The sequence below is a fragment of the Furipterus horrens genome, unplaced genomic scaffold (assembly GCF_987537825.1).
Source record: "Furipterus horrens unplaced genomic scaffold, mFurHor1.1.pri manual_scaffold_7, whole genome shotgun sequence".
Taxonomy (NCBI): domain Eukaryota; kingdom Metazoa; phylum Chordata; class Mammalia; order Chiroptera; family Furipteridae; genus Furipterus; species Furipterus horrens.
The window spans coordinates 49564076-49708254 of record NW_028327177.1 but is presented as its reverse complement, the minus strand read 5'-3'; the positions used below and the strand labels follow the sequence as shown (position 1 = coordinate 49708254).

General features: G+C 40.0%; 2 protein-coding genes and 2 pseudogenes across 10 annotated transcripts; 2 read left to right on the top strand and 2 right to left on the bottom strand.

The window, feature by feature from the left end:
* The first annotated feature begins 27184 nt into the window (after nucleotides 1-27184).
* Nucleotides 27185-126375, top strand: LOC150004424 (uncharacterized). 8 transcript variants are annotated; one of them, XR_016512385.1, is made up of 6 exons: nucleotides 27185-27427; nucleotides 28176-28480; nucleotides 56071-56118; nucleotides 60179-60290; nucleotides 124137-124329; nucleotides 125985-126375. XR_016512385.1 is itself a non-coding variant. In XM_090283690.1 (5 exons), the coding sequence occupies exons 2-4, from the start codon at nucleotides 28264-28266 to the stop codon at nucleotides 60259-60261; spliced, it is 348 nt and encodes a 115-aa protein (XP_090139816.1). In that variant the 5' UTR covers nucleotides 27185-27427; nucleotides 28176-28263; the 3' UTR covers nucleotides 60262-60283; nucleotides 100148-100299. The 8 variants fall into 8 exon arrangements, 5 of the variants coding, with proteins under 5 accessions (XP_090139816.1, XP_090139815.1, XP_090139818.1 ...); XM_090283690.1 differs by lacking the exons at nucleotides 124137-124329; nucleotides 125985-126375 and adding an exon at nucleotides 100148-100299 and having other exon boundaries at nucleotides 60179-60283; XM_090283689.1 differs by lacking the exons at nucleotides 124137-124329; nucleotides 125985-126375 and adding an exon at nucleotides 100148-100299.
* On the bottom strand, nucleotides 72809-74392 carry LOC150004426 (polycomb protein EED pseudogene; annotated as a pseudogene).
* LOC150004425 (transmembrane protein 183 pseudogene) lies at nucleotides 117716-119314 on the bottom strand (annotated as a pseudogene). Its single transcript, XR_016512462.1, has 2 exons — nucleotides 118725-119314; nucleotides 117716-117908 (listed from the first exon to the last, which is right to left on the bottom strand). The product of XR_016512462.1 is annotated as a transmembrane protein 183 pseudogene (transcript).
* LOC150004423 (ral guanine nucleotide dissociation stimulator-like) lies at nucleotides 124099-138414 on the top strand. Its single transcript, XM_090284904.1, has 3 exons — nucleotides 124099-124129; nucleotides 136738-136927; nucleotides 138273-138414. The coding sequence occupies exons 1-3, from the start codon at nucleotides 124099-124101 to the stop codon at nucleotides 138412-138414; spliced, it is 363 nt and encodes a 120-aa protein (XP_090141030.1).
* Nucleotides 138415-144179: the final 5765 nt, after the last annotated feature.

Here is a 144179-nt window from a genome sequence, read left to right as displayed (position 1 = left end):
CAGAGCATTGTCTTTGAACTGCTCTTTTATGTACACAGACTTGCTCTTTTGTGATTTTGAAATATCCTAAGTAAATACAAAAGCCAACATAAAATTGTGGTATATGAAAAATCTTGGCATGTCTTTTCTCTCCATAACCACTACCATACTGTTGAGAGCTAAAGTATCTTCGCAGATCAATTAATGGGTTTTTTTTCATGGCTTGCATGCTGTCAACAAAAGTTACAGTACAGAAATAGGAAACACACACACACACACACTCACTCAGGAAAAAGGAAAACATGCTTATTCTCTACGGTTAAGTCATTTTTTCCTAATATGCCTACAAATACCACTTGTCACTGCAGAGAGAAAGTGGAGGTTCATATTACATTGTATATGGAGCTATTAGACACTCTAAAGAATGCCTTGGGAGGGCCTTTGGGGGTCCCTAGAAGTGAGTCTTGGTTCTGGACACTAGATGGTCATCTCGGGATCGTGGGCACGGAGACGCAACTGGGCCAGCTCTCACCTCAGAAGGGAACAGGCTGATGCCAACGTCCTTATGCCACTTCCCCTTGTGTAGGGAGGGTGAGTAGTTGAACACCTTCACCGGCTCTTCAATAATGTCCTGGTTGGAAATCTACAAAGACAGAGCCGTGTTGCTGGCCAGGAGGCATCAGGAAGCCTCCACCCAATTGGTGCTTCTATCTTAACCGCAGCCCTGGCAAACTGATACAGTGTCTCAGGACACGTTGAGGATGTCCCAGTCAGCCTCACTGAACTTGCAGCAGAACTGAAAGATGTCAAGGACCAAAAGCAATGAATGGCTGAACCACTGAGGAAACTAACTCTTCTACAGGAAACTAACTCTTCTACAGGCTCTCATGGAGCCGAAAGGGGTCACAACTCATAACAGGGCCTGGCTAGAATGGTTTGCTGAGTGCCTTAGGATGAAAAGCCACAGATAATGTAGCCAATATATCATTGCTCCTCATTGTTTGTACAAAGCACCAGAATCAATTGTGATGATGGGTAAGATTTGGAGAAGGTCTGCAAAGACAGTGCAGCTGATTGCCCCACAGGACCCTGGGACCTGTCGTTAAAACAACAAGAAACAGCCAAAGGAAAATATGCTCATGGCTTACTCTGAAATGAAATGAAAGACTATTTTTCCTACTATCCCTGTAAATACATGAGAACTGTCTTTGTCCCATCCCATGGTGCCGGTGTGAGAAGAGGGGATCCATAATAACTTCCTCATATGATGCGGGACACTCTAAGGAAAGCCCTGGCTGGGCCCTGAGGGAGTCATCCTTAGAGTGGATTGTAGATTCTCAGCCCCCTCAGTCATCTTGGGCTTCTTGGTGTGGAGAACTTCACGGGCCAGCTCTCACCTTAGAGGTGCACTGGACGGTGTTGTAGGCCTGGTGCATCTGAGCTCTGACCCGGTAGACGGTGTAGTCGGACTCTTGGGCCAGTACCTCGACGATGTCCTCCCTGGTGCTCTGCAGAGACAAAGTTGGCTACTTAGCCAGTGAGCTGTTGGAATCTTCCATCCAATCTGTGGTCACGTGTAAAGGCAAACCTAACAAACTTGTACACAGTCTATCAGGCCATGGTGAAAATAATCCTGCTTGCTCTTGTGCAATGCCAGCACAATTCAATCTTGTCAAGGACAAATAAGAGCAAAGGGCTGAATCACTGAGCAAAATTATCTCTTTCTGGGATATTATGAAAATGAATAAAACCACAGCTTCTGACCTGGCCAACCTACAAAGTGTTTTCATGCTCATTGTGATGACAAGATGCAAAGAAATGCTGCAATATCTTAAGTCGTCCCCATTTTGTGCATACAAACCACCCTATAGAGTGTGATGATGTGTGGACCTGAAGAAATCCAAGGATAGTAGAGCTCCTGCTCTACAGGATAAGTGGGGTGGGTAGATAAAGAATTGAAAAGAGCCTACGCAAAGGGAGAAAAAAAAATTTTTTTTTTCAGTAATTCCAACAAAAATTTGTTAAATCTGTATTTTGACCCTAGAGGGAACCATAGACAAAACTGGAGATACTGATTTCTTTGGGAGTCGGTCTGTAAATACTCCATGCCCCAGACTAGAGTCTCCTTTCTAGTCTCTCCCCAGGCACCTCGGGTTCCTTGGTGTGGGCCAGCTCTCACCTCAGACTGAAGCGGGACTGTGTTCCTGGCCCGGAGCTCTTGGCCTTTGTGGCCATTGATGGCATATACAAAGCCATCGGCCTTCTTCCTCTCACTTGTCACTGCAGGGAGAAAGTGGAGGTTCATATTACATTGTATATGGAGCTATTAGACACTCTAAGGAATGCCTTGGGAGGGCCTTTGGGGGTCCCTAGAAGTGAGTCTTGGTTCTGGACACTAGATGGTCATCTCGGGATCGTGGGCACGGAAACGCGACTGGGCCAGCTCTCACCTCAGAGAGGAACTGGCTGATAAAAGCGTCCTGATGCACCTTCCCCTAGTGTAGGAAAGTGGGTCAAACATATAAGTTTTTTTTCTTCACCGTTTTCTATATTGTTCTCAACATCCTCCTGTCTATTTTGTACCAACCTCTTCTTAGTTTCTACACCATTTCCCCATTTCTCCCCGTCCCCCCTCCCTGCTGTTAACCCTTCAAATGATTCCCCATATCTATGATTCTGTTTTTATTTGATTTGCTTTGTTACGTTTTGTTTTTATTTTTTAGATTCTTTGTTTATAGTCGTGAATTTATTTTCATTTTAGTGTTCATAGTTTCGATCTCTTCTTCTTAAATAAGTCCCTTTGATATTGTATATAATAATGGCTTGGTGATGATGAACTCCTTCAGCTTCACCTTGTCTGAGAAGCACTTCATTTTCCCTATCATTCCAAATGATAGCTTTGTCTGATAGGGTAATCTTGGTTGTGGGTTGCTTTTCATCACATTGAATACTTCTTGCCAGTCCCATGCTGCCTGCAAAGTGTCCTCTGAGAAATCAACTGATAATCGTATATACAACCCTCTGTAGGCAGCTTTCTGCCTCTCTCTTGCTACCCCCAGGACACTGTCTTTATCTTTTACCTTTGGCATCTCAGTCATGATATGTCCTGGTGTGGTCCCCTCTGGGTCCAGCTCACGCAGGACCCTCCATTATTCCTGGACCCATATATCCATCTTTTTCACAAAATTTGGGAAGTTTTTCTCATTTTTTTCAATTCTTCGTTCCTCATTCTGCACTAATTCACTGTTTTTTTTTTCTTCCTTATGTTCCAAATAATTGATTTGAACCCCGGTTTCCTTCCCTTCACCATTGGTTTTATGTAGATTTTCCTTCATTTTACCTAGCATAGCCTTCACTTCTTCACTTATGCGTTTGCCATACTCAAGCATATCTGTTCAGTTGTGAGCATCTTTATCAGCAGTGTTTTGAATTCTTCATCTGTTAGGTTATCTGTCTACTCATCTTTTAGGTTAGCTATATCCTCTTCGCTTAGTTCTCCCACTGGAACCTTGATCCGTTCCCCCTTTTGGGCCATACTTCTCTGTCTCCTCATTCTGACAGGCTCCTGTTTGTTTGCATCTGCATCCCAGGTAGAGCTGTCACTCCTGTTATGTTGTAAGGGGCAGAGCCTTAAGAATTCATCAGTAAAGGGCGCCCTGTTTCACCACGTTGTGGTGCTATATGTGGGGGAGGGGTCTGAGAGGGAACAATGCCACCTGCCCAGCACTTGCCCCTTTTCCAGGCACCTCTCCCACTTCCACACCAGACTGGCTGCCCTCTAGTTGATGCCCTGTCTGTCGTTCCCGGAGTGGGTGGGTCTGCGGAAATTCTAGGTCCATGGGGGCCCTTTAATCAAGCGGACTCTGCTGAGACCTGCAGTTTCTTCCTTCACCCCAACCCCCACTGGTCTGAACAGTCAGAAGCAATGAGGCTTGATTTTCTCCGGTGATGTGACCATGGGCTTTGAAGTCTGGTGAAGAGCTGGGAACGCTCCCCAAGTGTCCCTCCTGACTTTTTAAAATGTGTGACTTTTCTTTCTGCTGGCCTGCTGCTGCTGCCACCACCACTGCTGCCATCATCACACTGCATCCTCTCTGCCCTGGCCCTGCCCCTCCTACCTGTCTGGATGAGTATTTCTTCTTTATATCTTTGTTTGCTGGACTTCCGTGCAGTTTGATTTTCTGGAACTTCTGGTTTTTTCTAGTTTTGAGGTAGTTGTATTCCTTCTTAGTTGTGGAGGGAGAAGCAGCGTGTCTGTCTACACCTCCATATTGCCCAGAAGTTCTATATGTTCTTATTTTTATTGCTGGCCTTAGACTTGTAGAGCAATACTGCCAGAGACATATTACTATTTCTATATCTTGCACCAAAAGCCATGGCATAAAGCTCTCAGGTCATTTTAGAAAGTTATTCAGTGTTGATGGTGGGCATTATGAGCACAATTCTCAAAACTCTAAAGATAAGTTTTGATCTCAGTTAAAGTACAGTCCAAATAGCAGCTTAGTGAATACCATTAAATTAACAACATGAGACACTATAAGACTGATTTATACATTTTAAATTTTGGTATAAAATGTTTTTAAAGAATGGTTTTATAGTCTAATTGTGTATATCTTGATGCTCTGGCCAGATAAAACAGGCAGTCATGGGAGATTTTATTTTTTCTGAGAAAAACAAAGATTTCTGAGTAGAGCAGACTTAAAGAAGGTAACTTATTCCATTACTTTTAGGCTTTGGACTGTATATACTCATTGACTATATTTGAAATTTTGGTAAGCATATAACAATACCAGACTTCAGTTTTGAATCCTTCAAAGTAGCCATTTTAGGGCTACTTTGTTGACTTAAGCCATGCAGTGTGAAAGTCATTGAACTTGGTTAAGAGCTGTGTGACTAGCTTTCTGATCATCACCTCTTTATGCTTCAGTTACCTTATTGATAAAATTATAAGACTGTTGTAAGTCATTTATATAGCTCCACTTAACTACAACTTTCTATGGATATAAATACACATACTACTTCCAAAAATAGTGTACATTCTTCTCACATGTACAAAATCAGATAATTCTTTCTTAACATTCCAGCATAGTTCTGACATTTAATAAACATGAGGGTTTTTTTTTTTGTCTAAATGATAATAACAGTCTAGTTCATTTGTGTTCATAAAATATAAGAAATATGCTTTTCTACCACCATTCCAAGGAGAAATGCTGACATGTAATTCATTGATTTGACTTATAACAAAGCACATCAAGAAAACAGTAGACTCAAGCATATTTAAGTACATTTATACACGCTCACTAAGACTACTGTATTATAGGCAATCTGCCTCTGGTAATTTCAGCCATAGGTAGAAAGGGATGCCTATATATCCTATATATTTTTCCTGTGATGTTTAAACCACCAAAGAAAGATAAGAATTTCAAATTCTTACCATGATCATAACCAGGAAGAGGAGAGGGAATTTATAAAAAACTGACCATAATGATTCATCTGTCAACTCTCCAGTGCTGACAGGATCCTGATCAATTATAACACTAAAAAGTATGGATTTCATAGATTTTTTGATATTTGTATAAGGGATACACAAAATTGTTTATGTGAATGAGAATTTTCCATAGCTTAATTAATGTGTGTGTGTGTATTTATATACACGCACTTAAATACTATAATTACTCTCATTGAACAGAAATTTTACCTGAAGGACAGAGAATGTGAATAACTTCCAGAAGATACAAGCTCACAAGGGGCAAAGCCCAGTGTTGAACTTGAGTCACAAAGCTCCACAGTGCCTCTCACCATGAGTAGGAGAGGGATGAGATTGATTTAGAGGATCTTCTATGCTCATATCAGTTAGACCTTGAACAGTTTATAAATTGTATATGACTATTTTAGAACAGTTTCTGTTGAATGATGCTTAGAGCAAAACACTAGAGAATCTTTGTTTTATTCTAGGATGTCCCTGATAAATGAGAAGAATGTTGAAGCTGAATATGGCGGTCACAGCAGAAACATTTGAGCTTCCTAGTTAAGGGGTAATGGACTCCAATAAACGAAGTACTCTAGTGAAACAGCAGGACCTAGTGCGCAGGAGACTATGATCTTTAATGACAGTGAATGTAGGCCAGAGGTGTCTAGATAATTATGCAAAAACTTGCATTCTGTCCATCATTTATACAATAAGGGAGAGTAAACCAGGTGGGAAACAGATATTACGTATCCATCTGCCTAAAGCCATAGATTTCCTTCACCAATTAAGATTCCAAAGCAGTCATCAAAGTGTGTTCCTGGGGCTCAAGGTGTGCAATAAGCAGATGATGGGCACCAGTCAAGATGCCGGCTGTGGAGCTGCAGGGGCTGCAGCAGCAATGGCATTTGCTGCTGCAGGAGGTCTAAGTGTCCATAGCAAGTCAGGGTTTAAAGCCCTGCGGCTGGAGGCTGTGATTCACCTCAGACGGCACATGCATCATTCTGTGAGTTTTAACCAGTGTCACCCAGGAGCCAACACCCATTAATAAACTGCTAGATTGGCGCAAAAATAAAAAACCAACCAACCAAAGAAACAGACGAGGAAGGCTTGAAATTCAGACCATCCCAAAACATTGTTTATTTGCAACTCTCTGCTGCTCTTGATGTGATGCTAATGTACAGCTGTGGATTCCATAAGCAGCAATTGCAACAGATTGAGGTGAAAACAGGGAACCAAAAACATAGGAGCATATACTTATTTACAGTCCCAAGCCCAGGGAAGTTGGACAGAGAGCAGCTAGACATGGGGGCTACCAGAGATGATGTGACTTTTCCTTCTTTTCTTCTTTATTCTTTTTGAAGACAACGGAATCAAAAATAGCAACAAGCTCAGCAAACAACCTCTATAGCTGCTAATGAAAGAAAAGCCTTCATTCAAATGCACTGCTGAAAAGGCAGCTGGCCACATTGGTCTTTTCAGCCTTCCTCATATACATATTTAGCAACATCATCAGTGGTAGTATCTTGAATATAAAAGACCCCAATAGCTATCTGGGATAACTCCAATTCAGTTAAATTTTTCTCAAGTAGGACTTACCAAGTCCTTTCCTATTACTCCCAAATTCAATTCTCTCTTGCTTTCCCATATTCTTTGTTTTAATATAGAATGTCTCAGCCTTTAAAATAGAAAGGTGTGGGGCTATTAAAATGTAGAGAAGTCACAGCATTAGAAGCTGAGATCTTGGCTGGTTCAGGTTTGTGACTGTACCAAAGAGATAGATAACAGAATATTTTCTGTATTTGTTCAGAATTAATATTCTCTTCTTCAAACACAAGAAATGTAGTTTCCAAGTTATCAACTGACAATTCCTTAACTTTGAGGTGTGGTATTTAGAGGGCTGAGATCCCCACCCAGTTACAATTTCATAAATGGACTCAACAAATACACATTTAGTGTCACCAAAGCAGAGCAGCCTACAGAGTTAGAGGCTGCTGAGGACACTAGGTAATGAAGACACCTGATTTTCCTCTAGGAAGGTGTTTACACTAAGACACAGGTGGAGCTGGTGCACAAATAAGTTATAATAAAAGGCAGAATCATGAAGTGCACACACACACACACACATACACAAACCTGCACATGTTCGAAGGGGATAGAAAGAGGGAGAGTTTACACTGAAGAGAAGAATTCAAGAAATGGCTAGGAGAAGGACCTGAAAGAATTAGAAGATATTGAAGGATGACTTTGAAATAGAGGGGTGGGAGGAATAAACGAGAAACGATAAATTCATCTATCTCAGATATGAAAGAAAAAAACAGAAGGGAAAGCTGAGCTGTCTATAAAGGAATTTGATGTTTGGTTTGAAGGGTTTTGAGCAGAAAAATAACATGTTTAGGACTGTAGTTTCAGAAAATATCCTACATACTCAGATATTTTGCTTTTTATTATTGCTGTCATCTGAACACAGGAAGAGCAGTGACAGAAATGCATAAAATAACTTTGGATGAGAGATTTGGACTTTGGTATGTTGCCCAAGGTCATGCCTCTCGTTAGTTTGGAAAATGTAAGATTATTTCTCATAACCTATTAGTAAAGCAATAGCAATAAATTTCAAATTAAAATCTTTATTCTAGACAGGCAAAAAACATACAGACAGGAAAAAGAAGTGTGGTTCCAAAGGCTAATAATTGGTCCCAATGATAACAGTTCATATAATGTGTCCTGACAAAACAGGGCAGGTTCTGATTCTCTTTATTTCCTAAAGTGGGAAGCTCAGGGTCTGCCTTCGGCATCAGGTCCTGGCCCTGCACCACCACAGCTGGGGTCTTTCATGGCCACCATCTAAATCCCTTCATGGTCCTTTCTGGCCTTCTTCTCTAGTAACTTTCTCACTGGAGTTTTAACATTTAAAAATATCTTTAGCATGGTAAGAAGCCCTTCACTACCCTTTATCTCTCTGCGTTCCTTCTTCATCATATATCTCTCTTGGGAGAAATAGCTTGCAAATGTGGTTGTCAAGATACACATTTCTTGTTAGGAAAGAAAAACTGTGAAGAACTGTGGAACTGATTAGCAATATAACGTGGAAGGGAGACCAAGAGGACAGCCTCAGAAGAGTCTCCCAGGCCTCTGTGACTGTCAGGGCAACAGCTCAGGGATCATGGCCAGACCTAGACCGGTACAACAAGAGCAGATATTAAAAGATATGGGAGTGTAATTCTGACAAACCCAGAAGAACACTTACTAATCAACTCAACATCCTAACTTGACAGTCAAACTCTCACACTTTGAACCCAGCATACTCCTTTACCTGCACTCAGGTAGGTAATTCACTGGCCATGATTTTGAGTCTTAAAATAGGAAACATTGAAGCTGACATAAATATCAAATACTAAAAGGTTTCTTTTATATTAGAAAATGAAGAAAATGATGGTATCTGTGTGAGCTATACTCAATTTACTTAATATAACAGACTTATCAAAACCTGTTTTTCCTCTTTCGAAGGGTCTGAATGGTCCTGAGACCGAGGACTTGCAGATATTCAGATGAGGTCTTTTTCCAGACCATCACATCGTCATCAGCACTGTCTCCCACTCCTTTAACATCATCTGTATGCACCTTAATCTGATACTCAGTCATACTGTGGGCAGGGCTTTACCTCCTGGGGATTAAGAATGATTTCAGTTCTAGTCAACTCTGGTATTATTTTTTTTTATTTTATCAATAATGGAAGAGGCTGAGATTTTTTTCTTGAATTTCAAGTTTAACGGTGTTCATAATAAACTTCCCCCCAAGAAAATCAATATAAAAATAAGATTTTTTAGCACTTTATCTGGGACACATCAGGAAAACAGGTTAAACTCAGGTAATAAGCTTGGAAATTTGCCTTTGGAAAGTCCCTCGTTTTTCTGGAACTACTTGTAAGAACGGAGTCGCTCAGAAAGCGATCAAGATGCAGCAAGCAGAAAATGAAGTTTATTGAGGGAATTAGCAAGCGGGGAGGAAGCAGTGCGGTGAATGGCTCCAACTCTGAACTCCTAAGGGGGAAGGGCCTTGCTTTATAGGGAAAAGAAAACAGGTAGTATTGTATTCAGTATGTTTATCTTGCAGCTGTGAGTCTGACGGGCTGATCAAGGCCAAACGGGGCTCGGCTTGATGCACCCTGCTATCACGGGAAAATCCCTGATAGCTGCAGGTGAGTGGAGGAAGGGGGGAGGGCATGGGAACTGAGGCTGTCATTCTAGCCTTTTTCTTTTAACAAAAGGAGGCGAGGGGTAGGGTGTGTTTTGGGGGGTGGCAGAGTGGTTTTGTGTGGCAGAGACTAGTTGGGAGTGGGGTCATGGAATCTCTCTTCTATAACGACTTCCTGCTGAGTTAGGGCGATGATAGGGGGTTGACTGCCAGTTTGGGGGTCCTCTCTTGCCACGGGTTGATATCTGAAAGATCTTAATAAGAGTATATTATGGACGGTAGAAGCTGTAATGGATTGAACTGTTTTTTGAATAAAGCTAATTAGCAGTTTGAGGAAGTAAGGGCCAGGGGTGAGGAATAATAGGAGAAGCAGTGGGGTTATGAGAGGTACTAGGATCACTTTGAAGGAAGAGGAGAAGTACGAGAGGAAGGTTTCAAACTAGGATTTTCCGTATGCCCGTTTCCTAGCTTAGGTAATAATCTTAATGTGTTTTTTAAGTATTTGTAAAATTTTTATTATACCTGTATTGTTACTGTAAAAACAGTTAAGTTTTGTTTAGCATGGTGCAGGTTCCCCTGCTTTGGCTGTGAGGGTGTTTAGGGCCCTCCTGTTTTGGAGAACTACGTCTGCTTGGCTGTTTAGGGATTTTTTTTGCTGTTTTTTTTAGAGCTTGGAGGGTGGCATTTCAAGTTTCTTGAAAGGATTAAGAGAAATTTAGTACTGATTTCTCTAATTGGGGTATTTCTATGAACCAGAGGAAGCTTTTATATATGGAGTGTTCTATTTTTGGTTATTTAAGGATAGGGTTGCTGTACGTATGTTAGCTAAACTCAGGCTACTGCTGGTCTCATTTGTGTTAGGGGTGGGACAAGAGGGAGGTCTTGAGAAAGGAGCCAATGTTGGGGGTTGTTTTGGAAGTGGCTATTTGCTGGGGGCTTAGTATAGAGGCATTTTGTATTAGAGTGACTGTTATGTAGGTGCCAGTCTAGTAAGGAGAAATTATTAAGTATGCTTGCATGCTATATAAGAAATGATATTCTGTCCCTTGAAGGGAAATAGCAGTGCTATATTTTGCTTTGGTGATGGCAATGTAACTGGGGTGAGTTTTGTTTTTTATTGACTGGCATTAAACATTATGGAGGATTTTGTGAAGAAATGTTTGGTTGTATTGGTTAAATTGAAAATCTATGATTTATGTTGGGGTAGTAGGAAAATTTGAAGTGTTGGTATAATTGTGAATTTGGGCTAATATGTAAGGACGAGTAGGAGTTTTTCGTCAGCCTTTATAGTGTATGAAGGTTAGATTTAAGGTGTGGTTGTAGAGAAGGGAAGGGTTGAATGTGCCCAAGGAGCAAGGCTGAATGTGGGTGCCGTTGACATGTCTGAAGCAGATGTAGAGAGCGGCAGGACCTGTAATATGAGTGTCGGTGCCTACTGGGTGGGCTGCTCCAGTGAGATCTGCCAAACCTGTGTAGTAGGGGGATGGGAGAAAGTGGGCAGTGAGGTTATATAAGGTGGTGAGATTGGGTGGGAAGACGGTTACCTTAATGTCTGGGGGCTGAGAGGAGTGAGGACAGATTTAGTAGTTGGTTTTGTTGGTTAAGCATGCTATTCGCTGTATTTTGGGGGCTAGAGGATGTTGATATGAGGTGGTAAAGGTCAGAAGGGTGATAAATGTAATCGTGAGGGGAGTTAATACGGTTATAGTGATTTGAGTAAGTTAGCGAGGGATAGAACTAGTATGAAAGTGTAAAAGCAAATTCCATCAGAGGTGTAGTCACTGAGAGAGAGTGTCCTGCAGCCAGGCATACAGGAAGCATTCTAAAAACTGAGAGATAGTCTGGGAGGGCTTTTTGTATAATAAAAGTTTTTACGAGATGAGACGAGTAAAGAGTAGGGCCCATGGAAGGCTTATTTAGAGGAGGGTTGTGCTTGGGTGATTTTTATGTGTGAATGTATGATGTGATAGGTATGTTTAGAGTTAGTGTATATATTGACTTGATGATTTTTGTAAGGGCCAAGGCCTACGTTAGGGCAATAAGTTCTGCCTGTTGGGAAGAGGTATGGGAGGGCAAGTGTTCCAACTTAATGATGGAGACGAGGGTAGTGATGGCATATTTTGTTTTCCTTGGGCCAGTCTTGTAGAAGCTTTTATTTATAAACCAGGATTCCACCTGGGGTAAAGGGCTGTCTTGTATGTTGAGGAAGGGGTGTAAAAAGGAGGAGAGATGTTGAGTGAAGTCATTGGTATGGATGTGGGTATGGGGGAGGGGAAGTAATGAGGCAGGTTTGAGGGGGAGAGCTGATTTATGTAGGGAGACTTAAGGATTTTGAAGTAGTTGGGCATGTAAGAACTGACTTTGGGATGGGGAGGCTGCAGCAATGTCCTGGTGGGTTAGTAGGCCAGAAATAGCATGAGAGGAGTGGACTGTTACCTGGGCAAAGGGAACTAACTTAAGGGTTTTTTAATTTAGAATTGCTGCTGCTGCTAAGGTGTAGAGGCAGGCTGGCCATCCTAGGATAGGGGAATCAAGTGGTTTGGAATAATAGACCATAACCCATTGGTCTGATTTATATTGCTGGGTTAACAGTTCGAGAGCAAAGCTATCTTTTACGTCGATGTATAGGAGAAAATGTTTATTTGGGCTTGGAAGTGCTAAGGCTGAGGCTTGGCCAAGTGCTATTTTGAGTGTGGTGAAAGGTTTAAGGAGGGCTCGAGAGTTATTTTATGGGTTCAGACAAGTCTTTAGCTATTGTCTGAAATAAAGGTTTGGCTAGGGATTTAAAATTAGGTATTTAAGTTTTGAAAAAATTGGCAAGGCCTAAAAATTATAGGAGTTTCTGTTTAGTATGGGGCAGGAGGAAAGTAGTTATTAGGTTCTGTCTTTCTGGAGTTAGTTGTTTATGAGTGGGGGTGATGGAGAGTCTGAGAAATGTGACCTGAGTTTGAGAGAATTAGCCTTTGTTTCGCGACATGCAGTATTTCCGACTGGAAAGAAAGTTTAGGAGTTGGGCAGTATGGAGATGAGAAAGGTTTTTAGATGGACTGTAGAGGAAAAGATCATCTACATACTGTAGGAGGACGCTTGGGGAAAGGTTAAGCTGCTATAAATCAGCTGCTAGGGCTTGACTAAAGAAGTGGGGATTATTTTAAAACCCTTGAGGCAGGACTGTCTACCACAGTTGTTGGGTTATTTTTGTAGTTGGGTCGGTCCAGGTGAAGGTAAAGAGGTCTTGGGAGGTTGGGGAGAGTGGGGTAGTGAAGAAGGTATTTTTGAGGTCCAGGGCGGTAAAGTGGGAGGTTTTGAGGTGGGATGTGCGACAAGAGGGAATGAGGGTTAGGGACGATAAGGTTGATAGAGACGGTGGCCTTATTGATTGTAGGTAGATTTTGGGCAAGACAGTGACACTCGTTTTTTTTTTTTTTTTTTTACTGCTAGGATGAGGAAATTGTGGGAGAGGCAGCAGGTCGACGCAGACCTGCTCCCAGCAGGTCGTCTATAATAGGCTTCAGACTGTTTAAGGCCAAGGGGGTTAATGGGTATTGAGGTTTTTTGGGGATATGGGAGTTATTTTTTAAGGTTATAGAGACCGGAGCGTGGTGAGAGGCAACGGAAGGATTGTTTGTGTCCTAGATATGGGATTGATTGCTGTTAGCCAGGATGGTAAGGGAGTGTCTTGGATGGTGTGAAGGGACTGCCCTAAAATTATAAGTATGAGAGGGGTGGAATTATCTGGTGAGGGCATGGAGTTAAAACAACCAAGAGATATAGATACGTGCAGTTTGGTTAGAATATCGCATCCGACAAGTGGGGTTGGGCAGTGGGGCAGTACTAGAAAGGACTGGGCGAATGCCTGATATTTAATGAGACAGGTTAGGGGAGGGGTACTTAGGGGTTGGGTCACCTTACCATCTATTTCTATAACTGATATGGCAGAGGGAGTTAGGAGCCCAGAAAATTCGGGCAGGATAGAATACGTAGCTCCCATATTAGGGATAAAAGAGACAAGCTTACCTGCCACCAATATGTTTATCTTGGATTCTGCAACCGTGATGGTGAGAGGCGGGGCTTTTGAACCCAGGCCCCATCAGGCGGTGGAAAGTCCAAGGAGGTCTGGGACAGAGAGGCCTACATCCAGATCCACTGCTAGGGTAGGCAGTCTAGTCCCTCGGTTTAGAGGCCGTTGGACAGCCAACCTTCCAGTGACCTGTCTCTTCACAGAGAGGGCAGGGACCTGGAAGAGGTAAGCGGGGGTTTGGACAAAGTTTTGCCCAACGTCCCTCCTGACTGCACCGGAAACAGGGACCCAGAGGCTCCCTGATGATGGAGGCTTTGCCCTTAGGCTTATATTTTTTTCTTGGAGGAGTTCCCCAGGGTATTGACCAGTAAAAGAGAGTGCTTGTATTTTCATTTCCATTGCTCCTTTTCCCTTTCATTGGAAGGCTACCTGAATAAGTTTGCACTGGGGGTTGGGGAGGGTTAGATTAGTGTATTTTTGGATGGATTCTGTGAGCCTTGTTAAGAAGGTGGCTGGATTTTTATTAGGACTTTGGGTAAATTTGAGAGTTCTATTATAGCTGTTAGCTTTAAAGCCTAATTTGTGCATCCCAGCAAAGAGGCTCGTAATTCGCATGACACCAACTCTGCCAGGGACCTCTCAGAGGGGATGGAGACTAGAGGGGTGAGGCTGATCGGAGGTGGGGAGGGACATGGGGAAGGGGAGGTAGGGATGGGCCAGTGGGAATGGCTATGGGGAGGAGAAGGTCCAGAGAGCTGGGAACTGTGAGGAGTCAGGTGACTGGGGTTCTGAAGGCAGCGAGGGGGCATCTGGCGCAGGGTTATAGTGAGGTGAGTGGTTAGTGGGATCGAAAGTGTACAAGTGTAAGAAGCAAAAAAACTGGTGGCTCCCAGACCAGTAGAAAATAATTAGCAATAAAGGGCAAGTGTAATTAGAGGGTTTTTCTTGAACCAGAGTTAACAATATTAGCATTAGAAAAGGGGCATTTCACAGCTCAGCCGCAAATGCCTCTGAGAACAAAGGACATCTGAAATCTGAGGGGAGGACGTTCATTGCTAAACCTTGGGAAATGGGAAAATGCAGCTAGGCAGTCCAGCAAACAAGACAGGGAAACTCCAAAGAAGAGCTGGAGATAGACCTAAAACTAGATTACCCTTAATTAATTTAGTTAATTGCATTATATTATAACTCCGTAGTATTCAGCATAGAAAAACGGGGACAGAGAAGGAGGGAGAGAGAGGGAGGGAGAGAGAGGAAGGGAGGGTCAGTTTTATTTGCATTAGGGTAAGAACAGCTGGCTTCTTCTTCCAGTAAGCGTCTTTGGTTTTCGGCTGCACCCAAAGCTGTAGGTCTGTGAATAAACAACTGCTTCGGTTACTACTAAAATCCTGTGTCCCATTGTTTCATTTTAATTCTTTATGCAAGAAAGAAGAAGGGGTTAGAGGCGGTGCAGAAGGTCGAGAGGAAGGTGGCTATTTCTGGACAAGGAGAATTTGGCGGATAGTGAGCTGTTTGCAGACAGTGCTTGATCTGAAGAGTCTAGAAAGCCTGATCCTAGGGAAGTTCTGATCACTTGCCTGACTACCGGAGAAAGTTATAGAGGTCTGTGAGAACTCCGAAGTTAAGTGTGCCATTTTCTGGCTACCGGCTTTGGTTATTTAGAGGATATTGGGGCCGCATGACAGTGGACAGAAAGACAAGTCAACAGGCCTTGACTTCTCCATTTAGTTGGAGAGATTTGAGATTACAGACTAAACATCCAAGAGGAGTATTTTTGGGTGGGAAGGACTGGCCGATCCCCGTAGCGATGGTCAGGGTGAAGTGTGAGTCTGAGAAGAAGGGGGAGGGGAGGGAGAGGGCGAATTCAAGCCAATGTTCCAACTCCACAATCTGTCGAGATGAGTGCCCCCATTTTGACTGGAGAGTGGAGGGCCAAATGCTGAGAGGAGAAGTGCTGATTTATCCCAGGCATCCCTGGGAGTTGTCAGGCCCTGGAGAGAGGGTCCAGATTGACCCCAAGGAGTCAAATGACTCCGAGAGTGATTCTGACTGAGCACTCAGATTTAGGGCCAGACTGCCTGGAATGGTCTCGGATTGACCAGGAAACAGAACCACCAGAGGAAACAAAGTCGGGGAATCACCTGTGAATCTGAGGGCCGGTGTTGACTGGGAGTAAATGGCAGTCGGGGAAGGGGTCATGTTACAGAACCCCTGGGCTGCTCCAACTGAAAACAAACCCACGGGCTCTTTATTTAGGGGCCCGACTGTCCGCCGCCAGAATTATAAATCTCAATACCAGACTTTAGTGAAAAGAAAAAGAATTGTTTATTTAACAGTTATATAGATTTAGATTATTTGGGGATTTCTGCTGTTAAGTCTTATGTTCTTTAAAACACCCATAAACACATATCCTTGCCTCCCCCCCTACCAAACCTGGCCAGTCTTAAGAAGGTCAGAAACACCGTTTCCCTACTTTCCAAACACAGTTCAGCTTTACCAGCAGCTGCCAATCACTCAATTCTGATTGGGAGGTCCTTTCTGTGCTGTGCTGCCCTCCAGCTCTCAATGCAGAACCACCTGGATTCTCAGCCTCCCTGTAAACTGCCTTCTTCCTGCAAACCGATTTGATCTCTTCTCCTTCTCAAAATTGCATGGCGAGAGCCTCTTAAAGCAGCCTGGAGACCCCTTCTTCATGCCACATGGAGGGAGTGCACAAGAGCGAGAGAGAGCTAAAATGTCCGCAGCTGCTTATATATCCCTGACTGCGTCCTCTGATGCAGTGGGTGTTGCAAACAGTTCTGACCATTCACAGAACCTCACGCAGGCTCTGTGTGCTTTTTTCATACCATCCCTTGGTTCACGACCCCTCCCATCTACCTGAGGCTTTGAATACATTAAAGCCATTTTGCATAAGAAAGACACTAGCCACCAGCCTCAGGCATGTGGAGGCATTCTAAAAGCTGCTTCCTTCTCCCCATCCCCCAGCCGCAAACTCTGGGGATTTTTGGACTCCCCTGTTTCTGTAATAGTCAGAGGAAAAAGGATGTGGATGGGGTCAGCAAGCTAGAGGGGAAGCTCAAGCCGCTGACTCATGGAGGTCTGAGTGAGTCCAGGTCCAAGTATTGGGACCTGCTCGAGGCTCGACTCCGACTCAGGAGTCCTGGTTGAGTCGGTGTCCCCCAATACCAGGTTTTGGCACCATAATGTAAGAACAGAGTCGCTCAGAGAGCAATCAAGACACAGTGAGTAGAAAAAGAAGTTTATTGAGGGAATTAGCAAGCAGGGAGGAAGCCATGCCATGAATGGCTCTGACTCCAAACTCCTAATGGGGAAGGGCCTCACTTTATAGGAGGAAGAAAAAAGGTGTTCTTGAATTCAGTTTGTTTATCTTGCAGCTATGAGTCTGACAGGCTGATCAAGGCCAAATGGGGCTTGGCTTGATGCATCCTGCTATCACAGGAAACTCAAAGACAGCTACAGGTGGGTGAGGGGAGGACATGGGAACCGAGGCTGTCACTACTCAAACCTAGGCTTCTACACTTACAGAGCCATGGATTATCTTTGCCTTATACTGATACAGTTTCATCTAAGAAAGGAATAGGCACTCATGCCATGGGTGTGATGGGGCAGCTGTGCCCAGTGGTAATGTCCATTCTCCTTCCAGCTTTTCAGGAGGCACTCTCCTTCCTTTCCAAACATGTGGTTTGTGCCCACTTAAAACTGGGGTCACTTGTTCCAGAGGAAATTATCTGCCTGGCAGGACAAGGTTAAGGTAGGAGTGATAGAGGAAGCTTGTTCTTGTCAGAGATATTTTGATTTAAAAAATGATCAGTGAAAGTAATAATTGCTCCATAACAATGAAACTTTTACTGTAGAATTCCGAACACCTGGGTATTGGGGTTTAGGAGGGTTGTAAGGACAGTGGGTTGTGAGGAGCAGGGTTTCCCATCAGCCCATACATCATATCACCTTGGTCTACTATGAAGCCCAGCCCTTCCAGGATCCACAGAAACTGCTAACTCCTAGCCATCTTGTTTGGGGGTGGGGTGGGGGGTGGGGAGCTATGTAGTAGTGGGGTGAAGCAAGGGACTGGTCATGGTCACCAACTCCATTCTGACTTTCACTGTCTCTGTGACCTCAATATTGAAATTGTGCCTCTCTTGGTCTCAGTTTCTCTGTCTAGTATATAAAAATAATAAAAACTTTTACTAAAAGGATGACTCTAAATACATACTGTTAGTTATACATTCTAACATAAATCAAAGTTCTATCCTTTTTGTCAATTTTATTTCAAGGAAGAAGAGTTCTGATATGGATCAGGTCTAGTTAGATACCATGCAGGCTCACAAGAGTAAGAATCCAGGTAGAAATTTGAAACTCAAGCTGTAGCTTAATACAGACTACACTTTTACCTTTTTTGTTCTATTTCATTGATTTTTCTCAGGAATTGAATTGGCTGTGAGTATGGTAAACCATTAAGGGTTTGGAATACTACCCAAGTCCCTTTCTTTAGAATAATAAATCTGGCATTTATCAGCAAACTGAAATTGTGTGTTTACTGGCGCTGGGCCCTTCAGGAGCTCCACGTGGCAGAGGCAGCTGTATAACTAATTGGCACACTTTTATTCAAGAGAGAAAAGCTTTTGGAGAGGTTGGTTCACCAGGAAGTCCCAGCAACCTCAAGCTGCAACCAGAACTGCGGCCTAGTGGATCATGGGAGCCTACATCCCTTGTGGTTAAAGGAGTGTGAGAAATGCTCACAATATAAACTCCAGGACTCAGGATTTCAGCAGTAGACAAGGCTTTATTCATAGATTTGCAGAGCTGTGTGCACAGCAAAGGTATGCCCACCCAAACAGAAAAACAGGCTGGTTTAATACTAATGTGAGTAGCCTCCTCCCCCTTCTCCTTCCTCCTCTGTTTCTCCATGCTTGGATACTCCGGAGTTATAATCCAACAGGATTAACTGAGTTAACTGAGGGTCATAATTTCCTAAATTGTTTGCTGAGCTGTGTAGCTACATATTCTCATTTCCCAGTGTTTGGTGCTGAGTGTTTTTCCCCTTTGATCTCAGAGGCATTTGCACTGAGCTGTGGAAATATCACTTCCTTATGTGTAGGTATGCTAACAGTGTTGACTCTGACTCAGAGACCCCCCTACTTCAAGATTTAATTAACTTTTGTTCTTTGTTGCTAATTACTTCCTACTCTGGTTTGAGAGTCACCAGTTTCTTTGTACCTTACAGGAGGGAGAGGAATACCTCTGGAATCAAGCAGGCTTGCCTTGGAATAGGCAGAGTTCCTGAGGAGAGACTTTGGTTGTACCTTTCGGAAACACTGGTGAATAGGCCATTTGTTTTTCCTTTTTTTCTCCTTTCCCAGAAAATGGAAAGCCATGGGCATAGCTTGGAGAGCTTTCTCCTATAAATGCTCACAGTGAATAAGATTGTCCTAGAGCAAAGGTCTTTTTCAATTCAGGGGTAAGATATCAGGAATACTTTATAGGAATGCAGACACCAAGAAGGGAAGTTTTTTAAAAGTATTGTTTAAATATTTACTAAGGATGTTAAAGAGAATAACCCTTTGAGTGCCATGCATAATTCAAAATTTGGATCAACATGAGAAAAAGCTATATCAATATGTAACCTGAAGTACAAAAAAAAAAAAAAAAAAAAAAAGAGAGAGAGACCAAAACATAAAACAGAGTTATTCCACTGTCATTTACATTTATAGCCTTTGAAAAAAAGAGTTGCTAGGAGCGATGCTGGCACTTTTGGGAAAATTTGTCAGCATCACTCAGTGATGTTGGCACTCAAAGGGATAAGAAGGCCTGGGGAAGATCCAAGGGCTGGAGTTGCCTACAGTTAGTTTCTCAAGTGAGTCAAAGAATAGTGTTTCCGAAGACATTCTGCTTAGAAGAGGCAGTCTGCATAATTGTAGGAATATTTTTGCAATTAACCTATATATGGAAAATTTCCCCCAAATGCATTTTAAGTCATTGGTGACAGAGTCTCAATAATTGGTATAAACCAAAATTAAAATGCCTGTCCCTTTTTATTTTCTCCCTTTTCTCTATGTCTTTCCTCCTACTGCCACTGTCTCTGGTCTCCTGTGCAGATTACAAGAGCTAAAGGTCTAGACAGCAACATGGTTTTGCTTCTGTGACCAGCGTGTTTGCTGGGGAGACATTTACTGTATACAGTGCTTTTATACATTAGGGTGTCAGATTCTGGGATGTAACAGTTTTCACATCTTGTAGATGTGGGATGGTAGCTGCAATTCACTGCATTGTTCACTTAGCTCCTGAAACTGAAACAGTGGAAATGTAAGAATGTAATAATGTTAGTATTGCCTCATGTATTTCATCTTTGAAGTAGTGAAAGGAACTGAATTTGTTCCAGTGGAAACTGACTCAAACTTCAGCCATTGAGCCAGAGACCCCAGATTACATTAGACCTTAAAGTGAGACCTGAGCAAAAATAAACTATGATAGAGGAAAAGCTTTGTATGTATCTTGTAACTTTCATTTCTCTAAATTAATCAAAAGGTGTTAGAGAGTGAGTTTATCAGCCCTGACTGATGTGGTTTACTTGGTTGGACATCTCGCAAAGTGAAAGGTTGCCAGTTTGATTCTCTGTCAGGGCACATGCCTGGGTTGTGGGTCCGGTCCCCAATTGGGGTGTATTTGAGAGGCAACTGATCAATGTTTCTCTTTCACATCTCACATTGATGTTTCTTTCTTTCTCCTTTTCCCTCTTTCTAAAAATAAATTTAAAAAATTTTTAAAAAAATAATTAGTTCATCAATACCACAGAAACTTTTCAGATAATGGAAAATTTAAGCAACTTGCACTGATGTTATTCTAGTTTATGGAGAGTGTTAAAACCCAGTATACATATTGCTTAATTCCTTCTGTTGGACTTTGTTGGTTGATGCAGTTGAGTATAACTCAAGATAATAGAGATAAGGGTGGTTTTCTGTCCTAGTAGTTCATTAAAGGGTACTTTTTCTTAATTTTGGCATAATTTACTGCACAGTGAAATATATAGACCTTAATTTTACAGTTCCATGTGTTTTGACAAATGTATGTGCCATGTTATCTACACCCTGATTGAAATATACACCTTTATAAGATAATAGAAATAGAAAATACAAATATATACATCTCTGCTCTTGTTTTCTGGCACAGAGATCCTAAAACCCTTGCAAATTCTTAAGTAATAAGACCAAAAGGAGCATCTTTTATTCTAATGTGGCAGCTGTGGGTGGACTCCTGGAGGAAGGCTTGTTACCAAAATGACTAATCTGTGATTAGAAGCTTGGAATTTTTAGCTCCACCCCACCCACATTCTCCAAAGAAGGGAGAGGGGCTGGAAATATAGTTAATAATTGATCAAGCTTATGTAAGGAAGCCTCCATAAAATGTCAAAGGTAAGGGGCTGGGGGAACTTCTAGTTGTGTGAACAAACATCCACATGTGGAGGGTGATGCACCCTGTCAGAACATGGAGGCAGCTAGAATGCACACCTGGACTTTTGGTATATGCTAATCAACCTGGCCCTGGACTTAGCCGTTCCCAAAGATATGCTGATGGATTTAGCAGTTCCCAAAAGATATGTTGATGGACTGAAACCATTACCAGGGGAAATGGTAATTGACCTAGCCTGATATGTTAACTAACCTGATGTGTGTGTGGGGGGGGGGGTTGGGGGGAGCAATCAGATGTAAATGATCTACTGAATATGTTGATAAGCAAACTCACCCTCACCAAAATGTGTGGTCAACAAGTATAAAAAAGATGCCTGCAGAAGTGCAAGTGGGACTCCCATGGGTCCACGAGAAAAACTGTGGGTTCCCATTCCCCGTTCCCCATTCCCCTTGCTTCTATGGGCCCTCGAGTTGGTCCGGGAGCTGCCTCTCCCCTTCCCCCATTCCCCCCACCCCACTTTCCCTCAATAAACCCGTTGCCTAATCTCCCAGCGGTCTCTGGGTGGTTTCTCAGAGTAAATCTGCCCTGACACACCCCAACTCCACAGGGACAGAAGCTCCCACACTAAATAAGTGTCCTCCTGAATTCTGTGAGCTGCATTAGCAAATTAATCAAACCTGGGGAAGGCATGTTGGAAACATCCAATCTATAGCAGGTTGGTCAGAAGTACAGGTTGATAACCTGGGCTTGTGACTGGTGTCTGGAGTGTGTATGTGTGGCAGCAGATGGGGCAGTCTTGTGGGACTAAGCTCTTGGGATCTGACAGTATCTCCAAATAGATAAATCTCTAGGTAGAAAATGTCAGAATTGAATTAAATTGTAGGACATCCAGCTGGTACCTCAGAGAATTGCTTAGTGTGGGAAAAATCTCCACACATTTAGTGTTGCAGCCTACTGCATAAGCTGAGAGTCTAGATGGAAATGGATGAGCTCTTTGCGGAATGGGGAAGTTATTCTTTTCTCCAGTATTAGTCACAGACTTGGGTAGACAGGCAAGAGTCAGGCCTCTTTCTCTTAACTCAGATGCAGGGACTAAGTATGTAAGTAAGGTGAAGAGAGGGCCTTTACTCAAAATGAAGGTGACTAAGCTGGAGATTAAGAGTCACATGAAGAAAGACTTGAAATGAAGATTGAAGAAAATGAAACAAGCCCTGTGGTTATATGTAGAAGAGCATCCCAGAAAGAAAGAAGAGGACATGCAAAAACCCTGAGCAGCAGCTTTTCTTGTGCATTTAATAAATCATAAGGAGCCTAGTGTTGCTGGAGCTGAAGGAAGGAGAGGGCTAAAGAGGGTCATAGAGAAACTGGTTGCTCAGGAGTCAGATTATATAAGGCCTTGCATGCCAATACAAAAACTTTCCTCCTTATACAGTGCAAGATGAGAAGATGTTGCATAATTGAGTCAGGGCTGGCTTCATGGGTGTGTGGCCTGTGGGTGTGCACAGGGCTCCATGCTTACTTTAGAAGTACCTCGAACTTTAATACATTGCAGTTGCTATCTTTTAATCTTTTAATTTGTGTTTTGTAAGTGAAGTGGTACAATGGAGAATGTGCCAAGGACTTGGATCTTCAGTTCACAAGTGGGCCTGCTTTCTACCTCCCTGCTTGCCTGGCATGGGTTCTCTGCTGCCCATTCACCTCACCCTGGTGCTCCAGCCCTGCCTGGCCTCCCCTTATACACTATCACCTGTTTCATTTTCACTGTTTCCCTTCACCCACACTGGAGGACTGAACACAGACATGGGGAATGTTGGGGTCAGGTATGAGTCCCATGGAATATTAGTGTGAGGCAAGGTGGTAGCCCTCTCCTCTTTGGAATGGTAGCATCAGGGCTATTCAGTAGGTGCTCCTTACCCAACCAAGATACAGCTACTAAGCATGTCTCAGTGCAAAGGCTGCAATCTATTAGGGATTGCTCATCTGCTATGGGTTGGGGCAGAAGTTCATGGGAAGAGGGATTGACTTCCTTGTCCTTGGTCAAGATCCTGCATTATCATCTTGTGCTAGGCCCCACAAATTATGTAGCCAGACTTGATGTGAGTAGATGGGTAGCATGATCCATCTCATTTTTCTGAAAGATCACTCTGACGACTATGTTGACTATAGGAGAGCAAGAGTGAAAGAAGGAAGACCAATAAAGAAACAAGAATCCGGTGGGAGATATTGTGACTCCAATCAGAGTAGTATCAGGGAAAATGATTAGAAATGGTAACAAAACAAACAAATAAACAAACAGGTTTTAAGGTAGAGCCAAAAGTATTTTCTGGCAGGTTAGATACAGGGTCTAAGAGAAAGAATAGGTGAAGGATAACTCCACCTTTTTGTATGAGTTGAGAAACTAAAAGAACAGAGTTGCCTTTAAATGAAATGAGGAAGGAAGAGCAGATTTGGAGGGGATGGGGAGAAGACCTGAAGTTTAATTTCAGACTATTAAAATTTGAGATGTCTATTAGGTTTTCAAGTACAGACATTGAGAAAGTAGTTTATTCTGGGATTAAGAGCACATATCCAGCCTAGAAAAATAAATATGAGAGTCATCAACATATAAGTGACATTTAAAAACAAAAGATTTCATGAAATTGTTGAGAGAGTGAGAATACAAAGATTTGAGAACTGAGCCTATTTAAAAATAGGAAACATGAAAAAGAATTAGTAAAGTATCCAGAATAGCAAAGCAGCAGGCTTTGAGACAGGGAAAGAACCAAGAGTGAGTGGTACAGTGAAAATTATGTGAAGAACATGTTTCAGTGAGCAGAGAGAGATCAGGTAGGTAAAATGCTGCTAAACCCTTTAGAGTTTAAATAAGATGAAAATGGAGATGTTTAGTAAAGGGGAGATGGATGGCTGCAGACTTGGTAAGAGCGATTTCAGTGGAGTGTAGCTGGTTCATTTGAGTGCATTCAAGAGGAAGTGAAGAAATCTAGATTAGGCAACTAGAGAAAATTTGTTGTAAAAGGTCCCTGAGGAATGCAATAGTGGCTAGAAATGGAATTGAAATGAGAAAAGTTTTGTTCTGTTTTGTTTTGCTTTGATTTTTAACTAGTGGATAAATAGGAGCATGTTTGTATGCTGATTGGGATAATCCAGCAAAGAGGGAAAACTGATTATTGTGATTGTGTAAATGAATGTGAAATTGTGCTCTTGAGTGGTAAGAAGGAATGAGAACTGGTGGACAAGCAGAGAGAGTCCCCTTGAGGCAGGAGGTTGAGGATGCGGGTGCAAATGTTGGTGGGCAGGGGGAAGTGCTGAGAACTGTTTTTCTCAATGAAATAGAAAGCAGAGTCATTCATTAGCTAAGAGTGAGGATGAGGAAGGAAGTGTTTAAAGTTTGAGAATGGAAAATAAGAAAATAAAAAATAATGGACTAGAAAGACATGGAGTGATTGAAAGTAACTCTAGGCTCCTTTTCAGATTTGTGGTTATGGACCTAAAAGGAGCATAGTCAGCAGCCCTTGCCCTTTCTCCAACCACAGACCCAAAGTTGGTGAAAAGCAAAGATTACGTAGGGTTGGTGTTTTGTCAAGTAATAGGAAAGATGGCAGTGAAGGTGTGTCTGAGGGAGTGCTAACAGTGATTGACCATGGAACTTAAACTGTGTAAGGAGAAAGGTTAGGGCAAGGAGGAGTAAAGGGACATGAAGATGAGGTGGGATTGAGTCCAATGGTAACGGAGGGAGTGAGCTAACCATTGAGAAGGGATTAATCAGAGAGTGGGATGCTTGATATTGAGATTATGAAGCTATTGAATAATGATATGATTCAGCTCATGACAAGGGGAATGAACCTCTGGGATAGAAGGAAAGGTAAGATCATTGAAGGAGAGATTACAGTACTGATATGCCAGGAATCATGGGGGGGGGTGGTGTTCAAGGACTGTATTTTGAGGAACTCTCACTTTAGAGAGAGTGGACTAGCTAAACATAGTTTTAGAGTTAAACCAGAAATCATGAGGGGATGGAAGAAACATGAAGAGTATTAACAGATGTTATTTTTTGAGTATTTAAATGTGCGGGGCACGACATCAACCAGTACATGCCTCATTTTATTTATTCCTGGCAACAACATCAGATGCTAGATTGCTATTATTCTTATTTTACAATGATAAACCTGAGGGCTGGGAGTTAAATAATATGTCCAAGGACACCTCTGGCTAAGTCTGAACTCTGAGTCCTTAACCATTTTGCCAGGTGCAGTGATTGTGACAGAACAGGCGGTATTAAAATCTGTATCCTGAGATGTGAATAATAGACTTATGGGATTAGGTGTGAGAAGAACGTTGTATACAAAGCTCAATAATATACATTCTATCACTTAATCATCATATTAATCCTGTGTACTAGGCAATTTGCCCAGATCGTAGTGGGGCCAGTAAGAACAGAGTCTGGATGGGCACGTTCCTCCTCTATCCTCTCTTGTCTACTCCTTCCACTAACTTCCAGGGATGGTTCAGACAAATTCTTTCAAGAGTCCAATCTCTATGGAATAAATGTTAATAAGGAAACCATTACTAGTTATTTCTTTGTTAGAGTTTCATAATTCCTGTTTCCATGGGAACATTAGTACAGAATATAGCATTTTTCCTTTTGTGCAATGTTCTTTCAGAAATTCATGAGTTCATTCAACTACAATTTATTGAGCAAATTGTCTGTGTGTGCACTGTGCTAGGTGCAGAAAATATGATTGAATAGGAAACGTCCCTGCTCTAAAAGAACTTTTAGTCAGCTCAGGCCTTCAAAACCTCAGATACTCTGCAAGACCTTTTTACACCTAGTTGCAATTTAAGACATTGCATTTGACCTATAATAGACTCTATCCCTTAGGAACCACTTGCCTAAGAGATCATTTTTCTCCCCACTGGTGTGGCACAAAATAAGATCAGCTGTAGTGCCTTGGAGATGTAATCTTAAATTTGGACCTTGGGGAAATAGAACCAGGGTGTTTTCTGCAAAAGGATTTTCCTACTCCAAAAGGGTCCAATTTTAAAGCTAGATTGAAAAATAGACTTTTTGCCTTGTTGAGTGCTACTGCATTGACACGCGTTCACCACTTGGCCATGCCGTTTACTAGAAATACTGGATTTGTACATACCATGAAATGTTTCTGTCAGGGCAGCCCTGTTCTGAGAAATCACCCAGAGACTGCTGTGGGAGCAGATAACTGGTTTACTTAGGGACCAAAGGAAGGAGGAAGGGGGGTAAGGGGAAAGGCAATTCCCAGACTGACTCAACGCCCACAGGAGCAACGGAAACAGCGGCGGAGGAGGTCGGGTATCTCCCGGACCTCTTTGTGGGCCCGTAGGAGCAAGGGAATAGGGGAGGGATGATTCCCAGTCCTCCTCTTGGGCCCATAGGAATTGCCACCCGCACTCCTGCAGGTACCTTTTTTTATACACCTTTAGGTAAGGGGGAGTTTGCTTATTGACATATTCAGTAGGTCATTTACATCTCATTGCTTTCTGCCTCCTACACCAGCTTAGTTAACATACTGGGCTAGGTCTATTACCATTTCCTCTGGAAACTGGTTCAGTCCATCAACATATCCTTTGGGAACTGCTAAATCCAGAGCCAGGTTGATTTGCATATACCAAAGTCCAGGTGTACATTCTAGCTGCCCCCATGATCTGACAGCTTCTGCCAGCAGTCCCGGCCCAGGTATAAGAGTTAAACCCAGTGTCCCAACCCTCACCGGCTCTAGCTGCACACCCAGCCCTTCTCAGGTACTTGCAGGAGAAAATCGAATACAAAGTGTCCTTAGCATTCCTAGCCCACGCCGCTGCCACACCTGCCAGTGCCCACTCTTCTTCGACCTTTGTGAGGGCTGGACACCGGGACTCTTCCTCTCCGTGCCCTCCCGCCCCTCCTCACATGGGCAGTCAAATACCCAGTGTTCTCCGAAATCCCGCGAACTGGTGCGCTCGACCATCTGTCTCCCCTGAAATCCCTCGGCCGCACCTCACGGTCCCCCAGACCTCGAAACACCCCACCCTAACCCAGCCACGCATTTCGGTCCCAGCCTCTCCTCCGGAGCCCTCCTCTTCCCTCACCCCTCCCCAGCAGGGGTGGGAGCGGCGGCAGCTGGAAGAGAAGGGATGAGGTCATCCTCTCCCTTGGAGTTAGCTGGTGGCGGACAGGAAGCGTGAGGGGGGAGCGAGCACAAGGGGAGGAGATGAATATGCAGGTTGGAGGAGCGCCCGGGCAGCCAGGGCTGCTCCTGCTGATGGCGGGACTGCGACTCTAGCGGCAGCCGCGGGACTGGAACCGCTAGGAGCGCGGGCGGCGGGTAAGTAGAGGCGCGCGCCGGGCACCACGAGAAGCTTGGCTCTGCGCAGGCAGCCAGGCGGCGCTCCTGCCGGCCCCAGGCGCGCTGCTAGCCCGGCCCAGCGCTCAGCCCAGTGCCCAGCCTGGCGGGCGGCAGCAGGGGCGGGCGAGCTGGCGCAGGAGCAGGATGTGTGGGAGCCATGCAGACAGGGAGGGAAGCCGAGGCTAATTGAGGGGTGGCGGGAGGAGACAGAGGAAAGGTGTCAGATAAAGGAGGGCTCTCCTATGGTTTGGAGGCATTATGGCCGCTAAGTCAGAAAGGACACTGAAAATAAAGAACAGTGATATGGCGATCACCCCTGCTGCAGAACTCGGACCACTCGGTGTCAGTGCAGAGGCTGGCTCCCGGCTTGCCGTCGGGGTCAGGTGCCGAGGACGAGGAGGTGGCTGGGGGTGGCTGCTGCCCGAAAGGCAGCGGTTGTTCGAGCTGCTGCTGCGCAGGAAGCAGTGGCTCGGGCGGCAGCTCGGGGGTCTCCGGCGGGCCGGGAGGCGGCAGCGGGGCGGGCTCGGCAGCGCTGTGCTTGCGCCTGGGCAGGGAGCAACGGCGCTACTCGCTGTGGGACTGCCTCTGGATCCTGGCCGCCGTAGCCGTGTACTTCGCAGACGTGGGCACGGACATCTGGCTCGCCGTGGACTACTACTTGCGCGGCCAAGGCTGGTGGTTCGGACTCACGCTCTTCTTCGTGGTGCTTGGCTCGCTCTCTGTTCAGGTGTTCAGCTTCCGCTGGTTTGTGCACGATTTCAGCGACAGCCGCCTCTGCCTCCAGCTGCCAGCAGCCGGGAGCGGATTCCAAGACCATGATTATTAGTAGTGGGTCTGCAGCTGCAGAAGGCGAGGTTCGTCCTTCCACTCAGCAAAGTCAAGCATCCAACGCCAACAAGAGGAACCTCACCGCTCCGAACAGTGGCAGCAACAGCAGCGGGGCCAACAGCAAACAGGTCTGCCTCCTGCTCCTTCTGCATCTGGCTCCTGCAGTCACTCATCCAACATCTTGCAGCTCGGATAAACATGAAGGTATCTTATCAAGGGTGGAGGAAGAGGGAGATTTGCTGCAGCTACTACATCCCCACTGCTTGCTTTTGCACGAAAGTCGTTTAGGGTTTCTGTGGTAGTAACCCTAGTCACACTCTTTTAGTTTAGTTTTGATTTTTTAACTGGGTTTTGCATTTGGATAATTTGTTATCACAACCTAGGATGTGAGGGAGGTGAGAAACAAGGGAAAGGCATCAAAGGGATTATGATCATCTCATCCCTCTGTCTTTCCACTCTGCTTTATTAGCATCTCTTTATGCTGTAAAGCTCCCCCCTCCCATTTTTAGTGATATTGTTTCAGTGAGTAGGAGAGGATTCCTGTCACATCTAAAAATCCTGTGTTGTTGTTATGTTAAATTTGAAGAGTGTATTGCAATGTGGGTGGCTTCTTTTGTTCCCTAAGAAAAATAGCTAATACTAGTTAGGTATGCATTGTTGCTGCTGAAAAGTACCCATATTTTAATATCACTCACTGCTGGAGAACTATTGTGCTCCAAGAGCTTAGTAGGGCCATGGCTTGTCTTTTTTGGAGAACATCCATATCTCTATCTCAAAAAATGAGTAAGTACATTTTATGAGACCCAGACATATTTTTCTGATGAGTTTTCTGATTATCTTGGAATATCCCCCATATGTAATTGCTAATATAACTAAGAGCCCTTGGAAAGGGGGTGGTGCATCTTATAAACTTGAATTATACTTGGCATCTTTATTAACTGCTTTGCTATTTGTCATCTCTAACAAGTCTCTACACAGATATTACTTTCACTTTCAAACTGGAATACAAAGATAAACTTCTTGGGCGGCGGGAACCATCGTTTGGGAATATAATGGAACAGTATGCTCAGAAATGAGTTCCTAAAACCTATGTGTTTTTAAAAGCTGTTAAAGTAGTATTTTACATCTATAAAAATTATCTGTATCACGTAAAGGATTTAAATGCTACTGTCCCAGAGCTATTTGGTTTAAAATGACTTAGGTATGCAGTATAAGTGAAATGCAGAAACTTCCTAGCAAGTACACTATTGCCAGTGTCCTTTTCAATTTCATTTGTAGTTATTTTGTGATAAGTGATAACTTTGTGATAAGTTAATAGTTATTAACTATGCTGAGGTAGAAACAATTCAGAATTTGTAGAACAGAACTAAAACCTTCTTTTTGTTTGTGGAAAGCAATAGTGTTTTCATTGAAAAGAGAAAGTTCAGTGATTATTTTGCAACCTTTCCTGGGATCATTGCTTTGTAAGTGGGGTAAGCATTGTCGTAGACAGTGATATTTCAGATTGTGAAACTTTCATTTCTAAGCAGATACTTTCTGGAAAAGTGGTATATAATATGCAATTAGACACATTGGTGTTGGAAACTTCCATATCTTGGACTCAAAGGACTTTAATAAAATGTCAGTTAAATGTGATAACTGTATTTCCCATGGTTGACTATTGCGAATACTTAAAGCCTAATGCTGTTCAAATTTGATGAAAAAGGAAAACACTTGATTTAATTACTAAAATTGTTTAGTGGCTAGGATGCATATGATTAGCCGTTTTAACCTGAAAATGTAAATGAACATTAACATTGCATTTGGTAACTTGCAAACTATGAGGTTTTGAAAATCACTTTCAACCACTTCTAAAATTCTAGATTTATGTATATAATGCAAACTGTTCACAGTTCTATTAATTGAAGAACTATCCGTGTTTCCTATAGATTGATAGTTTTTAAGAAATCTGCTGTCAAATTCCGTGAACTGAGGAAGTGGTTTTAATTATGGTTATATTTACCAGGCCTTCTAAATCAAACATTTTTCCAATTAAAAATGATGTTTATTATCTCAAGACGTAAAATGCAGAAAGTGGAACATAAGTAAAGAAAGGGCCTAAATACATCTCAGTGAGACCACAGACACTGGGTCAACTAGCCATAGGGAAAAGCTATCAAGGGAGAGAAGGAATGGAAGACTTAAGGTTGAAAGCAGAAGGAAACGCACAGGTGGTCAAGATCAGGCAAATACATGAAATGACCCAGCCCTTACAGAAACATGGTCACACATGACTCCTTTCGGTTAAGCATTTCTGCAATGTTTTCCTTAGAGGCTTTAATGTTCATTCTGATAATGCACCTGGGGGGGAGTATTGTTGGAAATATTTGTAGATATTTCTCTGCATTTCAGGACAATGGATTTAATATGTAAACTTGAATTATCTAATCTAACTGTTCTTGAATTCTGGTTGAGGTATTTGGGAGATGGTGGGGTAACTTGGTGGAAGCAGGATCTGAGACTCTGCCTCATTGTCTTGAAAAAACAACAAAACTTTAGCCTCATGTAGGAAACTGAAATGGGATCAGAAAGTTCATGGAATTTAACACTTAGATACATCCTAAATTGTTTCACCTTCTCTTAAGTGTAGAATATTTGAATGGGAACTTGGGGAGTAGAAGCATGTTTGATAGTAAACTGGTAAAATGCAATTAATTTCAGATTATTGTAGTAGATTACTATGATTTCTTAAATTAGGGGCATCTCTCTCCTCTTCTAACTTTTCAATGAATTATACACACATGTTGCAGAAATACAAGGGTAGTAAATGGTTCAAGCTCCGAGGTCATTATTCAAGTTTTAACATGCTACTTTCTAAGATCAATAGAATAGATTTTAGTCAAATTGGAAACTGTTCATTGTATATCCATGAAATTTTAGGTATTTTAGGTAAGGGCCAGATTCTAAAAGCTTTCTGTAGATAAAATCCTTTGAAATAACATCAAAGTGTTTGATGTTCAGAAATATGTATTTAAAACATTTTGGACAGATTTGCATATATTTATATATTTATTACAAATGCAATGACTGAAAGCAATGATAAATATCATTTTAATTAAAATCCACTGATGGGTAATTAATGACAGCTTTTAAAGTCACAGGAGTTAGTGCTAGGAGAGCCATTTGAAATAGTGAAGTGAACTTTTGCTTCCATATGAAAAGAGCAATTATGCTTTTAAAGGAACTGTGCCAATGAATGAAAGAGAAAGTATTTTTCTTTTTGTTTGTTTCACATGATTTCAGAAGTTACTAAGAGTGTAGTTCAGCCTGTGGGAATCACAAATGCTCAATCAGAACAGTCTTTAGTTTTCATACCCATAATCAGTTATATCTAGATGTCTTCTTCCTTCAGATTTTATGACTTACTCTTAAAATTCTATCTGAATTTCTTCCGTGTGTATGTACATAATTAGTTGCTTTTTTTAAAAAATGCAAATAGCACCTCAAATAATGAATTGATGAATGGTAAAATGAGTGAATATTTACTATTTTTGCTAGTTTTGGTTTTTGTTTTTGAATATCTCATGAGAGCCATAGGGGTGAAAAAACAGCTTTCTCTGATCTTCTCATGCTTGATATTTCACAAAGTATTAGCATGTGTTCCATGTTCAAATATATTTGGAAATAGGTTAAACTGAGTTAAACAGACCTCTCTACAGCAGGACTTCTCAGAGCCTTTGATAAGCTAATGTGCAGTTGTCAATAACTTGTATTTGTTGTGGCATACAAAGCACTTTGAGAAACATTGCTCTAAGCCATTCTTAAACCTGGCCAAAAAGAATTATAATATAAATATTATATGGCACTCAAAAATCTACAAATGCTTTTATATTTTGTACCTTATCTAAGTTTTACAATAACTTGAAATCATTAGTATCTCTATATGAGAAACTTGTTTAGAGAGATTAAGCAACTGGCACAAGATCACTCAACTAGTATGCGATGTAGCTAGTCTGTCTTATCTTAAAGTGTATATTCTCTGGCTCAGTTAGCTACCTCCAAATGCCAACTTGGATAATAAGGACAATAATGTATAAAAATGACAATTTACATTTACTAAGGATGGCAAAGTGGGAAAGGGAGCTGCAGTCTAGACAAGTTAGAAGATCTTTCTAATAACACACCAGTAGTTGAATGGCAGAACAGGGACCTGAGTTCAGGTTGCCCAACTCTAAATCCAGTGCTCTTACTATGCCATTTGGACATACTGAAGTTGTTATATTAAATCCCAGCTGAGTAACATGATATTGTAGAGACATTAGTGATTAAATGGTATGATGCATGTGAAGAATTGGAAAGTGCTTTGCAAATGATGAAGAGGTTCTAGAGAAAAGGAATGGGTAGGAAAATAGAGAACATGTAGATTACCTCTTTGACTATTGAAAATGGGCTTTATTGATTCTGAATTCAGATTTAGGTCAGGGAATATTGGTGCCTTTTTCTGAGTTTATTGAATGGCAATTTTCTGTATGTTTTTGTTCCCTCTACTGCATGGTAATTAATGCATTCAATCACCATATATTGAACACCAAGTCTATGCAAGATGCTGTGCTAGTTACTACTTATCCTAAGATGAATAAATACACATCTTCTTTCAAGGAATCTACTGTTTGATGAGTAAAACAAAGTAAGCAAACAATTTCAATACAAAGAAATAAGCACTACAACAGACAGGAAACTCAAACCACCTGAGCGGTTCAGGTGAGACTCCAGAGCAGCAGATGTTTGAGCAAAGGTTTGAATGGTGAGGATATCTGCTATCTGAATGAAGATGGGCACTGGCTATAAAGGCTTGGACGTAACTATTGTAAAGGTGGAGGGGCAAAAAAGAACAAGGCAGGTTAAGTGTGTGTTTTGAATAGAGAGTGAATGAGAGATAAGAGCTAGAGATTCGTTGGATAATCATTTGAGCTGGACAATGAAAGGCTTTTAGATTTTATTCTGAAGGCATTGAAAAACCATTCAATTGAAGGATTTTAAGGGGAAGGATTGTTATAAAGTGTTAAGACGTTTTACTCAAAGGAGTGGCAAGAAGTTGAAAATTTCAGAGGATATGTCATGAGGTCCTCTAACTTAGTCATATCTCTTTAATTCATGAAAAGTTATTGATTTAAAGGGATTGAGTTTAGAAATATTTGGGGTATATAATAGGTCCAACACGGTGGAAAAGTCCCCCCACCCCCAAGAAAAATTGATTGGTTGAATTTTTAAAATTGTATTTATACTAAGGTAAATTCTTGGCAAATGTTTACTTTATGCTACATTTTTAAAGATTTATTACGGATACTATTGTCTTTACCTTATTGAAATTTAGGTTTCCTGGTCTTTGGAAATTTATTCCTTATATTTTTGTACCACTTTTCAATTTTAAGTGGACTTCCATGTCTTTTTTCTTACTTGTTCCTCAAAATAATCTTCGAGTAGTACTTTTATTTTGCATATGTGAAAAATGAGACAGAAGTTTAAATATTTTCCTTTTTATGCCACACAGTTCTGCTCAGATTCTAAGCTAGAATTCAATATTGTGGTGGGAGGGAAAAAAGCAAAATGAAATGTGGTTGATGAGACTGAAGATGATTAGGTAAAAGAGGAGCCTAAAAACTAGGGAGCTCTCTAGAAAGTAGAGAAAGATTGTAGTGTGGGAAAGACAATGGGCTTTTATGGAGGCTCTGGGACATAATGGATAGGACCTATGGGAAGATTTTTGAATTAATGTAAGGATACATTTTTTAAGTGGTCAAAGGGAACTCAAGGTCAATTAAGATTCCCTAGAGGCAGTAAGTTCCCTATCACTGAAGTGTCTAAGTATTGTTTGGAGAATCGTAGACAGAGTTGCAGGAGAAGAAACCTTAATATCATATAGAGGGTTGAACAAGATCATCTTCCAGCCCTAAGATTTTGATAGGTCCCATAATTACATGCTGCTACAAACATAGTTGACTCATCTTTGCTTTTTCAGGGATGAAGAAGTAACAGTTTGCTCGAAATACTGGAGTTGTGTCATTTTGAATTCTGTTCATTGGTTTGTGAACTCAGTATCTTCAGTGGAGTATCCAAAATCTGTGCAATATCCTTGAGTGCTGGGCTTGGTATTTAAGTCTCTGACTTAGCTAAGGTATAAATCCACATGCAGTCAGACAGTCCTCTGAAAACTAACCTGGATTTCTGTATGAGCTAGAATATATGTATAAATCTATGTAATGTATTTTGAGTATCTTTGCAATAATAAGTACAAAGGTTATAATTTTTTTCATTCACTTGAACAATACACTTTGCTTCACAACAGATTGCAGACTACCTCCACAGAGCAGCTGAAAGTAGTCTTTATACTACTTTCATTTTTGATACTAGTATCATTTGTGAACAGTGTTCACCAATCCTTGGGTCAATAGTTTTGAAGGTATTTGCTCAGTCACTTATGGAAAATTCCTTAATGTTTGAATACCCAAGTATACAACTTGCTACTGGAAGGGTTTCATATTTTACAGTTTGAATGAACAGTATATCTGTGAATTTAAATTGCACCAGTCACTGAGTAGCAAATAAATAGAATGAATCCCTTTATATGGATTTGCTAGCTAATCAGACTAGCACATTTCTCTGACTTGCTTTAGAATTTGTCTTGCACACTAACTAGGTCCATGGAACCAAAACAAGGAATTATCAAATATAATGTTCAGTGTGGTGCTAGTCATGAGAAATTTCTTACCAGGTGTTATCTCATAAAATAGTTGTAGCATGTAGATGGATTTCAGGGAGAAACGCATCCAGTAATTCACAGGGAATATTCTTTTGAATGGCATTGCATCATTCTGACGACCATGCTAAGTGACTTCTTTCCAGCTGAATAACTGTGTCTTGGTAACTGTTGGCAAGGCTGGCCATAAAGGAGGACCATGGCAAGACCTCAACACATTATTCTTGTGGATGGGGAACATACATGTGTAGGGATGCATGCCTAATGAATATTTGCTGATCTGTAAATGAAGCCCACATATTATTCATTTTTTGTCATGAGAGTGTAACTGAACTTGGTGCTCAGTTGCTTCTTGAGTTTCTAATGGTACAGTGAATTAGAAAATATGCAATGTTATCTAGAAAGGATACAATAAATCACACAGCTCTTTTTTAGATGGCTAGCATTAGGGAAGTGGGACCAAATTTTACAAAGTACCAGTTATTCTCTGAGAGAGATGTATTTAAAAGCCCAATTTGACATTCCTGATCTTGCTGATAGAAATGCCAGATTGGGAAAGCTTTGGGATAGATACTTTTTCCTTAATTCAAACCTACTGTTGATTGCCTGAGAATATACTTAATGTACAGAGTAACTTTTGGTATTTTGGGTACTTGTGTTTGTCTACTCAAAGAAAGTTTGTATTGTAGCTCCCACTATAACCATCACCATAAAACATTAATTCCATGTCTAGTATATGAATAGAACTGGTACAGATTACTGATAGCAAAGGAGGTTAACGAAGGGTTAAAATGGAGACAAATCAGTCCAGATATTCCCTAGAGGCAAGAGGTGGTCTTTCCTAACCCTAAGATGAAGGGAAAGTATCATAGTTAGAATATCAACAATGGATCTTATTTAAAGAGGCAGCTGTCCTATGGGGAACTAGGTAATTGAGGAGTCAGGAGAGATCAATTAGCAGCTCTGTAATTTAGACCCCAGATAGGTCACTTTACTGCTCTGACTTAATATGTAACAACATGGTAGATGAAGTAACGCAGCTTTTAGGCTCCCATGCCGTTTAGGTCTTCTTTTGGTTTCCTTCTTTAGGTTCTTCTTTTTTTTTTTCTTCTTAATCTGTGTGATATGATTGGTCAAAAAAATAATATCCAGAGGATTTTGTAGGTCTAAAATTCTGATCCTGACCTTGTTATAAATTATTTTGTCCAGTCCCCAGAGTATAAGAACAAGAAAGTCTGTATTTTTCTAAGGCCACTGTTACAGCATTCCTCATTCTATGTAAGTCAAAGGGAAATTTGCAAAGGGTTTTTCAGGTTTGTTAATGTTAGGATCTAATCCCCAGGAACTGGTATTATTTATAAGTGAAGACAGAATTTTAAGCTTATTTGTATAATGCAACTTGTGTCATTTTTGAATTTTAGTTATAATCCAATGAAATCATTTGACAAACACATATCTTAAGTATTTAAAGCTGATGGTAAAAATGTTAACATATCACAAATTCTAAGGCATATACCATATAGATTGAGAAGTCAAAATTGCTATCTATAGTTTATGTAGTAAGATATGCACAGCTGGAGTGCTATGATTAGCAACTGGAAACAATGCTTCACGGGCTTAAAAAGAACTATGGGTGGGTTCAAGATGGCAGAGGAGTAAGTGGAAGCTACACTAACCTCCTCCCAAGACCAATATGGACTTAAAACTTAATTGTGGAGAAATCATCTGGAATAACCAATTGAACACTAGCTGGAGAGAAGTCTTATAACCACGAAGAGACAAAAAAGGCTGCTTCATCACAATGTGACTGGTAGGAAGTGCAGAGATGTGAAAAGGCTAGCTGGGCTCCCATGGTGGCAGCCGAAGGGACTGAGAAACAGCTCAGCAGCTGGGGGTTTCCCCCAAGAACAACAGAGTCTAAACCCCCAGCTGGGCTACCCAGCCTACAGCAACAGAGCGAAAAGTAAAATATGACCCAGCTGTGAAAAGTGAAAAGCCACAGGGCTTTTTGCTGACCTGAAAGAAACAGCTGGAGACAAAGAGCTCTTAAGCAGATCATGTGTGAAAATATTTTGGCACCCACTTAACCTGGGCTCAACCAGAGGGAGGGCAGAGAGGACTAGAGACACCTGGAGAGCATTTGGGGCAGTGGCTTTGAGGAGAGATCTAAGGGAGCAGCTGACCGGGTCCCAGTGCCAACTCATTCCCCATACTGCAGGCAGACCATTCCCCTTCAAGTGGCATCAGCCTGAGGGGAAGCAAAAGTCCCACCTGCAGGAATTAATCTGCCCTACCCTCAGTGCTTAAAATGATGGCTGATCACAGATTGAGTAGATCAATAACTAAAGGAGACAAACAAAGGCAGTAGGCCTCTGGTAGTCTCCAACAGGCTGCCTAGGCCCAGACTGGTGCACGATCTGATGTCACCAGGGGCAAATCCAGGAATTGCAGATCAATCTAAGAAGCAGCAAGAAACAAGGAGAGTCACAAAAATGAGGAGACAGAGAAACAGCCCCCCATCGAAAGGAAAGGAGGAATACCGAGAAAGAGTGCTAAATGAAATAGAGAAAAGCAAACTATCAGATATGGAATTAAAAACATGGATTATAGGGAAGCTTAATGAGCTCAGCGAGCTCAAAGAAAACTACAAAGAAATCCATAGAAACTACAAGGAACTTACTGAGAATTACACCAGCATGAAAAATGACATAGAAGCTATCAATAAGAGACAGGAGGAAATGAAGAATACAATTTCTGAATTGAAGAACACAGAAGGAATTCAAAGCAGGCTAGAGGTAGCAGAAGATCGGATCAGCGAGTTGGAGGAAAACGTAGAAAAAAGTTTAAACAGAGCAACAAAAGAAAAAAGACTGAGAAAGAATGAAGAAGTTTTGGGAGAGCTGCAGGCCAAAATGAAACGTACTAATATCCATATCATAGGTATACCAGAAAGAGAAGAAAAGGAACAAGGGATAGAAAACCTGATTGAAAAACTAATGACAGGAACCTTCCCTAACTTGATAAGAAAAATACTATGCAAGTCCAGGAAGCACAGAGGGTCCCAATGAAGGTGAACCCAAGTAGGCCACTTCAAGACACCTCAAAATTAAAATGGCAACGTTGAAAGACAGAGAGAATCTAAAAAGGAACAAGAGAGAAACAGCTAATAACATACAAGGGCGTTCCAATAAGTCTATGATCAGACTTCTCAACAGAAACACTACAAGCCAGAAGGAAATGGCAAAAAATATTCCAAGCAATGTAAAACAAAGACCTACAACCAAGAATACTCTATTCAACAAGATTCTCATTCAAAATGGAAGGTGATATAAGGAGTTTCCCAGACAAAAGGAGGCTAAAAGAACACATCTCCATTGAACCAGCACTGCAAGAGATGCTAAAGGGTCTGATTTAAGAAGATGAAGAAACAGAGAGAGACAAAAAGGAACACAAGTACAAACGGGGAAAACGACAATGAATAAGTACCTATCGATATTAACCTTAAATCTAAATGGATTAAATGCAACAATCAAATGACATAGGGTGGCTGAATGGATTAGAAAGAATAACCCATATATATGCTGTCTACAAGAGACCCACCTTAGAACAAATATCTACACAGACTGAAAGTGAAGGGATGGAAAAAAATATTTCAAGCAAATGGACATGAAAAAAGCTGGGGTGCAATACTTATATCAGACAAAACAGATTTTACAGCAAAGACCATAAAAAGAGACAAAGAAAGACATTTCATAATATTGAAGGGAAAAATTCATCAAGAAGATATAACCCTTGTAAACATATATACACCCAACATAGAAGTATCCAAATATGTAAGGAAAATTTTGAAAGATTTCAGGAAGGATATAGACACCAATGCACTCATAGTAGGGGAATTTAATACCCCATTGTCAACAATAGACAGGTCCTTGAAGCAAAGAAACACCAAGATACTGAGGCATTGAACAACACTCTAGATCAAATGGACTTAGTTGATATCTATAGAACTTTTAACCCCAAAGGAGAAAATATACATTATTTTCAACTGCACATGGAACATTTTCAAAGATAGGCCACATGGTAGGACACAAAACAAGCCTCAACAAATTCAAGAAAATTGAAATTATATCAAGCATCTTCTCAGATCATAATGTTCTGAAACTGGAAATCAACATAAAGGAAAAAACAAAAAATATTGAAACTCATGGAGAATGAATAACATGCTCTTAAATAATGAAGGAGTTAATAATGACATCAAGGAAGAAAATGAAAATTTTTTGGAAACAAATGATAATGAACACACAATAGCCCAAAGCCTATGGGATACAGCAAAAGCAGTACTGAGTGAAAAGTTCATAGCAATACAGGACTACCTCAAAGGGATAGAAGAATCTCAAATAAAGTCTAACCCTTCAGCTACAAGAAATAGAGGGACAACAACAAACAAAGTCCAGAGCGAGTAGCAGGAAGGAAATCATCAAGATCAGAGCAGAATTAAATGACATAGAGACTAAACAAACGATTCAAGGGATCAATAAAACCAGGAGCTGGTTCACTGAAAAGATAAGCAAACTTGAAAACCCTCTAACCAGGTTCATCAAGAAAAAAAGAGAGGTGAAATAAATAAAATAAGAAATGAAAGAGGAGAAATCACAATTGATACAACAGAAATACAAAGGATTGTGAGAAATTACTATGAACAACCATATCACAAGACATTTTACAACCTAGATGAAATAGACAAATTTATAAAAACATATGACGTTCCAAAACTGAATAAAAATAAGCAGGAAGCCTGAAGAGACCAATAACAATTAATGAAATTGAAAGAGTAATTAAAAAACTCCTGGCACACAAAAGCCCTGGACCAGATGGCTTCACAGACAAATTTTACAAAAAAAGGAAAGAACTAATGCCTACCCTTCTCAAACTACTCCAAAATATCCAAGAGGGAAGACTCCAAATACTTTTTATGAAGCCTTTATTACCCTATTTCTAAAAAGAGGTCAAGACACAACAAAGAAAGAAAACTAGAAACCAATATCACTGGTGATCATAGATGCTAAAATCTTCAAAAAAATGTTGGCAAACCGAATCCAGCAACACATTAGAAAGATCATACACCACGATCAAGTAGGATTTATCCCAAGGATGCAAGGATAGTTTAATAATCGCAAATCAATAAATACAATACATAACATAAACAATGAAACACAAAAAAGGCATGATCATATCCATAGATGCTGAAAGAGCATTTGATAAAGTACAACATCCATTTATCATAAAAACACTCAGAAAAATGGGAATAGAGGAAGCATACCTCAACATAATAAAGGCAGTATATGAGAAACCTGAAGCCAATATCACACTCAATGGGTAAAAACTGAAAACATTCCTCCTGAGGTCAGGAACAAGGCAAGGATGTCCACTCTTCCCACTCATATTGAACATAGTGCTGGAAGTTCTAGCCACAGCAAGCAGATAAGAAAGAGAAATAAAAGGCATCCAAATTGGAAAAGAGGAAGTAAAACTGTCATTATTTGCAGATGACATGATAGTGTACATAGAAAACCCTATAGGCCCTGTGAAAAAACTATTTGACCTAATAAGCGAATTTGGCAAAACAGCAGGGTACAAAATCAATATTCAGGAATTGGAGGCATTTCTGTACACCAACAATAAAATATCAGAGATAGAAACTAGAAAAAAATCCCATTTACTATAGGAATAAGTAAAATAAAGTACCTAGGAATAAACGTTACCAAAAGGGTAAAAGCAATGGACTCAGAAAACTACATAACACTGAAGAAAGGAATTAAGGAAGATACAAATAAATGGAAGCATATACCATGTTCATGGATGGGAAGAATCCACATCATTAAAATGTCTATACTACCCAAAGAAATTTAGATTCAATGCAATCCCTATTAAAATACCAACGGCATATTTCACAGACCTAGAACAAATACTTCAAAAATTTATGTAGAACCAAAAAAAAAAGAAAACTTTGAATAGCTACAGCAATCTTGGGGAAGAAGAACACAGTAGGAGGAATCACCATACCTGATACCAAACTATACTACAATGCCACGGTAATCAAAACAATCTGATACAGGCATAAGATTAGACATATGTATCAATGGAACAGAATAGAGAGCCCAGAAATAAACCCAGGTCTTTATGGTAAACTAATATTTTACAAAAGGGGGAATGAACATAAAATGGACTGAGAAGAGCTTCTTCAACAAATGGTGCTGGCAGAACTCGATAGGGACATGCAAAAAAATGAAATGAGACCACCAACTTACATCATACACCAGAATAAACTCAAGATTGATCAAAGACTTGAATGTAAGCCGTGGCACTATAAAAGTCCTAGAGGAAAACATAGGCAGGAAAATTTCAGATATCCCAAGTAGCAACATTTTCACTGATATATCTTCTTAGGTAAGGGAAATAAAGGAAAGAATAAAAAACTGGAACTACATCAAACTAAAGAGTTTCTGCTCAACAGAAGAAAACATCAGCAAGATGAACAGGGAACAAACCATATGGGAATATATATTTGCCAATGATATTTCAGACAAGGGATTGATCTCCAAAATATATAAAGAAGTTTTATGACAACACGAAGAAGACAGACAAGTCAATTAAAAAATGGGCAAAGGACATGAACAAACACTTCTCCTAAGAGGACATACAGAGAGTCCATAGACATATGAAAGAATGCTCAACATCAGTAGCCATAAGAGAGATACAAATAACCACGATGAGATACCACCTCACACCAGTCAGAATTGCCATCATCAACAAATCAACAAACAACTTGTGCTGGTGAGGATATGGAGTAAAGGGATCCCTGGTGCACTTCTGGTGGGAATGCAGACTGGTGCAGCCACTATGGAAAACAGTGTGGAATTTCCTCAAAAAACTAAAAATGGAACTGCCTTTTGAACCAGCAATTCCATTGCTAGGATTATATCTGAAGAATCTTGAAACACCAGTTCAAAAGAACCTATGCACCCCTATGTTCATAGCAGCACTATTTATAATAGCCAAGTGCTGGAACCAGCCCAAGTGCCCATCTGTAGTAGAGTGGATAAAAAAATTGTGGTACATTTGCACAATTGAGTACTATGTAGCAGAAATTAAGAAGGAGCTTTTACTGTTTGCAACAACATGGATGGAACTAGAGAGAATTGTGCTTAGTGAAATAAAACAGGTAATGAAAGAAAAATAACTTATGATATCACCTAATACAGTAGACTAATGAACAACACAAACAAACGAGCAAAATTGAACAACAGGTATGTAAAGAAAAAGTCGACCAACAGTGACAAGAGGGGAGGAGGAGGGAGAGAAGGAGGTTAGAAGGGGAAGGATTTAGTCAAAGTGTATAAATGACTGATGGACATGGACAACTGTGTGGGAACTTACTGTGGCAGAAGGTGTGGGCAGGATATGGGGAAGCAATAGGTGAAAAAGTAGGACACATGTAATAGAAAAACAAAAATTTTTAGTGAGGGAAGAAAAAATGAAAGCAAAATAAGTTTTAAAATGAGTTAGCAAACCCCCCTCCCCCCCAAAAATAACCTCACATGTAAGAAAGTGAACAAAAGAAAATGTAAAGTATGGAAATTCAATTTTAGTGAATATTAGAAGGACAAGGGTTTTACTTCACACTGTATATATTTTTTCTACCTGGATCCCTCCAGAATTTGGCATTCTGAAGAGGTAAGTAATAACATAAGGTTCTTTGCATAAAACTAATAAGACCAATTGTTAATAGAGGTTTTGTTGACCATGACTTTGACTGGAATGTCATGCCTAAAGGAGACATATCTGGGCTCTGGTGTTTACCAAAATGCCTTGAGGAACTGGGATTGACTTTTGAAGGTAATAAAAGTCCAAGAGAAAAAAGGCCTGGTACTCTGGTTTGTTGTGCAGTCCATAGCAATCTTTCCAGAGGAGGAACGAAGGGTGCTTTCCTGAGAGATGGCTAGAAGGGTCCTTAAGGCACAATGGAAAACCCAAAGGACTTGGAAAAGACAGCTGTTTACAGGCAAGGCTAAATAGCAGGTATGTGGCTCAGCTCATATGCCCGGAAGGGCAGACAGAAAGTCACCCTAAAGGTTCCTTGTGTAAGTTCCAGCAAAGCAGACGTAAAGATCATGTGTGATCATTTGCTTCTCTTGTGTTTATGCAAACAAACAGGATAAATAAAAACGGGACTTAATGTGGTCCTTTTAATGACAAAGAGGGTAATCTTAAGGGAGAAATACGATTTAAGGAAAATCACAATGCTCAGTGGTAGACTATAAAGTAGTGCAGCTAACTGTCCTTAAAATTTATTTTCATTGAAAGTTTGTTTTCATTTGAAAGTTTAACTAGGTCTGTGACATCATCAAAGATGCTTAATTTACAGGCAAGAAGCGTGTCAAATGCCTTGCAACTAAATGTAATTCCAATAAGATAGACTTGCAGATTTAGAGACTGGTTATGTTGCATAAATTAATGTGTGTTCTGTTTTCATAGGGCATAAGTCTATGATCTCATATCTAAGTGATTGTATGTATAGGCCTCATTAATCCTCTCTTCATCGCTGAGAATCAACAGTTTGGCTGAATTAAGTGGCTGGGTTGGTGAAGCATGTGGTGGTGTGTGGCCTTCACTTTAAAACTGGTTTCTCTTTTCTATCCTAATGGCTTGGACAGAAAGAGCCCAGAGGTCTTAGAGGGAGGGAACCTAAAATATTCCCCTCAGCCCAAACTAAGTATAGTGGGCAAAAGGGTTTTGGACAGGTGAGATGGGCCTGTGACAGCTTCCTCCAAAGAAGCCCTTTTTTTTCCCCTAATGTGGGACATTGAAAAATTAATCCCTGCCTTTTGTCATCTAGTAGTTATGGAATGAATGATGTCTTTTAACCCCTTTGCCAAATCTGTTGCTCTCAGAATACAAGGATGCCAGCCTGTTAAACCAAGCACGCTGTTGTCCGGGGACAGCCAACTGACCTGGAGTCTGCACGATCCTTCCCCATATGGGAATGCCACCCTCCTCTCCACACTTCCACTCTTATTAGGGATTTCTGGACCCAAGGGTAGGTAGGATGACGACCATGTCCAGCTTGAAGCAGCTAGAGGAGCTTGAGACCTTCACCAATTGTCCTTTATAAGATTATAAAGAGTCTTAAGTCTGTGAGGTGGGAATTGTTATTTTTATCGTTATAAAAAATAATTAATTTAAAAAAAGAATAAAATATGAAAGGGTGAAGCCAAGGGACTTATATGCACGACCCATGGAAATGAACTAAGGGGGGTGGGGTTGGTGGGAGAAGGAGGGTACTGGGTGGAGGGAAGCAAAGGAGGTAAAATTGGAACTATTTTAACAACATAATCAATAAAGTATACTTAAAAAAACTATGCATTATATCAATTAAAAGGCCGTTGTCAAAGCCAGATTTGCTTTCAAATTAAAAGCTCGTTCTAGGGTACACTGTCACTGATCTAGTATGCTAGAAATGGAATTTAAACTCCTTACACAGACACTGTATCCGGGGCTATACTTGTTTAAAGAGTTGGAATATGTTACACTCAGCTTGAAGAAGACAATGAAGCATTAACCTTTCCTGGTAAGAACTGCCTGGATCTCTAGGATATTAGAGACCTCTTCCAAAACTGAACAATTTTCAACCCATGACAAGATTTTAGATTTTTTAATTAAAAAAATGTATTTGTTTTAAAGTAATCTGAAGTATATCAACTATTTCCTTATCTTCATGATTCATAAGTAGACTGTTTGAATCAGTTCTACATTTTTAAGTATATTTTATAGATTATATTCTTACAATAGTTCCAATTTTTCCCCTTTGCTACCCTCCACCCAGCACCCCCCCTCCTTCAGCAATCACCCCCCCCCCCAAAATCCATGCCCATGGATTGTACATACAAGCTCTCCCGCTTCACCCTTTCATATATTCTTCTTTTTTTAATAAATAAATGACTAATTATTTTAACAATAAAAAATAACAATCCCTCCCTCAGATATTAAGACTCTTTATAATCTTATAAAGGACAATGGGCGAAGGTCTCAAGCTCCTCTAGCTGCTTCAAGCTGGACATGGTCGTCGTCCTACATACCCTTGGGTCCAGAAATCCCTAATAAGAGGGGGGGTGGTGTGGAGGGGAGGGGGGCCTTCCCACATGGGGAAGGATAGTGCAGACTCCAGGTCAGTTGGCTGTCCCCGGAAAACAACGTGCTTGGTTTAACAGGCTGGCATCCTTGTTCTATTCTGAGGGCAACAGATTTGGCAAAAGGGTTAAAAGACATCATTCACTCCATAACTACTAGATGACAAAAGGCAGGGATTAATTTTTCAATGTCCCACATTAGGGGAAAAAAAAGGGCTTCTTTGGAGGAAGCTGTCACAGGCCCATCTCACCTGTCCAAAACCCTTTTACCCATTATACTTAGTTTGGGCTGAGGAAAATATTTTAGGTTTCCTCTCCCTCAGACCTCTGGGCTCTTTCTGTCCAAGTCATTAGGATATAAAAGAGAAACCAATTTTAAAGTAAATCCCACAGACCACTCAATGCTTCACCAACCCAGTCACTTAGTTCAGCCAAACCATTGAGTCTCAGGAGGCAGCGCTGCAGACAGGATTAAGTGAGGCTTATAGGTACAGACAATCACTCAGGTAATGAGATCATAGGCTTATGCCCTTTGAAAACAAAATACACATGTTAATTTCTGTAACATAACCCACAAACAAGTCTCTAAACCTGAAAGACTGTCTTATTGGAAAGACATCAAGTTGCAAGGCATTTGACATTCTTCTTGCCTGTAAATTAAATATCTTTGATGATACCACATAGTTTAACTTTCAAGTGAAAACGTATTTTAAATGAAAAGAATCTTTAAAGACAATTAGCTGCACTACTTTATAGTCTGCCACTGATCATTGTGATTTTCCTTGAATAATGATTTTTCTCCCTAAGATTACCCTCCTTGTCATTAAAGGGACTGCATTAAGTCCATTTTTAATTTATCCTGTTCATTTGCATAAACACAACAGGAGCAGCAAATGGTCACTTATGATCTTTAGTTCTTCTTTGTTGGAACTTATGCAAGGAATATTTAGGGTGACCTTCAGTCTGCCCTTGAGGGCACAGAGGCTGAGCCACATACCTGGCATTCAGCCTTGCCTGTATACGGCTGTCTTTTCCAAGTCCTTATGGTTTTCCGTTGTGCCTTATGGTCCCTTCTAGCCATTTTTCAGGAAAACAACCTTCATTCCTTCCATGGAAAGATTGCTGTGGACCGCACAACCAACCATGGTACCAGGTCTTTTATCTCGTGGGCTTTTATTACCTTCGAAAGTCACTCCCAGTTCCTCAGGGCTTTTTGGTAACAACCAGAGCCCAAGCATGTCTCCTTTAGGCATGACATTCCAGTCAAAGACTTGGTCAAAAAAAACCTCTATTAACAACTGGTCTTATTAGTTTTATGCAAGAAACTTATGTCATTACTTACTTCCTAAGAATGCCAAACTCTGGAGGGGTCAGATAGGGAGAAAAATATACAGTGTGAAGGAAAATCCTTGTCCTTCTAATATTCACTGACCTGGCATTTCCATTCTTCATATTTTCATTTTTCCCCCACTAAAATTTTTTTTCTTTTTCCATTACACTTGTCCCACTTTTTTCCCCCTCTGGCTTCCCTGTACCCTGTCTCTCCCTTCCCCCACATTCAGTCCCCACTCAGTTGCCCATGTCCGTGGGTCATTTATACATGTTTTTTGACTAGACCTTTCCCCTTCTTACCCCCTTCTCTCCCTCCCGCCTCCCCCCTTCTTACTGTTAGTCTACTTCTTGTTTACATAGCTCTGGTTCAATTTTGCTCATTTGTTTGTGTTGTTCATTAGTTTCCTGTAATAGGTGACAGCACAAGGTATTTTTCTTCCGATGACTGACTTATTTCATTAACATAATTCTCTCTAGTTCCATTTATGTTGTTGCAAATGGCAGGAGTTCCTTCTCTTTTAGCTACATAGTACTCCATTGTGTAAATGTACCACAGTTTTTTGATCCACTCATCTACAGATGGGCACTTAGGCTGTTTCCAGCACTTGGCTATTATAAATAGTGCTGCTATGAACATAGGGGTGCATAGGTTCTTTTGAATTTGTGTTTCAGGATTTTTTGGATATAATCCTACCAATGGAATTGTTGGTTCAAAAGGCAGTTCCATTTTTAGTTTTTTGAGGAAATTCCACACTGTTTTCCATAGTAGCTGCATGAGTCTGCATTCCCACCAGCAATGCATCAGGGTTCCCATTTCTCCGCATCCTCTCCAGCACAAGTTGTTTGTTGATTTGTTGATGATGGCCGTTTTGACTGCTGTGAGGTGGTATCTCATCGTGGTTTTTATTTACATCTCTCTGATGGCTAGTGATGTTGAGCATTCTTTCATATGTCTATGGATCCTCTGTATGTCCTCTTTGGAGAAGTGTTTGTTCAGATCCTTTGACCATTTTCTAATTGGGTTGTCTGTCTTCTTGGTGTTGATTCATATGAGTTCTTTATATATTTGTAGATCAATCCCATGTCTGAGATATAATTGACAAATATATTTTCCCATATGGTTGGTTTCCTTTTCATCTTGCTGATGTTTTCTTTACGCAGAAACCTTTTAGTTTGATGTAGTTCCATTTGTTTATTCTTTCCTTTATTTCCCTTGCCTTAGGAGATATATCAGTGAAAATGTTGCTACGTGGGATATCTGAAATTTTCCTGCCTATGTTTTCCTCTAGGACTTTTATGGTGTCGCGGCTTACATTTAAGTCTTTGATCCATTTTGAGTTTATTCTAGTGTATGGTGTAATTGGTGGTCTAGTTTCATTTTTTTGCATGTCCCTGTCCAGTTTTCCCAACACCATTTGTTGAAGAGGCTCTTTTCACTCCATTTGATGTTCCCTCCCTCTTGTAATATTAGTTGACCATATAGACCTGGGTTTATTTCTGGGCTCTCTATTTTGTTCCATTGATCTATATGTCTGTTCTTATGCCAGTACCAGGCTGTTTTGATTACCGTGGCCTTGTAGTATAGTTTGATATCAGGTATTGTAATTCCCCCTACTGTGTTCTTCTTCCTCAAAATTGCTGTTGCTATTCGGGCCGTTTTTTGGTTCCATATAAATTTTTGAAGTATTTGTTCTAGGTCTGTGAAAAATATCATTGGTATTTTAATAGGGAGTGCAGTGAATCTATAAATTGCTTTGGGTAATATGGACATTTTAATGATGTTGATTCTTCCCATCCATGAGCATGGTGTATGCTTCCATTTATTTGTATCTTCCTTAATTTCTTTCTTCAGTGCTATGTAGTTTTCTGAGTATAGGTCTTTTAACTCCTTGGTTAAGTTTATTTCTAGGTACTTTATTTTTCTTGTTGCTATGGTAAATGGGATTTTTCTTTCAGTTTCTGTGTCTGATATTTTATTGTTGGTGTACAGAAATGCCTTTGGTTTCTGAATATTGACTTTGTACCATGCTATTTTGCCAAATTCACTTACTAGTTCGAGTAGATTTTTGTGGACTCTAGGGTTTTCTATGTACACTATCATGTCATCTGCAAATAATGACAGTTTTACTTCCTCTTTTCCAATTTGGATGCCTTTTATTTCTCTTTCTTGTCTGCTTGCTGTGGCTTTAACTTTCAAGACTATGTTGAATAAGAGTGGAGAGAGTAGAAATCCTTGTCTTGTTCCTGACCTCAGAGGGAATGCTGTCAGTTTTTGCCCATTGAGTGCGATGTTGGCTTCCGCTTTCTCGTACATGGCCTTTATTATGTTGAGGTATGCTTCCTCTATTTCCATTTTGCTGAGAGCTTTCATCACAAGGGGATGTTGTACTTTATCAAATGCTTTTTTGCATCTATTGATATGATCATTTGGTTTTTGTCTTTCATTTTGTTTATGTGGTGTATTACATTTATTGATTTGCGAATATTAAACCATCCTTGCATCCCTGGGATGAATGCCACTTGATCATGGTGTATGATCTTTCTAATGTGTTGCTGGATCCGGTTTGCCAATATTTTGTTGAGGATTTTAGCATCTATGTTCATCAGCGATATTGGCCTGTAGTTTTCTTTCTTTATTGTGTCTTGACCTGGTTTTGGAATTAGGGTAATACTAGCTTCATAGAACGAGATTGGGAGTCTTCCCTCTTCTTGGATCTTTTGGAATAGTCTGAAGAGGATAGGAGTTAGTATTTTCCTAAATGGTTTGTAGAATTCAGCTGTGAAGCCATCTGGTCCAGGATTTTTGTGTGCCGGGAGTTTTTTGATTACTGCTTCAATTTCACTAGTTGTTATTGGTGTATTCAGGCTTTCTTCTTTTTCTAGATTCAGTTTTGGAGGACTATATGTTTCCAGGAATTTGTCCATTTCCTCTAGGTTGTCAAATTTCTTGCCATACAGTTGTTCTTAATAATTTCTTACAATTCTTTGTATTTCTGTGGTATCGGTTGTGATTTATCCTCTTTCATTTCTGATTTTGTTTATTTGGGTCCTCTCTCTTTTTTTCTTGACGAGTCTGGTTAAAGGCTTGTCAACTTTGTTTATCTTTTCAAAGAACCAGCTCCTACTTATGTTGATCTTTTGAATTGTTAGTTTAGTCTCTATGTCATTTAATTCTGCTCTGAACTTTATGATTTTTTTTTCTTCTGCTTGATCTGGGCTTTGCTTGTTGTTCTTTCTATAGTTCTTGTACCTGTAGGGTTAAAGTTTTTATTAGAGATTTTTCTCGCTTTTTAGGTAGACCTGTATTACTATGAACTTTCATCTCAGGACTGCTTTCGCTGTATCCCATAGGTTTTGGGTTGCTGTGTGTTCATTATCATTAGTTTCCAGAAACTTTTTGATTTCTTTTTTGATGTTATTGTTAACCCATTCATTATTTAATAACATGGTATTCATTCTCCATGAGTTTAAATGTTTTTGAGTTTTGTTCTTGAGGTTGATTTCCAATTTTAAGCTATTGTGATCTGAGAAGATGCTTGATATAATTTCAATATTCTTGAATTTATTGAGGCTTGTTTTGTGTCCTACCATGTGGTCTATCTTTGAAAATGTTCCATGTGCACTTAAGAAGAATGTATATTTGCTTCTTTGGGGTGAAAATTTCTATATATATCGACTAAGTCCATTTGATCTAAAGTGTTGTTCAGTTCCTCAATATCTTTGGTGTTTCTTTGCTTCGAAGATCTGTCCATTGTTGACAATGGGGTGTTATGAAATGTCCTTCTTTATATCTTTTTATGACCTCTGTTGTCAAATCTGTTTTGTCTGATGTAAGTATTGCTACCCCAGCTTTTTTTTCATGTCCATTTGCTTGAAATATTTTTTTCCATCCCTTCACTTTCAGTCTGTGTAGATATTTGTTCTAAGGTGGGTCTCTTGTAGACAGCGTATATGTGAGTCATTCTTCCTAATCCATTCAGCTACCCTGTGTCTTTTGATTGGAGAATTTAATCCATTTACATTTAAGGTTATTACTGATAAGTACTTATTAATTGTCATTTTACCACTTTGTACTCGTGTTCCTCTCTGTCTCTGTTTCTTCATCTTCTTAAAGCAGGCCCTTTAGCATGTCTGCAATGCTGGTGTGGTGCAGATATATTCTTTTAGCCTTCTTTTGTCTTGGAAACTCATTATTTCACCTTCCATTTTGAATGAGAGCCTTGCTCGGTAGAGTGTTCTTGGTTGTAGGTCTTTGTTTTTCATTGCTTGGAATATTTTTTGCCATTCCCTTCTGGCTTGTAGTGTTTCTGCTGAGAAATCTGATGATAGACTTATTGGAGCTCCCTTGTATGTTATTAGTTGTTTCTCTCTTGCTGCTTTTAGGATTCTCTCTTTGTCTTTCAATGTTGCCATTTTAATTATGATGTGTCTTGAAGTGGGTTTGTTGGGGTTTATCTTCATTGGGACCCTCTGTGCTTCCTGGACTTGCATGACTCTTTCTCTCCTCACATTAGGGAAGTTTTCTGTCATTAGTTTTTCAAAGAGGTTTTCTATTCCTTGCTCTTCTTCTTCTACTTCTGGAATTTCTATGATACGGATATTATTACGTTTCATGTTGTCCTGCAGCTGTCTTAGAACATTTGAAATCTAGTTCAGTCTTTTTTCATTTTGTTGAACTGTCTGGGAGTTTTTGTCTACATTGTCCTCCAGCTCGCTGATCAGATCTTCTGCTTCCTCTAACCTGATTTTAATTCCTTCTATTTTGTTCTTCAATTCAGAGATTATATTCTTCATTTCCTCCTGGCTCTTATTGATAGCTTATATGTCTTTTTCCATGCTGGTGTAATTCTCAGTAAGTTCCTTGTAGTTTTTCTGGAGTTCTTTGTAGTTTCCGCTGAGCTTCTCCATAATCCATGGTTTGAATTCCATATCTGATAATTTGCTCCCCTCTATTTCATTTAGCACTCTTTCTGGGGATTCTACCTTTCCTTTTGATGGGGGTTTGTTTCTTTGTCTTCCCATTTTTGTGACTCCTATTGTTTGTTGGTGCTTCTTAGAATGATCTGCACTTCCTGGATCTGCCCCTGGTGGCGTCAGATCACCTACCAGTCTGGCCTGAGGCAGGCTGTTGGAGACTTCCAGGGATCTACTGCCTTTGTCTGTTTTCTTTAGTTGTTAATCTGTTCAATCTGTGATTAGTCGTCAGGCTTAAGGACCGTGGGTGTGATAGCTTAAGTCCTGTAGGCAGGGCTTTTGCTTCCCCTCAGGCTGACGCCACTTGGAGGGGAATGGTCTGCCTGCAGCACTGGGGATGAGTCAGCACTGGGACCCAGTCGGCTGCTCCCCTAGTTCTCCCCTCAAAGCCACCCCACCAAACTCTTCCCAAGTGTCTCCAGTCCTCTCTGCCTTCCCTCTACTTGAGCCCAGGGTAAGTGGGGGCCAAAAGATTTTCATATGTGATCCACTTAAGAGCTCTTTTTCTCCTGCTGTTTCTCTCCGGCGAGCAAGAAACCCTGTGGCTTTTCGCTTTTCCCAGCAGGATACTATTTTACTTTGCACTCTGTTGCTGTAGGCTGGGAAGCCCAGCTGGGGGTTTAGACCCTGCCCGTCTCAGGGGGAACCCCCGGCTGCTGAGCTGTTTCTCAGTCCGTTTAGCTGCCACCCTTCGGAGCCCAGCCAGCCCTTCCGCGTCTCCGCACTCCCTACCGGTCACGTTGTGATGTAGTGGCCTTTTCTGTCTCTCCGTTGTTATAAGACTTCTCTCCAGCTAGTGTTCGGGTGGTTGTTCAAGATGATTTCTCCAAAATTAAGTTTTAAACCCAGACTGGTCCTGGGAGGAAGTTAGTGTAGCTTCCACTTACTCTTCCGTCAGCTTTGATCAGCCCAGTTCTACATTTTTGTTGTTTAATTTATGCATATGTCATGTGTTCTTGTCAAGGGAATCCTTTAAATAAGCAGAGCAGTGGGCTGTTAGGTGGTTGAGGATTAAGCAAACAGAAAACCATACATATATAAAAAAGTAGGGTCTGTAGTGTATAAGAGTCTAAAAAGACTTGAGATGACTTTGATTTGACTTCCCATCAATTATATTCTATTTAAGAAAGACAAAGTCACCTTTCTGAACAACCAATCTGGAAGATTTCATCCATGTAAAAAGCAATCTGAGTTCTTTTTGTAGCTTAGAAAATAGTCATGAATAATGATATTAGGTTTGGGCTGAATTCTTTAATATTTAGGTCGTTTTTTAGTAGCAGAAATTAAGGTAGTTATAGCAGTGACATTAACAAAATGGTCCTCATAATGTCCACCATTAGTTCACATAGCATAATCACTGTGTCAATAAAACATAACAGTGAGGAAATGATCCTTCAGGAAGACAGGGGAAAGAATATGTAAAGACTTACGTTGTTTTGATAGACTTTCAGCTCCTCAATTAATTTCCTGTTTTACAAAAGTAAAATTAATAACAATCATTTTTTAAAATATAGGTCAGTTCCAGAACACTCCCCAAAGTGACTTACAATACTTGGTTCTGTTGTTATAACATAAATTAGGAAATATGTATCATAGGATTTCATTTTTCTAGGGAATGTACTACTGTTAAGAGTAGGAGTCACAGGAATATAACTATTGCAAAAACAGAAATAACCAGAAGTTCCATAAAATAAAGCTACATATATGGAAGTCCAACGTATGAAGTTATAAAGAAGTGGTGCTTGTCTGGACGGGTAGGAGGGAAAAAGCTGGGGTGGAAAAGTCAAGCTATGCTGGCGTCGGCAGCTGTGGCGATGGTGGCGGATTGGTGGTAAGCACAAACACCCATATGTAAGGGGAGGTGAGATGAGCCTGGGGAGCACCCCCGGCTGCAGACCAAACATGTCAGCACGTGATTTCAACACCAGGGAAGGCAGACACCCATTACCTTGGACTGTTAGGTCCGGAGGGTGTGGGTACGGAGGAGGAGGCTCCCAGTCTCTCAGCAGAGAGTGAATGGTAGGAATCCATCTTGGACTTCCACCTCCACACAACACACCACAGTGTGATGAGAAGGGTCACCTGGTAGTGATGAGTGCACAGGACTCCATTCCCTATAGAATAGGAGGTGTGACAGCCCTGCCCAGGAAGCAAAGGTAAACACAAAACTGTCAGGTAGACACAGATCATGATAGAGATCCCAGTGATGCAGCTGACCAGACAGCAAATATCTAATCTAACATCTCAGCAGGTAGAAAATGTTTCTCAGGTATAGTTTAGAGCTTTGGTTATATGAATGCTTACAGACCTAACAGCAGATCTTAAACAAGATGGGGAAGGAATGAAGGCTGAAATGAATGAAAACACATATGAAACTAGTGGTAAAGGAAAGAAAACCAGGGATCAAATCAATAAATTGGAACATAAGGAGGGAACAAACAGTCAACCAGTGCAGAAAGAGGAAACGAGAAGTGAGGAAAATGAGGAGAGGCTCAGAAACCTATGGGACAACTATAAGTGGTGTTAGAGGAAATCAGGCCTCTTGAGGAAGGACATGTCCTTCAGCCCAGGTGTCCTGTTTCTCAGGTAAGCGAGCTGGCCTTGCTGATTCCTGCAGCTGCAAAGCTATATCAGGCTGCTGAGCCATGGTATCCTGCGTGCAAAGAGACCTTGCTGAGTACTCCATCTCCTTGCCTTATAGATAACTCTTGTCTGAAACCAGACCTAAAGACAAAGCTATAAATCTTTAGAAAGTTAAAGCCTCAACATATGTTATTTTGCTTAACTTTTAGATAATGATTATGCTCTGTAAAGTTTGTAAAATTCTCTACCTTGAGCCTGTTTTCATTAATCTATTTTTAGTATCATGTTAGACTCAATAAAAGAATGGACTTCTGCGCTGCTCTTGGCTGATCTGCCTGAGAGTGCGGCAGCCCCCCATTCATCCAATAATTGTGTCCACCAGAATTACCTCAGTGTCGCTCGATTACACACAACACTACACCTACAAGTGGGCCAGCATCCAAATAATAGGGTTGCCAGAAGGTGAAGGAGAAGAACTAGAAATTAAATAATTATGTGAAAAAATAATGAAGCAGAACTTTCCTAACTTGGGCAAGGAAATAGACTTACAAGTCCAGGAAGCACAGAGAGTTCCAAAACAACTGGACCCAGTTTTGGTGTGGGAGAACCACACCAAAACACATTATAATCAAAATGTCAAAAATTCAAAATAAAGAGAAAATTTTAAAAGCAGCAAGAGAAGAAGAGAATTACATACAAAGGAGTCTCAATAAGACTGTCAGCTGATTTCTCAAAAGAAACTCTGCAGGCAAGAAGGGACTGGCAAGAAATATTCAAAGTAATGAAAATCAAGAACCTACAACCACGATTGCTCTATCAAGTGAAGGTGTCATTCAGAATAGAAGGGCAGAGAAAGTACTTCCAGGACAAAGTAAAACTAAAGGAGTTCATCAGATCCAAGACATTGTTATATGAAATGTTAAAGGGAGTTGTTTAGTAGAAAGAGGATCAAAATTATGAACATTAAAATGAAAACTGTATCACAACAACCAACAGCAGAAGCTAGGGTATTGAAACAAAGGTAAGTTAAATAGGCAATGAGAGTGCAAAAAGAATTGTAGTTATGGAGAACATTTTGGTGGGAGGTCAGTGGGTAGGGGGAAGAGCTCAAAGGGAGGGAGATGGTACAGGAATTAAGAAGCATAGTAGGAGGGAGTGGAGTAGATAGGAAGATGTTGAGAAGAACTGTATGCACAACCAATGGGCAGGGACTAAGGGGGGGTGACGACGACTGGAGGGCGGAGGATTACTGGGTGGAGGGGAACATAGGAAAATAATTGGGACAACTATAACAGCATAATTAATAAAGCATATTTGAACAATAAAAAGAGTAGCAGTCACATATGTCCTGTGGGAATTCTCCTCACTTAGTAGTGGTAGAGTTTGAAAAATTGAGTTGTAGACAGGAACAGGTAACCTAACACTGTTGTAATGAGAACATAAATATTAGCTGTGTTTGTACTTCTGGAAAGTAATTAATAGTTACAATTATTTAGAGATACAATACCTACTTTAAAATAAGTTTTCAATCAGACGAGTAAGGGGGATTCTGAAGTTTTTATTAAGGAAGCATGTCTAGATGTCTAGGAATCTATGAGTCCTGTTTTGTATTCTGCCAATAGAAGATAGGGGTATTGTAAGTATAATTTATTTATTTGCTGGAGGGAGAAAAATGTAGACATTAGAGAAACTAACAATAATGGAGAATTTTATCTCAATATTAGAGGGTGATTTTCAATCTTTTGGTATAGGAGTGTGATAATTGTGTTGACCCCATTAGAAAACATATCACAGCAAAGCATAAAAGAGGACTTCAACAGCTAGGCCAAGCTTTTATTACATGATTTTGTTCTAGGGGCCAAGAAGGCATGACTTGAGTTGTAATAATAATGGTCAGTTTATGGGATCAACTTGATGTTGGAGCACCAGTGGCTTCTGCAGTCTGAGGGTGCATCACCTGAGACTCTTGTGTTATCACACAGATCAGAAGTTGGCAAGAAGTCAGCGGTCAGAGGGGAAGGCCAAGAAAGGTATGTCATCACAAATGGGAATCTGAGTGAGGGCTAAAAACAACCTTGCTAATAATACTGTACATGTAGCTAAGAATCTGAATCCAAGGGCTTCACAGGAGCAAATCTCGATGCTTATGCTTCAAAATGTAAAACGAAAGGGAAATTTGTTTTGTTTATGTTCTGATTATATAATTTCTGCCTAGTCATATATTGATAGTAGACCTAAGACTGGAGGTCAACTTCTCATTCCACGTGGGAAGGGCAGAGGGCTGGGATTGAAGGCAGGTGCTTACTCAGATACTGTTGATATGTGCAGATTTATTAGTAGTGCACTGACTGAGTTATTGCTTGATTACTCTAATCAGTTGCTGAAAATAGCATGACAAAGAAATAAGTGACTGATGATAGTCTTTTAATTGTAGATTTCATAACACAGCTTAAAATCATAGTAAGGAATGTATTTTTAAAAGCATATGCTCTCACTGTCTAGGAAATGAGGCAAGTCATATTCATACTCCACAAACGTGTAATGACATCCTTAGAATGGAGCTGTTGCCTTGCAACTCAAAGAAAAATCTGCATCTAACAGTATCAGCATCTTCTGGAGGTGTCTCATGAATGCTGATTTTCAGGCCCATCCAAACGTAATGAATCATGACTTGCATTGAACACAATCCCTAAGGGATTAGAATACATTATTAAAGTGTTTTTTTTTTTTTTTTTGCCAGCTGGTGGATTTTAAAATATTTATTTTATTTTTATTGATTTTGCTATTACAGTTGTCTCAATGTTTCCTTCTTTGCCCCCCTCCATCCAGCATTCACCACTCCCTAAGTGACTTCCCCTCCCTTGTTCATGTTCATGGGTCATGCATAAAAGTTCTTTGGCAACTACATTCCCTGTACTGTATTTTACAACTCTTTGCCTATTCTGTAACTACCAATTTGTACTTCTTAATCCCTTCACCTTTTCCCCCATTCTTCCAGACCTCCCTCCCCACTAGCCACAGTCCCCAAGTTCTCCATATCTGTGGTTCTGTTCCTATTCTGCTTGTTTGCTTAGTTTGTTTTTTAGATTCAATTGTTGATAGTTATGTATTTATGCCATTTTTAAGTTCATAGTTTTGATCTTCTTTTTATTAAATAAGTCTCTTCAACATTTCATATAATAATGGCTTGGTGATGATGGATGAACTCCTTTACCTTTACCTTGTCTGGGAAGCATTTCATCTGCCCTTCGATTCTAAATGATATCTTTGCTGGATAGAGTAATCTAGGTTGTAGGTCCTTGCCTTTCATCACCTTGAATACTTCATGCCAATCCCTTCTAGCCTGCAAAATTTCTTTTGAGAAATCAGCTGACAGTTTCATTGGAACTCCTTTGTAGGTAATTTTTCGCTTTTCTCTGCCTCTTTTAAGATTCTCTCTTGGTCTTGAACCTTTGGCATTTTAATTATGATGTGATTTGGAGTGGGCCTCTTTGCTTTCAACTTGTTTGGAACTTTCTGTGCTTCATGGACTTGTATGTCTATTTCCTTCACCAAATGAGGGAAATTTTCTTTCATTATTTTTTCAAACAGATTTCCACTTTCTTCCTCTCTCTCTTCTCCTTCTGGCACCTGTATGATTGCTTGAAGTTTTCAGAGAGGCTGCTTACACTCTCCTTGTTTGGGGGGGATTCTTTTTCTTTGTTGTTCTGAATGCTTGGTTTTTGCTTCCTTATGTTCCAAATCATTGATTTGATTCTCAACTTCATCCACTGTACTGTTGATTGCCTATAAATTGTTCTTTATTTCAATTAGTGAATCCTTTGTTTCTGACTCCTCCTGTCACAGAGCCACAGAGCCACAGAGCCGGCAGGTGGATCCCATACCTGAGACTCCATCTACCTGGCTAACACTTTTTTCCCTGCCCTGGAGATCCCCTTAGACTCTGTCCCACCCAACTTATGGGCCCACACAAGGTGTTAGACTTTTCCATATGAATGGCAGATCATGCTTACAACTCCTTAAATCCTCTCAAACAAGCAACAGCTGGCTTCAGTGAGCCCCAGGAGCCTAGATTCATAGCTTGGCTTTGCCTAGGAATTTCCAAGTCCAGCACAAGTAGCAGCCATTTCAGATTGCTTTATAGCTCAGGAAGGGCAGCACTAGGCAGAATGCAGGTCAGGGCTGACCTTCGCATTCATCACACAGGAAACCCCAGTGCCAATGTACCCAGTGGAAAGATTGGAGCCCCACCACCCTGCCCCCGCACAGCTGATCATCCATGGAGGGTGGAGGTTGGTGGTCAGTAGTCACAGCCTATCCTTTCAGCTGACTGGCCTGGGTAAACCCCTCCCATTGACCTGCCAATAGCAATCAAGGCTCAGTAACAAGAGGAGGGTATACTCAGCCCACAGGAAGGGCAAACCATGAGAACCTAGCTTGAGTGATAGGGGAGGCTGTGCCACTGAACCCTATAAAACACCTATTACATTAGGCCATGCTACCAAGGCAGGGAATCATAGCAGCTTTACCTAATCTATAGAAACAAGCACAGGGAGGCTTCCAAAATGAAGAGACAAAGGAATGTGGCCCAAATGAAAGAACAGATTAACATGCCAGATAAAGAGCTAAACAAAATGGAGATAAGCAATCAATCAGATGCAGAGTTCAAAACACTGGTTATAAGGATGCTCAGGGAACTTGATGAGGACCTCATCAGCATAAAAGTGGCAAATATTAAAGTTTGAGAAACAAAATAGCATCTGCTCTACTCTAGAAGAGGAAACAATCCCTTTTAGCTGCAATGGTGAGGGCAGGCTAATTGAGCTGGACATTAATGGAGAATATGGTTGATCCTGACATTTTAACTGGCTTTCTCACCAATGTTAGCTCACCCAGTATGATATTAAGGGCTGGTGCTTAGAAATTGTAGCAGGTACACTACACATGTAGGAACCTTATAGATGACACTATAAAGAAAACTATGACATTTTCCACTGGTAAAGAAAAGAGTTTAGTAATTTTTTATTAAAAACCTGTCACTTTACAGTTTTGTTGTTCACAACTGATCTTTAAGAAAATAACCCACCATATTGGTTGCCCGCGTCACAGTTTTACACTGTGTACTCAGACCTTGTACCATTCTCTCACTTGAAATGGTGTAGATAGTGGGCGGTGAGAGAAATGCCAGACCTTCTCAGTGTAGGTCCACACTAAGGAAATTGTTGGGTTCAGAGTAACCAGACACCAAGGATAGAAAATGAGGAGAGTACTGCAGGGCTTGCAGCTTTTACCAAGACAGAAGGATTGCAGTCTTTGCTGAGAGACGTGGAGCTGGGCTGGTCGTGGCATTCTTATCCATACTTTCCTTAAAAAAAAAAAGTCATGAGAATGAATAAAGGCCATTCTAGCACTGGGTGTGAGGGTTAGCGGAGCAGGAGGTCAGGCAGCTGCACATCCCACACCCTCGCCTTTAGTCTAATAGTCCAAGGATCCTCTGTATCTACATTGGAAAAGAGGAACTAAGGGAGGAATAGAAGAAAATGGAACTAGGCCCCTAGGCCTGCAAGAGCAGGCTCTGGCCAGGAGTTGGCAGGGTATTTTTTATAAAAGACTGGGAGGATTTACAATGCCTACCCTGCTTCATGCAACTCAGCTCCTCACAGTGACCCATAAGGCCAACAAGGCAGGCTGTACCATGGGAAAAAATATGGTGGTTCAACCTGACTTCATATTGCATCATTTATCCTTCTAAGTGAGAAATATTAACATTAACCAATGTGACCAAATATGCCAGTGTTGGCATTATAGAATAAAGAGATAATGAGAATGATACCTTATAAAATATCTAATTGTGTAGTTTTCTTATTTCGCATTAAACAAAACAGAAAAGGATGACCTTCCCAGAAGTGCTTCTTCTCACAGTAATAGTTTTCTAATTTCCCTTTCGTACAACTGCTGGTGTTGCTATGCTGCCACTTTTGTTAGATTCTTTCCTCATGTATGTGCCAGGATGTGACTGTTTCCTTTAGTGTCCTTAAGTGTTTCCATGGGGAGTTACTAAGTTATTTTTTCTGTTTGCTTTATGAGTAGGTGTGGTCATCCTGCCAGCCTCTCCACCAGCCTGGTTTTTCAGTATGGTGACTACTGGCTACACATGGCTATTGAGCATTTGAAATGTGGCTGTTTGCAACTGAGGTGTGTTGTAAGTATCAAATACCCAGGGGATTTTGAGAACTTATGTTAGGGAAAAAAGGGGAGAGGGGATGATAAATATGTCTTTGAGAATTTTTATATTATGTTGAATGAAGAACATTTTGGATATATTGGGATAAATAAAATATATTATTAAAATTAATTTTTTTTTTTACTTTTTAAATGTCACTACCAGAAAATTAAAATGATGTATATGGCTTGCATTATTTTTCTGTTGGACAGAGCTGCTCTAGATTAATGTTAGAGCTTAGTACCTCAGAAGTCAGAAGAGGCAAATCCAAAGTGAATTGTTTCAAAATACTAAGATAAGACTTTACTAGAAGTTACCAGGTAAAGCACAGTGAGTAGTTTCACTGCTGAGGCAGGTTGACTTAATGAATTTTGTGAGTAAGATTACCAACTGGTAAAAATGGAATCCGTGGGAAATAAAACCCTCAATGTGAAAGAAGCCCTTTGTCTTCCCCCTGCTTCCTGCCTTGCTTAAGGCCTAATGGTATGCTGAGCTTATTTGGTGGTTTAATAAATAGTATTTAATGATGAGAATAATGACTAAATCTTTTTAAGTGCCATTGTACTTAGCCAAGCACATTCACTCATACTAAACTGTCCAGTCTTCTCATCAGCCTCTCAAGGTAGATATTATTGTTCCATTTGAAGATGAACTGACTGAGGTTCAGAGAAGGTGGGAGATTTGCCCAGGTGCACACAGCTACTAAGCAGCAAATGTCTGCACTCACATTCATGACTTCACCTTCCAAATCTTATGCTTTTCCCACTTTCTCTTCCATGATTAATCCAAGAGAATCACTTGGGAGAAGCATTTCTTGACCTTTCAGGTGGCAGCTGTGCTGAAAACTGCAATGGATTCAATTTTTCCTGTGATATCAATGGGAATGAGTTAAGACCAATGATTGGGTTTTCCTCTGACTATCAGGAAGGGGAGAGGCGCACCTGATAAAGGGAGATGAGATTTGATTCTTTTTTTTTTTTTTATTTGTTTGTTTGTTCACTTATTTTATTTTTAGAGAGAGGGGAAAGGAGAAAGAGAGGGAGAGAAACATCACTGTGTGGTTGCCTCTCACTTGCGCCCCCAGCTGGGGACCTGACCTGCAACCTGGTAATGTGCCCTAGCTGGGAATCGAACCAGCGACACTGGGCTCGCAAGCCGACACTCAATCCACTGAGCCACAGCAGCCAGGGCTGAGATTTGATTCTTGACTGCTGTAGTATTCAGCTATAAAATGGTGGTGGGAGAGATCATATAATTTCTAAAGTTCCTTCAGATCTATATAATTATATACCATGTAATTCTATGAAACATGGTGTGTAAATAGAGCATATTAGCTCTTTTTAGATACCTCACTGCATATCCACTTGGGGAACAATATTTGTGTTTTATTGACCTGTGCTACATTTCTGAGAACCTACTCGGGATTGATATTTTACACCAAACTTCAAATGCAAAGATTACAAATCAATTTTATCCACAATGTATCACTTTCTTTTGATACCTACTGGTAAAATACACATTATTTCCATTGGGTACTCATGACACTAAAGAATATTAAGTAGGCTTCACTCCCATGTGAATAGTGTGTAGTTAACCCATATTTATATTCTCAATTTGCATGCAGTGATGCTTTGCATATACTATCATTCTACCCCACATCTGTTTTTGAATTAGGAATTCATCTACCAGCATGCAAGGCAGAGCCCCTCTTTAGACACATCTTTCCCTCTGAGACCAGCAGGATTTACATCTACGTGACATAAATTCAAATTCAACTCCTAAGACCTATCTCAGAGACTCAACTGTATAGTCCAGCATATGCAAGTGTTAGAAAATTCATTGTTAAAGGAACACAACTGAAAATTTTCAAAATCAAGCACAACTAAAATATTCTTAAATGCACACAATTAAAAACTTTAGAATCAGAATTTTTATGAAAGCAATTCTAAATGTTCATTTCTAAAATGCAAAAGAACTCCCCTACGCCTGTTTAAAAGATGTTCCCCCAAGCTGGGTATGACTTTCATTGGAAGGGCTTTCCAACTGCAATCTTACTATAGCTTTTTTGGTAGCATTCCATGAAAAATATGTAATATTTTTCTTTTTAATTCAATGGCATCTTTGCAAAGTATAGTCTTTCCAGAGAGACTAATTTCCAAATGTTGTAATGTTCATAACATTACATGGATTCTGATTTACTGGATTTTTTTATCCCAAGTTAATGTGCTAAAAAAAAAAATCATATCTGTACCACTTATTTTTCTCATGATTTTCTTTATGTATTCACTTGATCATGTGGCTGTGTAGGTTAGGATATGCTAGAAAAAGTAGAGATGGTGTAATTAAACTCTGATAATTTGGAGTGAAATGCTTTCATTCATTTACATAATAAATATTTATCAAACATTCACTGTTTGCAAGCTTTGAGCACACCAAGGTTCTTGAAATGGCATCCCCTGTCTCTCACTTACACCTATTTATATGACAGAGGGTCAAGCATCATCAACAAAGGCAGGAACCAAATTGTTTGGAAGGGTAGGTCAGGAATGGAGGATGTCTGTCTGGAAGGTTTCAGGAGGGAGTAACATGTCAGTGGGACCTAAGAGAATCCAAGCAGAACAAAAAGGGACAGAGACAATTGCCTTGTTGCAGCGGGGAAGACTGACTCACAGTCTGGAAATAATGGAGAAGGAAATCTTCAGAAGGAAAAAGATGAAGTGAGGGGGAGTGGACTTGGAAAATATTTGGAAGTTTAAAATGCTGTGTTATGAGGGAATGAAATAAAAGCATTTTCAGTGGGCCTGGCTGGTTCTCACTAAAGTGAGAGCTATTTTAGCTCTCGATAGGATTTGCCTTTCCTACTGTAAGAAATGAACTTGTTCTTTGTTTAGGTAGGTGAACTCCAACCTGGAAAAGACCTCTCTGTAGGTGAGGGAGCATTTTTGAATGGGTGGGCCTTCAAGTCATTAGGATGTGATGAATGCTCTTTTCATACTTAGCTTAATAACGATTCCTCTTTTATTTCAGTACATCTTCACTTAGCATTTTAAATTTTTGCAATTTTTAAATTAGACTTTATTATTTTTGAGGTGCAGTTTTAGGTTTACAGAAAATTTAATGTAATGTGCATAGTTCTCATATAAATCCTCTCACCTCCAGTTTTCCCTGTTATTGACCTCATATATTAGTGTGTTACATTTGATACAATTTATAGACTAATACTGACATATTATCATTAACTAAAGCCCATACCTACTTTAGAGCTCTTCGTGTTGAAATTCTATGGATTTTGACAAATGTATAATGGCATTTATCTATTATTACAGTATGATCCAGAATAGTTTTATTACCAGAGAAACCCTGGTTTTTCCTGACGATGCGGTAAAGAATTACAGATGAACATGCCTATTAGCATGCAAGCTAAGTTTATTAGTGCTAAGTTCTAATAGGAGAGCAAAAGCAAGGGTGGTGAAAGAGGGTGGCTAGGGACCCCCTGTGTGTCAAGAAAGGGCCAAGAGAGAGCGCACGAGTCCTTTGTTCTGAAGACTTGTGTAGTCCGTGAGATGGGGGTGAGGGAGTCAGGTATTGCTTGACCTGTAAAGGTGGTGCCAGCTTTCCCCAGGGAGATATAACTACCGAAACATAAGTATGTGTGGGGGGCCTGTTAGCCTGAACTCTTGTCCTAGACTGTATTTGTTCATTTTGCATACGTGACGAAAGGCAGGCAGTTAACCAAAGTTGTTTCATGGGCTTTTTCTTTGAGCACTGTGGATCCCCTCCCCTTATCCCTTCCAGGCCTTGGGATGAATATAGTCTTAAGAAGTTTTCCTTTTCCCAGTTAGTGGAGATGATACACACAGACTTTCAAGGGCTGCCTCCAGCCGTCCCGCCCCTGCACTATCATAGTTTTGTAATGCCTGACAGCCTTATTGAAGGAGGCTTAGGACTACCGGGTAAGTGGGTGAGACTGTCTTCCTTTGCTTTGAGCCTCCTGTATTAAGTTCTTTGTTAGATTGCAATGGTGAGGGCCCTGCCTTATTTCCCCTCTGGCTGCTTATTCCTAGCTGCTACCTAAGTGCTAAAAGGTGTTGCCTGGCAACTAGGACTAGGAGCTAGCCTCTGGCCAGCAACAGCAGCACAGCCTGAGTTCTTCCTATGCTTTCTCCTGCATCAGCTTCACTGAAAACCCCATTTCCACTTAATTCATCCCCTTCCTCCCCCTTGGCAACCACTGATTGACTCTTTCCTTAGTTTTACTTTTTCCAGAACATCACGTACTTGGAATCATACAGTATGTAACCGTTTCAGATTGGTGTCTTTCAGTTAGCAATATGCATTTAGGATTCTTCCATATCTTTTTGTGGCTTGATAGCTCATTTCTTTTTTGCACTGAATAATATTAGTGTCTGGATGCACCACAGTAATTTTTTCACCTACTGATGGACCTCTGGGTTACTTCCAAGCTTTAACAAGTATAAATAAAGCTGCTTTAGTTGTTTACAGGTTTTGTGTGGATGTAAGTTTTCAGTTCATTTGGGTAAATACCAAGGAGCATGATTACTGCATCTTTATAAGAGGAGTATGTTTAGCTTTGTAAGAAACTGCCATACTGTCTTAAAAAGTGGCTGTACTGTTTCATTTCCACACTTAATGACTTTTGAGTACATACTAATATGCCAAGTGTCTCCATTTAAGGGTACAAAGTTATGAACCAGGGTGCAAAATGTAATTCTAGAAACAGTTGAATACCATGAATTTGTCCAAGTTAAAGATAAGCTAAAATTTTGGAGCATTTCACTGATTAGAATCTGTGCTTTATAAATCAAATCAAGTAATTATTCTTAAATGATAATGAATAAAATAGTAAAAATTTACATTACAGTAAAATACTGTAATTATTCTGTAATCCATTTAAGTAGTTCTATGAAATTATTCTGGTAGACATCTGGACATTGATTTCTGGTACCAACTCTGGTTTCACATGGGTAAAAGAAAAACTATTCGATTAAAATTAGTCTTTTTTAAATGTGCCTTATGAATTAGTGATTTTCATGGATTTATAAACTTGCTCAGTAATTATTTTTTAAATGTAACCATGAGGTAAATATTTTGTGTTTTTTTCTTTAAGGAAAAAAAAAATGCAACTCACACACACACACACACACACACACACACACAAATACTCTGGAGTTCTGCCAAAGACTTCAACAGTTGCCCTGGGTAGCTGCAGCCTGATTCACTCACTCCTGCTCAGCTTGGATTTTGCTGCCAATAGAGATGAATGGAAATTTTAGACAATAGAATGGTGGAAGATTTGTTTCCCTACCTTTTAAAAGGTCTTGTCATAATTGTTATTTGAATTGTTATGGTATTAGCTGAGATTGATCTGAATTATTTTTGTAATTTTTAAACACATATGAGTTAAAATATTTTTCTCACCCGCTCAACTAAAGCATCAAAGAAAATGAACATGAATACTTTTTAGTCTAAACTATGCTTTGATAATTTTTATATTTCTTCTGTACTACATAAAACAACTTGGGAATCAGTGTTAAGTGTCTTTGCATTACGCATATTTATTTCAATACATGTTCCTAAATTTGTCTCCATATCCCCAGCTTTTTGGGTTTTAAAATTGTATCCAAATATTTGAAACTGAAATTGTTACATGATGTGTAATGACAATTCTAGTAAAGCTGTCTGAGTGAGAAGGACACTAGAACTTTACTTAGCTCATTACAAAAAAATCAGTTATTCTGTCTGGTTGAGACCTCTTAGCTGTGAAAGGGATTGAGACTTGTGCTTCTCTGTCATGAGTATAAATCTAAGTCTGTTGATATAAATGGAGTGATTTATGAATGGGTATTCTGTGGCCACTTTGTGGGGAGGGATTAACAGAGAAATGCTATAGAATCACTTTTTGTGTACTTGAAAGTAAGAACCATGTTTAAATAAGGTATATAGACATGAAAGCTCTGAAATTCACTGAATTAACATTAGTAGGAAAAGAAATATGGTTCACATGAACTCTGGTCTAAATGCTGTGACTTGCAGGAAAGTACTTTCTTTTATTCTGTATAATGAACAATTCATTTAACCCCCATCACTGGAGGTTCTCCTGTGGTCACATGGGGGTCTCCTAGGGAAGTGAGAGGAAGATATACTAGAAGGAGGGAAGAGTAGGGCCAGGCAGGCTGTGGATCAGGCAAGTGTAAGAATGCCTTTGAGAAACCACTTGGAAGATATTTCTATACTGGCATGAATGTCTTCAATACTACTCTTGCTTATTTTGAATATATATATTCAGATTGATGCGTGGTTTTCTCAAACTCACACTAGTTTCATTTGTAAATTCTGGTCCTTTCTGGAATGTGTGTTTTGTGAGAGCAGATAACTTTGATTTGTTCATTGCAGTGTTCCCAGCATAATATGGTATCTGGCACATTGTTATCATTTAATACATATTTGTTGATGAAATGAAAATCAGCAGATTCTTAGAGGATTTTATTTTCTTTCCAATGAAAGACTTGGGAAATTCCTAATTTATATGTTCTGTTTTACTTGAGAATTTAATCCATGGATTAAAAAAGTTCATGATGCCCAAAATATATCTTGGTAGCAAAATATATCTTGGTGCCCTCCCTTTGGTATCAGGCCAGAGGGTGGAATATGATGGTTGGTATCAGGCCAGAGGGTGGACGGACTGGATTTCTGCAGAGTCAGGACTGACCTTGACTCCAGGGTGTAGGCAACAGGACTTTAGAGCCTCTGGTTTGCAATGATACTGTGTAATCTAAGCTTGTTTATCAGTTCCTTTTGAGACCATTTTAAGAGTAGGCGGCAACCCATTGAGAAAACTGTGTACCTTCCATCCCAAACCCAGGATGAACATGGCCCTTAAAATTAGAAGCTTTAGTCCTGCTGATTTGCTGCCCCTTCCCAGAGGCAGCCTGAGAAACCTGTCTTTGCATAATCCACTCCTGCAATGCACATCCCACAGGGAATATCCCCTTGGGCTTCTTAGTGACAGCCATGATTTCCTGGGCTTGCAAAAAGTCTGTTTAGTTTTTTTCCATAAAATAAAAGAGACGTTTTTCATTTTTACCAATAAGTTGATTGACTCGAATATTTTGAGTATGTAGGCTATGGCGATTGTTCTCAATTAACATCTCGATTTGATTGCCATCAACTTCAACTGGTCTACCCAACTCTGGAGCGTTGTCTAGTGAAAAATCTCCAGCACAAAACTTTGCAAACCATTTTTTTATAGTATATTTTATTGACTATGCCATTACATTTGTCCCAATTTCTGTTCCCTTTGCTCCCCTCTGCCCAGTATGCCCCTTCCCTCCATCAATTCCCCCCGACCCCCCCACTTAGTTCATGTCCATAGGTTGGTTGTATTGGTTGTACATATAAGTTCTATAGCTTCACACTTTCCTATATTATTCTTAACTTCCATTTGTCTATTCTGTACCAGCGATTATGCTTCTTAATCCCTGCACCATTTATTCTTGTGTATTTTTATGGTTCTTTTATTCTCATTGCTGTATAGTATTTACCATATCATTTCAATTATTGCTGGATGTTTGGGACTTTATTTCCAATTTGGGCCATTACAGAAAGAGCTACTGCCTTTTGGTGAACCTATGTGCACACTTCCCTTGGGCATATGATGGGGAGTGGAATTGTTGAGCCATAAAGCTTTATGTTTGGCTTTAATAGGCACTGCCCAATAGTCTGCAAAGTTGTTTTACCTCTTAATGATGATTGAACAATGTAAAACAATTATTTAACATTTAATAATTTTTTAATTTTTTTAAAAGAGCTAAATACTGTAAAACCATATTTTGTTTACTTCTGAAACAATAGGAATCATTAACCAAAGAGGAAAATAGCACAAAAGAGATTGGAATTTTTCAGTTAAAAGACCATAGAGGTCATCTATGGCATTTTCAGATATAAACCACGTTCCCTAGGGTTCAAAGATACCCTAGTCATACTATGAGTACAGAGTCATACCATGAAAGTGTGGCAGGGCAGGACTTGTGTCAAAGTCATTTATGTGCATGATCCATGTTCTTTTCCTTACCATTCAGTTCTACAAATAAGTTTGGCATCCTCTGGGCAAGTCAGTCCATTCAGCATTGTGGGAATTTCTAATAAAGGCAGAAAAGAGCATTCTGGTGTAGGAGCTTGAGCCTTAGTGGAAAAAGAAAATGTCTATAGTATTTTTGCTGGAGTGATTTTTGATCTGACTTTTATCTTTAATAGCTAATGTCATTCATACCAGATTGACCTTTTTTCTTTACCTTTTCATTAATTTTTTCCTAGTTCAGATGCTCATTCTCCAGGACTGAACTACTGCAACAGTGTCTTGGCCAGTTTCTTTAGCTGTGTCTTCTGTCACTTCTAATATATCTCAGTATATTACTGATTGAATTAGTCTTTATGAAATAACATTCATTTTGCATTTATTCTGGTCAGTACTCTTAAAAAGAAGTTACACACCCATATACCTGGGGGGCCAGGTAATGCAAATGAGTAAAAAAGGCCAAGTAATGGCTTTTGCATATTATGTATCTAGTAATATTCTTTACGCTCAGAAATAATTATTCTTTGTTCCATTTTTCTTGCAAACCAGGCACCTATTGGTCTTAGTTTCATTTTCTTGATTTGATAAAGACCAAGGTAAAAGAAAAAACAAGTCACCTGCCTTTTAATCCTGCAATAAGAAAACCAACGGCAACAGCACAAATTCAACCAGAAACTGAAGTAAAAACCCAGAAAATCCCCATTTAAAGAGAGATATTTGCAGCTGTTCAGATTTAGACAATCATCACTTCGATGGATTTTGACCTAGTGTTTGTAGATATTTTGATTTTTCAAATGGATTTGGAAAACCAGATTTTTCTATGAAATCTCTGTGGATTTGGATTTTGATATCTAATCCAACTTTTTTGGAGGGAAAAACTTACAAGTCAAAAACAGAACAATGTGATAAAAGGGTTTTGTATGTGAAGTATGGTTCCCAAGTTTCCTGTTTCTGAGGTCTGCCCTGCATCAAATAAATTATATACATTTACATCATCCAAACAGTTATGACCCTTCATGGCTAATCTGTCCTTGCTATTAACATTATTTCACATTCTTCCCAACATACTTGCTTAATTTTAGTTAGATTGGCCCCTCCCCTGTCTTCACAGAACACATCCACTTGATTCTTATGACCACCCCATAGGCCCCCCCCTTTTTTTGCATTTTAGTCCATTCATGCTCCCTTCCACCATCCATCCCTTTTCCTTTTCTCCTTTGTAGCTCCCCTGACATCCTACTTTGTCCATGAAGTCATTTTTAATACTTCAGGATACATTTATTTCCCCTTTTTCTGAACAGAATATATTTAAGTTTTTGTATATTTACCATTACTGGCACCACACCTACCACTTAACAGTCTTCTTAAAAATTTAATTTTTCTAACAGGTGTAACTACTAGCATGCTTTAGATCCATCTTATAATCCCCCATCTCACAGCACTATTTAGCATAATTTGTGGCATGTATACAATCTTTATTAGCTGTTTGGTCTGACTGATTATTTAAAATGTGGGATGACATCCATAGCTCATCAAAATGATCAAACTATTTTAGCAACTGTTCAGTTAGTTGCTATGCATATATACTTGAGATGTTTTGTGTGCTATTTAAGAAACTGAAGCATTTGAAAAGTCTGGATCTTGAAATAAACTCCTTTAATTATATGTATTCTCATGAAGGTGTATTTCCCTTAAGTTCATAAGAATGGGGCCATTTATTTATTTCTTTGCACCACATAAATTTGTGTACAATAAATGTAAAGTGAATACTTACTGGTTGGTCAGTTCAGTCCAATAGTCTCATGAAGAGATTTGAAGCATTTTATTATTGAAAGCAGATGTATTTGTGAAACAAAGACATTATCATTCATTTATATTTGGAGAAGGAAAACTCTGATTCCAAAAAACCTCCGCTGCCTTGCGGCATACCTCTTCAGGGGAAAGGCTAAGGGAGTAAACCCCGACAGAAAATCCGGAGCCGGAGTCCCTAAGGCGGTTTGACGTTGTAGTCAACACCGGCAACTCCTGCGGCGCACCTGAAGCCAAGCTGTATTGACTCCGTCTTTCCCTTGGATCCTTCAGCTGTGAAGAGAGGGGGGGTCTGCTGCATGGGCAACAGCAGACCCTCCATATCACCCTGCCCAGGCTCTGTAGCTTCAGCTCCACTGGAGAGGACACTCCAGCGTCATCGCAAGATGTCGATTCAACACGGGAGGAGACAGATACCGTGTCACTCCCGAGTCGGACTGCACAGCCATTCTCGGTGGTGCAGATAGACTCTTAAGAAGCTACACCATCGTCTCTCGAGGCTCTGTAGCTTCAGCTTCACTGGAGAGGACACTCCAGCGTCATCGTAAGATGTCGATTCAACACGGGAGGAGACAGATACCGTGTCACTCCCGAGTCGGACTGCACAACCATTCTCGGCGGTGCAGATAGACTCTTAAGAAGCTACACCATCGTCTCTCGAGACGGACGGCTGCCGACGACGATATTTGGAAAAATTGTTCCAGGCTCCCTTACATAAATTTTATCTCGGGTTTATTTTTACTGGTTGGGTTAGCTGTGAAGTAAAATTTATGCTTTGAAAATGAACAACGACATGACATTGTAACCTGAGTCACCACAGAGCATGAACTGTGTTCTAAAGGTACACTTTATATTATACCTTCTATGTTCTGCAATGTGACTCCACTATAGTGTTCTAGGAGGTCTGGAATATGCATTCCTTATCTGCTCCATACACAAGACTGAAATTCCCAAGGAAAAGCCAAGACTCCCTGGAAGCCCCCCTAAACAGCTGCTATAAACTTTGCAGAAAAAAACAGACAGGAAGGACAGGTTGGGGCTGACAATGAGAAGTAAGGACTTCTGGTTTCCAAGAAGTGGATGAAGGAGACTTTCTGAAACCATGTCAATAGTATGCAATGATTACAATGTGATGCAGATTAGTTTCCAATATGACAAATACCATTCTACTACAAAGTATGTTACCTTCTAGAGTAGCACTTTCCACTGCAGAACTTTCTGTTGTTGATAATGTTCTATATAAGTGCTGTCCAGTATGTGAGCACTTCAAAGGTAGCAATTGTCACTGAAAAAAATAAAAATTTAATTTTAATTAACTTATATATCAGTAGCCACTAGTGGCTACCATATTACACAGCACAGTTCTGGAAGAAAATATGGGCTTAAACTAATTTTTGCTCTTGTTTAGGTCAGGAACCCCAACTACCTTCGGTGAAGATCTTTACATTTTAATCTCTCAAGGGGGAAAATCTTTAGAGAGAGGGAGGATGTGGGCAGTGTGGACAAAAGGCAGGGCTGACACTGAGAAGAGCCAGCACTTGCACTGTCCCTCTGATGTGACTGTCCTCTCTGTGAAGGGACACAGCCACTCTTAACCATGCTGGTGGCCCTTCCTTGGACAACAGTAGGTGTGACTTAGAGATAATCATTCCATAGAAGTTAAAAAGCCACATCGTATCCTATTGAATAAAATGCTGTTTTTGAAAATAACTTGGGTGCTTTATGGAAGTCCAGTGCGATATGATTTGCTAGATCACAGCATTGAATGTGTTTGTGCTATTATTAAAGTATGTTCTGAGAATCTTTAAAGTCAAAAATCTGTTTTTTAGCTCACGTGTTCCAGTAAATGTGAGGAGGTATATAAGAAAATCAGTTCACATATGCTTCATTTTATATTATACACCTTCAGTTAACATCTGTTTCCATTTCAAAAGAAGAAACTGAAACTTTATTTGGAAAATCACTGATCATAAAAAACAAAATGAAGGAGCCTATAAAATAGTACAATAACCATAAATAAGAGATTGGGAAAACCCTGGAGAGGTTAGCTAGACTAGCTTCAAGAATGAGCTTAGAACAATGAAAGAACGATATAGCTCTCTTATTTTTAAAGAGATTTAATAACCTCTTTAATCTTTTCATTATGAGGAACATCCTATTTTATGCTGAACCTCATCATTCAGATTCTCATTTACATGCTTAACAGATTCAATAAACTTTTGAGTGACAGACTAAATTATTTCCAGTACATCAAGAGCAGCATATGTGGTTTACTTACGTCTTGGATCCTGTGATTCAGGATGGAGGGACTTTGTCCATTGCTTTGAAACTCCTTTTTGGGGAGGTAGAAAGCTTGTTGATAGCTTGTCCCTTTCCCATTCTTTTGAACTTGTGCATTTGGCTTAGAATGCAGTGTTAGTTAGAGCATTGACATCAGGGCTTCGGAAGAATCTCTGTGAATGTGTGGATAGCAGGTCAATAAATTACCACTGATGGTCAAACAGTAAAACCATGGGTCCTTCAGGCTTTGGTACTTTGGTCCTACTCTGTGTATTTTTTTTTTAATAAAAATAAATTTTTATTAAAAGCAGTAGAGTTTGAGCAGGAGACAGTACAAAGAGTATAAACAATGTAAACATCACTACATTCAGCTCAGCCCAACCGAATGCAGAAAGACTTCTAAATGCTGTATGTGCCCTTACTAGCAAGATACATTCATTCTACTGTACAAAGAAAACACACTCTAATTTGATTAGGAGAAGCATTTTATCGAAGTCGGTCCCATCGCCAAATACTGGCATCATCACAAACAGCTACAAGAATGCTGCTATCCCTGCTAAAACTGGTTTGTCGAATTGCAGCAGCACATTTCTGATGAGTCAGTGTTGTACACTTGGCTTTATGAGGATCTTCTACTTCTAAATCCCAAACATAAAGTTTGCCAACCTGATTGCCCAATGCAAGCATCTTTTGCCAGAAATCCATAGAAAACCTCATGTACCAAATGTCACACTGGCTGTAATAACATCGTCCAAGTATAGTCACATTAGACTCACTGGGCTTAATTTTATCTATATCTTCCATTTTGCCAGCTTTCCAGAATACAATGGTGTTTTCACAAGACTTGGAAAGTATCAAATCACCAAACCATCGCACACAGTCAACATAATTCCTATGTATGTCTCCAGTAGAAAAGTCAGGAAAGTGAATTTTCTGAGAAATAAATGGCCTGTTAGTTTTATTTGGGTTATAATCATAAGATTCATTAATTGCATAAATCATTCTCTTTGAATTTATCCTCCAAAGTTTAAGAGTGATCCATACCACAGGACATTATTTTGTCACCGAAAAGATCATAATCAGCACTTAGAACTTCATCTCTGTGCCCTTCGACACCTCCATATACTGCCACCAGTATGTCCGTTTGGATATTCCATAATTGTAAAGGATGATCTTTACTGACTGACAGGAGATTTGGATCTCTTGGGTGGAATTTCAGCTCATTGATAGCATTTCCATGGCCAACATAGTGCTTTATGCACTGAATTGTTATGGGATTAATTATCCTAATTATGCCTCTAGATCCAGCCACAGCCAGCAGAAGATAGCTTGTATTGCTATCATATGTCCACGCACAAGCGTCGAAGTTTTCATCAGCATCAGCATCCACATAGGATTGCAATAGCCCGATTTCTCCTTGTGTGTGACATTCATATAAAGTAACTGTTGCTTCCTACAGTTGCAAACACTAGTGGATCCCCTTCTTTACTGTGCCAGTTAAACTGCACTCCAAACAATGGTTGATTATGATCTTCCTTGAGACTATTTACACATTTAAAAGAATATTTGCATTTCTTTGACTTCCATTTTCCCTTCCCCCAACTTTTTCTTCCAGGCGCATTTGGTGTATATGTAGGTGTATCAGGGCGTTCAGTGTTCGTACCACTTTCTATACTGATAGCATCACCGTTCTCATCTCCAGAGGCCCAGGTTGCTATTCTCGTTGCTCAGCTTCTGCTTCCTGGCCGCAGGCATGTCTGCTCCCGCCGGGGCTGTGGACACTTCCCGCTCGGACATATTCTTCCGTCTCCCACCAGGTTCCTGCCGCCTAGGGCAGGGCCTCCGCCACACTGCCTTCCGGAGCTTGCCGCAAAGTTGCTACTGTCGCCGCCACTTCCACCGCTTCCCCCACTGTCGCAAACCGCGCCCTGCCGCGGAGGCGGGCGTGCGTGCGTGCGTGCGACCCCGCCACACTGCTGAAAAAGGGCGGTTTCCCTCGTGTACAGCTTCCTGGCTCCTTCCCTCTCCTTACTCCTGTCTTGCCTTTTTCCCCGCCCTTCTCCTGGCAGTTTGCATGGAGTGGTGTGCTCCGTTGGCTTTCGGGGCAGTGTTTTCTACGTCCTCCTTCCCCACTACCGCCCCAAAAAACGAAAGGCGGAACTCAAAGGGATGCTCCCTCACCCCCTTCCTCCTTCCAAAGACGTTTCAGTCGCAGTTAGTCCAATCCTTCGATCCTGCGTTGTGTATTTTATAATTTCCTGCCATAAATATGAAATTGTGCCCAAAGGGAAAATTATCACAGATAAGTTAGATAAATTAAGAAAACTAAAGCCTCCACTTTTATGAGCCAAGATTTTTGTCCTTTGTGGAGTCAGGGCTGTCTTTGACTTCGGAGGACCAGGGGCTGGAACTTGTGCTGGCCTTGGACTCTTATTCCTCGTTTCTCTCACCTGTTGAAAAAAAAAGGAATGTAAGTTGCGTTACAAGCACACCAGTCTATATTAATCCATGAATACGAAGGTTCAAGTGTTTCCATAAATATGAAACTTGATATACAAATTTTAAGAGGTTTGGTTCTAAGAAGCATTTCATAAAGGTATATAGCTTTCCTTCTATTAAGAATTACCATAGCTTTGGTTGTCCAGCAACTGATGATCCATCCCTAACTCCTTGATGAAAATTGTGTCACATGTTTAGATCTGGAATGTGATGTAGAACTTTCTCTTTTAAGTCATTGTTAAATCATCAGGTCAAATAATGTAAAATACATGACAGCATAAAATACTTGAATTCTGGCCTCTTTTCTCCGTGACCCCAGCAAACAACATTGACTTCTATTCAATTTGATTACCTAGATGATTATAATTTATTATTTTTCTTTAAAATAATTATTTTCTTTCTTTTTAAAAATTATTCTTTTTATTTTTGAATACCCCAGAAAAGATTAACGGGAAAGTAGGAACCTTAGTGCTGTAAGGGTGAGAAATAGATTATAAGGGTCAGGATGAAATAAAATGTTCCACTTTTGTCTTTGTTTTAAATTTTGACAATACTAACCACAAAAATAAAAGTATAAAAAGGGTTGTACTACTAACACAATCTATAAACTACTCTTATTTTGTTCACAATTAAAATTCAAACCCAGATCCATGAAGTGGTCAATTAGCTTAAGGAGAAATAAAAATTATTTAAAGGTACATTAAATTTCTCAAAGATGAGTTATAGAATTTCTTGGTCTTTCCTTCCTAATGATTTTCTTTTCTATTCTTAATGCTTAAAGTCTGGAGAATGAATATAATATTGAAGACACAGGTACAAATAAGACAAATACTCTCATGCCCTAATTAGATGACATTAAAAAAATATTGCTCCAGAAATACTTTTAACTTTTTTTTTTTTACTTTTAAGACAGTCCAATTTAGTTTTTGCAGTTGGCACATTCATAATTTACTTGTACAACGGGCAGTGTGCCTTACCTGGGGTCTCAGGCAGGGAGAATTTGTTAGCTGTGTCTGTGCTATCATTTGGGTTTCTATTACTGCTTCATAACATGCTTGACTACCCAAGTATTCAGATCACCCGGTGAATCATCTACTTGTCTTCTTCAAATATCTCAGTCAACAGGTTCTCTTTTTCAATTGGATTGCCTTTGTTGAAGTGCTAGTGAGGCGAAAATTGTAATAGTGTCACAGAGAGCTCCGCCAAACCTGGGAAGAATGAGAAAATGCAGGGAAGATGGAATGGGTAGTGGGGAAGGAGCACAGAGATGATACATTTGAAAAGCTTAACACACACAAGTAGGCAAATGAAAGAAAGGAAGGAAAAAGTGGGCCTCGATGGGATGGTGGGAAGCCTTTGGAATTGAGAAAAAGTTTAAGTTTAAATACTACATAATGTTCCTTAGGGTTTCTCAGCAACATGGAGATTGTTTTTGATAATTAACAGGATGATCATTCTCATCTTGATCATCAGATAGAAAGACCATTTCAGAAGACACCACAAGCTCTGCCTTTTAGAGTATTTATAGCTTGGCTGAAGCCATAACCTGGAGCAGCCAGCAGACTGGAATTAGGAAAGAACTGGTGATTGTATTTGAGCCTAGTTCTTTGCAACATACTGCAGAAACAGGTGCTTCCTTATGGTGCAATTTATGGGTACCTTTCGCACCACATGTGGTGCTAGGTCTAGGGAGGCTTGCCTATCACAATCCATAATGGAAACCTTAGGTATTTCTTGGTAATAATTCTATAGAAAACAAAACTATATTGACCTGTTATTTATCATAAATATGCTTGCCTTCCAATGGTACACCAAGGTGCAATTGGAAGAACTTGTCTTGGGAACCCAGAGATTCAAATCCAGTATGAGCCATTCTACCCTTAGCTGTATATTCCTGGACAAGTCAGCATAAAGCCTCCATTGTTTTCATCTGTAAAAATGTAAAACAATAGGACTCTTATCATTCTTCACATCTCTAAGATGATATAAATAGCATTTCATGGGTTATTTACTAAAATCGTCATTGCTTTATATAACTGAGTCTTTAAATTAATAAAAGCAATAGTTTCATCATGAAGTGCTTTTTGTAATTGTACTCAAACACTTTGGGTAACTCATTGCAACTGATTTTTTTTTTTTTTTTTTTTTTTGCCATTTCTTTTTCTTATTTTGGTTCAGTTCACTTCCAAATCTGTGCTTATAAGTTAAACACAGCAGACTAATGAAGGTATGTTTTACAAATTGCTTAAAAAGGAAGTGGAAGGGAGAAAGCTGTTAATAGAGGGTTAGATTTAGCCATTCCAACTATGTAGGTAAAATATGATGGACGCTTCAACAATTACGGAATTATCTATGTAAAGATATCACTTATTTAGCAAGTTGTATGTGATTCTTCATAACTCTCCCATTTCTAAACCCAATTCACTCTATCCCTGCCAGTGCCCTTGTACCATAGCCTCATCATGATGTCCCAATTTTCTGAGCAGACCACTTGTCTTCCTGCTGTTCAGCCCTACACTTGACATGCTCTCTGCAGAAATGCAGTCTCTCCCTCTTCCCCTTTTCTGCTTCGCAAAGTTCTTGTCATCCTCGAAATCCCAGTTCAGATATTATCAAACAATTAAATGTTTTATCTTCTGGACTTGCATAGCTCTTTGTAAGTACCTTACCACATGTCACTACGGATTGTGTGTGTGTGTTTGTTTTTTTTGTCAATAACCTGTGAAATCCATAGGAAGAGGATGGTGTCTTCTCTGTAGATTTTCACAAAGTCTTGGACATAATAGGTGCCAAAAATAATTGTTAGAAAGAATAAAAGAAAGAAAAAAGAAAGGTTAAAAGTGCAGATGGATAAATGGAGAATGGATGAAAACTTTGTCTAAGTTTACATCGGTGAGATAACTAATATTTCCCTCCTTATCCCACTTCAAGCTAAGGAACAGACACTTTGCCAAAATATAATTTGTTGAAAATAAGTGCTGGATTTAGTAATTATGAAACATTCATTTAGTTTTTAAAGGAAGTTTAATAACAGTAATATATAGGTACTTTTTGTTTGCACCAAGCTTTATCTTATTATCATTATAATCTCTCAAGCTATGGGTAATTCCCACATCTCACTCAGACTGCCTAGCAGCAGCCTACATCACACATCAGCATATTAGTATTTAATGGACAAAAATAGCACTATGTTATTATATCTAGAATGTATACCTAAATTTCTGGTTAGCAAAATAAAATTCACAAGCATATTGACAAGAAAGTGTCTGACATGTTTAATTCCAGATCTGACAGTAAAAGAAGCTGAGATTGAGGGGAAGATGATATGAAAGCAAGGTGAATTTCCACTGTCCACTTTATCCAATGCAAAAGACATGCAGCCAATCACATCACATATTATTGTCTCTCCTTGTCGTCTAATACATGACATGACAATAAAACAATCAGTAAACAAGCCACACGTAAAATTTCAGTCATTATGTTGTCTTTCCTAATACAGATATCTAGCTATATGACAAAAAAATAGATAATGATCATTTAAAGTGCACTTAAACATTTAGATGTATTGTCTTTTGTAAGTATAAAAATAAGATATTTTCATATAAAAATTTAAAAAGTTATAAAACAAAGAAAGTTTGAAATGTATCACTTTATGTCCTGCACTCACTACCATTATTTTCATGTATTTTGGTTGAACTGCAAAGATAGCGAAATCGATGCACAGATAAAATTACAATCAAGCTATAAATGGTTTGTATCCTATTTTTTACCTAACCTATCATTATGAACATATATTTTCTCATCATTAAATGATTCTCAAAAGCATTTTAATGTCATATTAATTTTCAATGTGAATTTATTGTAATTTATTTAAACTTTTTCCTAATGTTTTTGTTATTTTTGCTGTTAAAATACAATGAATAATATTTTGAGTAATTTTTCGTGTGCATTTTACTTGTTTAAATTAAATTAGCAAAATATAACTGGTGAGTCAAAATATGAAAAATGTTAAAAGTTCCTGATATAATGACAAATTGCCCACTTTATTTCATATGTCTTCTAATAGCAGCAAAGACTACTTAAATTAAAATGATTTCCACCCTTATAAATAGAAAAATGTAGTTTTGAATTAACCTTACCTAGAAAACTTCCTGAAAAAAGAATATTAACAGAATAAGATGCTTTCAACATGTACTATTTTTATGAAAGAAGACCCTAAAGCTCCGATTCACCAAGGGATAATGAAGCAGTAACTTTAGAGTTTTCTTACCTTTTACACATCTATACTCAGTTTAAAGAACATAATTTTTTTCCAATTTTTGAATTGTTGTTTACACTATTACAATGTCCCCACCCCAGCCCCCCCACCCTTTGCCCACCTCCACTTATTTCCGACTTCCCCCTTCCCTCTGGCCATCACCACACTGTTGTCTGTGTCTATGAGTTATGCATATATGTTTTTTGGCTAACTCCTTCACCTTCTTTCATTTATTTCCCCCCTTTCTCCTCTCCTCTGAAAATTCTCAGTGTGTTACATGTGACCATGCCTCTGTTTCTTTTTTGTTTGTCAGTTTATTTTGTTCATTAGATTTCAGATATAGGTGAGATCACATGGTATTTGTCTTTTTCCGACTGGCTCATTGGCATAATAATATCTAGGTCAATCCACACTGTCACAAAAGGTAAAAGTTTCTTCTTTGTTACAGCTGTGTAGTATTCCACTGTGTAAACTTACCACAGCTTTTTTATCCACTCATCTACTGATGGCACTTGGGCTGTTTTCAGGTCTTGGCTATTATAAATAATGCTGCAATTATCATAGGGTGCATATATTCTTTCAAATTGATGTTTCAGGATTCTTAAGATATATTCCCATAAGTGGGGTTGCTGGGTCAAACAATAGTTCCATTTTAAATTTTTTGAGAAAACTTCATATTGTTTCCACAGTAGCTTCTCCAGGCTGCATTCCCACCAACAGTGCACTAGGGTTCCTTTTTCTTTGCATACTTTCCAGCACTTGTTTTTTGGATTATCGATGATAGCCATTCTGATGAGTGTGAGGTGATACTTCATTGTGGTTTCATTTTGCATGTCTCCAATGATTACTGATGTTGAGCATTTTTTCATATGTCTATTGACCATCTGTATGTTCTCTTTGGAGAAATGTCTGTTCAGGTCTTTTGCCAGTTTTAATTGGATTGTTTGTTTTCCTGGTATTGAGTTGCGTAATTTTAAAAGAGTGTCCAGAGAGTTTTAAGGCATGAGTTGAAATATGATGTTTATTATGTATCGTTTATCTTTATAGAAAAATGTCAGATTTTATACAGAACATTTAATGAGGCAAAAATTAAGAAAATGTTGCATAAGCTGTAAAATAAATCTATTTTGTCTTCAAGTAATGATAAATGATTGGTTATTTAGATTCTTAAATTCTTATTATTTATACATGTAAAGCACTTTAATTGATTCTTTTCAACTTTCATGTAACTTAAATTATAAACTAAATCTAGCACTGATATTAAACCAAACAAAACTGAAGAAAGTTTATTAACACCAATGATTTGTTGAGGGGTTCCTTTACCACTAGGACCCATAGTACAGATGAAAATGACTCAGAAACTGTCTGCCTGTTCTGGGGAGCAAAGGGTGAGCACCTCTTCGAGGAGAGAGAATGCTCCTTGACCCTTCCCTTGTGTCCAGTTTTATTTAGTAGCATACATGCAAGGAATCCTGCCAAATGGGATGCAGCCGTTCTGCCAAACTGGATGCGGATAACTTATCTTTGAACATACTATATGAAGGTCAGGCTGGCACCAAGTGGTTGTTATCTTTTTATTACTTCCCTATTATTTATCAGAAGCATGTGACTTCCTGTTACTATTTTGAACCTGTTCTCCCTGCCTCTGTTTTCAGGGCATTGTGCGGGAGAATCACAATTTTCTGAACCAATACCACCAGTCCCCCACAATTTATAAAATTGGAATCACGTAGATTATTTATTACAAAGTGAAAGAGAAAATCAACTGATTTACATTACTGTAAATGCGGTCATTTCAGCAATTGGATTAAAATTAAAAGTGATATTTATCAGAGAACTGAAGGGATCACATAACATTGAGGATTGAGACACTGAGGTCTAATTCCAGCTCACTTCTTAACTAGATTTACCGTAGGCAAGTGAGTTCATTGTTAAGAGCCTCTTACTCACATATAACTGTGATATATGAATGCTACATTGTAACTGGAGAGCCTGACTTGAAATATGGTACATACTCTTTGGGATGGAAATGGTAAAGAGCTGGAGGAGGCAATTGTTCCTATTGGAGGGGATGGCTTTTGACCCGTAATGTTCACAGACTCTTTCAGGAGACTCTAGGCTCATTCTAGGTTAAGTTTAGTGTACTTCCTTGGCTTAGAATGCTCAAAGTACAATGTCCACACTGGAGTTGACCTTAGTTACTTTAGTTGCCACATAACTTGTAATGTCAAATTAACTTCTCAAGGATCTCTAAATTTTAAAAGGGATGGGTTGTTTGTGTTTACTCTTGGTCCAAGTGAGCTACAGAAAAACTTTTACTGAAACAAACATTTAAAAATTTGAGATCTCCCATGCTTTCATCTTCTAGTTTTCCCCCAGGGGAAGATATAAGGGAGAAAAATCCAGTTAGTACTCAAAGCATTGGACCTTTAATGGGAGAAAATATTTAAAGACTATTCTGTAACCCAGGGGCCTTCAAAAAGCATATATACCAATAACTCAGCCTTCCAGAGAGAAGACCAGAAGGAAGTTAGTACTGCTATTGCTAGAACTACCTTCATAGATGTATATCCATTTAATGATAAAACTCAAACACATGAGGTGTGGGTCAGTTTGAATTTCTTGTTTCTTTACACTCAACTGTAGATGGTGAACCCTGAGACCATTCTGTGAGTTCCAGTACAAAGGCATCATGATCAGATTAATAAGTTATCCCTCTTTGAAAAGCTTGTTTTGATGTCAAATATTAACTAACTTTTAAGTGCCAGCTCTATTACCCTTCTGAACATGAAAATAGAGATGAAGTCCTTGCTGCAGACAGATCAGATATTTCCTTTGTTACTAACCAATAAATTTAGTGCCTGGGTCTGCAAATCCACTTGGAAAAGGAAAATCATGAAGATATTAGGCATAGAGATAACTCAAAGATATTGAGGAATTGACAAAGCATGTTGGTTTAGAGTATACTTTTGATGAGAGTGTATTCTCAGGAAGGGTAAACACATTGATAAACTCATTGCCCTTGATTTTCCAACACAGTGTCTATTGACATTTCGTACAGCTCTAGGCCCAGAGTAGAAAGCATATGGCCCATTGATTGTATTTAGGGCTCTTAATGACAGGAAAGAAGACTGAATTCCTCTCCCTATACACACAAGGAAAGTTGGTAGCATTTCCTTTTTGGTCTTAACAAACTTTTGAATTTTCAAATTAATTTTTGGGTTCTGTTACTAATTCAGTAATTATTTCAAGAAATATATTTACTGAAATTCTTAAATTATTTTAATATTTTAAATATGACCATTCAAGTCATGATTTTGAGTCTATACAAATTAAACCTTGAGAATTGTATGAAAAAGGTTTATAGAATTCTTGTGACTTTTTTTGCATGTATATCATATGTATTACAGTCTTAAAACTCAGCAAGAGTATTCCTAAATATTTAGAGATAATTTACTATTTAAAAAAATTAAAGATTACTGAGAAAATGTATGACAACAGATATTAGATTCCATCAAGCTACATATAATGTTTGGTGGGAACTGGTTAGCCAGATTCCTTTGTCTTGCCTTAGGCTTCCTCAGACCTCATAGCATCCTTTCGATATTCATGCTACTGGGCAAAATCCTCTGAAAAACTTACTTCAAATATACTGGGGCCAAAGGCCTATTCATCAGGACACTACACTTTAATAGAGATAAGAAACTCATTCCCATTATTAGGTTGTACCTGCAAATTGCCTCAACTCACTTCAAATGCTTTAGTAGAAAGCAGTTATAATTCATTAAAAGCAGCTTATTTATTAAAGTGCAAAAATAGCTTAAGTAAATGGAGATTTGAGGATGCATATTGACTGGGAAGGATCGTTATAAAATTCATATTCACACAGTCAGAAAATGTCATGGGTGTAAGCCTGAGGACTAAGCAAGAAGACTTCTCTGTACATGTGGCAGATTAAATACATGGCCGTCCTGAGCAATTCAAGGAACTTCCTCCTCTACTCCATGTGGACAGATGGCTTTTCTTTCTCACCATTTCTGCAGACTGGAAATTGATTTTCTAGAGAAATCAATACAGAGAACCTTGACTTGGGTCAACAGGTCCAGTGGAGAGTAGGTTTTAAGATGTAAGAATGAAAACAGAATGAATATAGTGCTGCATGCTGGTCTCTAAAATAAGTGGCTGTTATGGTAAGAGGGACATCAGAAAACAATGAATGGCTCTTGGAAATTAGAAAGGAAAAGTATGTTTAAAATTTGGGAGAAGTCAATAAACCTTCTGGAAAATAAAGCCTTTAAGTAAAAAATATATAAAAATCTTAAATGATTGATCCAAAAAGTTTAACATAACTACTTGAAATTTAAACAAAAAGAAAACAGGAAAAAACATAAGAACAGTATTATTTAAGAAATAGTACATAAATTGCGAATAATACAAAGTTCTAACTTAAAAGAAACTATCAAATACCCAGTCTAGTTAAAAAAGAAAGCACATGCTTTGCTAACCATTGTAAAATATCTGAATAACAGATTATGTGTAAATCTTACACGTGTTAACAATGGAATAGTACATGACCATAAAAAGGAAATCTTATCTTTTTTGACAGCATGGATGGACCTGGAGATCATTATGCTAAGTGAAATAAGCCAGTCAGAGAAAAGCAAGTACCATGTGATCTCACCTATATGTGGAATCAAATGATAAAATAAACTGATGAACAAAACAGACAGAGGCATGGATACATGGAACAGACTGACAGTAGTTAAAGGGGAAGGAGTTTTGGAGCTGGATGAAAGAAGGTGAAGGGATTAGGCAAAGGCAAATTATATGTATATCACAGACACAGACAAGAGTGTGGTGATAGCCAGAGGGAAAACGGGGTGGGGAGTAGATAGAGGTGAGGAAAGAGGGGAGGGGAATGGGGACATATTGCATCAATAATAAAAATAAAGTAAAAACAATGACACGGAATAGCAGTCAACCCTCATATCAACATTAGATAATAGGAAACAATGGCAATACAGCCTGACATTCTGAGGTGAATGTGATTTTCCCTATGAAATTCTACATTCAACCATTTATCTATCAAGTATAGGAGCAGAATAAAGACACTTTTAGACATGCAAGGTTTCACTCACTTAAAATATTACCTCTCATACAACCTGCCTTAAAAAACTGCTAGAAGTGATTCAGCCAAAAGAAGAATAGCGCCAGAATGAGTAAAACATTAAATACAAAAAACTGGGCTTTGGACAAAGGAGAGTGGTCTTCAGGAGCAGCCAGTTTTGATTGGAGCTGAGAATCATGCTTGTGATTGTGGAAGGGGAAACTCCATAGAGAAGACATTAAGTCGATGGCTTCCTTTTGTTTTTGTACATTTGGAAAAATATCTTGCTAGGATTTTGGCAAATCTTGGAACATTTGGGAAGAGATTAGCAATTGCGATATATGAAAACAAATTTAAAAAGAATTTTTAATTTAAGTAAACGTACAAATATCTGTGATTAAGGGTATGTAATCAAGTGCACTAAAGAGCAGATGAAGATTATATCACATAATCACAGCATGAGATAGTAAGGGGAGGCGAAAGTGAGGAGGAGTATTAGTTAAATCTTTACATTAATGGGTAGGTAGTTCTGTAAACATATCTAAAATTCACAAGCAACAAATAGAGACATAAGATTGCAGATAAATGGTTGCGGTAATACCTAAAAGGCTTGAATGTATTTGTCTCTGGGGTATGGGATTGGGCATCAAACCTAAAAGAGAAAGGAGCATGGATAGCCTTTTTTCCCATGTAAATCTCAATACTGCTTGACTTTAAAAATAATGATACAGGTTTAAATTTTAACAAAAGTTTAAAAGTCCTTAAAAAATGAAGAGACAGGAAAAGGACTGCATACCATAAGTGTTCAGGGAGTCAAAATCTTGTTACATCCATAGGAAAGTCTCCATGGTAGTGCCACCCCCCGACCCAGGGCTAGGTGCTGCACCAACAGCCTGTCTCCAGGAGCGTTTGAGGTAAACCAGTCTCGTAAGAAGATTGCTAGCAACGAAGCTGAACTGAATATCTATAATTCCAAACATAGTATTAGATCATAAAATATAGAGCAGGCTTTCACAGTGGTCTATTACATCATGTTCTAAATCGGTGCTCAGTGAATATATGTAATCATTTTTCATTGCGTTTTAAAGTGCATGCTGTCCCTGCAGATAATTCATTGTTCTGTTTTCTTAACTCCCTACTGTGTGGGGAACTGAAAAATTAAATCATCCCTTTACCATTTAGCAAGTGATCTCTCGGCTGTTCACTGCTCTTGAAATGAAATGTTTTAAGTTTTTTTCTGATTCTACTTGAGCTTTCAGAATGTCACACTATGGTGCAAGATTCATTTCCTAAATTATTTCCCCACGTTTGGTCTTTTTCAAACCCCATAGTGTTTTTTAGAAAGCCTTCAGATACATTCTACGTAAGGCCTGGGTCCTGCCCAATTCTGGGGAAAATAAAAACAAGAGGAATTAAGGTTACTTACAACCTTATTCACTAGTTGTTTCTTACTCTTGGACTCTCTCATTCCATTTGGTCCTGTATTGGCTCTTTTTTTAAAATAGATAATATCCAAATTTATGCTGACTTATCAAGATACTAAATTACCTTTCCTGCTGTCTCTACCCTGAGGGACCTTTCTCATTCTGGCTTTCCGTTTCCTATATGGTATCAATTAATTCTATTCCCATCACATTTGTGTTGACCGTTCCATCAGTGATTACCTCTGCTTACCCTACCATGGATATTAGTGTCTGCTCCTGTAGCTTCTACAGCAACTTTTTATGGCCCAGGCATCCTATGGAATTCTAGAACAAAGTACCATATATACTGTGTAACTTTGCGCGAGTCTTTAACTTTAATGATTTTTTACCTGTTGACCAAGCATTGATCCATGTCCTGCATTATTTATGGAGATATTTATGGTGGCTTAAAAATAGTAGTAGTAGAAACTTATAAGTGAAACTTACGCAGTCATTGTGAAATTAGAGTAATATAGAAGATTAGTATGATCCAAACAAAATAGGAGGATAATTGGGAAATTCTTAACATTTCTTGCTTTTATTCATCTGACGTTTAGTTATTTCAGATAGCTCTGGTGTGGAATTTAGACTTATCAACTCATAGTTGGTATCTTTTTGGTCCGCTTTCCTGTCAGCCACTAAGATGCCTACCGCTTTTGAATTCGATACCACGCCTGGTCCTATGCCAAGGTCTCTCTGCTAGAAGGACAGTAGTCTTCACCTAGACCATATACCTCAGTCTACCAAGGGAGGAATTCCCACAGGCAAAGCCCATTTATAAGAGCACCAAGTGGGAGTTATGTCACTTAAAAATGTCTCCTTGGTGTCACTGTCCTAGTCATATACATTTGATAATAGCAAACTAAATCCAGGGTATAATCATGGACTGCTGAGACCACTGAGCAAAAAGCAGTAAGGAGGGAGAACAGGGCTAGGCAAAGGCATCTGCTTTGACTGCTTTAAATCTACTCAAGTTCATTCCTCTTGTTACTGTCTGAGACGAACAAAGATCATCATTTCGACCGATTTGAGTGAGGCAAGGGAGAAAGAAGCCTTCACAGGGTATATTTAAGCCAGGACCTAATCTGACCTGAAGTTTTCCGTGGATATTTCTTAGTTGACAGAGAGCACCCGAGTCCCAGAAATGACCCTTCAGATTACCCTTTTTGTAAGTGATTATGCAAGAAGTTGCTGAAAATGCTTAGCTGTTCAATGCATAGAGAAAAGAAAATTGTTAAATTGTCTGTAAATGGCATGAAAGCCACATCAAATTTAGGAAAATGTTAAAAAATAAAATGCATCTCATTTTATGTTTATTGTACATTTATTAGCAAATTTAAGAATAAAAAAGTAAAACTAAAATTTAAAAATTATCTATAACTATACCACATAAAGCCAAATTCTTTTTTGCATTTATTGTATGATTATAATTTCACTGGGCCTGATGCTTTGTATCTTTATATACATACATACATATATATATATATTTATTTATCAAAATAAACATTTCCTCCTATTTATAAGCCCTTTAATAGATATTTTAATGCCTGTTCAATATGGAATTTTATGGAATTATAATAATTTATATAACCATTATGTGGAAGATTTGTGTTCAACTTTTTTTTTTTTACTATAGTAGTTCTAATGCACAAGGGTGGGCAAAAGGGGAATAAGTAAGGGAAGGGTTTAGTCAAGGTCTATATAGTTCTAAAATCACTTCTTTGGATAGTTTCTGAATAGACATGAAGTTTACTTAATTATAGAACAATACAAGTATATAACTTTTGTAGTAATGTTTCTTGCATTGAATGAATCATTTTCTCTTTGTATTAAAGAAATAATAATACAGGAATGCAGTGTCATTTTAAGAAGACAAGATGAGATCTGGTCTCCTTTAGCAACTTAGAACATTATTTCAACTCTTATTATTATGCTTATTCTCCTAAAAACTTGAGGAAAACATATACACCTGAAAACATTTTTGGGAGTATTCTTTTAATCCATGCACATGTATTAAATGTCTGCTATATACCATACACTTCAAAGTGCTTGAGGTTCATCAATGAATAAAGTGAAGATCTCTGCCTTCACGGAGCTTATATTCTAGTGAGAAAGGTAAATAACAAAATTTAAATAGGTAGATAGATAGATATACACAAACATTTTATGTTAGAAGAAAATATATGCTATAGTAACAGAAAGAAGGAAGGAGTATGAGGAGGTTTGAGGGAAGCATGCAATTTTAATTCCATGGAAAGATCTTTTGAGCAAAGGCTGAAGAGGTAATATTGCCCTTGATATAAGTAGTTTAGGTGAACAGTAAGGATGAGAGCCTGAAAGCCTGAAACTAAAAGAGAACATCAAGAAGGGAACGAAATGACAGCATCAAGTATAGATGACCCTTCAAAACAATTTTGATGCAAAGTTCAGCATTAAAAGTAGGCAAGATAAGATTTTGTCTGTTTGTTTAAGATGGAAGAAATAGTAGCTGATAGGAATAATCCAAGAAGACAGGGAAATTGATGATGTTGGAGAGGGAATGCAATCTAGGGTACAATAGGGGGATTGGCTTGAGGTATGTGCACTGCTAAGTTATCTTTGGTACCAGACTGCATAATATCGCTGATGGATTCAGGTGGTGATGTAGTTGGTGAACACATATGGTATAATATGGTTCTTTTCTGATTGTTTCTTAAATGGATAAAAGTAAGGATATGAAGGAGGTATTAAGGGTTTGAATGAAAAAGAGAAGTTATATTATAGCTACCTAAGAATCTTAGAGAATGATTGGACAAAGGAAGTAAGATATTGCCTAGAAGCAGTAAGTTTGTGGTTATGGATGTAAAGTAAGAATACCTTTGTAGTTCTGTGTTCACTCCAGCCATATTCAGCTCATAGGTGAGACCTGAAGTAGATGGAAAGTTTGATTTAATGAGGACGTGGGGTTTTCTAAGTGAGAATAAAGCAGCAAAATGAATGTAATACAAAGAGTGTTGAAATTGGTTGACATGCAATATAAACTGGGAAAGAGGAGAGAGAGGTTGAGGGTCAGTGAAGAGAGCATAGGATCAATGGATTAAAAGTTCCAGTAGGGTTGGAGTTGGAATTCTGAACTGGAAGAAAAATAGGTGATGGTCAGTCAGTGGGATGCATGGTACTGAGATATCAGAGAGGTTGCTAGATGCAGCCATTGGCAATGACAAAGTCTAAGGTGAGTTCAAAGACAAGAGTATGCAAGGTTTGCTCATCTGGCAAAATATAGTTCCTTACAGAGCCTTCCCTAACCCTCTCAGGGAAGTTCATATGCCTCACTCTGTGTTTGCATAATTCCCTGTTAATATGCATTTTTATCATCATCATCATCAGTCATCATCATTGCGTTAGGTTGTACTATATGAAATTGCCAAGACTTGAGCTTCATTGCCTTTAATGAGCAACTTCATGTTTCAACCTAATATTTTATTCACTAGTTTCAGCTTCTAAAGGGTAAGAACTAAGTTGTATTTATCTTTTTATTTCTAGTACTTTTCAGTGTCTCTCATGTAACGGGACTTCATTAAATGTTCCTGAATAAATGAATAAAATTCCATAACAAAGACCCACACACAAAAGTTTGAAGGTACCATATGCTATTTCTAGTGGATGAAGTTTTTCAACACCATACAGGCAATTTAATAGAAAGGTGGCAGTGCTTTTTGGACACATGTCAGTGACCAGCAAGTGGTGCAATGGCTTCCTTAATTCAAGCAGGACTTGTACTCTGATTTTTCATATTAGAGTTGACTCTTTTACAGGATCTTACCATCACCTGGAACTGGTCACAGCCAGTGCTCCTCATGTTGGGTACGTACATAGACTGACTGGAGAATTTTTGAGTGCACAGAAGCAGCATCATTCTCTTTATAGTCATAGGTACAATGCAGCTGGAATAAAACTGGACATTCTTGTTTCTGCTTTTAGAGGTGTTTATTAATTTGTAGACATTTCCTGGATTATAAGACACTGGCTTATACTAATTCAAATATATAAATGACTTTCGTGTGTGTTTTCAATGAGTTGTTTGGTTTCTTCCCTACATCGTGGTTGGATTATCCCTGAATTATCCCAGAGTTCTGAGGGGGACCTGGAGTCACTGAGCACCAGCTATGGCTGGGCAGTACTTGGTCCTTTGTAACCACTATCTCAAGAGGCAAAAAAAAGGGGGGAGGGCATCTAAGCAATACTTAAAGCCCCCCCCCCCGACCTGTTTTCATTGATTACATGTGGATGGATAGTAGTTAATACTTCTTCAGGCTGCAGTGAAGATCAGATGGGTTAACACCTGGACAGTGTTTAGAAGTACCTGGTTCCTCCTTAATGATCACTAGGCAATTACTCTAAGGAGATGCCACCTGCTGCTTTACACATTGATTTATTTAATCATTGCTAAGTCCTTTTTCCATTTTATAAGTGAGAAAATGGAGCTTAGCAAAGTTAAATATTGGAGGTTCTAAAAACCAGTGTGTTCCTGTTAGCTCCTCCTTAAAATCCTGCTGTGCTTATTTTGTCTATGAGTTCTTTCATAAACTGGCCTCTGCTCTCCTTCCAGTCTCACCTTCTGCTCTTCTACCCACCATAGATCTTGGATCTGAGAGAATTGCTGACAGTATCATACACTTTCAAGACTCTGGAAGGATATGTTCACATGGTTTTCTACTTACCAATTTGCTCTGTCCGTATGAATTGGTTATTCTGAGCTATCCTCTGCATTACATCTGGTCTTAATAATATGTGCCTATAACAATTAAAAACTAATAATAACCTAAAGTATTATAAAATGTGTATTACACAAGTCTATAATGTATAATGCTTTACATTTCCTGCTAATGTCACAATGTACAAAACAGCTAGAATTCATATCCATTTCTAGTCCTGGCCTTACTTGTCACCAGGCAAGAGATTTTATGTTGTAATTTCAACAATATGGCAATGCCCCATCTCTAAAATAAACCTACTCCTCTGAAAATACATATATTTCTGGAACTTCTAAAGATTAATTCTTTAAAGTTAAGGCTCCAATCTCTGTTAATATGCAGATAACCCTGGGGAGAGAAGACCTACTTATTGTTAGTTGTTTGCATGTAAATGTGACATTCAGATTCTCCATTAAAAGAGGTTGTGTTTAGGTAGAGGCCAGAGGGAAAGATGGTGGAGATCCTGTGCCCCAAGAGAGAAAAGAGGAGAGCAAGTAAATGGCAAAGGAGCAGCTCAGGCTTTGTAGGTGACCAGCATGGTTCCAAATAGAATTTCACTTTAACATAGACTTCTAAATACAGTGGAACTTCAGTTCTCGAACTTAATTCAACGAAGACATTTTTCTGTGAACTTGGTTGAGAACCGAATTTCTTAAGAGCCAACACATTCAAGAACCGAGGTTTGGCTGTATTCTTAATTTATCACTATGGACTCTATGTCTTTTCATTCCAGAACTCAGTTAACCATGTTAAATAATTAGCAGTATTATAAATACTATATAAAGGTTCTTTAAAGTATAATGAGAAAATGGACTAAGTGTCCAGCTCACTACTACCTGCATGCATATTTGAGTGTGAGTGCAGGTATATACACACACACCCCTCACACATAATAGCTTCACCCCTTTCTGTGACCCACATTGAAGCCTCTGTTCTATGTTCTATTCAGGCCATGCCCAAGACCACAGGAGGTCACCCCGAGCTCGGAGAATCACTGTCAGGTGCACAGGTGTCCTCACCAGTCCCCATTACTCCTCATGCTTTTCCTGAATTCCAGAGGCATTGGGACCCACCCCTCTTTCTCCTTCTCTCTTCCCCTGATACTCTTCCCCTTTGATGGTGGGCAGGATGCTCTAATGGGGTAAATGCCCCTTGAATAGAAATAACTTCCATATGTGCAGAGATCCAGCCTCTAACAAGCTAAAAATTCATATTTTATTTGTGGATCCCTAAAAAAAAGTGAAATATAAATACCTCGAGGACAGAGAGCAAAGCTTTTCATCTGGGTCTTCTCCACAGCCACTAGCCCAATGTCCTGAACATATTAGTCCTCAGGAAATGTTTAGGATAGTTTTTGCCCTGAAGGTTGCCATATGGGCAAAACAGATACCCACAAGACCATCCCCTGAGATGACTAGACCCAGATGAAAGAAGAGAGGAGAGCATGGGAGATTTTCTAACACATGATTTAATTTAAAGTTTACTGAGAGCAAGAAGGTAAGACTGAGTTGAATCTGATACATGTATAAGTAACATTATCAATTTAAAATCTTATATTGTTTTATTCCACTCCTCCTAACAAAATTTCACATATATCCTTCAGTGCTCAATTTGAAAATAAGTAACATTTTTTTCATACCAAAAAATCATGTATTGTGCTTCCAATTCATGGAGACAATTCCCAGCCTCATACTTACCTCTTCAGTGTCCATCAGGACTGGTTGATCTTTGAATTCACATGGAGCAAAGTGATTATTTTGTGGCAGAAGGCAAAAATCTGTAAAATTATGACCTTGTTGCACAGAGAAAGTAGGATGGTCAGATCTCATAGAAAGTGAGATCAAGAAAGACCAATATTCTTGTTTTTCCCAAAAGTTCCTTTTTATTTTCTTTCATTTATTTTATTTTTAAATGGTTTTTAAATATATTTTATTGATTATGTTGTTAACAGTAGTCCCAATTTTTTCCCTTTGCTCCCCTCTGCCCAGTAACTCCCTTCCTTCCAGCAATCTCACCTGCCTTAGTTCATGTCCATGGGTCATGCATGTAAGTTCTTTGGCTTCACCCTTTCCTATATTATTCTTAACTTTCCCCCTGTCTATTTTATACCAACCAATTATGCTTCTAAATCCCTGCACCATTTCCCCATTTCTCCCCTTTCCCCCTCCCAGCTGATAACCCTCCAAATGATCCCCATACACATGATTCTGTTCTTATTCTGGTTTGCTTAGTTAGATTTTGTTTTTATTTTTTAGATTCAGTTGATAGTTGTAAGTTTGTTGTCATTTTAATGTTCATAATTTTGATCTTTTTTTAAAGTAAGTCCCTTTGACATTTCATATAATAGCTTGGTGATGATGAGCTCCCTTATCTTTACCTTGTCTGAGAAGCACTTTATCTGCCCTCCTATTCTAAATGATAGCTTTGCTGGATAGAGTAATCTTGGTTGTAAGTCCTTGCTTTTCATTATCTTGAATACTTCTTGCCAATTCCTTCTTGCCTGCAAAGTTCCTTTTGAGAAATCAGCTGATAGTCCTATAGGCACCCCTTTGTAGGCAACTCTCTTCTTTTCTCTTGCTACTTTTAAGATTCTCTCTTTATCTTTAACCTTTGACATTTTAATTATGATGTGTCTTGGTGTGGTCCTTCTTCGGTCTAGCTTGTTTGGGACTCTCTGTGCTTCCTGGACTTATATGTCTATTTCCTTCACCAAATTTGGAGAGTTTTCCTTCATTACTTTCTCACATAAGTTTTCAATTTCTTGCTCTTCCTCTTCTCCTTCTGGCACCCCTATGATTTGGATGTTGGCACGTTTAAAGTTGTCCCAGAGATTCCTAAGCCTCTCCTCATTTTTTTCAACTCTCGTTTCTTTATTCTGTACTGGTTGACTGTTTTTTTCTTCCTTATGTTCCAAATCATTGATTTGAACCCCTGTTTCTTTCCCTTCACCATTGGTTTTGTGTGGACTTTTTTTCGTTTCATTTAGCATAGCCTTCGCTTCTTCCCTTATGCATCTGCCATACTTTAGCATATTTGTGAATCCTTTGAGCATTTTTATCACCAGTGTTTTGAACTTCACATCTGTTAGGTTGGCTATCTCCTCGTTGCTTAGTTCTCCTACTGGAACCTTGATTTGTTCCCTCTTTTGGGCCATACGTCTCTGTCTCCTCATCTTGACAGGCTCCTGTGTTTGTTTGCCTGTATGTCTTAGGTAGAGCTGTCACTCCTGTTACACTGTAAGGGGCAGACTCTTAGTTATTCATCAGTAGAGGGCAATCTATTTCACCATGTGGTGGCGCTGTTCGTATGTGAGGGGTCTGAGAGGCAACAATGCCACTTGCTTAGCACTCACCCCTTTTCCAGGCATTTCTCCCACTTTGTATGGGACGGGCGCCTCTTTAGCTGTTGCCTTGGCTGTCCTTCCCAGAGTGGGTGGGTCTGCGGATGTTCTAGCACTGTGGGGGCCCTTTAAACAAGCAAACTCTGCTGAAAGACCGGCACTTTCTTCCTCCACCCCAACCCCCACTGGTTTTCACATTCAAAAGCAATGAGGCTCTATTTTCCCTGGCACTGGGACCATGAGCTGCGTGGTCTGGTTTTGGTGTTGGGAGCACTCCGCAGCTGTCCCTCCAGACTTTTTAAAATGTGTGACTGTACTTTCTGCTGGCCTGCCACTGCCACCGCTGCTGCCACTGCTGCTGCTGCTGTTGCCTCCACCGCACCACGACCTCTCCACCCCTGCTTTGCCTCTCCTACCTGTCTGGATGAGTATTTCTTCTTTATGTCTTTGTTTCTTGGACTTTCATGCACCTTAATTTTCTGGAACTTCTGGTTGTCTCTAGTTCTGAGGTAGTTGTATTCCTTCTTAGTTGTGGATGGATAAGTAGCTTGTCTGTCTAGGTCTCCATCTTGGCCAGAAGTCCCCAAAAGTTTCTTTTTAGATGAAGGGACTAAGTTGCTTCACTGGTCTTTATTCAAAATCAGAGTGCTGATTTATGAGAACCTCTCAATGTGAGAGTAATGACATGTTAGAGTTGTATTAATGAATCCACATACAGGAAGAAAAAAAGAGGATTCAGGGCTAATCAAAGTGCCAGTTATTTTAAGGTCTTTCCTTGACCATGTAATGACCTTCATGCATATTATGCGCCATTAATATTCATGACAATTATGTATTTTTAATTTTCTCAATGTTATAAAACATTAATCATCAGTACCAGCAATAAGATATTTTTGTCTGAGTAGTTTTTATTAAATTTTGGCAGTATTCAACTTGTAAATATCATGAAGTACATTAAAAAAAAGTCAAAAATGAAAATAATCTAAAAATGCCTGCTAAATTCTAAACATCTGTAATTAGTTTTGGTGTTGTAAACAATATCAGCAAAGAGGCCTTTTAAGTCAAAGTGACTTAAATCTTTATCCCTTCATCTAAAAGGCAGTTGAGAATCAAAGAACTTTTTGAAAATATAGAATATAATGCTTATATGTCTTGAGAAAAATTAAAGTACAAATAAAGTGACTGGGGATACATTTTACCTTTGTTCTTTGAATATCTTTACTACTCAGGGTCAAGTGTGCTATATTCAAAAATAATTTGGGCATAGCTTTGAACAAAATTAATGGAGAGAAGGAAAAAACATGGATGTGCTACAAAGTCTGTGGATCTGGCTGTCTTTATCAAGCCAGTGATTTGGGGAAGGAGGAAGTAATAGTGCTAGTGTTGCCCAAACTGTGGCCCAATAAATGTTGCATTGGCAATAATCAGCCAATACAACTGTCTGTTCTGTTTATCCATAGAAGTGATCTTTTTTCTTTTGTCATGACACATGGCACTGTGGTAATACTCAGGGATAATTGCACCCTGAATCTGTATCGAAGTTCCAGCACTGTCATTGTGCTGATGGATCGTGAGGAGACTGGCTGGTTGGTGTTAGAACAGGTATCTAACCTGAATATTTAGAGGTGAATGTTGCATTTATTAATTTTAAAAATATGTCTTAAGAAGCTACCAACTGTCAAACACTACCCCAGCTCTGTGAATACAGCAACAAGCACAAACAAATGAACAAACCAGTCTCATCCTTTATGGATCTCACATTCTAATGGAAGGAAAAAAAACAGAATTAAACATATTAATAAGAAAAATACATAATATGTATGATGATGATAAATACTCTGCAGAAAAAAATAAAGCAGAGAATGGCAAAGAGAGTTCTGGGTGGGGTGAAAGGATGATTTAAAACTGCATGAAAAGATGGCATTTAGTGAGCTATGTGACATTGGGGGATATGCAGGCAGAGGGATCTAAGACAGGCCTTGCACAGCAAGATCAAAGGCAGGAAGAAGGTCAGTATGTCTGAATCAGGGTGAGTGGTGGGGCAAAGAACAAGAATAATGGGTTCTGAATTCAGTATGACCTCTTGGATCAGAGCAAAGACAGCATTTTGCTTTGAGTGAGACTTGGAGACATCAAAGGGTTTTGAGCAGTTATGATCAGATGTACATTTTAAAAGGATCACTTAAGCTAAGTGTTGAGAATAGATTTCAAGAAGGCAAGGGTAGAAGTTTGAAGTTTTTGGCATAATCTTAAAGAAGCTCAGACTGGGATAGAAGTGACAAACTGGCCAGAAAGGGATCTGATTCTGTATACATTTTGAAAGTAGAGTCAACAGATTTTTTTTGATGTACTGGATGAGGGATGAGAAAGAAAGAGATAAGAATCAGGGATGATACTATTTGGCCTGAGCAACTGGAAGAATGGAGTTATCAATTAATGTGATAAGGAAGACTCTGGGGAAAGAATTAGTTTCTTGAGAAGGAATTTTAGGAGTTCTGTGTTTGAATATGCTAAGATTGAGATGTATATTAGACTTCCTTCTCCCTCCTTCCCTCCATAGCAGCCAGCGAGATTATATTTCCTATTCTTGTATTAATAGTTCAGCTTTGTGGCTTATTCTAGCCTGAAAATGTGAACAAAAGTGATATGCATCATGGCTAAGCATAGCCTACATAAACTTCACATGCATGGTACTCCAGTCTCTCTCCCCATACTTAGAGTACTTCTAATAAAAAGCAGAACCACAAGGTGGAAAAGCCTTGGTCCCTGAAGAACCAGGTATAAGGCCCCCTGCCAATTAGGAATGCTTATTTTTAACTTGGGAAGCAAGAAATAAACTTCTGTTTCATTAAATTGTTGATATTTGGTTGTTTTTTCATTATGAAAATTAGTGTTATACTAATAGTATAGTATCCCCATTGGACATATATTAATATACTTGAGAGTCATCAGCTTACAGATCAGTTTTAGAGTCAGAGAGAGGATGTAATCACCATCTGGAATGGAAGAGGCCCAATGGCTGAGCTTTTAGGGCTCCAATGTCTAGAAATCTAGGAGATGGAGTGGGGGTAGGGTATGAACCAGCATAGAAGCTAGAAGGGGTGGCCAGGGAAGTAGAAGGAATTGGGAGAGTGTGATATCTAGGAAACCACTTAAAACAGGATGTCAAGGAAGAGGGAGTGACCAATTATAAAATGAAGCTGATAAATCAAGTAAGAAAAGAACTTTGTCATTTTATTATGTGTAGATACTTCTGAAAAGAAGATAATGTTAGAGTAGAATATAATCCAGCGCTGATAATTGGGGAACTCTTGCTTCTTTAAAAATAATACCCATTGTTTAAGAAGAGAAGAATGATACAGAAAATATATTATTTTGCATAGTAGCCCAGTGAAACATTCATTTCTCATTTAATACCTGAACCTGTTAGCTCTTCTGTTAGCCAAACATTTTTCTTCATTTCTGAACAAGTAGGATCTCAAATAGAAGACTTGCTTTCATTACTTTTTTGCTTTGTTTGTGATGCAGTTTTTTTTTTTTTTTTTTTTTTTATCAAGGATGTAGAAGAAAGGATGGATGCTTTAAATTGGGAAGTGGTTGATGAGTGACATACCGAGTCCTCAATCGTGTATTGTTGCATTCTAAATTACATAAGAAGCTGGTCATTAATCACTTTATCATAGCTTTTGAATACATCCATTCTCCCACTTCTGCACACTTTGCCTCTTTCCTGTGCTTTATTTTATGGAGTCAGGAAAAATCACTCTGGAAGTACTGCTCTAAGGTAATTAAAGCAAATGACACTGATATTCATCGTAGGAAAAGCGAATGCCCTGTTGTCTTCACACCTTGTGCTTTTGTTTGTTCTGTTGTTTTAAACTCATATGCCTCTTCAATGTATCTTCTGTCAAAATTATGGTAAAAATTCTTTCAGATCATTTTTACACTTTTGGAGACTTCCCAGATCTCCCTCTCAGCTTTTCCTTGATGAATGTCTTCATTCACATAAGCAAAAAACTCCAAGATTTTTACCTTTATTTTACAAATAAGGACACAGCAATGAACCCTGATGTGTACTTGTATACATTGAACTCTGTGAGTCTACCAGTCTCTCTGGATCTAATGAACTGGTTAACTCTGGTCCTGTGGAACAGTTTTAGGAGACTGCAGACACAGGGAAAATCCAGTTCATATCTGATGGACTGCCCTTAATGAGCATTTCAGAAACAAATATGTTTTTTTCAAGACATGTTCTTTTAAAACTATTTTTGATGTAGGTTTTACTCTTTTTGGACATGTTGCATACTAAATTCTGAGGAGTTAGCAGTCAGGTTTTTAACATGTGCTTTTTGAAATACTGACATGATTCAAAGCTCTTTTACCTGGTTCCATTTGCTAATGTCTTATGTATAGTTTAAATATAAAACTCATCTGGTTTTCCATGACCTTGGCCCTGGGTAAGGCTCTGTAGCTCTTTGAACCTTTCTGCCAGTGGTGGTATCTAATCAGCCTGTTTGAACTGGAGTTGCAAAGAAGAAGATGGGAGGGCAGATAAAATGGCAATAATGCCCATCAGTGGTTTCATCTCTGTGAAGATTGAATTTGAACCGTAAATGTCAAAGCCAATATGAAAATCTTCAATTTAGGGTTATACATTGGCATTGATTTGGTACTTTCACAAGGCCCTCTGCATTTTATGTTCCAATTCTAACATTTATTACTCATTAATTAAGTTTTGGACCTTCAATAACAATATTTATATAGCCAAGGAATCCCAACTAAAAAAGAGACATTGGATGTAAGAGTTCTTTCTCTCCTCCTGAAGCAATATTAATTCTTGTAAGAATAATCAGTGTGAGCCAGCATCCTCTTGTCCCTTAACTTTTATTAACTTGCTGTTTTATAATATCACAGATATGCTGAGTTATGAAAATAACTTATTATCTTATACTCTAACAAAACAGACAGTAGTTCTCTTCTAAATGCATATTCATATTCATATTTATTTATTTCAAACAAAAGTTCCCAAATATACCACTCTAGAATTATAAATGATGAACTAATCAGGTATGTAAGATATTGTGGTACACAGAATGCAGAATAATGATCTGCCCCTAACTAACAATATCTTCTACTGACTTTAAAGTAGTGTGATTATTCTAGAGCCCCTAGGTGTGTCCAATATAATCACAAGAGTCCTTAAAAGTGGAACAGGAAAGCACAAAAAAAGTCAGAAGGAGATGTGACTACAGAAAAGGATCAGAGAGATTCAACATAGCTTATTGGAAGATGAGTCAAGGAAGACAGATTTCAAAGACCAGGAAACAGATTCTACCCTGGAGTCTCCCCAAGGAACACAGCCCTGCTGCCACCTTGATTTGAGCCCAGCAAGACCTGTTTCAGACTACTGACCCACAGAACTATCAGAAAATAAAGTTGCATTGTTTTAAGCCACTAAGTTTGTACAATTTGTTACAGTAGCAATAGGAAATTACTGCAGATACTCATGAAACATGCATTCACCACCCGCCATATGTACTGGTTGTCCTCATTTTAATCTGGAAAGCAAAGAGCTCATGATGATGGGTTCTGTGGAAGGATTTTAGTCAGTCAAGAGAAAACAGAGCACTTGGGTAGCAGTGTTTCCCCCCACTGTTTGAGATTCTAAACTAAAATCTACCTCTGACTTTCTGAGTATTAGCAAGTGCATGGTATTCGGCCAAGGGTGAGACACACAGCTCATAGTTTTCCTGTCAGACCTCAGTAGGTCAAAGTCTCTCAAATCCTTTCTTTCCTTTTTTCATACAATCCCCTTACAAGTATGTAAGATAGATATTATTATTTATTGTTTACAGATGAGAAAACGTAGGGTCAGAGAAGTCAAGTGTCTTGTCAACCTTCCTTTTAAGCAGTCAACTTTCTGCCTGTTGGGATTGTTAGCTAATAATCTGTCAATTCTTCTGTGGTACTTTTTGGTATCAGATTATTATATATCTTCTAGAAATTAATGTTTACCAAAAATAGATGATATATTTACTTCGCAGATTAGATTTCTTTCTTCAGATAAGGGCAGAAAATTGATCTCTTAGGTTGGCCAAAAAGTCTATTTTTTTCCATAAAATAAAAAATACACTTTTCATTTTCACCAATAACTTTATTGATTTGGATATTTTGAGTATATCAGCTATCTCCTGCATGGTATAACATTGATTGTTCTCAATTAATTCTCGATTTGATTGCTCTCAATTTCAGCTGGTTTACCTGACTGTGGAGCATCATCCAGTGAGAAATCTCCAGCATGAAACTTCGCAGACCACTTTGGACTGTCATAGCACCTTCTCCATGCACTGCAGAACTTTGTGTTTCAGCTGCATTTTCACTTTTCTTGAAATAATAAAGCATAACATGCTGAAAATGTTTTGTATTTCCTTCCATCTTCAATGTTAAAATGAATACATAAAAATTTACCCTTTTGGGGTCAATTTTGTCACAATACAATGTAACGAAATTGTTTTGAATTAAGTTAAAGACAACTAAGTACTACTAGAGCCATCTTATGCAGAAAACCAAATGAACCCTTTTTGGCCAACCTGATAAATACTTACACCTACATACACTACACAATAAAAAGAGCTCAGGAAATGAAGATGATTTTCAGGGGTTATGATGGAAAAATGAAAAAGACATTTCTGAATGGTTAAAGAACATTTTTAAGGAGATAATGCTGAATTTTATTTGTGAGGCATTTGGTAGAAAATGGATTCTTAGAAGCATCTGTTATAACATCTGATGGAAGGAAGAGTGAGAAGAAGGAAAGCAAATGGGGCTTGGGGCCAGGCAAACCTGGGTTTGAATCCCACATCTAACACTTAGCCATAGGCCTTTTGAAAGTCTCTTGAAGAGCTCAGGGTTTTCATAGGTCCACTACAAAGTTGGATAACATAGGGCTTAACTCATATATTTACTGTATCCTTTTACATACTTATCAAGGTTGCTACAACTTTTTACCTAGTCTTCTCTTTAAGTTTCCTTATTCTTTACTTCCAGTTCTGGCTTGTACCTCTGCAAAGTTGCCTAATATGACTGAAATATTTTTTTTAGTGCATCTCTTTTATTTTTTTATGGTTCAATTACAGGTTATATTCAATTTTATTATGTATTAGTTTTAGGTGTACAGCATGGTGGTTAAACAATCATAAATTTTATAAAGTGTTCCTACTGACATTTCTAATACCCACCTAGAAAGAAAGAAAGGAGAAAGAAAGGAACAATCCATAGTTACTACAATATTATTGACTATATTCCCTGGGTTGTGCTTTATACCCCCATGACTATTTTATAACTACCAATTTGTAATTCTTAATTTGTTTACCTTTTCACCCAGTCCCTTAACCCTCTCCTCTCTGGCAACCATCAATCTGCTCTCTGTGTCTATGAAATCTCCATCTGAATGTTGTATTGCGCTTTTTTCCCTTCCTCTATCTTAGTTTGGGACACTGTAATCCATTCACACTTAAGCTACAGACCCAGGAATTGCACCACACTCTTTCTTCACTCCATCTGCCAATTGAGTAACAAGTTCAGCTGATGTTACCTTCTACTACTCCTGAGCTACTTTCCTGGTACTCTCTGAAATCAGATCCTTACCATCCCTCACCTATACTACTGCGATTGCTCCCTGGCTGCCCTTATCTCCATTTTCAGCTCTTCCATTTTATCCTTCCCTCTGTCCCAACAGGGATCTTTGTAACATACAATGTCCAGTCATTAAAATTCTTTGACATTTTCCTTTTCTTATAGGATAGGGGCTCTTGACAGTTACTCACTTTTTCTCTGCCTCAGCTTCCTCATATCTAAAATGGAAATGATGAAAATAATAATAGTATGTCACATTATAGAATTTTAAAGTTTTACTTTATTTTAAAATAGGCAATATATTTCCACGGTTTAAAAATCAATGAACATTAAAAACCTTGCTTCCACACTTGCCCCACTCAAACAGTTGCCCCTTTGCTCCTCCAAATGGGCAACAATTTTTATAATCTATATCCTTTTAGTTACTTGATAAAAATAAAACTGATATACATATACACACACATATATGTACAGATATTGAAAGTATATATATAATTTTAAAATTCCTTATTTCTTACACTAAAAAATAAAACAACTCATAATCAAGAACACTTAGAAAAAGAAAGCAACTAACATGTAGAAATATAAAGGAGTGACCCAAATTTAGAATAGCACATGTATTTAAAACACACACGCACACACACACACAATGTTACTGAATTTATTGAGTTCAGAAAGAAAAAAAAAACATTCATTTTTCTCATGTGATTAGCATATCCACAAAGTCCGTGACACACTTTCAGACATCAGCAATGGAAAAGCCAGGGATAAAATGACTTCTGTTCAGGTTTCAGCAATTTATGGGAACTGTTCAAGTCTTCATTTTCTTGGAGAGCTAGAGCTAGATGTATTGACCCTGCTTTTATGTTTTTGTGGCTGGTTGGCTTGGTTTGGCTTCAGAGTATAATGTGATTGTTTTCTTCTGACTGTGAAATGCATGTGTTCAACACAGCACAGGGAAGACATCAGTGTTACTTCCACACTGTCTGTAACTGGAGCAAATACTTCTGTCACTTGGGTTACCGTGGGTGCTCCCTTCTCATCTACTAGAGCTTGGGCTTTGAAGTGCCACAGATAAATGCTCAGCCCCTTCAGGTGTCCTGCTCTGCTTCCCCAGCAGTGTGGTGAGGATCTGATGGGCTAACGCATGCATGCCAAGATCAATTCCTGGCATGTCACATGGGCTCAATCAGCGCACGAGGTTGTTGCTGTGTTATTGGTATGACCTACCCTTCCTTACTTTTCTAGCCTAATTCTAAATATTCCCCTTCCTCCATTGTCTTGTATTTCATGCCCCGTCAATACAGAATTATGTATGGCTTTAAAACACGTGACATTGCTTCATGCTTTATGCCCTTAATTGTGCTTTCCTTCCTTCTTGGACTGCCCTTCTCCACTGTTCTTCTGACACGTTTTCTGGTGTCCTCAAAGAAGAGCTATTTTTTATTCCAGTCTCCCTCATCTCTGCAACCCATTGCCTAGTCCAGGGTCAGGCATATTTTTAAAAAATGCTTGTTGAACTAATGTATGGTTATAGGGCTGGCACCATAGCTTTTCCCAAACACACTGGCTTGTAAGGTAATACCACCAATTAGAATGAGGATGTTTAATCCAATTACAATTTTAATTTTTCATATTAGAAAATGGTCTGAAAATATGTCTTCTAGATTTCTTGCATAAACGCTTAATCCTAAGATGTCAAGTCACCTGGCTTTTAAAGGCCATTTTTTATTTACAGTAAAAGCAATGGTACAAATGGACCTCACATCCACCTACAAGAAGGATAAAGCCAGTCTCTTTGCATCCTGCATTAAACACCTTCAAAATAACAAAAGGACTATTGTTTACACTATAGTAAAAGGATGGAAACCACACCTTTTATATTTCTGACTGTTCAAGTGCCTTGCACACTGCTTGGCATACAACATTTAGCAATGTTTGCTGAATATCAAATTGAACATTTTTTTAAGAAAAAAAATAAAGCAACCATCCTATGGTTTTAGGCTAATTTCTATTACCCTCCATCCACAACTGAATGGCCCCTTGTCACAGGTGTTGGGTGGTGCATAAATAAAAGTCTGAAGGCTTGGGACTTTGAACTCTTAACTCTGTTTATCAGAGGTTTGGGTAGTAAATGTTACTAGTTTCTTCTAGTTGACAGGATATTTGCACACCACTTAAAGATAATTCAGGGGTGGTTCATCATTCACAAGGTTTGAAATGAAACTGATTCAGCAGTGCCAGAGACATCTGCCACAGAAGTGGCCTGCAACATGGCATGATTGCCCTCACCAGTTGTCCCATATCATGGCCTATTTGTCTCAGGTTGACCTCCAAACCCCATTAGGAGTTTTAAGCTCCTTTCCAGATGATGAGATAATCAGAAAGATGTGACCAAAGCAGTATGTCTTTGAGGGGTCATCTGGATGAAAGTAATTTTATTAGTAGATCAGATCTTTGTATACACAAGTACATTAATATTAAATGATGTAATTCAAAACAACAAGAAATAAAATTCTGTTGCCTTTGACTCAGAATATACCCAAAGATAGGATCTTGAACATTATTATCATCTATATGAGATGTGTCAGGAAACCCAGGTGATGGTGAATAATTAGATTTTAAAACCAAATTTTTCACCTAATGGTTGAAGAGAGGCTTTTAAGACACTTCTTTTAGAAGGTTAGGTTTTACAACTCAAAGTTTTAATAAAAAATGTCTTTGTCAAAAAGCAGTTTTGTATCCAATATTTTGCTTGTTATAAAGTAGGTAGCTTATAAATAACATGAATAGTATAAGCTCTGGCTTCCAAAGGCCTGGAATCATGGATAAAAGAAGCAGCTGCTTGACCATTGAATTGACTACTTTTTTATGTCCATTTTTATAATTAAAACTTTCTGCTGAAATAATCAAGATGTGTGCTTTGTTATTCAATGGCTTTTTAAAGCACTTTAGTATGTTCAGAGTTTTGTCAGGATGCTGGGTCCACAAAGAAAGCATCCTATTCAGAGTTTCAGCTTTCCTAATAGCTCAACCTATGTCATGCAGATAGAAGCACCAAGGAACATCAGCACTGTCAAATTAGAAATAATGTATTATGCTTGACTGAGCTTTATTTTAGGTTCTCCTTATAAAAAGTGATCTGCTCTTGACTCACTTGTAGATAAAAAAGACATATAAACATTTACAAAATTTAAAATAGTAAACAAATAAAATAAACATGTACCAATTATGTGAGTGGTCCATAAGTTTTATGGAAGGTGCACATTTAGATGTTTGAGGATGTAGGACTCTTTTCTACTAGTTATTGTGTTTAGGGAAAATAAAGTGTAGTCACTTAATAGTCATTTCACACACTATAGAATGAAATTTCTTATGCACATAAAAATGTGAGATTCTTTTCTTTCTGCACTTGATAGATATGAAGTTGAAACACCCTTCTAAAGCTTGAGATAAGAACACATTCTCTCTTTAGTTAGGTAATAAAGTCTATCAAAGAGAATACAGCTGGTCTGTGACAAAATGCAGCTCTATATTGTCAGAACTAAAGAACAAATGTGCACAGCCATTAATATTTGTATCTGGCCAATAATACTTAAATTGTGTCATTTTTCAAGGAGCTCAGAAGTATATATTCTATAAGTATAACATTTTGAGTTGAGGATTAACATCACAACATAAATTAGGTCCCTTCATGACTAAAAGGGCTCAACATGGATCCAGCTCTGCCTTTTCTGCATCCTGTGCTCAGTCCCTCAGCCACTGCCCCAAGAAGAGATGTCTAAGTGCAGAGTCCTCTACTCCATCATGCACTTAGAGACTCCACTCATGGGCTGGGGCTAGTATGTGAGAACATGAGCATTTGTATTTGTAGGAAAGCCTTCCAGTTATTTCTTATTGCCTGTCAGATTTGAAAGCACTGCAAGAAGACATTCTTTCTGAAAATAATCTATTCAATTTTTGTAGGCACCAGACATTCACTTGAGCTTTCCCTCTATACCTTTGTAAATATCTCGATTTTCAAATACAGTCAGGCTTCTGATTTTGATCTGACCTATTTCTGTTGAGAATCATGTGTTTCCTGTTTATAAGCCTCATGGCACACCTTGGTTTACTTTTTCACATTTATTAAAATTTTCTCCCTCTGGATGTTTATTGTCTTTTTCTTTCTTTCTTTCTTTTTTTCCCCCCACAAATAATGGCCTGATGATTTCATGGGAATCATGAGCCAAGGATGAGGGTGATGCGTTGAGCTGTGGAAGTGTTGATCAATTTTCTAACTACCTGGCAAACTCACTTCTACACACCAACATTGACCTCACTGTGCAGAAATGTTAAATCCATAAATTTCAGTGGTCTACCTTCATAACTACAAGACAACATACCTCTCCTTGATTGATTCTTATAATTGTGAGGATACCTAATAACAGCTCAGTGTTTGGCTCCCACCCAGGGGCCATGTCAATTCAAGTACAGTCAATTTTTCAACAGTAACCTGAGTGTGACAGAGCATAAGAATCTGTGCCTTCCTCTGAATCTCTTTTCTCATGCCTGGATCTTCTATTGGCTTTGAGAGGTTTTCTCCCTGACTTGAGTTAGCTCTGAGCATCTCAGTGAGCAGATCCATGAGCCCTGGCAAATTTCCCCCTGCTGGGAAAAGATATGTCCTCTTTGTCATTCCTTAAACACAGTGTTCACTGACACGAACTGAAGATATTTTATTGTTCTGAGCTTATAAATGTCACATTGCTTCTTTCTAAGAGGGTTTTGTTTTATAGCATAGCTCCTGTGGGCTTTGAGATTGTTCTTATTTGTTTTGCATTTCTTATATTGTTCTTTATCTCTTGAAAGCAGTATTTTAAAAAGTTTTATTTGTTTATTTTTAGAGAAAGAGGAATGGAGGGAGAAAGAGAGGGAGAAAAACATCATTCAGTTTCCTATTACATGTGCCCAAACTGGAGATTGAACCCATAACACAGGCATGTAGCCCAACATGGAATTGAATCAACAATCTTTCTCTTTGAGGGATGAAGCTCAACCAGCTGAGCAATGACAGTCACAGCTGAAAGCAGATTTTTAAAAATTTAATGTCCACAGCTTCCCTGCTCAACTCCAGGTGCTTTCCCACAAATCCCACTGTCCAGAGTTCCATAAGCAGTCAAGAATGAATGTTGGCCTACCTGGACACATTCTGCCCTACAGAAGGACTCAGGAATTTGTCTTATCAAAAATTACAACAAATACCACCATCATCAATTTTTGCATTGCTATTTGATTCTCTGATTTTGCACACATTTTTATGCTTTGGGGCATATAATAGACACAGAGGTAAGAGTTATTGTAGGTCTTCCAAGGAAAATTGCAATAAGACAGATGGTTATTCCCTACAATTATTTCACTAACTATGTGGCCTTAGAGTTCAATTCCCTCATTGTCTTGACTAAGTAATAGCTGAGAGATGTTAAATAGCATAGGAGGGTCAGATTTAAAGGCAGTCTTTGTCCTGAATTCACAAGGTGTCATCTCATTCTTCCTTGGAGGAAAGTGTTTTCAGGTGCCTTTCTGTGCCTATCAGATGACAAATTGCAAAGAAATGTTCAAATATCTTAATCCCTCCCCATTTTGTTCACACAAACCACCCTATGGACTGTGATGATGTGTAGACCTGAAGATGTTCAAAAAAAGTTGAACTACACGCCACAAGATGTGTGGGGTGGGCAGATAAAAAATTGAAATGAGCATATGCAAAGGGAGGAAGAATATTTTTTTCTATGATTCCAACAAAAAATGTTAAATCTGTATTTCTACACTTGCAGGAATTGGTGGAGAAAACTGGAGGTAAAGGTTTATTTGGAAGTTGACCTGTGAGAACTCCATGCCATGCATTAGAGTCTCATATATTGTCATCCCCAGGCATCTCGGGGTCCTGAGTGTGGGTCAACTCTCACCTCAGACTGTTGCCAGACTGTGTTTCTGACCCAGTGCACTTGTCCTTTGTGTCAGGATTAACAAGTGAGAAATGTTTCTGTTGCTGTAGGCTTTGGCACAGCAAGTGCTGTCACCAATACCTCCCGCCCTCTGGCATGAGGTACCCTCAGATAATAAAGGGAAACCCAGGGCAAGCCCATCCAGGCAAGGCCCCAACTGGGATCCCACTTGGGCAGCCCCACACCCTTTAGCCCTTTTCCTGGGTATCTGTGTTTTTGTTGGGAATGGTGAGAAAAATCATGAGATGGTTGTTAGGAGTGTAAAGCCTAGAGGGTCTGTCATGTTAATACCTCAGGTCATAGCTGGCAGGATAGAGAGTTGAGTGCTGGGCACCAAGCTCCTCTGCTCACCTGTTTATCCTGAGCGCTCAAGGTGTCATCTCATTCTTCCCTGGATGGAGGTGTTTTCAGGTGCTTCTCTGACCCTGTATGATCTGGGAGGCATAATTTGTGGTGGGAATCTCTCCCAGTGGCAATACCCAGTCAAACCCCTGACATTCCTGGCTTGGTATGGGGCTCTGTCTTTGCAGAACTCCAGTGAGGATATTGTAGAGGAGTTGGCTGATGGATTCACTTATGCCATCAACTGACACAAAGGACAATTGCACCGGGTCAAAAACACAGTCCAGCACCAGTCTGAGGTGAGAGCTGGCTCACATCCTGGACCCTGAGATGCCTGGGGTGAGACCAGAATTGAGACTCCAATCTGGGGCATGGTGTTTTCACAGGCCAACTCCTAAAGAAATCAGTAACTCTTGTTTTTTCTATTGCTTCCTGCTAGGGTAGAAATATGAATTTAACATATTTATTGTGATCATAGAAAAAGTTCTTACCTTTGAATAGGCTCATTTCAATTCTTTATTTACCCACCCCATATATCCTGCGGAGCAAGTAGCTCAACTGCCCTTGAATATCTTCAGGTCTACACTTCATCACACTTGATAGGCTGGTTTGTAAGAACAAAATGGGGCAGGATTAATATATTCCAACACTTTTTTGCAAGTTGTCACCTCACTGAGCATGAAATCATGCTGTAGGTTGGCCAGGTGAGAATCTGTGGCCTTATTGCCCTCCATAATATCCCATAAAGGAGGTAATTTTACTCAGTGATTCAGCCTTCTACACTTGTTAGACGTTGATATGATTCAATTCTGCTCCCACTACAGAAGAGCAACCAGGAATATTTTCACTGTGGCCTGATAGACTGTGTACTAGTTTGCTAGGTCTACCTTTACACATGACCACAAATTGGATGGAAGATTCCAGATGACTGCTGGCTCAGTACCCAACTTTGTCTTTGCAGAACATCACTGAGGAACTGGTCCATGAGTCGCACTACTCCATCTACCGTGTCAGGGCGCAGGTGCACTAGGCCAACAACACCGTCCCGAGCTCGTCTAAGGTGAGAGCTGGCCCAGGGGATTCTCCACCCCCAGAAACATGAGATGACCAGGGAGGGCTGAGAATCTAGAATCCAATGGAAGGATGACTTTCTCAGAGCCCACGCAGGGCTTTCTTTAGAGTGTCCCACATCCTATGAGGAAATTAATATGTACCTCCTCTTCTCACACCAGCTCCATGGGAAGGTACAAAGACATGCTTAATATATTTGTCATAATATTAGCAAAAATAGTATTTAGTTTCACTTCATAGGAAGCCATGGGCATAATTTCATTTTGCTGTTTATGTTGTTTCACCTACCTGCCCCAGGGTACTGTGGGGTAAACAGCTCCACTGTCTTTGCCAACTTTCTCCAAATCTTACCTATCATCACAACTGATTGTGGGGGTTTTGTATGAAACGAGAGGAGCAATAATATATTGGCTATATTATCTGCAACTTTTCCTCTAAAAGAGCACAACAAAGCATTCTAGTCAGGCCCTGTTATGAGTTGTGACCTTATTCGGCTCCATGATAACCTCAGTGGTTCAGCCATTCAGTGCTTTTGGTCCTTGACATCTTTCAGTTCTGCTGCAAGTTCAGTGAGGCTACCTGAAACATCCTCAATGTGTCCTAAGAGGCTGTAACAGTTTGCCAGGGTTGCCATTAAGATAGAAGCACCAATTGGGTGGAGGCTTCCTGATGCCTCCTGGCCAGCAACAGGGCTCTGTCTTCGTAGATTTTCAACCAGGACATTGTTAAAGAGCTGGTGAATGGGTTCAACTACTCACCCTCCCTGCACAAGGGGAAGGTGCAGAAGGACGCTGACATCAGCCAGTTCCCCTCTGAGGTGAGAGCTGGCCCAGTTGCGTCTCCATGCCCATGATCCCAAGATGACCATCTAGTGCCCAGAACCCAGACTCACTTCTAGGTACCCCCAAAGGCTCTCCCAAGGCTTCTTCTAGAGTATCTAATAGCTCCATGTACAACATAATATGGACCTCCACTTTCTCCCTGCAGTGACAAGTGAGAGGAAGAAGGCATTCCTGGTATTTGTAGGCATATTAGGAAAAAATGTTTGATTTCACTGTAGAGCACAAGCATATTTTTATTTTCCTGGTGTGAGTGTGTGTGTGTTTCTTTCTTCAAATTACCTGCCTCAGTTATTCTGTGGAGCAGTCAGCTAGACTGTCCTTGCAGACCTTCTCCACTAATGGAGGTCGTTTGCCACAGTGAGGCAGCTACTCAGAGCTGGTGGACATGGTGTATGTAATTCAGTTTAGGTACCATGCAAGCAGTAGTCCCAGGATCACTTAAGTGTGGCTGAATGGACTGTATTACTTTGCTTGGGCTGCCATAACACAGGACCCCACTGGGTGGTTGAAACAGCATATGTTAATCTTTTCACAATTCCAGTGGTTAGAGGTGAGGGTGTAGTTTTAACTAGCTGTCCTCTGGAAAGGTCTTTCTTGGGCTTTTTCCTCCTGAAAGGCCTTTCCTGGATTTGTAGATGGCCCTTTCCTACTTCTGTGTCACATGGACTTCCCTCTGGGCTTCCATGGATCCTCCCTTCTTCTTCTAAGGCCACTAGTCATCTTAGATTAAGACACACATCTCTGAATTCGCTTCACCTTAATTACTTGCTTAAAGACTCAAACTGAAATACAGGCACATTCTGAAGTTCTAGGAGTTTAAACTCATGGAAATTGCATGATACAACTAGGACCACACTATACATATAATATTTCCAGCTAGAGAGATGACCACTGCTGGTGGAAGGACACGCACATGTAAAATTTTAACAGCCACAGCCAGGTTTCAGATCAAAATGCTGTAGTGGTACATTGCCAACAACAGTTTTGGGATGATGGCTGCTGCCTTGCATCCAGCCTGGCCTATGGATTTCACACTCATTTAACTTTTCAACAATCAGATAGCAAGTAGTGTAGGGCAATCCCAGGGTTCCTTGAGTTGCAATTGCCTCACCGGTGCTTTAATTCACCTGCCAGCTGGTCACCAGCCACGTGGATTTGTTTCTTCCTGAGTCATCTGCGCAAATTCATGCCTTGTGTCTGGCTCCTCTAGTCTAGAATCACCAAGCATTTGACCCTTTGCGGAATCTGGGATGTCTATGATGAAAATATCAAAACGCCCTTCAATATAAAAGGAAGAGAGGGAAGTGTGTTTCTGGAAGTCAATCATTTTCATAGGCCATGTGTGTCTATCTTGTACACTGTCCCCCAATTTGGAAGTGACAAGGTTCCCAAGGCCCTTTGCATCCACATGAGAAGCAGATGAGTCTCAGCTAGCTAAGAGAGTATGCCATGCAGCCCTAGCTTTGGACAGTTCTCAGTTCTGACCTGCATGACCTTGAGTAGGTATTTGCATCTCTAAACCTCTGTGTTCTCACCTCTGTAATGGGGATGTTTCTTGAGAACACATGGGGATTAATCCTCTTCACACAGAGTATTGAAATGGAAAGTCTGTTGTTATTCAGCCAAACAAGTAGCCTAGAAAATAAAAATTGTATAAACATCACACACTCACTAACTTCAGTGGATCTTTGAAAACCTACACAGAGGAACAATTTTTAACAATTCCAGTTGAGTTTGATTTTTTGGCTGTTTTATTTTTTTTATTTTTATTTTATTTTTTTAAAGGCTAGGCCTCTTTTATTTATTTATTTATTTTTTTAGTTTTATTTTTTGGTTATTCAATTACAGTTTTCCCATTTTTCCCCTCTTGCTCCCCCCTCCCAGCCCATCCCTTCTCCCACAATTATATCCCTCCCCGTTGTCCATGTCCATGAGTCATTCATATACGTTCCTTGACTAGACCCTTCCCTTACTTATCCTCCTTCTCTCCCTCCCCCCTCCCCCCTACTGACTACTATTCTAGTCTTTGCCTATTTAGTTCTTTTGTTTGTGTTGCTCTTTAGTTTCCTGTATTGGGTGATATCATATGGTATTTTGCTTTCTTTGCCTGGCTTATTTCACTAAGCATAATTCTCTCTAGTTCCATCCATGTTGTCGCAAATGGCAGGAGTTCCTTCTTTCTTTCTGCTACATAGTATTCCATTGTGTAAATGTACCACAGTTTTTTGATCCACTCATCTACAGATGGGCACTTAGGCTGTTTCCAGCACTTAGCTATTGTAAACAGGGCTGCTATGAACATAGGGGTGCATAAGTTTTTTTGAATTAGGGTTTTAGGATTTTTCGGGTATAATCCTAGCAGTGGAATCACTGGTTCAAATGGCAGTTCCATTTTTAGTTTTTTGAGGTAATTCCATACTGTTCTCCATAGTGGCTGCACCAGTCTGCATTCCCACCAACAGTGCAGTAGGGTTCCTGTTTTTCCACATCCTCGCCAGCACTTGTTGTTTGTTGATTTGTTGATGATGGCCATTCTGACAGGCGTAAGGTGGTATCTCATTGTGGTTTTTACTTGCATCTCTCTGATGGCCAATGATGTTGAGCATTTTTTCATGTGCCTATGGACCCTCTGTATGTCCTCTTTGGAGAAGTGTTTGTTCAGGTCCTTTGCCCGTTTTTTAATTGGGTTGTTTGTTTTCTTGATGTTGAGTTGTATAAGCTCTTTATATATTTTGGAGATCAGTCCCCTGTCTGTGATATCATTGGCAAATATGTTTTCCCATATGGTTGGTTTCCTTTTCATCTTGCTGATGTTTTCTTTAGCTGAGCAGAAACTTTTTAGTTTGATGTAGTCCCACTTGTTTATTTTTTCCTTTATTTCTCTTGCCTTGGGAGATGTATCCGTGAAGATATTGTTACGTGTGATATCTGAAATTTTCCTGCCTATGTTTTCCTCTAGGACTTTTATGGTATCACGGCTTACATTTAAGTCTTTAATCCATCTTGAGTTTATTCTCATGTGTGGTGTAAGTTGGTGGTCTAGTTTCATTTTTTTGCACGTCCCTGTCCAGTTCTCCCAGCACCATTTGTTAAAGAGGCTCTTCTCACTCCATTTTATGTTCCTTCCTCCTTTATCAAAGATTAGTTGACCATAGAGGCCTGGGTTTATTTCTGGGCTCTCTATTCTGTTCCAGTGATCTATATGTCTGTTCTTATGCCAGTACCAGACTGTTTTGATCACTGTGGCTTTGTAGTATTGTTTGATGTCTGGTATCGTGATTCCTCCTGCTGTGTTCTTCTGTTTCAAGATTGTTTTTGCTATTCGGGATCTTTTTTGGTTCCATATGAATTTTTGGAGGATTTGATCTAGGTCAGTGAAATATGTCATTGGTATTTTAATAGGGATTGCATTGAATTTGTAAATTGCTTTGAGTAGTATGGCCATTTCGATGATGTTGATTCTTCCCATCCAAGAACATGGTATTTGCCTCCATTTATTTGTATCTTCCTTAATTTCTTTCTTCAATGTTGCATAATTTTCAGTGTACAGGTCTTTTATCTCTTTGGTTAAGTTTATTCCTAGGTACTTTATTTTTCTTGTTGCTATAGTAAATGGTATTTTCTTTTTTGCCTCTGTCTCTGATATTTTATTGTTGGTGTACAGAAATGCCTTAGATTTCTGTATATTTATTTTGTACCCTGCTATTTTGCCAAATTCACTTATTATATCAAGTAGTCTTTTAGTGGAGTTTATAGGGTTTTCTAGGTATACTATCATGTCGTCTGCAAATAGTGATAGTTTTACTTCTTCTTTCCCAATTTGGATGCCTTTTATTTCTTTTTCTTGTCTGATTGCTGTGGCTAGGACTTCCAACACTATGTTGAATAGAAGTGGGGAGAGTGGACAGCCTTGTCTAGTTCCTGATTTCAGGGGGAATGCTTTCAGTTTTTGTCCATTGAGTATGATGTTGTCTTCAGGCTTCTCATATATAGCCTTAATGATGTTAAGGTATGCTCCCTCTATTCCCATTTTGCTGAGTGTTTTCAACATAAATGGGTGTTGTACTTTATCAAATGCTTTTTCTGCATCTATAGATATGATCATGTGTTTTTTGTCTTTTCATTTTATTTAGGTGATGTATTATATTTATTGATTTGCGAATATTAAACCATCCTTGCATCCCTGGGATGAATCCCTCTTGATCATGGTGTATGATCTTTTTGATGTATTGTTGGATCCTGTTTGCCAAAATTTTATTGAGGATTTTAGCATCTATGTTCATCAGTGATATTGGCCTGTAGTTTTCTTTCTTTGCTGTGTCTTGACCTGGTTTTGGGATTAGGGTAATAGTTGCTTCATAGGAAGAGTTTGGGATTTTTTCCCTCTTCTTGGATTTTTTGGAATAGTTTGAGGAGGGTAGGAGTTAGTTCTTCCCTAAATGTTTTGTAAAATTCGCCTGTGAAGCCATCCGGTCCAGGGCTTTTGTGTGCAGGGAGATTTTGGATTACTATTTCAATTTCCTTCTTTGTTATTGGTCTGTTGAGACTTTCTACTTCTTCTTGATTCAGTTTTGGAAGGTTATATGTTTCTAGAAATCTGTCCATTTCAACTAGGTTGTCAAATTTATTGCCATGTAGTGGTCTGTAGTAATTTCCTATAATTGTTTGTATTTCTGATGTGTGATTTCTCCTCTTTCATTTCTGATTTTGTTTATTTGGGTCTTCTCTCTTTTTTTCTTTTTTTTTTCAGATTTAATGTGTTTTATTGATTAAAATATTACATTTGTGCCAATTTCCCTTCCCTCTTTTAGATTATGTCCATTAGTTGTGCATACAGTTCCTCCCAACCTCTCTCCGTCTATTCCATTCCCTCCTACCATGATCCCCAATTCCTATATCATCTCCCTCCCTCTCCCCACTCCCCCTCCCTGTTGACCTCCCCCCAATATGCTTCCCGTACCCACAGTTCCTTTTCCACTCTCGTTGCCTGTTTAGTTTGCCTTTGTTTCATCTCCCTAGCTTCTGTTTTTTAAACCAGTCCCTTTAACATCTCATATAACAGTGGTTTGGATCTAATGAACTCTTTCAGTTTTATTTTGTCCTGGAAACACTTTCTCTGTCCTTCTATTCTGAATGACAATTTCGCTGGATAGAGTATTCGTGGTTGTAGGTTTTGGATTTTCATTACTTTGAATATTTCTTGCCAGTCCCTTCTTGCCTGTAGGGTTTCCCTTGAGAAGTCAGCTGATAGTCTAATTGGGACCCCTTTGTACATAATTCTTTTCTTCTCTCTTGCTGCTTTTAAGATTCTCTCTTTATCTTTAATTTTTGACATTTTGATTATAATGTGTCTTGGAGTGGTTCTCCCTGGGTCCAGTCTCTTGGGAACTCTCCTTGCTTCCTGGACCTGCAAGTCTATTCCCTTCCCCAAGTCTGGGAAGTTCTCCTTTATTATATTTTCACTCAATTTTTCAAGTTCTAGTTCATCTTCCTCGCTCTCTGGCAAACCAATGATTCTTATGTTGGGCCTTTTATAGCTGTCCCAGAGGTTTCTGATCCTCTCATTGTTGCTTCCCATTTCCTCTTGCTGCACTGGTTGACTGCTTGTTCCTTCTCCATATTCCAGTTTGTTGAAATGAACTCTGGATTTTATTTCCTCACCATCTGTCTCGTATGTAGTTTTGTTCCTTTCGTTATGAAAGTTTTTCGCTTCTTTCTTATCTTTTTCCTGCTCTTTTGTGAATTCTGTAAGCCACCTGCTAACAATGGCCCAGAACTGAGCCTCTGACAGGTTTCTTATCTGTTCATCTGTCAGGTTCTCTATCTGCTGCCTGGTGAGTTGTGTCACCGGGATTTCTATAGTTGTCTGCCTCATTTTGACAGATGCGTTTTGTTTTCTTGGGCCGGCTGTCGGAGGCAGTGCCTGTGTACGCGTCATAAGTCAGCGACCGGCACCTGTCTGCGATCTATTTCGCAGCCCTGTGGTGTTTTCTTTCTTTGGGGGCGGGGGTCCAAGATGGATTCACACAGTTATTCAGCTAGGAGACCGGGATCTGTCCTCCCGCCCCCCTGGGCCTCACCGTTCAAGGCGATGCGGTGGCTGCTCTCCCCAGCGCCGGGGTCGCGCACTGCGGGGGGCCCGACCGCAGCCGGGGTTTCTTGCCGCCCCGCCTGATCTCAGGTGCGATCACAAACAGCGCTGCCTTCTTTAACTCTTACCTGCCCAAATGGCACCGCTGGTTTATAACTTCATATGTTGGGCTTCCGTGTAGTTTTATTTTCTGGAATTTCTAGTTATCCTTTGTTTTGAAGTAGTTGTATTCCTCTCTAGTTGTAGAGGGAGACCTAGCGTGTCCGTCTAAGCCTCCATCTTGGCCGGAAGTCCTTCTCTCTTTTTTTCTTAATGAGCCTGGCTATAGGCTTGTCAAATTTGTTTATTTTTTCAAAGAACCAGCTCCTAGTTTTGTTGATTTTTTGGATTGTTCGTTTAGTTTCTACGTCGTTTAATTCTGCTTTGATCTTGATGATTTCCTTTCTTCTTTTTGCCCTAGGCTTTGTTTGTTGTTGCTGTTCTAGTTCTTGTAGCTTTATGGTTAGGTTTTTTATTTGAGATTCTTCTAGCCTTTTCAGATATGCCTGTATTGCTATGAACTTCCCTCTTAGGACTGCTTTTGCTGTGTCCCATAGGTTTTGGGCTGTTGTGTGTTCATTGTCATTAGTTTCTAGAAATTTCTTGATTTCCTCTTTGATGTCATTGTTAACCCATTTGTTATTTAAGAGCGTGTTATTCATTCTCCATGAGTTTGGGTATCTTTGATTTTTTTCCCTGAGGTTGATTTTTAGTTTCAAGGCATTGTGGTCTGAAAAGATGCTTGATATGATTTCAATTTTCTTGAATTTGTTGAGGCTTGTTTTGTGTCCTACTATGTGGTCTATCTTTGAAAATGTCCCATGTGCCTTTGAAAAGAATGTATATTTTGCTTCTTTGGGGTGGAAAGTTCTATATAAGTTAGGTCCATGTGGTTTAGTGTGTTGTTCAATGCCTGTATATCCTTGGTGTTTCTTTGCTTGGATGATCTGTCTATTGTTGATAATGGAGTGTTGAAGTCCCCTACTATGAGTGTGTTGTTGTTGATATCCTTCTTGTGGTCTTCTAGTATTTTCTTTATGTATTTGGGTGCTCCTATGTTGGGTGCATATATGTTTATCAGTGTTATATCTTCTTGATGAATCGTTCCTTTAAATATTATGAAATGTCCTTCTTTGTCTCTTTTTATTGCCCTTGCTTTGAAATCCGTTTTGTCTGATATGAGGACTGCTACCCCAGCTTTTTTTTCAGGTCCATTTGCTTGAAATATTTTTTTATATCCCTTTATTTTCAGTCTATGTAAATCTTTTGTTTTGAGGTATGTTTCTTGTAGACAGCAAATATGTGGGTCCTGTTTTCTTATCCATTCCGTTACCCTATGTCTTTTAATGGGAGCATTTAATCCATTTACATTTAACGTTATTATTGACATGTATTTATTCATTTCCGTTTTGTATCTCTGTTCCTCTACTCTTTTTTTGTTTTTTCTTTTCCTTTTTCTTAGGATATTCCCTTTAGCATCTCTTGCAATGCTGGTTTTGTGGAGATGTATTCTTTTAGTCTTCCTTTGTCTGAGAAACTCCTTATTTCACCTTCTATTTTGAATGAGAGCCTTGCTGGGTAGAGTATTCTTGGTTGTAGGCCTTTGTTTTTCATTGCTTGAAATATTTTTGACCGTTCCCTTCTGGCTTGTAATGTTTCTGTTGAGAAATCGGTCGATAGCCTTATTGGAGCTCCCTTGTAAGTTATTTGCTATTTTTCTCTTGCTGCTTTTAGGATTCTCTCTTTGTCTTGGAATGTTGCCATTTTAACTATGATGTGCCTTGGAGTGGGTTTTTGGGGGTTCCTCTTTTTTTTATTTTTTTACTTTGGAATTCTTTAATGTGCTGGGCGTGCTCTCTGGAATGGCTGGGTTTTTGGAGATTCGAGCAGCAAAGGGCTCATACATATGGTACAGAGACCGGATCACGCACGCCCGGAGGCAGCACAGCTTCTCCATGGACTCTGGTCGCAGGCGCAAAGGCAGAGAGGCATCCAGCGTGTAGTGCCTGAAACATGACACAGGACTCCTACCAACGTGTCGCTCCTGCTCCTGGTCAGTCCCCCGTGGCTCCTCACCTCTGCATGACGCCCGACCAGTGGTCAGCTCGTCCTCAATGCTCACTCCCATGCAAACTACCATCTCCTTCACTTCTCAGCTACTTTTGCTTCTTTGTTACATGAAACCCAATCCACATATACCTTACAATCCTGTACTTCTGCACCCTTTGTAAAATTTGTAATCCTCAGTATTTCACTCTAAAAAAGGGCAAGTCTTTGCCTTGACAGACAACAGGCTTCAGGCCGTGTCCTGAGGAAGAGCCACCAGGGTCTGCTGTCCCATGTCTCAGCATGTTATCACTGGCAGTTCATAATCTTCACTACACTTCGGCACCCTTCTCCTCACCTCCACGACTATATGCAGGGCAGCGTCAGTATGAAAACTGTACAATACTTCAAGATGACTAGCAAACCTAAAAAGCTAATCCAGTTGGAAAGGCAAAGAGATGGGCATGTGAAGCTTTTGAAAACTGTAGCTAGGATAACCCCATGAGGAAAAGTCAAAGATAATTCTTCTGAAACCTGAAGCAAGATTTTTTGTTGTACATGGATACTGGATCAGGGCAGGGGACCACGGGGGAGATGGTTACCTGGATGACTTAATACTCTCGGTTTTAAATTAGAGGGACTCAAGGAGTCCAAAGCCAGGCTCACGCCAGGCATGGAGTAGAGAAAGTGCAAAGGTCACCATCCTGGGAGCAGGTCCACATCACAAAGAGCATGAAACCAGCTACACAGACAACAGGGAGCTCCCTGGGCCGCACCTTCGGTACAACCTGGTCCAAAAGGCAGCAGTGCAAGTGACAGTCCAGGCATTCTTACAAATCAGGGAGAAATTCACAATGTCCTCGGGACGAATGTAGGAGGCCAGCAGTAGCCAAATATCCATGGGGTACTTTTCTCCAGCCCCATCCAGGTCTCCTCTGTGCCTCCGGGTTTTCTTTTTCCTGGAGACTGCTCTCTCCTGCACACTCTCCTCCGGGGCGTCCAGCTCGTTGCTGCTGTCCACCACGTCACAGGGCTCACCAGCCCCAGAGAGAGCTTCCACGGCAGGGACCTGAGAGGCTTCCAAGCCACAGAGAGATTTTACTTCCTGCTGGACAGCATTGGCGACGGCTTTCTTGACCCGCCCAGACCTCACGACGGCCGGGTCCGAGTTGGCATAGTCCACCACGGTCACTCGTCCAGAGCAGGTGTCGTGGGCCCGGAACTTGAGTCGCTTCCCTTGCTTGGGCATGGCGGCCGTGTCGGGGCGAGGCCAGCCTAGCGGGCCGGGACCCCAGGCCATGTCTCAGGCCCCAGAGCCGGCTCCGGAAGCCGCGGGCCAGCTCCGGGCAGCCCCGTAGCCATCCCGCCCCGCCGGGGGTTCCTCTTTATTGGAACTCTCAGTGCTTCTTGGACTTGCATAACTTTTTCTCTCATCAGGTTCAGAAAATTTTCTGTCACTATTTCTCCTATCAGTTTTTCAATTCCGTGCTCCTTTTCTTCTCCCTCTCTTATTCCTATGATCCTGATATTATTTTTTTTAATGCTCTCCTGTAATTCCCTTACATCTTGTTCATATTTTTTCAATCTTTTTTCATTTTGCTGTATCATTTGAGAATTATTACCTACATTATCCTCTAACTCACTAATCAGATCCTCTGCTTCATTTAGTCTGCTTTTGACTGATTCTACGGTGTTTTTCAGTTCAGAGATTGCATTCTTCATTTCTTCCTGATTCTTGTTGATAGTCTCTATGTCTTTTTTTATGCTGGTGTAGTTCTCTGCAAGTTCCCTGTAATTTTCTTGGAGCTGTTGGTAACTTCCTTGGAGGTTGTCATAGTTGTTTTTGTGGTTTTCGAGCATATTGAGCTTCTTCACCACCATAGTTTTGAATTCCATGTCTGACATTTGAGCTATGTCTATTCCATCTACCTCTCTTTCTGAGGATTCCTCTTTTCTTTTCATTGAGAGGTTGTTTCTGCGTCTTACCATGCTGGATTCTTCTTGTTTGTTTTTGTTATTTGGATTTGTCTGCTTTGCCTTCCCACCTTTGTGGTATGAGATTTTTTATGGTAGATCTGGGGGTTTCAATGGTGCAGTCTCTTTGATCTCCTGAGCCTGATGTTCTTGGGGTACCTTTTATATCGTTTGTTTATGCTGTCTGGTTATATTTCAGATTTTTTTGTTAGGATATTCCTTCTGGCTTGTTGATTGAGAGTCACTCTATCCACTTTATCTCGAATTCTTTTGTGGAGATGCTGTTAAAAACATAAACACACAGCCCCAGCAGGAGACCCGCACCCTCAAAAATATCCCCCACCCTCTATCCTGCTATCATCAGCCAACGAGCCAGTATTAATATAAATGTAGAGAGATTAGAGCTTTTACACTATAGGAAGAATAGATAAGAGTTGTTTTAGTGAAGGAAAAATATGATTTTTGAGAGAGGGGATAATAGGTTAATAATAGTTGAGACTGTGCAAGACAGTAGGTAATATTTACGTTGTATGTTAATAACTAGAAAAAAAAAGGGGGGGAAGAGTGCAGAATATAGTAGGAAAGTGGAATTATATAGTATTGGATTTATATAGTAGTTATAGTCTATTTATTTAGAGTGAAAGGGAGGCTAAACTAGGCCCACAAACAAATAAACAACAATTGAAGAAGAGGGATAAGAAGGAAAGATTATATAAAACAGATTAGAGATATAGTTTGTTTTTTCCTCCTTCTTTCCCCTCCTCCCTCCTCCCCTCCTCTTTCAGGAAGAAAAAAAAAAGGAAAAAGGGAAAAAGAAAAAAAAAAAAGGAATGTTTTTACTCAGTTCAGCCTCCTTGTGTCGTCTTCTTTTTCTGAGTCCACAGCTGGTCTAATGTGATGGGTCAGAGATTCCTATTCCTTGCAGCAGTGGTGTGCGCGAGGTGGCCGGCAGGGCGCAATGCAAGGCAGCCAAGAGCCCACCTCAGGTCTGCCACGCCGTGCTCCAGGAAAGCAGGCCGTGCTGCGCTCCGGGAAAGCCCTCCAGGTGTTTTTTTGGCTCGAGCACCGGTGCGCACCCAAGGTGTCCGGGGAACTAAGCTCGGGCCTGCCGCGCTGCGCTCCTAGAAAGCCGGCCGTGCCGCGCTCTGGGAAAGCCCTTGAGGTGTTTTTTGGCTCAAGTGCAGGTGTGCACCCAAGCGGCTGGGGAGCTAGCCTCAGGCCTGCAGCACCGTGTTCTGGGAGTTGGTTTCTCGCCTCTTAAGGCAGGGCTGCAGACACTTGTGCTCAGTAGACATGAGTGTCTGTGAGTCGCTGCTGCCAGCTGTTCCCAGGCCGCAGCCACCCACCGTTCCCGCACCTCCTGAGCGGGCACATGCAGAGCCTGGGCAAGTGCTCTGTGCTCCAGATTCTGGCCTGGCTCCCACTGGGCTGGCCAGGGGCGACTGTGCACAGTCTTCTGCGTGTCCAGTGGGCCCTCCCTGCACCCGTTGGGTCACTGATTTTATGTCTGTTGGCGTGTGTCCGTGTCCAAGGGGCACCTGGATGCTCAGCCCTGCGCACCTGGGCCAGTGAATGAGGGCACTTCCCTATGCGCGCCCCCGGGACCCAAGGGTAGGGTTGGGGAGTGGATGAGCGCACCACTGCACCTGCGGTCCTCAAGAATGGCCTACCACCCCCAAACTTTCCTTCCCTCTCCACCGTCCACTAGAGAAAAATATAAAGGAGAATTATGTTCTCGCTTGCCCGGCAGCACTCTGTCTCCTGTCCTTCAGCACCAATGCCACTTAGTCGAGTCCTGTCTCTGCCAGCGGGCAGAGATCTGCTCTCCTCCCAACTCCTCTCCCGGGTAGCCTGTGGTCACCAACAAGCCTTTGTGTACTTCCAGCCACAGCTCTGGCAGCCACCCCAGTCAGGAATCCCATTTTGTCCCCTTTTCCTCCGCTATCCTCACTAAACAGGTTGTTCCCAGATGGATTTTCTCTAATCCAGCAGTGCCTTGGCTCAACTCCTGCCAGTGTCCAGCTGCTCACTGAGATGTTCTGTCTGCAATTAGCCCAAACTGCAGACGGGTTTCGGGAGCCTGAAACCGCAGCCTCTCCTCACTCCTCCGCCATCTTCTGTATTTTTTGGCTGTTTTAGACTTAAATCGGCATGCTGATTTCAAATCTGCAGTTAGTTTTCTTCTATCATGTCAAGTTCTTTTTTTTTTTTTTTTTGTACAGTTTATCTTAATGCGACCACTCTAGGCTGGGTAGAGCCTGGATCGAAGGAAGCACTAGTGCTCTCCTGTTGGCTGAGAGAAAACCTCCTGACAGTGGGGAGGGGTAGGGGGTGACCTTGGAGACCAGCAACAGGTTCATACTTGTCTAGGCTATTCAGTTACACATGAGACAGTGTGGTGAGAGGTTGTGTGCCACTCTATATAGTAAATAATATGCCAAAGTGTAGTCCAAGTTCTTGTCTGTAAAAAGGAGTTAGCAGAATTTATTTTTTTGTTTACGTATGTACTTATTTTCTTTCCTTCAGATCATGTCTGCCTCTTCAATTTCTTGTTGTAAGTGCCTAAACAATCCTGATTCATTTTGTTATATCTGTGGCAATTTCACCATTCCCACTCAAAGGACAAACATCCACACATTTTCCAGGCAAGCCTATTTTGCATATTTTAAAGTAAAACTTGGTGATAAGATAAGTCTAGGGTCCCTCACAAGGTGTACAAGCAGTGTGTCGAGAGTTTACAGATGTGGATGAAGGGAACATGTGATAAATCACCATTTGATATACTTATGGTTTGGCAAGAGCACAGATATCATTCAAGTGACTGTTACTTTGTATAGTGAAAACATAAGGATATAACAAGAAGAATAAATGTAAAATAGAGTATCCTAGTCTACCATCAGCTATATGCCCAGTGCCTCATTCAGCTGAAATCCCAGTGCCAGTTTTCATTGAACTACACTCTTTCAAAAAACAGGAGTATGGTGAAGAACTAAGTGACAGCAACGATGAAGATTTTGAAATTGAAGATGACTCAGTTCATAAGGGATTTTATCAGCATGAGTTGAATGATTTGACATGAGATTTGGGACTATCACAAAGGCTTCAGAACTCCTAGCATCAAGACTGCACAAGAAATACTTGCTTGATAAGAGTGAAGGTATCCTACTTGATCAAGAGAAAGTGCATTTCTGCAGTACTTTCGAAGTGATGGTGGCTTTGTGTATTGCCATGACATACATGGTTTAATGGAGGAATTGGGAATTCCAGTCTATAACACAACCGAATGGTGACTGTTCATCGATAACTCAAAGTGGAGCTTGAAGTGTATCCTCCTCCAAATGGCAACTTATTTGGTGCAGTCCCAATTGGCCATTCAGTTTGTTTTTGTGAAGAATATGAAGACATAAGGAGAGTCATTGATCTGTTACAATATGACAAGTACAATTGGATCATCTGTGTTGACCTTAAAATGGTCTGCTTCCTTCTTGGTCAGAAATGTAGGTACACCAAGTATCCCTGTTTTCTGTGTATGTGGGACAGTAGAACTCATGAGAAGCATTGGGTGGAGTCGAATTAGCCTCCAAGATCTGACCTCAAATCTAGAGAACCAAACATTCTACATGAGCCACCTGTTGACATAAAGAACATTATATTCCCAACTTTGCATGTAAAACTGGGTCTCATGAAGCAATTTGTTAAAGCTTTGCCAACTGAAGGAGACTGTTTCAAGTATCTCATTTTGGCTTTCTAGCCTGTTGTTTGAAAAGATAAACACCTTAATATGTATGTTTGCTAGCAGAACTTTACTACTTGTACACAATTTGACTTACAGTAACAATATATAACCTTTATATGAATAAAATAACTAAATAAACAGTATATTCAGGTAATTTTTTCCTTTATATGTACATTTTGTATGATTTTGGGGACAAAGGGATGGTGTCCTGTACCTTAAAAACTTGTCATGATAGAGAAAAACTGGGATCATTTTTGGATTCAGATGCCAAGTTAGTCAAAAACAAGTGTCAGATCAAACTCAATGAAAACTGTGTTCCCAAGTGCTATTGGTAAAACCTCATTCAGCATGGGCATGCTTGTAACTTTTCTGGCACATGTCCCAAAATGGTTGGGTGTTTTTGCGTGAGGTACAGACCTCAGTTCTGCTGAACTATGGTGATGCCAATGACCATATGTCCATCCTTGTCCCAACTCAGGGTGCAGCTGAGTTGAAGCTTCACCTGCGTGAAGCCTGCAGGATGTGGGCCCTCCAAGGAGGCACACTGGAGAAGATGGTGACACCCATGGGAGCAGCTTTCCCAAGTGAAAACATCTCCAACCTTTGCACCCTGGTATTGATCACATGGCCTTCTCCCAAACCGAAGAGCTCCTACATGGGCTGTTTACCTGGTAAGCCTGTGCCCCCTTTCTGGCACAGTGGTGACACTGGCCACTGGTAGCTGTGTGTCTTAAAAATGTCACCACATCTGTCTGAGCCTCAGTTTGCTCTGCAAAAAGAAGTGTGACAGAGTGTAGACCTCTTCATTTTCTCTCAGGGACTACTGTGGGCACCATCCATGGCAGGCCTTACCTGCTAGATGGCTGCTGCACATGCTGTGGCTGTTCATGGCAATTATTTATCTCTGTCCCCCACAGGAATTCACCTGACTCACCCTTCAGGAACTTGTGGCATTTGTCAGTTTGGAAAAGCACATGGAAAACAACCTGTTCAAAAGTTTGGGAATGTGCTTAGCTGATCCTCGTGCCCATCTTTGCTGTTTCACTTTAGGAAGCTCTGGCGATAGCAGGGGTCTCCACGCCAGTTCAGATATCTAGGTTGGTTCATATTGGAGTTGTTTTATTCAACAATCTGCACTAAGCACTGGTACAGGTGGGCACAAATTGAGACACAGCATAATTCAGTGAATGAAGGAGACAGAATCCCTGAGCCTCAATTCTACTTGATGAATCAGACAGTCACAACAGACGTCATTCCCAGGTCCTGCCATCCACCCATTAGTTCAAATGCAATCAAGGTCTCCTTGACGTCTGGAAACATAACTCCTTTTGATGATCAGTATGACATACCACGAGACCAAATAAAAAGATGAGTGGTCTTTGCACGCAGAAGGAGAAACTTGTGTGTCTTGACAATGGAGGTTGTGGGTGGAGAAGGCCCGGCCGTACAATGATCTCACACATGTGATTCCCAAGGGAGGCCCCAGCTCTGGTGCCTTCTGTTACAGAAGCTCAGGAGTCAAAGAGAACTGTGGGTGGATCCCTGGCCTTACAGACCCAGAGCAGAGGCTGGCCTGAGTTCCAAATCCACCACAGTCTGATTCTGCTCTGCCTGCCCCTCCCCATAGTCATTTCTCCTGACCACCATCACCAGGCTCAAAACAGGGGGTGTGGTCCAAAGCCTGCTCACCATTCTGTCTGTCCTCAGTCCAGATGAGCAGGTGCAAGGGGGATTGTTGTGAGCGATGCACAGGACCTTCTGGAGAAATTTCACTGAGAAGAAAGACCCACACAGACTCTGTGTTAAATGAGTTGCATCACCAGGCCTGCTAGTCCTAGGATAGCCATATAGGAGTTAGCATTGGTATGTGGCTCACACATGGATGGGCCTGGGTGTACAAGAGTCCCTATCCCATGCAAGGGTGCCCTGGGAGGGCAGTGTAGAAGGAGAATACCAGGACTCTGACTTTGCTGCCCAACTGCCATTCGCCAGGGCCTTTGCCTTCATGTTGGGTACCTGTCCTGTCAAGGTGCAGAGTTTCAGCCAGCTCTCCATGTGCCCTGGCTCCTGCTGAAGCAGGCCTCAGTGTAGGGCAACTTTCCTACTTCCTACCAGCTGGGCCAGGGCTACCCCATTTGGGTTGATCTGGAGCAACAAGAGCCCTCTGGGGCAACGCCAGAATGTGAGGAGACAGCCTTTGGGAGGAGGATCTGAAAATGGGTGGTTCATGATGGAAGTTTCCTTAAAGGCAGTGTCATCTGTCCTGTCTCTGGAAAGGCAAGGGAAAATCAGGCATGTGTGTGAATCTTTTTTTCTCCTGCTCCAGATCCACCTCCAGAGCTCGAGAGCACTGCAGAGTCAGAGGAAGGGCCTGCTTAGGCTAGCAACAGCTCCAGCTAGAGGTCCTACCTTGGCCTGGCCTAGCCTGGCCTGAAGCAGGACCTGAAGCCAGGATGGAGGCATCCCTTTGAGACTTTTCCCTTGCGTCTGAAAAGTTCTCAGTGATTACTCTAAATAAATAAGAAGAATACTTTTAGAATGACACTGAATGATAATTTTCAACAATAACTTTTTTCATGCAAAATATATTTCATGAAAGAAAATCCTGTAAAAGAAATAGAAATAAAGTTGTTAATTAAATATGTGTAGATAATATGTACTCAAATACATATACATGTTTTAATATATATGCTATATATGGAAGGGTGATCTCTATACAGCCCATTAAAAAAAACTAAAACAAATTTAAATTTTATGATAATTAAATTATCTCTGTATTGCTTAGTGCTGTGTCTGGGGTTTTGTTTCATTCTTTCATTTGAGCCATATTTCTTTGTCTCTTCAATTTGGCACCTTCTTGTGTTGTTCCTGTGTATTAGGTAAAGCTGATTTGACTCCCTGTCTAAGCGTACCTGTTAATTTGTATGGGAAGTATCCTTAGGAATTCTCCAGGGTGAGCTACATTCTTTACCACTTTGTGGCTCTGTACAGGGCAGGGAGGGTTGGATAGGGGATATTGCTGCTGCCCGGCCTCTGGAAGTTTGCCTGGCACTTGCTCTATTTCCTGTCACTCTACTCCCTTTGCGTGTGGGACTAGTGCCCTATGAGCTATTGCCCTAGTCGTGAATGCCAGAGTGCCTGGGTTTGGGTATGTTTTAAATCCATGCTGGCCCTTTAAAAGGACTCTGTGGAGAAACTGGCAGTTTCTTTCTCCTCCCCAACCCCTACTGGTTTATACAACCAGAGGGTATGAGGCTTTATGTTCCCAGTGCTGGCAACCTGGGCTTGTGTAGTCTGGCCTGTGGCTGGGATCCCTGGCTTCCAAGGTACCCTGCCTGATGTTTACCCACCGCACAGGAACATGGGACCAACAGGCCTGCCACAGCCAATGCCTCTCCACGCCTCTCCTCATCTTCGCCTCTCTTGATTCTGCGTCTCTGCCCTTCCTACCAGTCTGGATGAAGGTGGCTACTTCAAATCTTTGCTTGTCAGACTTCCATATGGTTATATTTTGTGGCAGTTCTGGGTGTCATTTGTTTTGAGGTTACTTGTAATCCAACTTGTTGTTGCGTAAGGAGGCGAAGCATGTCTACTCATGCCTTCATGTTTACCAGAAGTCATAACTATAAATTTAAAATCTCATAGAAACTGTTATGTGCTCACAAAAACATGTACAAGAGTGATACAATGGTGTACATTGCTTGAAAAAGAAGGAAATCGTATTTGTGATAGTCCATAAATAAATAATATTATGCTAAAAACTTTACCTATAGTAAACCATATTCACTTAATCTTCAAAATAGACATGAAGTTGGTACCATTAGCAGGAATTTTCAGATGACAAATCTCAGATACAGTGACTTAAAATAGTGCTTTAAAATAACAATTTAATACGATCTCCCAGTTTGGTGAGTCGACTGGACTCATCTGGGTGGCTCCCATGGGAGATGTCTCACAGTGCCGTAGCATCAGCTGAAATCATCTGAAGGCTCCACAGGGTACCATGACCAACATGGCTGAAGCAGCACATTGGCAGTTGAGGCTGGCTGTTGTCCAGAAGGTAAGTTGGGATCGTCCATCAGTGAGCCTAGCTGTGGCCTCTGCAGGTGTCCTCACCTGCTCAGAGCATGGCACAGGCTTTGAGAGGGCCATCTCAAGAGCATATCCTCCAGCAAACACAGGCTGAAACTGCAAGGTCTCTTATGACCTGGTTTTTCAAGGTCTCAACCTCATTTTCATGCCTTCTCTTGCTAAGGTGAGTCAATAAGGCCAGCCGTGATTCAAACGGAGGGAAATAAAGTTCCACCTCTTGATATAAGGAGAAGCATGTGTATATGGGGTGGAAGACATCGATGGGGGCCATCTTTGAAGCTGTCTACATAATGGCTAGTTCACAATTCTTACTAGATTTCACAGTAACTAAGATGTACTGCTCAAACCCTCTTTCTTGAAACATCTTTTCTTTTGCATTTCTTGACACTGCACTTGCATTTCCTACTTCCCTACTTGGTCCTTCCATCACAGGGAGCTGGGTGGCACATGCTCTGAGGTGGTCCACACTTCCCTTTAGGGACTTGCTCTTTTCTCAGCATTTGCACTCACTAGGTAACCTCGTTTTCCTCCATAGCTCTCAATGCCTGCTATGTGCTAATGACTCCTAATTCTGTATCTCCAGCTTGGAATCCTCCCTCCCAACTGAATGGGCATGTCAAACAACATACTGAAGCTTCTATGGTTCCTAATAGGCATTTCTAACCTGCCTCAGCCTGTTTTTATTCAAGTCCTTGTCAAATACCATCTCTAGTCCCTCCCTGAACACTATATAAAAAATAATACTTTTACACCATCATACTCTATCCTATGATATATATTCATTTTTAAATTTCATTTTGAATTCTCACTTGAGGATATGTTTATTTTTAGGGAGGGAGAGAACAAGAGGGGAAGAGAGAGAGAAAGAGAAAGAGAAAGAGAAAGAGAAAGAGAAAGAGAAAGAGAAAGATGTGAGAGAGTAACATCGATCAGTTGTCTCCTGTAGGGATTGACCTGTCACTTGGGTATGTGCCCTGTCTGGGAATTGAAAAAACAACCTTTTGGGGAAAGGGACAGTGCTCTAACCAACTGAGCCACCCACCCAGGGCTGTGATTTTATTCTTTTCTTAGTAGTTATCCAACTAATGTACTAGAAAAATATTTACTGTCTTTTCCAAGTTTATGTTTTTGTTAGCATCTTGACTATTACTTAAAATATTTTATGGTTTTTATCTGCTGTTTCACTTGAGAGTTAAGACACAGTATCCCAAAACATAGGAATGGCCTTATTTAATATTCTCCAGTCTCCCTTACCCTTAGCTTGCAGGTAAAATTCCTGAATTCCCAGTGCTTGGGACACTACCTCCTATTTTTCTGGTGCCTACTATGCCCTTAAGTTAAATGAGATTTTTTGGTGTCTGAGGGCCATGGTTTTCTAAAGCTTTTGCTGTAATTTTTTAGTTCCTGTACTGTAACTTCTGTTGACAGTATTCAAGCTATAATTAAAAAATCAGCCATTAATTGTTCACTGAAGAGACTTTAGCTCTCAGCATTAGGGTAGCACTTAGGGAAACAAATGAAATGCCAATACTTTTCAAATATCTCACTTTTGTGTTGGGACATGTATTTATTTAGGATATTTCAAAATCACAAAATAACAAATCCATGTAAATAAAACACCAGTTCAAGACAATGCTCTGAGGCATCCACTATTTAGAGATTTGAAAATGGTAAAAAGACTGAGAAAGGTTAAAAAAGTGGTCCCAGAAGTTAGAGGATATTTCAGAGTGAGACTAATCAATTGTGTGGTGTATCACCATTATTATCCCCATTTAAAATCTTTAAAATCATGTTTATTTTCAATTACAGTATAACATTAGTTTCAGGTATACACCCCAGTGATCAGACATTCCATAACTTAATAGGCGAGCATCTTGATAAAATTCACACCCGTCTGACACCATACATAGTCATTGCACTATTATTGACTATATTTCTTATGCTATAATTTATATCTCCATGCCTATTATGTAACAACCAATCTGTACTTATTTATCCCTTCCAATTTCTCCCACCTCTTTTTGTCCTCTCCCATGTAGCAACCATCAAAACATTTTTTGTATCTAATATTCTTTTCCTGTTCTGCTTGTTTATTTAGAAGTTTTTAGGCTTAAGTGTTGATAGCTATGCATTTATTGTCCTTTTATTGTTCATAGTTTGATTTTCTTCCTCTTCTTACAGAAGAACCTTTAACATTTCATCTAATACTGCTTTGGGGGTGAGTAGCTCCTTTAGCTTTATCTTGCTTGAGAAGCTCTGTATCTGTCCATTGATTCTAAGTAATTGCTTTGCTGGGTAGAGGAATCTTGACTTTTAGGTCCTGCTTTTCATCACTTGAATATTTCTTGTCACTCCTTTTTGGCCTGCAAAGTTTATTTTGAGAAATCAGGTGACAGTCTTATGGAATCTCTCTTGTATGTTGATAAGTGCTTTTCTCTTTCTGCTTTTAGTGTTCTCTCTCTTGAACCATTGGCATTTCAATTATGATGTATCTTGGTGTGTGGTCTTCTCTGGGTTCAATTTGTTTGGGACACTGAGCTTCTTGGACTTGTATGTCTATTTCCTTCACCAAGTTAGGGAAGTTTCTGCTCTTATTTTCCTAAATAAATATTCAATTTCTTACTGTTTCTCTTCTTCTTCTGGAACCTCCATCCTAGGGATGTTGTTATGCTTGAAGGTGTCCCAGACGCTCCTTAAATTCCATATCTGTTTTTGGATTCATTTTTCTTCTTGTGCTGCTGATTGCATGTTTTTCGCTTACTTATATTTCAAATCACTGATTTGATTGTCACTTTTATCCACTCTACTATTGATTCCCTGTACTTATTTATATTTCAATTAGTGCATTTTTCATTCACTGCTTCTTTTGTATGCTCTTGAGGTTTTCAATAAATTTACAGAGCCTCCTTATAACCTGTGTTGTGAACTCTGTAGCACCCACTCAACAACAAGGTTCACTATTCTAAATGTTGGGCACATGTACACTTTGAACAATGAAAGATTGAATGTCTAGAGTTAAATGGAGGCATTCAAATATCTGAGCCCAGGGCCATCCATGCAGCAGGAGCAATTGGTGATGTAAACCCCAAGAGTGTCCTCCTGGATTCAGCTTGTTTCACCTGAGCTTCCTGGGTAGTGTCTGCTTCCCTTCTTGTCTTCTAGGACATTAGCTATGGTAGGTTCTGCTATCAGATCGGTTCTTCTGCCTTCCTTCAGAAAGGGTCTGACTCACCATGACAATCACCTCCACTCTACCCAGGAATTCCTACCTTTCTCCAAAAGTCCCCAGTATACTGAGGATTTCTGGCTTCAAAGCATGGAAAGACCTTCAATTATCTATGATCAGACACACTCATCCGATGAGTGATATCAGGCCAGGAGAGGAGGGAACATTTGCAAGGCTTTCGAAAATATCACTTGGTCACCTAATATATGTTCTGAAGTGGTTTCTATCCTGAGTGCTGTAATCTGTACCTTCTAAAGCTTACAGACACTGATTTATAACATGTAGACACAGCTCTTATGACATGCCAGGTGTTCTCTCCAACTTTCAAGCTTTCATTCTTTAACACTCCTTATAACATCAGAGAAGGGTTTTTTTTTTTAAATTTTTTTATCGCCAAATGTTAGATGAGGAAACTTAGGTAAAATTACACAGCTTACCAACCTTATGCTTATAATGTACAAATACGGGTACCTCACAACTTCTGTGGATCAGGAGATGTGTATGACTGAGGCTCAACTGTAGAGTTTTTCTTTGCAAGGTCATTAGCCTGGCTTTCTTCATGATACAGTCTGGACTGAGAGCCCAAGGTCCTACCTGTTAACCTGGGCACTCACATGGCTCTAACCTATAAGATCTCCACAGAGGAGAGCTCAAAACATGGGTGCTTGTTTTTCCAATTCCAAGCATATGAGACAGAGACAGAGACAGAGACACATGTACATAGAGAATAAAATAGATGTTGAGAGGATGAAAATCTACTCAAGAATGAGTGTATGAGTGACAATGAATAGCTGACATCCCATGGCCTTGGTTGTATTCTAAGGTGTTCAGAAATCAGTTACTAAAACTCAGTGGATCCACAAGAATGTTCCCACCAGGAGCAGGAATCACTAGAGCCACTGTGGAGGCTCCCACCAGATGGAACAACATGAGGCAATTGTTCTGATTCTAAGTTTAACAAAAGGCCACTGGAAGGTTTTAGGGCAGTAGATGATGATATCTGAATTTCCTATTACATCAACCCATTGAAGTTCCAGAGCTGAAAAAGAGGCCAAGATGAGCAGTGACTTCCCTGAGATCATACTCTGGACCCCACGCCTGTTTATATTGGTATTTAATGCTACATCACACTCATTTTTGTAACTTGCACTATTATGTTTGTTCATCAGATTCATGGGATGTCAGCCCATTGGTGTTAGAAGCATTATCTCATTTGTACTTTAGCATGTCCTGAGTAAATGGTGTCTAGCATCATTGTCATTATGTAGGTTAGGAGACTAGGGAGGCCCTGAGACACACACAAACTTCCCCAGAGGACAAAATTGGTAAGAAAAAGGAGTTCTGAACTCAGAACCTGCTATATTCCCAAGCATCTGTGGAGGGGACTGTGTAGGTATTGGTGTACAGATAAGGAGATGACATGGGCAAGATGGGTGAGCAGTGACCAGGCCAGAGGGGGCTTTAGGTGGCTCTGATTGGTTGAATGGGCCCAAGACATGGAAGCAACAAGTGCTGACCTCACTTCCTGGTGGCAGATCACCAAGAGAAGTTAAAACTCTGGTAATTAGGAACCCACATTGGAGACACAACTGCCTATCCTGCTCAATTGACTGGAGAGAGTCAGGAACATAAGATGTGTCTTTGCTGTTTCTTGACTTTCCAAGGCTGTCAGCTCAAGAAAGCCCAGAGTGATAAATGTTTCTGTTGCTGTAGGCTTTGGTGCAAGTGCCATAGCTGACACCTACTACCCTCTGGCATGAGGTACCATCAGGTAATGGAGGGAAATCTAGGACAAGCCCATCCAGGCCAAGTTCCACCTGGGATCCCACTTGGGCAGCCCCAAACTCTTTAGCCCTCTTCCTGCATATTTTTGTGTGTTTTTTGGGAATGGTGAGGGAAATCATGGGATTATTGTTAGGGGTTTAACGCCTGGAGGGTCTCTCATGTTCACCCCTGAGGTCATAGCTTGCAGGGTAGGAAGCTGAGTGCTGGGCACCAAGCTCCTCTACTCACCTGTTAATCCTGAACTCTCTTGAGAATATCATCTCATTTTTCCCTGGATGGAGGTGTTTTCAGGTGTCTTTCTCTGTGTATATGGTCTGGGGAGCAGAATTTGTGGTGGGCATATCCCCCAGAGGCAATGCCCAGTCAAGCTCCTGGCATCTCCTGGCTTGGAACCAGGCTATGTCTTTGCAGAACTCCAATGAGGACATTGTAGTGGAGTTGGCTGTTGGGTTTACTTATGCCATCAACTGCCACAAAGGACAAGTGTCCCAGATCAGAACACAGTCCAGTGCCAATCTGAAGTGAGAAGTGGCCCTGAGATGCCTAAGGTGAGACCATAAATGAAACTCTAATCTGGGGCGTGAAGTTTTCACAGGCCAACTCCCAAATAAATCCATACCTCCAATTTTTCCCACCACTTCCTGCTATTGTAGAAATACGAATTTAACATATTTGTTGTAATCATAGAAAAAAAAATCTTCCTCCCTTTGCATAGGCTTATTTCATTTCTTTATCAACCCATCCCACATATCCTGTGGAGCAAGTATCTCAACTGTCCTTGAACATCTTCAGGTCTAAACATCATCACACTCGGTAGGGTGGTTTGTAATTACAAAATGGGATGGAATTAAGATATTTGAACACTTCTTTGCAAATTGTCACATCACTGAGCTTGAAGACACGCTGTACGTGGGCTAGGTGAGAAGCTGTGGCCTTACTGCCTTCCATAATATCCCATAAAGGAGGTAATTTTGCTCAGTGATTCAGCCTTTTACTCCTGTTAGACCTTGACATGATTTACTTCTGCAGCCATTACAGAAGGGCAACCAGGAATGTTTTCACCTTGCCTGATGGACTGTGTGCTAGTTTGTTAGGTCTGACTTTACACATGACCACAAATTGGATGGAAGATTCCAGATGCCTACTGGCTCAGTACCCAACTCTGTCCTTGCAGAACATCGTCGAGGAGCTGTTCCATGAGTCACAGTACAGCATCTACCAGGTCAGGGTGCACGTGCACCAAGCCAACAACATTGTCCAATGCTCATTGAAGGTGAGAGCTGGTCAATGGGAGTCTTCACACCCAAAACCTGAGATGACCAGAGAGTGCCTAGAATCTAGAATCCAATCTAAGAATGACTCCCTTAGGGCCCATCCAGGACTTTAATTATTAGAGTGTCACACATCCTATGATGAAATTAATATAGACCTTCACTTCTCCTACAGGCTCCATCAGATGGTACAAAGACACTACTCACATATTTGTAAGAATTTTAAGGAAAATAATATTTCATTTCATTTCACATTAAGCCATGGGCATATTTTCATTTTGCTGTTTTTGTTGTATGTATTATCTGCCCATGGTCCTGTGGAGCAATTAGCTCCAATGTCTTTGTAGATTTCCCTAGGTCCTAGACATCATCACAATTGATTGTTGGGGTTGTGTACAAAAATGAGGATCAATAATATATTGGCTACATTATCTGCAGCTTTTCATCCTAAAGAGCACAACAAACCATTCTTGCCTGGCCTGGTTATGAATTGTGACCTTATTTGTCTCCATAATATTTTGTAAGAGATGAAGTTTTCCTCAGTGATTCAGTCATTAAGTGCTTTTGGTCCTTGACATTATTCAGTTCTGCAAGTTCAGTAGGGCTGCCTGGAACATCCTCGATGTGTCCTAAGAGACTGTATCAGTTTTCCAGGTCTGCCATTAAAATAGAAGCACAAATTCGGTGGTGCATCCCTGATTCTTACTGGCCAGCAACAGGGCTCTCTATCTTTGTAGCTTTTCAACCAGGACATTGTTGAAGAGCTGGTCAATGGATTCAACTACTCAATCTCCCTAGACAAGGAGAAGGTGCATCAGGATGCCAACACCAGTCAGTTCCCCTCTAGGTGAGAGCAGGTTCAGTTGTGTCTCCATGTCCATTATCCTGAGATGACCATCTAGTGCCCAGAACCCAGACTCTATTCTAGGAACTCCCAAAGGCCCTCCTGGGGCTTTCTCTGAAGTGTTACATAGTTCCATGTACAAAGTAATATGGACCTCCACTTCTCCCTCCAGCTAAAAATGAGGGGAGAAATACAGTTCTGGTATTCAAGAGACAATAAGAAAAATCTTTTATTTCAGAGTAGAGCACAAGCATATTTGTAGTTTCCTGGATTTGTCTGTGTTGTGTGTGTGTTTGTCTGTTAAAATTACTTGCCCCAGGTATTCTGTGGTGCGTTCAGCTAAACAGTCTTTGAAGATTTTCTGTGCTAATGTAGGTTGTTTGCCACAGTGATGCAGCCTCTTAGAATTGATGGACATGGTATAATTTAGTTTAGGTGTCGCCCAAGCAGTGGTCCCAGGATCAGCTAAGAGTGATGAATGGAATGTATTAGTTTTCTTGGGCTGCCATAACATAGGATCCCATTAGATGGTTGAAACAGCATACTAATTTTTTCACAATTCCAGTGGCTAAGGGTTAGAGGTGAGATAGTTATTTTGGCTACCTGCTCTGCTGAAAGGCCTTTCTTGGGCTTTTTCCTCCTGAAAGGCCTTTCCTGGATTTGTAGATGGCCCTCTCTCACCTCTGTGTCATATGGACTTCCCTCTGTACTTCCATGGGTCCTACCCTCTTCTTCTAAGAGAACTGATCATACTGGATTAAGACACACATCTCTTAATTTGTTTCACCTTAATTACTTGCTTAAAGACTCAAACTCAAATACAGGCACATTCTGAAGTTCTAAGAATTTAAAGCCTGCTCATGGAATTCGGATGACACAACTAGGACCACACCGTATACATATACTATTCTCAGCTAGAGATAGACGACCACAGCTGAGGTATGGACACACATGTGTGAAATTTTAACAGCCTCATCCAGACTCCAAATCAAATGCTGTAGTAGCACGTTGCCAACAGCAATTTTGTGATGATGGCTGTTGCTTGGCACCCAGCCTGGCCCAAAGATTTCTCACTAATTTAACTTTTTAACAATCAGATATGAAGTTGTGTATGGCAATGCCAGGGGTTCCTCGATTTGCAATTGCCTAACGGTGTTTTGACTTGCCTGTCAGCTGGTCAGCAGTTACCTGGATTTGTTTTTTCCTGAGTCATCTCTGCAAATCCCTTCCTGGTATCTGGCCTCTCTAGTCTGGAGCCACCAAGCATTTGACCTTTTGCTGAATCTGGGATGTCTATGATGAGAGTATCAAAATGCCCTTCAATGTAAAAGGAAGAGATAGAAGTGTGTTTCTGGAAATAAATCATTTTCATAGGCCATGTCTGTCTATCTTGTACATTGTCCCCAACCTTGGAAGGGACAAGGTTCCCAAGACCCTTTCCACCCACATGAGAAGCAGATAAGTCTCATCTAGCTAAGAGGGAATGCCATGCTTTGGACAATTCTCAGTTTTGACCTGCATAACCTTGAGCAACAATTGGCATCCCTAAACCTCTGTGTTCTCATCTCTCTAATGGGGATTCTTTTAAGGACACAGGGGGATCAATGCTCTTCATACAGACTGTTAACATGGAAAGTTTGTTGTTCTTCAGCTAAATGAATAGCCTAGAAAGTAAAAATTGTATTAACATCAGATACCTACTAACTTCAATGGATATTTGAAAACTTATTGATAAAACCTCATTCATAATGGGCACTCTTGTTTCTTCTCTGGCACAATCCCAAAGGTGCTGGGTGTTTTGGCATGGTTCTCCTGGTGAACCATGGTGATGCCACTTGACTAGACATCCATCCTTGTTCCACCCAGGGTGCAGCTGAGTTCAAGCTTAACCTGCATGAGGCCTGCAGGATGTGGGCCCTCCAGGGAGGCACACTGGAGAAGATGGTGGTACCAGCTTTCCAAGGTGGAAACGTCTCTCACCTCTCCACCTGGGTGTTCAATCACACGCCCTTCTCCCAAACCCAGGAGCTCCAGGATGAGCTGTTTACCTTGTGAGCCTGTGCCCCCTTTCTGGCACAGTGGTGACTCTGGTCTCTGGTCACTGCGTGTCTTAAAATGTCACTGCATATTTCTGAGCCTCAGTTTGCTCTGCTGAAAAGAAGTGTGGCAGATCATAAACCTCTTCATATTCTTGCAGGGACTACTGTGCCACCAACCATTGCAGGCCTCACCTGCTAGCTCGCTCTGCAGATATGTCCGTGGGGCGTCCTGTGGCTGTTCTTGACAATGGCTTATCTCTGTCCTCTAAGGAAATTCACCTGATTCATGCATCAGGAGACTGTAGCATATCTGAGTTTATAAAAGCACGTGGAAAACAGCTTGTTCAGAAGTTTGGGAATGCGCTTAGCTGATCCTTGTGCTTGTCTTCAGTTTTGCCACATTCGAATCTCTGAAGATAGTGGCGGTCTCCAGACCAGTGCAGACATCTGGGTTGGTTCTGGTTGGAGTTGATTCATTTGACAATGTGTATTCAGCACCAAGTACAAGTAGGCACTAATTGAGAGGCTTAGCATAATTCAGTGAATGAAGGAGACAGAATCCCTGTGCCTCAGTTCTACTTAGTGAATCAGACAGTCACAACAGACATTATTCTGAGGTTCTGTTCTCCATACATCAGATCTGATGTGATTAAGGTCTTCTGGACATTTGGAAGCACAACTCCTTCTAATGATCAGGGTGACATACTAAAAGACCAAATAAAAAATGAGTTGCCTTTGGGTCCAGATGGAGAAACTTCTTGTTCATGACAGTAGAGATTTTGGGCAGAAAAGGCCTGGCAGAACAATGATCTACACATATGATTCTGAATAGAGTCCTGAGCTCTGGTCCTTCTGTTCCAGAAAGACAGTGGTCAATTAGACCTGTGAATAGGTCCCTGGACTTGTAGAACCAGAGGGGAGCCTGGCCTGAGTTTTGCTTGAGTTCCCAAATCTCCACATTTTGACCCTGCTCTGCCTGCCCCTCTCCACAGTCATCTCTCCTGACCACCATCACCAGGCTCAGTACAGGAGATATGGTCAAAAGCCTGCTCACCAATCTATCTCAGTCCTCAGTCCAGATGAGCAGGTGCATGGGGGGTTGAGGTGGGCAATGCACAGGACCTTCTGGAGAAATGTCACTGAGAAGAAAATCTCACCCAGACTCTGTGTTATACGTTCTATATCACCAGGCCTGTTAGTCCCAGCACATCCACACAGGGTTTAGAGGTGGCAAATGGCTCACACACAGATGGGCCATGGTGGACAAGAGTCCCTATCCCCCACAAGGGTACCCTGGGATGGCAGTGTAAGGAGAATACCATGACTCTGACTTTGCTGCTCAACTTCCTTTTCCTAGTGCCATTACCTTTATGTTGGGAACCTGGCCTGACAAGGTGCATCGTTTTGGCCAGCCCCTCCATTTTCCTTGGTTCCAGCTGAAGCAGGCCTTGGTGCAGGGCAACTTTCCTACTTCACACCAGCTGGGCAAGGTGGTATAATACAGTAATTATGCAGAGATTAGGACAAGGCTGATAAAGCTTTTTCAAACATCCGTAGATCTCTTTGGGAGATTAATCATATCTGTAACCTTTAAAATGTTTGTATCCAGTCAAATATGCCCTCAATAAATGAGTTTTGTTTTTGTTTTTTGTTTTTTTTTTTAGAAATATAAATTCCTTTACTCTGTTGTTTACTTAGATCTTGAATTTTAACCTGATTATTTGGATGTAGCAGCTGTCTCCCAGGGGATTAAATAGTCAAGAGGCAAAAATTAGACTGTAATACTAAAGGTGCATCTGATCTTAGGAAGATGCTCCACTTCTCTGGGCCAATGGTCATATGCCTGAGACCAGGTTCTCTTTAGCTCTGACCTCTGTCTCACATTATTCTGTCAGCCAGCTATTCTGTGATGCTGCCTATTGTCAGCAGTTGTGCTCAGTGCTGGCATTGTGGTGTGACTATATTTGAGGAGCCTGAAGGGACTGGCATAGTTTGGTATCTGTGTGGTTTCTTTGCTTGATGTGGCAGAAATATAGACTGGAATGTTTTCTGTTTATGTTGCATATTGCATTGTTAGTTATTGTGACATGCCACTGAGAATATGGCTTAATTGTCTGGTCATGTTGCTATTTTCTAAAGTCAGAGCACACTGAAGCATTTTACTGGAAACTTTTTCAAATATTCACTAAACTACTTACTCGAATTCAATGACAATCTAGTAGACATACCCTCCTTATATATCGATACTTTGTTGGCAGCTTTCAAGTATATTGTTTAAGAATTAGAAAAATATATCCTGTAGGCAAGAGGTTACTAGCTCTGTTTAGAAATTGAGATTTAGAGAAATTAAGAGCATTGTCTAAATTCCTGTACTGAAAGAGACAAATTTCTTGTCCATATATGTAATTTTTAAACAAGATATAAAATAAATAAATAGATGAATAAATAAATACATAATACAAGTATGTTCAGTACCTAATACTCATTAAAATATTCTCAGAACGTTTCTGAAAGATAGCTCAGAAATGTTTTCTTCATTCTATAGTTCATGGCACAGTTTGGACAAAGTAGAAATAAAATAATTTGCCTACCAGCATATTAATGGAAAAGCTTTTTATTGGGAGATCACATTCTTCTAAATGATGTATTGAGATAGAAGAATATTGTTTCAGACAGATTAAGTGCTCCAAATGAAATACAACAGGGTGACATAATAAACAGTGACTGGAGTAGGGTGAGCCAACATTAGCCAGGGTGGCCTCAGAGGGCCTTTTAGTACATCAGAGCTGAGACCTAAATGAGGAAGAGGGGGGAGCCTTGTGCATATTTAAGGAAAAATCGACCCAGCATGTGTAAAGTCCTGGAAGGGGTTAGGACTAGTAAAGGAGAGGATAAAAATAAGGCCAGTGGTTGTCTATTTGTAGCACTTGGCACTGTCTGAAACAGTGTTACTTGTGAAATTATGAACTGTCTATCATCCCTACAAGATTGCCAGGGACTTTATTTACCCCTGTTTACTATTCTATTCCAGCACCTCGCACAGTGTATGGCAGATAACAGGTATATAGTAGTATTATTATTGAATGAAAGAAAAAATATGCTAGGTATATGAAAGTGTATCCAGCCCAGCTCCTGACTTTGCAGGAGAGTTAACAGACACCCAACAGAGGTGAAAAAACTAAGACTTCCAGCGGGAATCGGACCAGACCCAGGTTTTTGGCTGAAGGGCCTCTTATTGTTCTCCTGCACCATCTTGCCCTCTACTGCTTAAATTGTCAAAACCGGTTAAGTGTTTTAAAAAGCACAAGTTCTTCCCATACAATTGGTTCCCTTTTCATCTTGCTGATATTTTCTTCGCTGAGCAGAAACTCTAGAGTTTGGTTTAGTCCCATATGTTTATTCTTTCCTTTATCTCCCTTGCCTTAGGAGATATATCAGCAAAAATATTGCTATGTGGGATATCTGAAATTTTCCTGCCTATGTTTTCCTCCAGGACTTTTATGGTGTCAGAGCTTAAATTTAAGTCTCTTATCCATCTTGAGTTTATTCTGGTGTATGATGTAGGTTGGTGATCTAGTTTCAGTTTTTTGCATGCCCCTGTCCAGTTCTCCCAGCACCGTTTGTTGAAGAGTCTCTTTTCATTCCATTTGATGTTCTTTCCCTCTTTGTAAATTATTATTTGACCATATTGACCTGGGTTTATTTCTGGGTTCTCTATTCTGTTCCATTGATCTATATGTTTTTTCTTATGCCAGTACCCGACTGTTTTGATTACAATGGCTTTGTAATATAGTTTGATATTAGGTATTGTGATTCCTCCTACTGTGTGTTCTTCTTCCTCAAGATTGCTGTGGCTATTCGGGGTCTTTTTGGTTCCATATAAATTTTTGAAGTATTTGTTCTAGGTCTGTGAAATATATCATTGGTATTTTAATAGGGAATGTGTTGAATCTATAAATTGCTTTGGGCAGTATGGACATTTTAATAGAGAGAATTATATTTAGTGAAACAAGCCAGGCAACGAAAGATAAATACCATATGATATTACCTAATACAGGAAACTAATGAACAACACAAACAAATGAGCAAAATTGAACCAGAGGCATGTAAACAAAGAGCAGACTAACAGTGACCAGGGGGAGGGGGAGAAGGGGGGTAAGAAGGGGAAGGGTCTAGTTAAGGAACTGGTATAAATGACCCATGGACATGGACAATGGAGTGGGGATTGACTGTGGGAGAAGGGGTGGGTGGGGTGAGGAGAGCAATGGGGGAAAGAATGAAACAACTGTAATAGAGAAACAATAAGTAAATCAAAAAATTAAAAAACAAAACAAAAATAAAATAAAAAGCACAGGTTCTTCGAGATAGAATTTCTTGCTTTCTGGATTTTACTTTCTAAGGTCATATTTGAAAAATCTTTGCTCTTGGGTGTTCCAACTTAAAAAAAAAAAGAGAGAAAGAACAGTGTGGAGGACTTCTGGCCAAGATGGAGGGCTGGACTGACACAACCCATCTCCCTCCACAACTAAGAAGGAATACAACTACCACAAAACCAAAAATAACCAGAAGTTCTGGAAAATAAAGCTACATGGAAGTTCAGCGTATGAAGTTATAAAGAAGTGGTGCTCATCCGGTTGGGTAGGAGGGGGCGAAGCTGGGGCAGAGAGGTCAAGGTGTGCTGGTGGTGGCAGCTGTGGTGACGGCAGCAGGACAGTGGTAAGCACAGACACTCATATTTAAGGGGAAGCAAGAAACGCCTGGGGAGCACCTCTGGCTGCAGACCAAACCCATCAGCTTGCGATTCCAATGCCAGGGAAGGCAGACCCCATTGCCTCAGACTCTGAGGGCCAGAGAGCGTGGGGATGGAGGAGGAGGCTCCCAGTCTGTCAGCAGAGAGTTAACGGTAGGAAACCATCTTGGAGGCCTACCCCCACACAAAGCACCACAGTGTGGTGAAAAGGGTCACCCAGTAGCGATGAGTGCACGGGGCGGCTCCACCCCCTATAGCATAGGAGGTGTGACAGCCCCACCCAGGAAGCAAAGGTAAACAGAACTGTCAGGATGGCACAGATTATGATACAGACCCCAGTGACGCAGCTGATCAGCTGCAAATATCTAATCTAATGGCTCAGCAGATAAGAAATCTTTCTGAGGTACAGTTCAGAGCTTTGGTTATACAAATGCTTACAGACCTAACAGCAGATCTTAAACAAGATGGGGAAGGAATGAAGGCTAGTACTGCTGAAATGAATGAAAATACATATGAAAGTAATGGTGTGGGAAAGAAAACCACGGATCAAATCAACAAACTGGAACATAGGGAAGGAACAGTCAACCAGTACAGAAAGAGGAAACAAAAAGTGAGAAAAATGAGGAGAGGCCCAGAAACCTATGGGACAGCTATAAGCAGGCCAACATCAAAATCATAGGGTTGCCAAAAGGTGAAGAAGAACTATAAATTAAAAAATTATGTGAAAAAATAATGAAGCAGAACTTCCCTAACTTGGGGAAGGAAAGGGAATTACAGGTCTAGGAAGCATAGGATTCCAAAAACACTGGACTGAGGGAGAACCACACCAAGACACATTATAATCAAAATGTCAAAAATTAAAAATAAAGAGAGAATCTTAAAAGCAGCAAGAGAAAAGAGAATTATGTACAAAGGGGTCCCAATTAGACTATCAGCTGATTTCTCAAAAGAAACTTTGCATGCAAGAAGGGACTGGCAAGAAATATTCAAAGTAATGAAAATCAAAAACCTACAACCATGATTATTCTATCCAGTGAAGCTCTTCCAGGACAGAGTAAAACTGAAGGAGTTCATCAGATCCAAACCACTGTTATATGAAATGTTAAAAGGACTTGTTTAGGAGAAAGAGGATCAAAACTATGAACATTAAAATAAAAACTGTATCTCAACAACCAACAACAGAAGCTAGGGAATAAAAACAAAGGCAAATTAAGTAGGCAACGAGAGTGGAAAAAGAATTATGGGTATGGGGAACATTTTGGGGAAAGGCCAGTGGGTAGAGGGAAGGGGGGAAAAGAAGGGAGATGATACAGGAATTAGGAAGCATAGTAGGAGAGATTGGAGTAGATAGGAAGGTGTTGAGAAGAACTATATGCATAACCAATGGGCATGGACTAAGAGGGAAGGACAACTGAAGGGAGGGGAGTCACTGGGTGGAGGGGAAGAAAGGGTAAAGAAATTGGGACAACTGTAACAGAATAATCAATAAAGCATATTCAAAGAAAGAAAGAAAGAAAGAAAGAAAGAAAGAAAGAAAGAAAGAAAGAAAGAAAGAAAGAAAGAAAGAGGAAGATAGATATTTTCTGCACCAAGGAGAAAAACAAACATATTGTGCCTTTTCTATAAGCATTAAAACTGATATAAGACTACAGTTCATAGCAAAACCAAACCAAACCTGATTTTAAAATGGGCAAAATATTTGAACAGATATTTCTCAAAAGAAGATATACAAATGACCAATAGGTATATAAAAAGATGTTTAGTACCATTAAGCATAGGGAAATGCAAATCAAAACTACAATACAATGAAACATTACCTCATACCTGTTATGATGGCTATAATTTTAAAAAAAAGATAACTGTTGGTGAGGTTGTGGGAAAATTAAATCCTTTGTACACCGTTGATAGGAATGTAAAATAGTGTAGCAGCAATGGAAAACAATATAGAGATTTTTTAAAAATTAAAAATAGAACTACCATATGATCTAGCAATCCCACTTCTGGGTATATACCCAAAATAATTGAAATCAGAATCTTGAAGAGATATCTGCACTCTTATGTTTACTGCAGCTTTGTTAAATAGCCAAGATATTAAAATATCCCAGATGTTCATTGACAGATGATTGGATACAAAAGATGAGGCATATACATACAGTGGAATATTATTCAGCTTTTAAAAATAAGGAAATCCTGCCACTTGTTACGACATGGTAAACTTAGAGGATGTAATACTAAGGGAAATAAGCGAATCACAGGAGAAAAAAATAATGCTTGATTCTACTTATACATGGTATCTAAAATAGTCAAAATCATGGAAGCAGAGAATATAATATTAGTTACCAAGGGCTGAAGGAGGGAGTGGAAAAGGAGAGTGTTCAACGGATATAAATCTCAGTTATGCTAGATGAATATGTCCTAATGATCTGCTGTATAACATAGTGCTTTCGATAAGAATGTGGTATTTTTTCCTTCAAAATTTATTAAAAGGATAGATTGCATGTTAAGTGTTCTTGC

Coding starts and splice junctions, on each gene's coding strand:
- LOC150004424 (XM_090283690.1), top strand. CDS start 28,264: ATGATTATTAGTAGTGGGTCTGCAGCTGCAGAAGGCGAGGTTCGTCCT. Junction 28,481..56,070: donor CAGCTCGGATAAACATGAAG/GTATCTTATCAA, acceptor GTTATCACACAG/ATCAGAAGTTGGCAAGAAGT. Junction 56,119..60,178: donor AGAGGGGAAGGCCAAGAAAG/GTATGTCATCAC, acceptor CTTTATGAGTAG/GTGTGGTCATCCTGCCAGCC.
- LOC150004423 (XM_090284904.1), top strand. CDS start 124,099: ATGCCAATGACCATATGTCCATCCTTGTCCC. Junction 124,130..136,737: donor CATATGTCCATCCTTGTCCC/AACTCAGGGTGC, acceptor ATCCTTGTTCCA/CCCAGGGTGCAGCTGAGTTC. Junction 136,928..138,272: donor CAGGATGAGCTGTTTACCTT/GTGAGCCTGTGC, acceptor TCCTTTTCCTAG/TGCCATTACCTTTATGTTGG.